Genomic DNA, 122,500 nt, shown 5'->3' on the forward strand with positions numbered 1-122,500 from the left:
TTCCCGAGAATGATTGTAACGAATATAATTTCGATCATGTAAACCTGTCATAACTATGACACGCGATTTCGTGTCACATTTTATGATAAGAAAAAATAATGTCAAAAATTTGCAAAAGTTATTAAAAGTATGTTTATTACTGGTAGACCTTCGCTTTCTCGTTTTCCTTTTTCTCCTTTTTTCCTTTTTTTTGTGTTCTCTCTTTTTTTTCTTCTTCTTTGTTCTTTCTTCCTTTCTTTATCTTTTTCGTTTTTTTTTTTTTTTTTTTAACAGCTTAACGAGGACACACCAGAAAATATTCCTCTGGAAAATAAATATTTTCGAAATTTTCAGTATTTCGGTATTTAAATAAAAAAGATTACACGTGTTCAGTTTTATTCACTAAAAATACTGATATGATATAGTATAGTAGTAAATGGTTAAGTACTGTCGCAAAAATTTACAATATTTTGTATCATAATAAATAATACTATATTTAATATCTTTTACTGAAAATTTTTATATGATATAGTACAGTGTTAAATTTGTTATTAAATAATATCGAAATTTTTTATATTTCATATCTTAGTAAAAAATTCTATATACCTATATAGATGTATATATATTTTTATTTTTCAGTATTTTCCACTGAAAATTTCATAGAAAATGTCGACAATATTTATTGGCCACGTTATTTCTCGATCGTAAAGCTGTTACATTTTTCTTTCCCAAGAACGTTCCTACAATTTTTTTCATCAACTTATATCTTCGAAAAAAGGAAGGCGAACTTAAAGAAAATTCGATTCAACTTTTCTGAGGATCTTCGGCCGCAAGACTATTACGTTGTACCGTTATACGATATTAATTTCGTTTATCTTCCTTCGCAGTTTAAATATCTTCCATTTTAGTACACTTGAATGGTATTCTATTTGGAAAAAATAGGTCACCTAGTCGAGTAAGTAGTAATTAGTTCAAACTCTATAGACGAGTTTTCAACGACATCAAACCTCGCGAGATCGTTCGAGCTAGCTTAATTAACTAATCCTGTTCACATTTGATTCACCCAATCAAACGAAGCAGATGGCCTTAACGAAAGCATCATTTCTTCGTTTTATCCGAGACAACTCGAGATTTCTATTCTCTTCCCAAATGGAATCTAATGCTTTTCCAATTCGATCGGTTCCAGTATATCAACATGTATATACGTAGGTATATACCAATAAGTATGTACCAACATACGTAGTTATACATGGATAAGCTTTACTCGTCTCGCTTTCGCGTTGGTTAAACGAATTATAGGGGTTAATGGATATCGATGTTTAAAACCCATCGTCTTCTTAGAAAGCGAACCAATTCAATAGTCTATTATCCTTAAAACGTGAATTATAATGCGATTTATGTATAGACGTTTGAAGAAAACGATCGATAAATAATCATTAAAAGACTCACCAATACATAGACGGCAAAGGGCATGACGAGAACCGCGACTAGAAGATCGGCTACCGCAAGGCTGACGATGAAATAATTGGTGACGGTCTGAAGTGCTTTCTCTCTTACAACCGCCAGGATAACGAGGACATTGCCGAATAGGGTTAGACACGGTACGATAACCAGTATCAGGGCCCACCAATTGCTAGGATTGGATTCTTCGTCCACCGCGGCGGTATCGCATTCTGTGTCATTGCCAGATACGATCGAGGAAGTGCAATTACCTGTGGCACTTAAATTCATACTACCACCACCGTCATAATAGGCCGTTAGATTCGCGAACGCGCTATAATTTAATCTATTAATGTAATCATTAAGATCGTCGAAGACGAATAGATCCGATATTAGGGTATAATTATCGACGAGGGTAGAACTCGAAGATGACGATGAAGCATTCGACGAGGAAGCAAAACTCGCTGTCGTCGTTGGCGTTTGGGTATCATCGAACCAACCGGTTGATTCAACGACAACCCCCGTTGCGGTTCCTCCACTTGCCGTAGCAGTTCCGCTTGCCGCCGTAGCTGCAGCGTCAGTTTCGTTTCTCGACATATCGAATGCACGTTCTAGGATCGTCTCGAACGCGATCTCGTATTCGTCGCTAGTGCTCGTTCTCGTCGTCGTTATCGTTGCCGTCGTAACCGTCGTGCCTGTCGTCGTGCCTGTCGTCGACGTATTCCTAGCCGGCACTACCACACCCCTTACACTATTACCGATCTTCGTGCTCGATGTATCCACCTCACCCTCTACCCCACTACTTATCACCGACTCCCTCGACGATAGCTTTCGAACGATCGACCGAAACAACGAACCGTCGTTGTCCCTTCCACCTTCCATTCTGCTACCCCCAAACAGATCACGAGATCTTTGATCTTCCCGCCATTCCTCACTCTCTGTCCTCGTTCTTCTTCTCTTCTTCCTCCTCCTCCTCGTCTTCTTCCACTTCTTTCTCCTCCTTCTCCTCTCCACACCTCTCACAAATCTTATCCTCGCTTCCACGATTTATTCTCAACGCTCGACGATCACCAACCACAATGAGCACCGAGACGACTATCCTTCCTATTTTCTTCTATTCGTGATTCCTGCAACAAGACAAGAAATATTATCTTCAATCGAGCATCCTATTCTCTATGAATAGGAAATAATTTCCTATTCTCTATTCATCTTTTCATTTCAATCTATTTCTCTCTCTCTCTCTCTCTTAATCTTTCTCTTTCTCTTTCTCTTTCTCTTTTACATAACTGCACTTGCACTTGTCCTTTGTCAAAGTTCTCTAAAATGTTCCCATCGATACAAACGACAGGATTTCCTCGAGAGAACAAATCCTCGATGTTATTCATACGCACTATTTCGACTATCTAACTAATATCAAAATATTCCGGCGTATATTTAAAATAGTTTCTATACAAATCAAAATGGATTTTCCAAATTTTTAGAATCTTTCACGTTATAATAATGAACAAACGATTATATGTAAGGAAATTTAATCAAATACGTTATCGTTGGTATTGATTAAAGAAAAATTATTGAATTTCGTTATAACCGAAACGATAAAGATAGGTTTTAATATCGTAACTTTATGTTCTATAAAGGTTTCGATTGAGAAATTAAATGAGTAACGACAGGACTACTTCTATTATTAAGAAAATTGAATTCACCCGCAAAATAGCACTTTTCTTTCGTGGTTAAAGGAATCGAAGACACAAGAATAGGGAAAGGGCGAATTGACGGGTGAATAGTCACCGTAACATTTCTTTCGTTCGAAAGGAGAGATCTTCTCGAAGAAATTTCTTCCAAGAAGGAAACAAAGAAAGAAAGTATATGTGTGTGTATGTGTGTGTGAGAGAGAGAGAGAGAGAAAGAAAGAGAGAGAAAGGAAGAGGTGATTCTTTTTGAATTCTCTTAACGATAAAAATCACCTTATAATACCTACATGTTCTTTCCATTTTTTTTAATCAATTTTATCTCTTTCAAACATATCTCTTCCGTATTCCTCATCCAATCTATCTTTTAACAAAAATACGAAAGTATTCTGATAATTGATCGTTCTCCCGTTTCGAGAAAAAAATGAGCGTACAAAAGTGTACGAGTATTTTTGAACGAGAAGTTTTTAAAATGTGATACATGACCGAAAAAAGAAGATCAAAAAAAAAAAAAAAAGAAAGGAAAAAGGAAAAGATAACAAAAAAAAAAAAAAAGAAAAAATGATACAGCAAGGAAGCAGGCTAAAACTCTTTTCTAACGTTTATCGACACGCCCCTTTCCCCTTCGACGCACATCATTTCGTCGTTCAGCATTTTCCTTAACTCAGGTACGTGTTGTAAACCTTTTCTCACCCCTTACTCCAGGTACCCCTTACGGAAAAGGAGAGATTGAATTTTATCGGGAGAAACGTTCACGCGATGCCAATGTCCCACAAGACTTCATACGTTCTCCCAAAAAAAGAAAAAAAAAAAAAAAGAAAAAAAAAGAAGAAAAGAAAAGAAAGAAAAAAGAAAAATGAAAAGAAAATTGCAATACCAATTCGATTTTCCATCTGACCATTTCACCTCCTAAATTCTTCAAGATATAAATTTCAATTGATTTCCCTTACGTCCATACGTTCATATCTCAGTATCATCAAGTCAAATAATTCATCGGATAGGATTGAAAATTAAAATATGACCAATTGAAATTCTTTGACTGGTGTTTTAAAATTTGGGAAAAAAAAAAAAGAAAAAGAAAAAGAAAAAGAAAAGAAAACTATATCGGAGACGAACTTAACGGGCGCACTTCCAAACTGCTCGTTAAATTTAATAAATTCCTCCTATTCAGCAGGCAGCCTGAGGTCTTTGAAAGTTTCTTGAATTAATAAGACGCGGACGCGCGTCCTCGCGTATTACGGTCTTGGAATATTATGAAAGTTAATGTATCTCACGCGTCCATCACTTATTAGCTTTAAGAAGATTATTATTATTCGACTGGAGTAATTCCAGTTATTCCATGAAGAAACGTTATAATTCAATATATAATTTCTATTATTATTCCTTTCTAAAATATATCTTTTATCATCTCCACGAATAGAAAATATAATAGTCAGATTCATATTGTCTAATAATTTTGATTTCTTTAAATTATATTTCGCTAGATACGTTCCCATCAATCGCGTTCACGTTCACTTCTCTTCTATCCGTCTTGAAGTAATTTATATCAATAAAAAAAAAAAAAAAAAAAAAAAAAAAAGAAGAAGAGACGAAAGACAAACCAAAAAAAAAACAAATAATAAAAGAAAGAAAAAATCGTTCATAATAATCGTCCAACTAAGCAAAAATCAATGTTGTTCTGTTTTTTTTTCTTTTCCTTTTTTTTTTTTTTCTTTTTTTTTTTTCTTAATCATACCTCTAATTTAATTCCTTTCAACAACGAAAAGAGAAGAAGGAAAGAAAAAGGACAAAAAAAAAAAAAAAAGAAAAAAAAAAAAGAAAGAATTTAATTGAAATACGATTAACTTAATGTACAATGAATTTATATGTACGTAATATCATTGAGGGTTGTCGTCCTTAATAATTCATCATCCGCTTTGCCTTTCTCTTAATTGACATTTGAATCATTCCAAAGGAAATGACCCAAGAAAGGATTTACCGATGGGAAAAGGTTTATGACGATCGACTAACTGACGTCATTTGTCCTTTGTAATTAAAAAACGATATACGATCGAATTTATTTTTCTATACACATCGATTCCTCCTCTCCTATACCGAAATGATACCTCTATTGGTCGTGCTATAAGTTACCAACTTTTACCAATATCGAACTAACCCCCATGCCGTTATAACTTCCATCTCTCTCTCTCTTTCTCTCTCTTTCTCTCTCTTTCTCTCTCTCTCTCTTACTGATTTGCCTCCCTATAAAAATTCCATCCGCGAACGATATTACTTTGCTCGATTAGAAATCTGCCAATGGTCAAACTATTTTTTTTTTTCTTTTTTTTTTCATAGACACACACGCGCCCGCGATTCGTTTTGTAATATAGTATCGAGTTAAAGAAATAAAATGTATTTTTAAGAAAATAAATCTTTCATAACTCTCGATTGAAGCTCTCAAAACTGTAGCTATAGTTAACAATAAGAGTTGATATTCCTTTGTCCTATTTTTTTTTCGCTCTCTTTATCTTTTTTCTTTCTCTCTCTCTCTCTCTCTCTCTCTCTCTCTCTCTCTTTTGTTTTCTATCTCTTTTCAAACATGCAATCGAAGCGCGTAAGATGGATTATCGTAGTTGCAGCTGCAACGGAGAAAAGTGGAAGACGATATATCTGTCATAAAGAAAAAAGATCTCGGGTTGTGCTAACGCAGAAAGAATGACTTTGATGAATTGTTAAAAATAATTTTGTTAGTTATTGATCCCACGACTCCTTGTTGTTTGAATATCGTATTTGAAAATGTCGTAAATTATTTATTACTTTTGTTTTTATTATTATATTGTATTTAATAATCGTTCGGGGAACATTAAAAAAAATGAAATAAAAGGAAAAAGGTGGGGGGGGGAGGGATAATTATTATCCAATTATTGTGTTTTAATTAGTAGAAAGAAAGGAGAAAAAGAGAAAAGAAAAAAACAAAATGAGAGAAGAAGAAAGAAAGATAGGACACCAACACATTGAATGTAATATGGCTTAAAGCGATTTTAACTTGTGTATCCTCTACATCTTTTTTGTCGAAATGCATTTTGTACTCGCGTTACGTGTGCAACAGGTACCTAATACATGCTTTATTAATAATCTTACATTCTAGTAATTCCGGATATATCAAACATGATATCATTTTAACAAGTTAGTGAATGCAAATGCTATATATACGTAAATATATACACACACACATATATATATATATATATATATATATATATATATCAAATAATTACGAAATGATTTACAGAGGGGAAAATGTAGAATTATAATATTTATTATTCATATATTATTAAGTTGAAATCTCTCCGTGTTTTCAGTTAGTTAATATATGTTAAAATAAGCACTTAGCAAAAGAAATGAAACTCAACATGAAAATAATGTAAACACTCAAACACGTAAAACATATCCCGTATATGTAAGTTATATTTAACTTAGAAACTATAATATTCGCATGTACGAACGAATATACGATTTATTTATTGGATCGATCTTATTGGTAAGATGAACATTCGAATGAGCATGATTGGAATGAAAGTGAGTTTATAAATATTGAAAAAATATATCTCGTAGAAATATTTTCGATTTTTAATTTTTTCCAAAAAAAAATTCTGATAATCGATCATTCGAATTAATGAAAATAATAAATAATCGTTATTGTTGTTGAACGATATTAAACGATAAAAAAAAAAAAAAAAACAAGAAAAAAAATTACCAAAAAAAAAGTTTTATCTATTCTGTATATATTTCTTCCACCAACTATAAATTTCTACTATATATATCTATATAGTAGATACATACATACATACATATATATATATATATATATATATATATATATCTATTCGTGCATCTTGTATAATATCTATTCCCTAAGCGTGCTTAACTCTAATATTAGCAAGAGCATGACTCGGACCAAATTCGTAAGGTCAAAACGTTAAGACGTTAAGAATGGCTTGTCGAGACGTAGCATGGAACACCATACAAATGGCCCTACATAAATATTCGAATCTTGCGAATGAGATAAAATAAAATTAAAAAAAAAAAAAAGAAGAAAAAGAAAAAGAAAAAAAAACAAAGATCCTTTCTGAAAGCCGCTAACATCGAAGATTAGTCTTCCATGTTTCTTAAAATCCAATTTCGAAGGAAATAAGATGAACCTTCCGAAGAGATGGGAACACTCGGAAGGAAAATTTACAGGACACTTTCTTTCTTCTATCTCGCAATTCAGTTTGCTAGGGTATCTATTTTCCTTCATTTTTCTTTCCTTTGTTTCTTTTCTTTTTTGAGAAAGAAGAAGAAGAAGAAGAAGAAGAAGAAAAAGAAAATGTCTTATTGAGTAACAAAAATAACTTTAACATATTTTCTCGAATGAGCTATTGAAGATAGAACAAAAAAAAAAAAATATATATATATATATATATATATATATATAACGAAGGAGAGAGAAATGTAAATTCAAAATTCAAAAAAATCGAAATTCCGATACTCGATCACAAAAGGATCCATTCTTTTTCCTCTTACGAAGTTTATTCCTTTGCGCAGGCTTCGTCCTCCCCTCAATTCTCCTCTCCTATTTTCTAACACACACTCTCTCTCTCTCTCTCTCTCTCTTTAAACCCATTCCTCTCTCTTTCCCTCTCTCTCTCTCTCTCTCTCTCTCTCTCTCTCTCTTTAAACCTATTCCTCTCTCTTTTCCTCTCTTTCTCTTTCTTTTTTACGATCTTTATAGTGATTAATGTACACGCAATGAACGAATAAATCTTGGACGACCTTTTCGTAAGGATCATGCTTTAATTATTATCGACGTTCGAGGTCAAACTCTTTCTCTCTCTCTCTCTCTCTCTCTCTCTCTCTCTCTCTCTCTCTCTCTCTCTCTCTCTATCTCTCTCCTTAGCAATTCAAATCGCACGTGGTACAATTTTACGCGATTTTACCTTAGCCTCGAAAAGGTAGCTCAAGGAAAAGGAAGTACTTACCATCGATCATCATCGAAGCGCGTATTCCCTAAACGCAAGTCCTCTTCAAGACGAAACTTTCCCTGTCGCTGTTTAGAGTCGTTCCTTGACCTTCGTACGTAGACAACAGCATTCTCACGAGAAAGCACGTACGAAAAAAAAAAAAAAAAAAAAAAGAAAAACGAAAGAAAAAAAAAAAAGAGAAAAAAAAAGAGAAGAAAAAAAAGAAGAAAAAGAAGGAGAAAAGGAGAGGAGAGAAAGGGGGAGAAAAAAGAAATAATAGAAAAAACAAAAAGCAAGAAGTCGTCAAACGATAAACTTCGATCGCACTTAATACGTTCCAATCGAATACGATAGTCGATAAGAATAATTTTTCTCCCCTTTTCGATGCAATTTCAAAGCCATTCGGGTCTTTCGAAAATCGATGCAACGTCGGACGTCCATACTGTGGAAGATTTTTTCCCTATGCTTCCTTTCCTTTCCTTTCCTTTTTCTTTTTTCTTCTTTCTTGTTTTTTCTTTTTTTCTTTTTCTTTTTTTTTTTTTCTATTTTTCTCCTTTTTTCCCTTTTATTGTTTTAATTTGCCCTCTCCCTAACGTACAATCATAAACGATCATTGATTTTCTTTTTTAAAGGAAAAAATAAGAATAAAATGATAAGAATGATAAGGTACACTCGTAGGAAACCTTGGATTCACCGTAAGAGCACCGTTCAACGTCACGATAAAAGAAGAAAATCGTCCCTAAGCTCTGCCATTCATCCCTCTGAATACTCTCTCTCTCTCTCTCTCTCTCTCTCTCTCTCTCTTTCTCTTTTTCACACTATATATATATATATATATGTATGTGTGTGTGTGCTATAAATCGATTCAATATTTTCTTATTCTTCGATCGAATACGTGAAATGTTTTAAACCACGTTTAGTCAATTTCACATGAAAACTTTTAAACAGAAGGAAGGCACAATTTTCTTCCTCTTTTCTTTCTTCTTTCATTCATATTTTTTCTCTCTCTCTTTCTTTCCCTCTGTCTTTCTCTCTTCTTTTTCTTCATTCAATGAGATCCTCGAATGTAAACTCGATCGAATGATCCAACTATTACCGGTTAGATAAACATCGCCGAACGAACGCCATTAATTCGATCCTTCCTCGTTTCTCAATTCGATCCTTGAAATTGAAACGATTTCAGATTTCCTCTGAGAAAATTTTACCATCACTGATTTTACGAGAGAAACTTCGCGAGCTTTACTACGAAGCGACGGCATGACGGAGTAAGTCCTATACACCAAAACGTCGACGAGTACGTTCGGCATTTTGTAACGATGAGTTGTTCTCTAATTCGAAATCCCATTCTCGCTTTACTGTTCTAATTTCCTTTATCTTCGTTCACAAACATTATCCTCCCTATCGTCGAACGAATTCCTTTTCAAATAGTTTAACAACAAAACTCGATTAAAGAAAGAAGAAAAAAAAATAAATAAATAAAGAAAGAAAAAAAAAAAAAAAAACAAAAGAAAGGAAAAATAAACGGAACAGAAACAAAGAGAAGTAAAAAAAAAAAAAAAAAAAGAAAAGAGAAAGAGTTCACCACGATCGAGACTAATACACTAATAAAATGCAATAATTATTTTTCCAAAATAAAAAGAATATGTCCATATATATATATATATATATATGTGTGTGTGTGTGTATATATATATATATATATGCGTATATTCGATAGATTAGACAATAAAGGAAAAACTTTTTGGAAGTAATCCAACAAGGTAGTTTCTACACTTGAAGTACCTGTGGATTCCACCTTACGTAGTGATAATCGTGAGATCAGACTTTCACGATATGTATATAATATATAAATATATATACATAATATATATATATATATACATAGATATACATATACATAAACATATATATATATATATATATATATGTATATATATAAACCTAAAGATAACTGATAAAATTTTATCTATTATATATTACAATATATAAGAATTTCTCTCGTAACGAAGATCACGAATTGTCTCTCGTTGTTTTATCGTCCTTATATGTCCAATTTTACTCGCTTATCTCGAACCGGAGAAGCGGTAGTTTCGGGCCACGTCGGTGAACGAACGGCGAGCGACTGGCTGTCTGCTCGAGTTTCCACACCAGCTCGAATCCCGAAGACTCGCCGCGCGCTCGAGAGGGGTTGTAAGTGCGGAAAGGAGGGAGCTTTCCTCCCTACATCTATTCTCTCTCCCTCACTCTCTCTCTCTCCCTCTCTCTCTCTCTCTATCTCTCTCTCTGTTCTCCTCAACCCTCTCGCGCACCCACCGCGCACGCTGCCTCCGACCAACCCCTAATTCTCGACCGTACCACCACACCATTTCCCCTCTCCTCTCTCTCTTTCTCTTTCTCACCCTCTCTGTTTCTATCTCTCTCTCTCTCTCTCACCCTCTCTATTTCTATCTTTCTCTCTCTCTCTCTCTCTCTCTCTCTCTCTTCGTTTTACTCTTCCTCTTCCTCCTCCTCTTCCTCCTCCTTTTCCTCCTTCTCCCAACCAGCCGCTCCACGATCCTTTCCTTTTCCGCTCGCTATACCAAAGCCTTGAGAACATGCTGACGCCAACTAGTCCGATGCAACGAGACCCTTAATTATCAATTACTATGTCTACCATCCCAGCTGTCTAGCCTTATCATTGTTTCGACACGATTCTTTTTTCCTATTCCTATTTACGATATCAAATCATTTGATGAATTCGTGAATTATCCCCTTTGATATTTCTATGGTCCCTGTTATACTTACGTTTTATTAATGCTATTTTAATTTCGTTTAACTTCGTTATCAATTGTTAATATTAAAATTTTGTTATCGTCGTTTTATCGATACTCCGAATTTATTGTTATTTTTTTTTTCTTTTTTTTCTTTTTTCTTTTTTTTTCTTCTTCTTCTTTTTGTCGTTACTGTTGTTGTAGTCGTTTTCAAATATTCATTTTATAATTAGTATAATATAATTATACTTCTCATATTGCATGCGTAATTTGGTATTATGCGGGACGACAAATTGGGTCAACTCATCACGAGAATTTAACTTTACCCGTGATAAAAGAATAATAAATAAATCATTTATGTCGGCGTATAATCAAAATAACATTACGCTTCTCTAAATTATATCCATTACGTTTTATTATGTTTATCTAAAATTTTCCCATTATCATTTTCTATATCATAATAACTATTTAACTTTTTAATTGAAATAAATATTATATATTCGAATAAGTAAATCATCATAACTAGTTATGATATTATCACCACCGTGGCTTTTCTGTTTGACAAAATTATAAATTATTCTATGAGCTAATGTTAAGAAACTTGTAGGAATTTTGATAAACGCCTCTTGATACTCTGTTTACAAAGTATCGGACGAAAGCGAGAGCTGTTTGTTGTCTTGGAAGTGATCGAGTACTTTAACTTTGTCTTTAACTTTAACTTTAACATTGTCAACTGCTTTTCCATGCGTCGAGTCTACTGTCCTCCAGATAGAACGGTTAGTCGATCTAAACTCTGAACCTTCGTACAACTCAAAGTCACATCAGATAGCCAATGAGAAGAAGGGTCACGTTAAAGGGTTGTCTTCTAACACTGAGAAATAATTTACTCGAAGGAAAATATTTTTTTTTCCCTTACATGATATCAATTCTAAGAATTATATGAAAATAATTCATTCATTTAAACGACTTATTATAAATTACATAAAGACTCTTCTATTTTCTATCCTTAAACAAATATAAATGTATGCGTATATATGTATATGTATTTATGTACAATAAAAGATAATACAAAACGTGATTTGTTCGTAAAAAATTATTATACGAATTAAATGAAGATTATTCATTTATCCAAACGTTTTATTCGATTACGTAAAACGTAAATCATATTTTGAATTTATTTCTAACGAGATTAAAGCGAAAAATTATTTTGCTTCCGTTCAATTGATTTATCAAATTACGAGATACTTTTTTCTCTGTTTTCTGACAAAAGGAAAAAAAAAAAAAAAAAAAAGAAAAAAGAAAAAAGAAAAAAAAAAAGAAAAAAGAAAAAAAGATAAAATACCAACGTTACAAAATGTAATTAAATTTTCTACGATCGAGGAATTATTTTTCAATACGAAAATTATATGAAAACATATTATTATATTAGTCACTTATTTAATTGTCTTATCACATTACGAGAAGAGATCCTTCTGTCTTCTCTTTCTAGACAAGAACAGTAGATGCCCCAAGGATGTCTCGTGGGACACCCTAAGGATGTAGGGAATGATAAGCGGTTTCGCGACAATAGCTTCGTGAATACCAAAGGCGTGTGCACAGAAGGTATCTCGGGATACTGAAACGTGTGTAATGCGTTATAGAGATGTCTCTGTTACTCATGAACACGTCCTAAATCTTATTCCATCAAAATAATGATTATCCAAAGAAATTTTTATCGTTTAATCGATTAAATTTATCTTTTAATTGGATTCGATCTTAATATTTTTTCAATTTTTTTTTCTTTTTTTTTTTTTCTTTCTTTTTTTTTTTCTTTCTTCTACAATACAACTCGAGAATGATCGGATGTATCCAATTGGAATGGATTCAATTGATGCAAATTTATTTATTTCTTTGATTTTTCTTTAAATCTACTTGAAATATCTGATATTTATATTCGTAAAACAAACGGGCCATGGTGTATCACGATATTTTTATTCCCACGAACGATCAAGACGATACTTGTCCATTAGACTTTACCATTCAATTTCACGCTAGTTTCACACTTTTACATAGTAAGATAGTTTATTCACCTATTTTGTCCGATCCTTCCTTAAGTGATAGCTCGGTTAGATGGATAGAAGACGATACGTACAGCTTAGATGAAGAATTCTTTTCTTTACCGAGAAACAGGAATGAGAAATAGGAGAATAGTGAAAGATATAGAGAAAAGAGAAAGAGAGAGAGAGAGATAGAGAGAGAGAAAGAGAGAGAAAGAGAGAGAGAGTTGAATTCGATACTGGGAAAGAATTTCATTTTGGAACAGATCGGAAACTGTACCACTTTCGGATATATATATATATATATATATATATATATATATATATATATATATGTCTTTCTTTCTGTCTCTCTCTTTTATCTATTCTGCGTCTTGGACCAAATCGAACCAAAGAGAATAGGCTTCCATGGCTTACCTATATCTATTCCAGTCTCAGAAATAAAATTAAATCAAAATTAGAATGAAAATTCTACAACACATATAAAATATATTAATCGAAAAAATTAATATTATTTAAAAATATAGAAATACATTTTGTTCGTTAAATATGAAATGATAAAGGAAAAATAAAATTTACGATAAAATAATATTTATATTCAAAAATATAATGTCCAATCAAATTCGAAATAGTATCTATTAATACAAATAGCTAATTGGATTTACCAAATGTCTGAATCAGCGTTTCCTGTTTACTGTCTAATTCACTCTCGTCTCGAATTACCTTCGTGATACGAATGTAGGTTAAGGTCTCTGTTCTCTCACGAACTTGGACGTGGAGACATTTGATATGAAACATGGAATTGGAATAACGCACTATCTATTATCTATTGTTTCGAATATATACTATCTTCGTTTAATATAACGTAGTAATATATTAGATATAAAACTATATATATATATATATATCTTTACATCTAACGAATATATAAATTTCATAATAATAAAATTCGTAATATCTAACTTTCTCATTAATCTTCCAACAATAAATATTATTAAAAGTTAATGTCTTCGAAAGCGTTGAAGTTTAATCACTTCATAAATATTACAAAGTTTTCTTTTTTTTTTTTTTTTTCTTATAATTGATTAACTTTGAAAATAAATAAAATGTATTATTATATTAACGATAAGAAATATGAAAATTAAAGGAACAAACAATTAAATGATAAATTATGAAATAATAAATAAATTCTTGTCAAATAATTATGTATCATTATTTTTTTTTTTTTTTTTTTTTTTTTATAACATTTAATAATGTCTTAAGATGCATCTGTTCGTTTGATTAATAGATACGTACGTTAGATATTCATCGAGTATTTGTCGCTAGTTATTCGAAGGAATAAATATCATAGAATAAAAATAAAAAAATGAAAGAGAAAAAGAGATAGAGATAGAGATAGATCGAGAGATAGATCGAGAGAGAGAGAGAGAGAGAGAGAGAGAGAGAAAGAGAGAAAATTAACCGCGAGAGGAAATAAAATGACGAATATAAAACGTGTCAATATAGAGTACGACGTTCTTTAAGATCTTGAAATTGATCGAGGCTCTATGAATTTCGATGGCTTTCATATCTTACCTATCATAGAAGTATCTATACACATACTTACATATATATATATATATATATATATATATATATATGTTTATTTATGTATATATATATATATCAGTTAAGATCTCCGTCATTCAGAAAATTCATCTATCAATATCAAAAAAAGAAGATATGATATTTCATAGGTACGAAAAAATCAGCAGAAAATTTCTATCGAATATTCTTCGTGACTGGTAGTCGGTTCGCATGAACGAGTGCCTAAACGATCACAAAAGAATGCATTGCGAATAAGAAGAAGAAGAAGAAGAAGAAGAAGGTCTTTTTTCTTTCGTAAAAAAAGAAAAAATAAGAAAAGAAAAGTAAGAAGAAAGAAAAAGAAGAAAAGAAAAGAAAAGAAAAGAGAGAATTTATGGATAAAAAGGATCGATAGATCTATTCTATTCTAAGCTTATAGAGAAAATTAATCATCCCTTGGAACGTCGCAATATTGATTCGTTTGTGTATGTGCGTGTGCACATCATCCTATATATATATATATATATATATATATATATATATATATATATATATATGTATATATCTTTATATATATATATATAGGATAATTGTAAACTACCTTAGCACCAAACACATCGATCGCTCGAATAATATCCCACAATTGGGATTTCGATTTGCCATTTCACCGAGAAATTCATTAGCCTAGGAATGGATCAATCGTTGGTGTGCGTATCTCTCTTTCTCTCTCTCTCTCTCTCTGTGTATGTGTGTGTGTGTGTGTGTGTGTGTGCGTGTGTGTACCAGTTCCAATACTCTCACGCTACAGAGAATGATCTTAGATCGTTTGCTTTGCCTTAGGCTAATCTTAACTTCAATGAGGCGTCCTTGACTCTAAGCTCCTTCCAAGGAAAAACTTCATCGATAACATTTAATGTACCGACACTTTTCGATTACGAATGAAAACGAAAACGTAAACGTGTTCTTTTATCTTATCGTTAGAAAAACTTTCTAATCAAAATTATTTCTATCGTAATAAAAAATTTTTCAAATGACCCAAACTCGAACGAATAATCATTAATACGCTTAATTAATTAACGATATGTATCTAAGCGTTTATTTTTTTAATTTTATATAATAAGTTTATATATATATATATATGTGTGTGTAAGAAAATATATTGGCTTCATTACTTTTATAATTAACTTTGACGGAATATATTAAACGTAAGTTATCTACGGAACGTCTTACTACGTCGATGGCTTTTATTAGACTGACTAAGAACTTTCTTGCATGATTAACGTGTACGTTACGTTTCGTTTTTTCTCCTTTCCCCCCCTCCCCACCCTCCTTCCCCTTCTTCTTTTCTCTTTGATAGCAACGAAGTCTAATAGAAATCGAACGACGTGTCTTATCTCGTTATCAAAACAAAACAAACGTAATAACCTTGACGACAATAATATTATCGTAATATTCCACATTTAACAGTATTTGCATACGTATCTGTATTACTCAACAGAATACTGTTTATTATATACAATATAATATTAATAATGAATTAATCATAACAAGCATTGTCAACGTTATCTATTCGTTTCTCTTTAATATTACGACGAATAATAATTTTTTGAAATAATAAATAGATCGTCGTGAGAAATCTGAGAATTTGAAAATGGAATGAAGGAGAAAAAGAAAAAAAAATAAAGGAAAGAGAAGTTTTAATTACAAATTGAAATTAATTTCAATTTTTACGATAACCCTTTAAAAGATATTTCTTACATAGAAGAAAGTCTCTGAAGAATTCTTAAAGAAACTTTGAATATCTAAAGGTAAAGATCCAAAGATTTGCCTCTATGTAGATATAATCCTTATCCCTTTTTAGCATACTCCTTTCACCGTATCCTTTCCTCACTTTACTCCGTTTATATCCCTAACTTGTTGTCCCAACTAACATTCTCTAACTACCACGTCATCTTTTTACAACTAACGAGATACTTCTTTTCTCAAATTTTAATCTTCCAACTTTAATCTCTTATACCTTTAGCTATATAATCCTTAAGAGTAATCATATAAAACCTTTAAATCTTGCAGTTCCGTTCCTTGCTCTTCACCTCCCTCAGCATCCATCATCATTTCCCTATTCCCATTTTATATAAACTCTCTGGCTTGTAGGCATTAAATACGATTTGACGATTTGCACGAAAATATCTTTTCCTCGTCGTATCGGGAACAAAATTAAATGGAAGAAAAAGAATTTTAAAGGTAGAAAAAAATTACGCAATCATCAGGTAGAAAGTAATCAGAGCTTTTTAATAAACATCCCACTCTTGTCGTAGATCAGAAAATTTCTTCACAAACGTTATTATGACATAGAATTAGCAATAGCACAACGATAGATATAAGTTTACAAGCTCTCGGCCACATCGTTGCTCTAATTTGTTTTTCACTTTTCTTTCTTTTTTTCTTTTTTTTTTTTTTTTTTTTTTCGTTTGCTCATCCTTTTTCTCCTATTTTTTTTATTCCTTTTTTAGTTTTTTATTTTTTCGCTGTCACACTTTCTCTCTCTCTCTCTCTCTCTCTCTCTCTCTCTCTCTCTATCTTCATCGAATGCGAATAACGACGAACTCTGTAAAATCAACATTGCTCGTGTTCGCAAAACCATTTTGCTTGTAAACCTTTGAAGAATTTTAAACGAATTTTCCTCTAACGAACTACATTCTTCAACCACGTCTCTTCCTATTTTGTAATACTGAAAATATGTGTGTATATACATATATATATATATATATATATATACATATAAATATGGCATGTACTACAAAATGAATATAAGAATTTTTATTAATATACGTCAACATCAAGACTTCCAATATATGTTTATATATGAGTCCTATGGCTTGTAATAAATTCGATAAATTTTAGAAAAAATTTCATCCGTATATCTAAATCTAAAAATTTCTAAATACTTAAAATAATGAGAGATAAATCTCTCCGTGTAAATTCGTTTCTTGGAATAATCATTTCTTTCAAATCGATAGAAAAGAATAGAAGATAAATGTTCGAACGTTAATGAACAATCGATTAGAAATAATTGAAAAGTATCATATTTATCTGTTTTTTTTGCGGGTGGGGGGGGGGTGGGGGGAGGGCATGTAAAAAAGGAAGGTTGATAAAACAAAATACGAATAAAATGAAATAAAATGAAATAAAATAAAATAAAATAAGAAAAAAAAAAAAAGAAAAAAAAAAGAGAAAAAAGAGAAAAGAAAAAAAGGACGAGAAGAAGGAGAGATGTAAGGTCCTTGATCATACGATGATCCTCGTAAAACTAATGGATATTCGCATTAGTAAAGCCGTATCAATCTCACGAGCTATCGATCCTCGTCACGTCCTGCACTTAATGTCCGCCAATAAGTAGTAATGGTCCCACAGATGGTCGGAGAGGGAAGGAGAGAGAGAGAGAGAGACAGGGAAAGAGAGAAAGAGAGAGAGAGACAGAAACAGACAGACAGACAGATAGAGTGAGAGAGAGAGAGAAAGAGAGAGAGAGAGAGTATGGAATGCATTAGAGGACATGGAGTAAGAGCCATTTCATGGATTAAACACAGGTAACGGTGCTTTAAATGTAATTCGAGCAAAAGGGATTTAGAGTACCGATAGTCAACAACTCTCGAACGAAGTCGAAAGCTGTTGGTTTGAAATGTAATCAAATTATTTACGAGACTTAAACGTTAATAAGTTTTATTGCAAGAAACGAATGCTTACTAAGAGACACTCAAAATTGATTCTTATTTAAATTCATTTCAATTTTGTTAACTGTTGTGTATTTAATTGGTCAAAATAAGGAAAAAAAAAAAAAAAAAAAAAAAAGAAAAAAAGAAAAAAAGAAGGAAAGAAAAATGTAAAATGAAAATAAAAATGTAAGGAAATAAGGAAAAAAAAACAAAAAAATGCGATATTGTTAATAAAGATGATGATAAAAAGAAAAAGAAAAGAAAAGAAAAGAAAAGAAAAAAAGGAAATAATAAATACGATCAGATAACGAGCCTAGAAAAGCATCTTCGAAGCACAGAATTTACTGATATTCTTCTCTCTCTCTCTTTCTCTCTCTCTCTCTCTCTTTCTCTCTCTCTTTCTCTCTTTCTCTCTCTCTTTCTTTCTTTTACTTATTAAACATAGAAACGTGAGCTTGAATATCTAATCATAAAATTAAAATGGTCGCCTCGTCAATATTAGCCTCTCTGTTTCTTTATCCTAACGTAATATTAATATAATGAAATAATTTGTTCAAACGTAGAATGAAATTAATAAATCAACCATAGATAAATTTCGTCATTCGCACGATTATATCCGAAAGATTAGAATAATATTTTCTGTTGTTTTTTTTTTTTTTTTTTTTTTTTTTTTTTTTTTTTTTTTTTTTTTTATTTCTTTCTTAAAATACAACTTAATTTAAGCCACATATATGTTAATTACATTAAAGAAAAATTCGCATTTTCCTCGTTAATCTAAATCGATCAATGAAAAATAATTTTTATCGGACAACAACGAAATTCGATAAAAACAATTTGACGTCGTCAAAATTCATATTGTCTATCTCGCACTCGGTATTCCCCGATATCGATGAGCGCAACGTTTATACGTTCAAAATTGATCGGCCGATAAAAAGTTCATAGAAAAAAAATAGCCGGACATGACGCACGTAGGCGAATAATTTAAACAGAAAAAAAAAAAAAAACGATATTTTACTTTTGCACAGGCCTTTTACAAAAGAAATGGTTTTATATTAATAATGCGACATATTTTAATACTCGTGTGCTTATGTTTTAGTACGGATGTACAGAGTAGAACAAAAGTTTCTAATTAATTTTTGCAAATCAATTAATTCTTTTCATTTTTTCTTTTTTCTTTCTTTTTTTTTTTTTTTTTTTTTTTTTTTTTTTTTTAGAGACTTTTTAGGATAATATTTTTTTTATTTTATTTCATATTAAAAAAAAAAAAAAAAAGAACTATAAGCCCCAGGAACTTAGATATAACAAATTCGAAACTTTTAGTCATACTCCGTGTAAAATAAATAATTCCAATTTCTTTCTCTTCTTCTTCTTCTTCTTCTTTTTTTTAATCATTAATTCCAAAGCATTTGACCTATTTTTCCCCGAGGTAAAATATTTCGATATTAAGACGAAAACGTAATTCACAGGATTGACACATTTCTCTCTCTCTCTCTCTCTCTCTCTCCCTCTCTCTCTCTCTCGGTATAATATGGCATTTACTTTGTTTCGTTTTCACGAAAGAGAGAAGTTAGTCTTTTGGATTTATTCCAGCAGTCAAGTCATTGAAAGTTGAAAGAATATCGTATATTCGTGATGTAAAAATTGCTTTTTCCATTGCAGCTCGTTTCTCAATCTTTTCTATTCTTTTCTTCTCTCTCCCTCTCTCTCTCTCTCTCTCTCTCTCTCTCTCTCTATCTATCTATCTATCTCTCTTTCTCAGGCTTTCTCTAGAAAATAATTTACACAGTGACATCTCGACGCTAGATATCAACGAGATATGTAAATGTAATCATTCTGAATCTTTTCGTCTCTCTAACGTTGAATACCGTGCCTCCAGTATGGCTTCATTAATCTCAAATTAGATCGGCAAAGGTGCCCCGAAGGATGAACGGATACAGGAAGGAGGAGCGAATGAAGAAGAGCCTGAATGCCGTTCGTACGAATGGATATACACGATCCTAGAGAGATGAAAAAAGGAAAAAAGAAAAGAAGAAAGAAAAAAAAAATGAAAGAAAAAGAAAAAAGAAAAAGAAAAAGAAGGGCCAAGAAAAGGAGAAAAAAAAAACCTATGACGTACGTATCTTTCTATCCTTTCAAGAACTTTCGTGTCAGGAAGAAAGCGAAAGATTGCGGAAGAAGCCGGATTAAGGATTGCAGTCTTCTCTTTCTCATGTGAATTCATCGGACTTTGCGTTGCTATGGGGAAAAAAAGAAAAAAAAAAAAGAAAAGAAAAAAGAAAAAAGGAAAGAGAGAAAGAAAGAAAACGAGAGGAGAAACGGGACGAAGGAAAGAAAAAGAAGAAAAAAAAAAAGAAAGAAAGAAAGAAGGAAGAAGAACACGGAAAAGAGAAGTGGCAAAAGTCAAGGAGCATCGGAACGTTCTTCTAGCAGACTTTAATGAAATCGGTGGATCAGGTATTTATGGAGGGGCTTCTCGAGATTCACAAGTATCGAACATCCTTCTCTATGTCCTCTCTCTCTCTCTCTCGCTCTCGCTCTCTCTCTCTCTCTCTCTCTCTTTCTCTCACTTTCTCACCTACACATAAACATAGATATAGATAGAAAGATATTATACATACACGTGGGTGTACATTTTGCCTTCATTTTACTTTGAAATATTTTGTTGTCCGGCAAAGACCAAGTCAACGTTCAACTTGTTCATGAATATGCTGATTATCACGCGTTTCTGATATGCTAATCATCGAGAATCACCTTCTCCTTAGAGAATTTACTCTAAAATACAAAATTTCCTTATTTGTATATATATATATATATATATATATATATATATGTATATATATAATGGATATATCGAAGAGTTCGTTCATTTTCATTTTCTCGCTTTAATTTTTACAAAGGTTTAATAAGTGCCATGTTGAAATATCAAATATTAAACTAATGTTACCATAAAATGATATTTTAATGAATGAAATTTAATTGGACATTTCGAGAAAATATATTTTCAATTTAAAGGAAAGGAAAAAAGAAAAATTAAACCCAATGACTTATCTTAGGAGCGTTTACATTTAACTCACTTGATAATAATATAATATATCTTAAAACAGTTGAATTATTTAACCAACAAACGTTATGATAGAAAAAGAAAGTGATAATGGTAGATAATTATTTAGAAATATATGATAAGAAATTATAAAACAGTTTTCTACGTTCTCTGTCATCGATAATTCAATCGATAAACATTTATTTCGATGTAATTCAATGAAATTATAAAAAAAAAAACTTAAATACTCAAGAAATTAGAATGACGATATATAAATTACATTTACAATATTACAAAATTATTTTATAATGAAAATTATTATCGATTTTCTTAATATTATCGTCCGTTGACTATTAGATGTAGAAATTGAGAATTTGACGAAATTACAGGGATCTGAATTTTTTATTGTTGGTAATATACCAAAACAGTATTCTCTTCTTTATCGAGATAACAAAAAGATGATTTGTATCCAACTATCGATCAATGAAACCATCCTTGATATCTTACCGACCCTGATGATAGCTTTTTGGATAACATAGAAAACTTCAATGAAACAAAAAAATTTTCTTTTTTCCCAGCTGATTCATGATAAAAATTTTCTATCGTATGAAAGTTGAATGGAACTCGGGTTTAAATAAATAAAAAAAAAAAAAAAAAAGAAAAAAAAAAGAAAAAAGAACACACAAAAAAAGAAAAGAAAAAAAAAAGACAACAACAAAAGAATAGAAAAGGAAAAAAACTTCAATCTCTTTTCGGAAAAGAAACCAAACAACGTTTTCAAAGTTTCGTCGTAAGTTACAAATAAGATACAAATAGGTGGCACGCACTCGTATTATAAAAATGCAATTATTGCTATTAATTGAGAGTACAGTGGCTATTAATTTTCAAGAGGGTCTGCATTTCAAAGATAAAACTTCGAGTTGGCACTTTAAAACTGCCATTCACAAAACTTGAGATCCCAACAAACGAGTAGGGCAACGAAATGAACCTTCCTGATGTTACAACCGTGCGTACGAAGTACTAAAAGATTAAAGTGTCCGCAAGCTTTCTCCAAAAGCATTAATGTACCGAGAGCGTTCCTATTTAACCATTCAGAAAGCCGACTGCAATAACGTAGAACACCAGGCATCCTCGTCTAGCAACCCCCACCCCCTCCCGCTCAACCGTTTCGAGAAAATCAAGGATTTCCAAGAGTAGTGGAAGTTATATATGCCGGTCGCGTAGTTTCAAAGTTAGTTATGTCTTGCTTCTACCAGAGAATCTCTCTCAGTCTCTCTCTCTCTTTCTCTCTCTCTCTCTCTCTCTCTCTCTCTCTCTCTCTCTCTCTCTCTCTCTCTCTCTCTCTTTGTACGTTGGTACGTACATACGTACGTACGTTTCAACCACGGCTTCGTTTCAAACGTTTTCCCTCTGTTCAACTCATCATCTTCCATACCAAATCTAAAATCTACTACTGAATGCATTACGAAAAGAACAATAGAAATTTAAACGTCATAATGTAATAAAACAACTTTTATCAGGAGCTAAGTTTTGCCAGAATTTCGATTTTGATTATATACATTGAATAACTTACATATTCTATCTATCTACATATGTATATCTAGATATATATATATATATATTTTTTTTAAATTAAACGATCAACTTATCGGATAGATAGATAAATAGATAGATAGATAGATAGATAGATAGATAAACGTAGAAACGCATAGGCATGCACCCATACCCATGCATACATACAAGAGAAATGAGACTTCTATCATAGCTACCTTGCTTCTCACTTATTTATGCTATTTGCATGCGAACGAGACTCCCCGCAGTCGTGTTCACAAACAACTAATTATTTACATCTACAATGATTCATTCCGTTCACAAATAAAGCAACCGTATATTCAAGAGTAACTATTTTAATACTTTACTATATAAACATATATATATATATATATATATATATATATATATATATATATATATATATATATATATATATATATATATATATATATATATATATATATATATATATATATATATATATATATATATATATATATACTTTATTTAAATTACAATATAATTAATTACATCAGTACAACGATACAATTTCATATTTAATTAATACAATGGTTTCGTCTCGAATTTTACGTGTAATATTTTAATATAATTACCGTAATTCTAGCCAATAATTTGCTTTTTTTTTTCACTTTTTTGTTTTTCTTTTCTCTCTCTCTCTCTCTCTCTCTCTCTCTCTCTCTCTCTCTACGCTCTTATACCTCCGAAGAAATGCTTGATTCTTTTCAAAAAATTTTATTAGTGGTTAAACCATTGCACTTTCGGGTCACTACTCTTCCATAGATCGTATTACACGTTGATCTATATAAAAGGAGATTAGAGTGACGATGACAAAAAGAAAAGAGAGAAAGAAAGAAGTGAGAGTGGGAACGAAACGGGGATTAGAAGGGAAGGAGGGATGGGGCGAGGAAAGGCGGAAGGTGTAAGGATGATCTTCTCTTCAATCTTTCTTATGAAATTATAGGAACGGCGAAGTACTAGAAGGATTCACTTCTCTCTACAAGATCCGCCAGATCTGACCGCAGTCGACCCATATGACTTGTTTTTTTTTATTTTTTTTTTTTTTTTATTTCTTCCTTTTTTTTCTTCTTCTTTTTCATCTTCTTCTTCTTTCTCTCAGATTCCGATCAGAACGAAATTTTCCTCGGTTCCCTTTAGCTTCTATCTCTTTCTCTTTTTTCTGTCTTTTTTTTTATTTTTTACTAGAGAGCAAATGAATCCAACGAGATATCTCTCTCTCTCTCTCTCTCTCTCGAACTATGTATCTCTCTCTCAAATATTCTCCCATGATCCGACCCTTTCGTATCTCATTTTCGAAACACCTCGCGTTCGAATTTAATTTAGTTCTAGTTATCCGCTGAACGGCTAACAATATTCCACAAAACGAATCAACGTCACGTCTGGACCAGGCTCATCGGAAAAGCCAATAGCCAATCGGGGAACGATCGCTTTGAAAAGAGTGCAACATAGCGTTAAAGGATCATTGTCCGATCACTATAGTCATTGATCGACCAACTACTACGTATAAGAGGGAAGTGGGGGAGAAAAAAAAGGGGAAGTTGTAGAAAGTGGAAAAGTGTTCTCTTTTTTTTTTCTTCTTCTTCTTCTTTTCTTCTCTAGGGACGAAGAATCATTAGTAAACTATTATGCCGTGAGAAATGATTACCTTACGTAGTATGCGTATATATATGGTGATACGCACATGGTGTGTTAGACCATGCCGGAAGGGTAGCGTTGCAGGAACGTAATTTGGGGATTATGCTCGCTCGTATATTACCGTAGGAACAATGGCAAAATGACGTCACTGTCGTACAATCACGTACGTAATCCGCAAGGATCTTCTGGAATCCTCGTTCTATCCCTCATCCTTTGGTTTCAACCTTCTCTCTCTCTCTCTTTCTCTCTCTCTCTCTCTCTCTCTCTCTCTCTCTCTCTATATATATATATATATATATATATATATATATATATCTTTTTTTAGTCCACACAGTTCACCCGCATACAACATATTTCTCTGTTTACCTTTAATATTCAACCCTTTTCTCGCTGCCATCAACAAACGCGTGTACTCATAATCTAGGAAAGAAAGAAGGTAACTGTTGGTTAATTCTTCAAAAGAAATTTCATTTAGATAACCGTTTACACGTAAAAAAAAAGAAAACGAAACAAAAAGAATACATGAAATTATATTCTCATTTAAACAAAATAATGTACATAATTTTGTTAATTGATCTCCATTTAATTACACGCTTCTAAGTTTTTACGAAATGAATTTCGCAATTCATTTAAAAAAAAAAAGTAAATATATATATATATATATATACATGTAGAGAGGTTTTTTAAAAAATGTTCGGAAATGAAAGATCAAAGTACTTAATGCTTTTTCCCTTTCCCTTTTCCCACCTTCTCTCGCCAACAAACCTTTAATCTTTCAACCCTCACCCCCTCAACCTCATTCCTGTCGTCGTTCTTACGTTCCTTCCATCTTTAGGGTTATTTTTTTTTTCTTCTTTGCTACAAACGAACAGGAGTCAATTACCGACTCCTTCACTTCCTATCCGTTGAATGACAAACTCGAGCCGGTGGCTTGGGCAACATTACGTCTTCCGCGAAAATGACTTTTCTTTTGCGCTAGTTGTCTGGCTTTCTAATTAAATAAAAGGACGCCAAAGAAAAAACATCCTTTCCAAGCTTACTCGGCTCATCACGAGTCATCCCATTCCCAGGCTAACCAAGCTCTCAGCTACCATCTCCTGAATGCTCGCCAACGACCGACCTTCCAACTGACTTAGCAGACTTTGCTTTTTTCCTCATTTTCCTACTCTCTCTTTTTTCTTCTCCTTTATTCTTCCTTCCTTTTTTCCTCTTCATTTATCTCCTACAAGTCCGATCCGCGATCATGATCCATTTGAAATTTCACAAAGTTATTCAATTTGCAAAATTATTATCCGTAGAAAATAGAAAGAGAGATATAAAGAGAAATAAAGAAAGAAAGATATATATATATATATATTATTGATAATTATTATCTCGTTATAGATATTATTATTACGAAGAAAATATTCGATACTTTTTGTTTTTTCTTTTTTTTTTTCTTTTTTCTTTTTCTCCCTTTCTTATTTTTTTTTTCTTTCTTTTGTTTTTTTCTTTTTTTTTTTTCTTTCTCTATCCGCACCAGCAGCATGTTATGTTTTTTACAAGTCCATTCGAGTCATCTTACTGAAACTCAGACTATTTGTCAAAGTGTACTACTCGACGTATGACGTCGCACAAATAGGTATACGTACGTAACTATGTATAGATGTGCATGTACGTAGATGTTATCTACACGTATACATATACATACATATATATATATATATATATATATATATATATATATATATATATATATATATATATAGACTGACGGAGAAGTTTGGCCGCGGGCGATTTCACGGGAGTAACTCACTTCTGACTAAAGTCCAAATGGAAGCTTTGACGAAAGCGGAACGATGCTTTCCGAGTGTACAATAAAGATAGAGAGAAAAAGAAAAAGAGAAAGAAAGGAAGAGAGAGAAAGAGAAAAATAGAGAGAGAGAGAGAGAGAGAGAGAGAGAGAATACGAAGGATGAGAGAAGGAAAAGGAGTAAAAGGAAGTGAGAAAATGTGAAACAAAGTATTCCAGAGGAAGCTTTTAGAAAAAGTCTTTCAGAGAGAAAAAAAGAAAGAAAGAGAGCGAGAGAAAGAGAGAGAGAGAGAGAGAGAGAGAACCAGAGTGAGAAAAAGAGGAAAAATTTAACTCTCATCCGATACAAATATAGTCTTTCCTAGTGACATTTCCTCCTACATCTATTTATTCCTCCTCCTATTTTCCTATTTTCTTTTCATCTATAATCGTATCGTGTACGAATCGAAAACTCGTAACGATCATGTCAAATTGATTCGAATAGCACGTTAGAAGGATAGCTATTCTTTTTGAAAAGTATTGCTCGTTAAATAAATGCTTTCTCTATCTTTATTATCATTATTCTAGGAGAGTCAGTGATAAAGTAGAGAAAGATGGAAAGGAACGAGCCATTTCTTCCGATGTCTAACCATGGAAAAGAAGGAAAAAAAGAAAGAAAAAAAGAAAGAAAGAAAGAGAAAGAAAGAGAGAGATAGAGAAAAAGAGAGAGAGAGAGAGAGAGAGAGAGAGAGAGAGAGAGAGATGATGATGAACATCGAGTCGACGCACGTCCGATCAGGTGAACACGTATATACGTACGTACACATATATATATATATACATGTATATATGTATATATATATATATATATATACATGCATGTGACATACGAATGTATCACACGAACACTCGTACTCTCGGTTTCCGAGGACAGATTGAGCGGACAGTAACGATTCTCTGCTGAATTGAAACGAAAACTACTTCTCTCGCCGATAGCTTATCCCCATACATCCATTTATTTCTGTCAGTGGCACTGATTGTGACCAGGTTTATACCGAAGGCATACGCGATTCACGATGAAAATTGCTTCCCAGAGTCTCTATAAAAAGCTTCCGATATCGGCGATCACCGACGAGCAAAATCGTTGAGCCTTGCTATTAGTTTATATATACATATTACTGACTCTTCGATCATGTTTTAAAGATATATTTCAAAGAATAATAATATTTTTAACGAAATAATAGATTTCTTATTGCGACAATTTTACAACGATCTCATCGTAATAAAATCCAAATTTTATTAGACGTAATTCAAGGTGTTCGATGTTCTATCCAAAAAAAAAAAAAAAAATACTATATTCACTTTTATGGATACATAAGTAGTTGACTATATTAAAGAAGATTAATAAACGTTCAGACTAGAGACGCAAAAAAAAATCGACATCATTGAGAATGTAAAAATCAATTTAAATATACTAATCTCTGATGTAATTAAAACGTACTAATGAATTGTGAGATATATCGTGAAATTAAAAATATCTCGAGCTGTACAATCGTCATACAGACGATATTATTTTAAATCACTTTCGAGAGATATGATTTTAATAATTTATTTCAAATAAAACAATAAAAAAAAGTTTATCGAAATTTAAGAAGATTTAAACGAGAGAATGAACATCTCGAAGATCCTTAAATCCGTGCAAAATCGGATAATCAAAATTGAATTTGATTTTTCTCAATTGAAAAAAGAAACTTATGAATAATAATTTTTATATATTTATTCATTTCAATTCTCGATGAAACGTCAATTTTCTTTTACCTCTTAATTTTAATTCATAATTAATATTGATTTAATTCGTAAGTTACCATAATATTAAAACAAAACCGTATTTATCGAAATCCTTTAAAAATTAATTTCGTGATTAATTTCTTTTGTATTACGTTATAAAATCAGGAGTAATCAAGAGAATTAATTTGAATCGTATTTACCTTTACAATCAATGATCTTAACTAACGACGAAACCTCGCGTGTCTTCCTTGTTAATCTGACCTTAAAGCAAGTTGACAGTTGCGGTAATACGAGGCATCCTTCACCATAAAGTGCCGGCACATGCGTCGCGTGCCGTTCTTACGAGACAAATATGTCCTTTGATTCGGGCCAAGTTCCAATTCCAAAGGAAGATTCGCTATTTATGCTGTCGTGTTTACCATCGTTCCGCTTATTTATATCAACTATGATGCTCACAACACCGTACATGGAACATTAGATCTTATGTTGAAACGATATTTGCATACCTCGTAACAAAGCTCATTTATGTCAGCCGAATTTCTACATTAATTTCTTACAATAATCTCCTAAATGTTATTCAAGCATTATACATATTTCTTACAATACTGTCCTAAATGTTATTCGAACATTCTACAACGACACTCTATCTGATATAAAAATATTACATTATTTCTAAAGACATTAATACTAGTGAAATTTTCAATGAATTACATCAATTTTAACAATTTTAATATCTTTTCTTTTTTTAATTTTGATCAAATATACAAATTGCGAGCATCTGATTGTTGCAATAATCTCAATGATTAATCGACAAAATGCGATGAAATTAATTCGTGAGAATTTGTTTATAATAAATTGTTTATAAAAAATTGTTAATTAATTATTAACAATAAGTCGAAATAATAAAGCAAATTTTGCCTTTTAAAATGGCGTTTCATTCAAATCTGTAGGACATTTAGTTTCGAAGATATTCCCATTTAAAGGAAGGACATGACTATTAATAATAAATAAACAAAAAATTTATTTGTTTACTAATTATTTATTAATTTATGTAATTTTATAAATTTTTGTTAATCTAAATCATTTCTTGGTAAAATATGATGAATTTAGTTCTTGAGAATTTGTTTATAAAAATTTATTTATAACAAATTGTTTATAACAAATTGTTAATTAATTATTAACAATAAGTCGAAAAAAGAAAGAAAATTTTGCCCTTTAAAATGGCGTTTGATTCAATTCTATAGGACTTTTTATTCCGGAGATAATCTCATTTAAATGAACACATATAGAATAAATCACTGAAGTATATAATTTCATTCAATATCGTATTGACACACTGACCTACATAAATTCCAAGAATTTACGCATTCTTACTACTACTATTACTATTACTACGAACAGCTGTACTACTCGTATTTTTGAATGGAAATCTTTCGAAGGCGATATCTTCGAAATGAAAAGTCGTACAGACTTGAAACAAATACCATTTTCAAGCGTCTTTCATTCTCTATTTATTTAAACATTTTGGAAAAATTTCCATTTAAGTAAAATACGTGATTATTAATAATAATGAAAAAAAAATAATAATTTGTTTATTAATTATTTATTAATTTATGTAATTTTATAAATTTCTGTCAATCTGGATCATTTCTCGGTAAAATATAATGAACTTAATTCTTGAAAATTTGTTTATAACAAATTGTTTATAACAAATTGTTAATTAATTATTAAAAGTCGACAAAATAAAGAAAATTTTTGTCAATCTAAATCATTTCTCGATAAAATATGATAAACTTAGTTCTTGAGAATTTGTTTATAACAAATTGTTTATAACAAATTGTTAATTAATTATTAAAAGTCGACAAAATAAAAAAAATTTTTGTCAATCTAAATCATTTCTCGATAAAATATGATAAACTTAGTTCTTGAGAATTTGTTTATAACAAATTGTTTATAACAAATTGTTAATTAATTATTAAAAGTCGACAAAATAAAAAAAATTTTTGTCAATCTAAATCATTTCTCGATAAAATATGATAAACTTAGTTCTTGAGAATTTGTTTATAACAAATTGTTTATAACAAATTGTTAATTAATTATTAACAATAAGTCGAGAAAAGAAAGAAAATGTTATCTTTTAAAATGGCATTTAATTAAAATCTCTACGTCCTCTGATTCCGAAGAAATTTCCATTTAAATAAAAGACATGATTATTAATAATAAAAAAACAAAATAATAATTTGTTTATTAATTATTCATTAATTTATGCAATTTTATAAATTTCTGTCAATCTGAATCATTTCTCGATAAAATACGATGAACTTAATTCTTGAAAATTTGTTTATAACAAATTGTTAATTAATTATTAACAATAAGTCGAAAAAATGAAGAAAATTTTGCACTTTAAAATGGCGTTTGATTCAATTCTATAGAACTTTTTATTCCGGAGATATTTCCATTTAAATGAAACACGTTTAGAATAGATCACTGACCTATATAATTTCATTCAATATCGTATTGTCACACTGACCTACATAAATTCCAAGAATTTACGCATTCTTACTACTACTATTACTATTACTACGAACAGCTGTACTACAGATATTTTTGAATGGAAATCTTTCAAAGCCAATATCTTCGGAACGAGAAGTCGTACAGACTTGAAACAAATATCATTTTCAAGGGTATTGTATTCTCTATTTATTTAAATATTGCAATAATATCGTTATAATAAAATCGATTTTGTTAATAATTTTTCAAAATGAATATTTCCATTTCTTTCGTAATAATAACATAACTATAATTTCATTATTTGTATTTTTATTATAATTCTTTTAATTAATTATAGAATATATTAAAATTCAATATTTATATTAATTTTATTTTGTTTATTTAAAAAAAAAAAAAAAACCTATTAATAGTCGTTAATGTACGAAAGTGAAAAACTAGAAACTCGATAATATTAAAGATCTTCGTTATTGCCTCATCCTGTATACATACATGCATACATATACACATATATACATACATGCATACATACATATATATATGTATATATATATACATCTTCTGAATATTGGATAGAAATAGAGACAAGAGGCAGAAGCGATTTGACAAGAGATGACGAATCACGAGGATCGAAAATTTAATTGGATCGCAGGTAATCACGGAGGATTCGATCGACCGTTAACTTCCTATCGGCCTTTCACCTCTCCTTCCTCCGAATTTTCGAATTTGCTTGATAATTAACTCCATTGGAGAATTTCTAATTATGTTTGCTACGCAGGGAACTTGTAATCGTTGCCGATAAAAATATAGCTTCGATGTTCGATCATTTCTATATATATATATTTTTCTCTCATTCTGTCTCTTTCTCTTTTATATACACAAATACATAAGCACGCACGCACGCACGCACATACGCACACAGATATCCTTTCTGTAAAACCTGAGCTTGTTAACGAACTTTCAGTATACTTCGAGTTAATTAAGCTTTCATCGGCCTTCTATTTTTCTTCTCTTAAAACTAAAACGAATAGAATTTCAACAATTCCGAAGGATAGTATTCTAAACTCCTCGAGAACGAATGGAATGTATGTATATGTATGTGTCTAGGAAGTATTCGAGTTATCTGATACGTCTAAGGTGTATATTTTACTTCGAATGTACGAACTTATCAAAACGTCGGTTTATCAAACGTACGTTCCGCAATGTTAGGGGAGAATGATAAAAACGAAGGAACACGTTTATTGCCAAAGTTTCATGAAAACTTTTGATACGATTTGCCAAACTTCCTGGGAGGTACACCGAACCCGCTTTCGAACACGAAAACGTGAAAATTCTTATCGTTAATAGTACTAACCTTACCTTCTATATTCCCTTTTTCTTTTTTCCGTTTTTTTTTTTTTTTGTATTTAAAGTTGATACAATCTATCGATCAGCTTCCATTTTTATGGATTTTGTATATTCTTTCATTGGAAACATCGAAACTTAAGAACGAACATAATGAATAATTAATATTGGTATATTATTTTTATAATAGTTTAATATCACGTTCTAAAAATATTCTTCATAGAAAAAAAGTCGATCGATAATCGATATATATATATATATATATATACGAGAAAGAGAGAGAGAGAGAGAGAGAGACAGAGAGAGAGAGAGAAAGAGAAAGCTTTTGTATTTAGGTCATAATCGTTTTTCATAATGAACGAATGAACTTACTGAAATTCTTCTGAATTTTTTTCTAGCATAAAAGATTCAACAACTTTGTACTACAATTAGTTATAGTGCATTTTACAGAAGTACCTACCTATTCGAGAGAACAAGGATAAAAAGGAAGTGGTGAGAAATTGAATGAAGCCGAGTTAAAATAAGTCAGCAGGTGTCTTTTTCCTTCTGTTGTTATTGTCCAAGAGAGAGTGTCCTGTTAATTGTAAAAACGATAAAATAAATTGATAACGATAAGAACGAGGATAAACTTGGATAATTAATCGAATACAATATTGTTACAATTTAAAATTTATTTATCTCTTTATACATATGTTTCTCTTTATAATTTTTTTTTTTTAAATTGAAATTTTCTTTCCCATCGTATATCTATCTAAAATTTTACGAACTGAAGAAGTTAATAAGGAAATATATTGAATCTACTTTACGACGTATTTTGGTGGATTAACGTTGTCGGTGACAATAAAGTTAGACGAGAGGGCCAAGGACTTCTTACGTCGTGTCGCATCTCCTTTTCTTTGCTTCTCGTACGTAGTCTCAATTTTGTGAAGCTCCAACCAGGATTTATGTATAGCGATAAGAAGCTTACCTCTTATGCACGCTAATGTAACTCTCCGCATGGATCAAGAATTTCGAACTCCACTTGTCGTGTGCAACATAATAGACCCGATACGTTTAGAATGAGCTCTCCTGTCTTTTCAATAGTTTATTTACTAAGTTTCAAATCGTAAATAAGATCTCTCATTAAAGTTACTAGATAGTACATGCATATACATATATATATATATATATATTTTTTTTTTTTTTTTTTTAATGAACAGGAAAATTATTACAAGTCAGAGTTATTATTATAATAAAAATAAAAAAAAAAACATAACTTATACCTATTATTTCTCTCCCGTCATTATATTATATTTTTCACGTGTATTATTAAAATTTTCGTTAAAACAGAAGGGTGGGGGTGGGGCGGAGGGAGGGGGGAGGGCAGCAAATGTGAAATTAATTTGTAATATTAAAACAATGAACAAACGAGCAACGATATAAAATATGTTCGGCTATTTATTTTATATTTCGATCAAAAATTTAACTTATGCAGCACTCATTCTGTCCTATCATCACAGATTATATATGATAATGTAAGTTAAAAATAAAATGAGAGCAACAATTTTATCATTGTTAGAATGAATTAAAGTGTTCGATAAATGACGTTGTAGAATGCATGTGAAATACGCTTCGGTAGACTGTCAATCACCAATATCGACATTTCTTTCCATTCCTCGTTACTCTTCGATGCATGTTCATTACGTTTATCCATCGAAGCTTTTTCTCTCGCAAAACGTGACAGCGGTTAAATGACTTCACGGCACAATGAAATAGTCCCTTACTCTCATTCTTTCTCTCTCTCCCTCTCCTTCTCTCTCTTTCTCTCTCTCTCTCTCTCTCTCTCTCTCTCTCTCTTTCTGCGTGTGTATGCATGATGTTGAAAATGACGCAAATAGAAATAAAACTATGATAGACGTTTCCGATCGATTATTATCGTTACTACATCTATTAAGAGAGAATATGAGAGAGAGGGGAATAGAAGATGGAAGAGGAGAGAGAGAGAGAGAGAGAGAATAGTATATATTTGGAGTGAAATAATGGGTTTAAAGCCTCTTAAAAGCTATACGATAAATACGATACTGAAGAAGAGACGAAGAGACAAAATATATATATATATATATATATATATATATATATATATATATATATATATGTATATATGTATATAGAGCAAGTGTGAGCGTATAACACCTTATCGAAAATCTAAATGTGAAGAACGGGAAGAGAGCACACGCCACCAAAGCGAACCCATTTCATTTCAACGGTGTTTCAATTTAGTCAACGCGTCGAAAGACTTTCCGGACGAGACTTTTATCGCGAAAAACTTTCCGTGCGGCCGGTTACCGGGGGATAATGAAACGACTAGTTGAAGAAAGTCGAGACTCACTGTCTCTTTGCGTTTCCTTGAAAAAAGGAAAGAAAGGAAAACAGAGAAAAAGAGAAAGGGAAGGAAAAAAGTAAAGGGGGAAAAAAAAAACAAAGAAATAAGAAAGAAAGAAAGAAAAGTAGAAAGAGAAAAGAAAAGTAGAAGTTAGGTACGTCAATGTGAAAGAAAGAAAGAAAGAAAGAAAAAAAAGAGAGAGAGAGAGAGAGAAAGAGAAACGGAAAAATATATCTACTACTCTACGAAACCGCCCTTTCTTGATTAGCACTGTCCGTTTAAATCGACTAATCGACTTTTTATTATACTAATTGCTTACTCCCACTACCAACTTTTATATATATATATATATATATATATCTTTTTCTTTTTATCTCGCTCGACCCGCTTCTTTTGTCAACGTTTTCATAAATCGACGAACAAACAACCACCAAGCAAGCCCTCCGGGAATTCTCGTAATTTTTACGCCGATCGATCTGCTTTCTATCTAACCATTACGATCTAATTGAATTTTTATTACATTAATTGCTCAAGGGAACTCACTCCCTTAGTTTATTTCTTTATTTCTGTTTATACTTTACTTTACCCTTCTTCTTTGAATATAACCTTTCGTATTTTTCAAAGAACTCCGACGTTTCTGTTTATATTCCTTGATTGAAGAAGCATCCTTCACGCCCACTTTTCTATCACAAAGAGAATAAACAATTATTTTTTACTTACCGATTTCTTTCATTCATCTTCATATAATATATTCAGGATTTCTCTCTCTCTCTCTCTCTCTCGCGCGCGCTCGCTCACACTCTGTAAAAAATATTTCTTTGTAGAAAGAATATATAAGGTAATAAAAAGATAGAACGATTAACGAAACGATCGATTCACGATTAATATTTTATTTAGTATCTTGGATAAATTATTTCGGCTTGGTATGTAATATTTACATTAATTTTCACATATTAAGATAAATATCGTCGGCGTGACGCACGATTGTCGTTACGGCGTAACGAGAGATCTCTCTCTCTCTCTCTCTCTCTCTCTCTCTCTCTCTGTCTCTTTCCCTCTCTTTCTCTCTCTCTCTCTCTCTTTCACACACACATACGCATTCTTTTTCTCTGTATAATATTTTTTCTTTATGTAAAAGAACGAATGTACTCAAATGATTTCATATCTTTCACATGTAAATTAATGTATCATCGAACGTATGATGTAAAAAAGAGAAAGAGAGAAAAAGAGAGAAAAAGAAAGAGAGAGAGAGAGAGAGAGAGAGAGAGAGAGAAATAAAGAGAAAGAGACAATAAGAGAGAATGTGCGTTTAATTCGTGCGTCTCGCGAGTTCACGTGCACATTATTAAATTATCTCGGCGTCGAAAGGGACGATCATGGATTGAACGATCGTTACTATTATAGAAGTAAAGTGAAGGAAGAACAACGACGACGACGGCAACGGCGACGATGATGATGACGACGACGAAGACGACGACGACGATGACAAAGACGAAAATGACGAAAACGACGACGACGACGACGAGATAATCAAAGTTTATTTTCACTGCACGTAAAATTACGGCGCTCGTTCAGTTCGCGTCCACATTTGTAACGTACATAGTATATGTATATTTCTGAACATATGAGACGAACGTTTGTGTTTATGTTTATGTATTTTTTTTTTTTCTATTTTTTTTTTTTTTTTACGTACGCAATGTACGCAAATGAATGTGTGTAATACATTTATGTATTTTTCTACGTACGCGATGTACGTAAATGGATATATATATATATATATATATATATATATATATATATATATATATATACATGTGTGTATGTGTGTGTGTACATGTAATGAATGAAGATACGATGTATGTACTTGTGTGTATTGTTTATGTCCGTTCAAATAACGAATACTTACATACATAACTATAGAATGTACGTACGAAGAAAACGATTGGCCGATCACGCACAACGAAAGATACTAACGAACTGCGCGAGCGTCTGTTCTAAAACGAGCGTCTATATGTTTAGAGCTCATTTCGAACTAGAAGCAACGTCTTCCATCTTTTCTCTATTTCGTCCTTTATACACAACATTTTTCATCTTCTTCCTCTTCTTCTACCTTGTCTTCTATCCTTTTCTTCTTCTACCACTTCTTTTTCTTCTTCAATTTCTCGTAAAAGAGAAAAGACTGTCGTTCCGCCCGCACGATCCGTTCTGTACATTGTTTTGTAGTAGTAGTAGTAGTAGTAGTAGTAGTAGTAGTAGCAGTAGTAATAGTAGTAGTAATAGTAGTAGTAATAGTAATAGTAGTGGTGGTAGTAGTAGTAATAATAGTAGTAGTAGTAGTAGTAGTAGTAGTAATAGTAGTAGTAGCAGTAGTAATAGTAGTAGTGACGTACTCCGTGTGCGGAAAACGTACCTTCCACTCTTAATATCCTCTTCCTTTTCTCGTATTAGAAGTTTAAGAGTAAAACGTATCCTACTGTACCGATCCTAAGTCAATTCCAAAAAAACGAAGGATGATAGTTCGTCCGACTGCGAGAGCGCGTACGCGAACCGAATATCTTTTCGAGGGGAAACGATTGAAAAGAATCGAGAGAAAGGAAATTCTTAAGAGATAGAGAATTTTCTCTATCGAAAAAAAAGGAGGGAGACAGATAACAAAGGGATCGAGAGAGTGTGAGAGAGAGAGAGAGAGAGAGAGAGAAAGAAAGAGAGAGAGAGAGAGAGAGAAAGAGATGTAGTCTCGTAGAGAGACAAAAATATACTACGAATAAAATCAGAAATTTTTAAATCGATTCGATCGAATAAGTAAAAAGAACTTATCGAGAAATCAAAATAAAAGTCATCTTAAAATTCTCCTTCACAATGAATAAGGAGAACAATGTTTACATTGTTCTTCTCTCTTTCTCTCTCTCTCTCTCTCTCTTTCTGTTTCTCTTTCTTTCTCTCTATGCTCTTCTCTCTTTCTCTCTCTTTCTCTCTCTCTCTCTCTCTCTCTCTCTCTGTCTCTTTCTCTTTCTATGTCTCTATCTCTTTCTCCCTTTTTCTTTATCTCGTTCGTTCATATCTTTCGTTCGAAGGAAAGTCAATTGGCTTTATTTATGTTTTCCGTTGAATGACGATTAAATGACACGAATAAGTCTGACAGATAAAGGAGTCTGGAATCGTAACGACGGAACGCGCTCGAAAGTCCAAAGAGGATTGACGCTTATCGTCGGATTTTATAACGGGAGATCGTGCGGATCGGTCGACGAGTATGGCCATCACCGCGAAACGAGTTGGTGCCGGTGTTCCAACCGGCAAAACTTCCAAGTCGATGATTCACGTCGGGTAGAGGCTCGTGAAACTCGGTATCCTCCAGCTGACGGCCGCAAGTAGGGAAACCAGAAAGTTGCTCGCCAAAATTGCTGGACTGAGGTTCCTCCTGTCGCCACCGTGCATGGCTGCTGGCTTCTCCTCTTCTATAAAATGAGATTAGAAAGTTATCGGTTAGATTTTCAGAATCTATCCTTCCCTACTTTTCCGTCCATGTATATACGTATGTATATATATATATATATATATATATATATATATATATATATATATATATATATGTTCTGTATTATTCGGATCGAAGGTTTTAGATCAGTGTTTCTCAATCTTAACTTTTTGTTATCGAATATCATCTCAATGATTATAATAATTTTGATGTTACGTATGTTACGTTTTTATGCTGATAACAATCATAATTATGTTTCGTGAAATTAATTGAAGATATCTTTGAAATGAGACTAATTTACATGATATATATAAAGAAAGAGAGAAAGAGAGAGAGAGAGAGAGAGATGAATTTTATTTATATATGTCAATAGTGATAATTTCATATTCATTAATGAGTGAGAACAACGAGAGAGTAGTGTAAGAGAACGAAAGGAGTAAAGTAACAAAAAACCTATGTATAAGCAAATATACAGTTTCAAAAGTCTCTTATAATTATACATAATGCAACGTAATATCCTCATGATGGTGATTATTTTGATATCGATAATGCAATATGATTTTCTAATTTTACCTTAAAATATTCAAATTAGCATTCCTCCCTGGATCATACCTTCCCACGTTGGGAAACACTGATATCTAGACTAACTTCTAGTAGACAAGGGATTCTCTAGTGAATTCCTTGATGGAAAATACGTTTTCAGATTGTTCATGTTCCTATCAAGTATTTCTCATTGGAAAATGATATCCAGGAATAATTCGACGATACCAGAATTAACGAAAATGTATAAAGGAATTAGACCTTAAGGAATTTCTTCCTTTTGACATAGAAAATACATTTTAAACGAATTTCAAGCGACACCGAAGTAGTAATTCTCTTTCAATGAGACCGGAATTGAAAAAATTGCTCGATAGTTTGCTCACGTAGGAGTCACTCACGTTTCCATTTTATTTTCTTTTCCCTTTTTCTTTACTCGATCTAGGATCTTCGTTATTCGAATAGAAAAACATCAACGCTAAAATGAATTGAAATTCATCGTAGAATGAATTTCTTCAAATTTAACATTTAATCGACCATAATCAAAAGTAATCTATTAAAACGGATCATTCATAAAACTCGAACTAAAAAAGAAATAAAAAAAAAAAAAAAAAAACTCTTTTAGACGACGGATATTAAAAATAATTATTAAAGTAATATTAATCGAAAATTATTTCTCTTCGTTTATTATTATAATATTAAATAACCTGTAATTAAATGTATCTATATGATAAAGACAGATCGAATATTAAAATGTATATATATATATATATATATATATATATATATATATATATATTCACGATTTACCTAAATTCAAGAAATGTGAAAAAATCTGAAAATATTTCTGACACATGAAAACTTTTAACGTGAATTAGTTGCATCGATGATTACATTTTATAAGGATAATTGAAATAAGAAAATATGAAAATGTATAATAACATTATCGATCTATCATTGTTACCTTCGATGACATGAACCATGACGTATGCCGGCTTTGCGTTGCTCGCCTTGCACGTGTAGTTACCTCCGTGCGTCGGCTTCGTTTTGTTTACCATCAAAATGGAGCCACTCTTCGTGAGCTCAACTTTAACACCGGGCTCGGCGTCGTAGTTTATCATGCGTCCTTGACGATACCAGAACACGTACTGGGGCAGCTCCGTAGCTGCCATAAGTTGGCACTCCAAGCGCAAACTGGAACCCTGCTTTACGTGTAAATCTGGCGCACCCGGTATTATCGAGTACGCCTCCGTGATTTTCAAGCGTGTGAAGCTCCGTTGTATGGGATGTGACGTCACCTGAAACGCCAACATAAAATTTCATTTTCATCGCTTCGAGCGTTTCCCCGATAATTTTCAACTTTTCACGTGATACACATACCAATCGCTACATACACGGAATATTTATATTTATATTTATATTTATATTTATATTCATATTTATATTATATACTATATGTATGTATATATATATATATATATTTCTTTTTGCTTTTCCTATCCTTTTATTTCTTTTTTTTTTTTTCCTTTTTTTTTCCTTCTTTCTTTTCTTTCTTCTTCATTCTTTGTTTTTAAACTGCCAAGAATAAATTTACTATAGAATTATTTTTATCAATAGAATTATTTTTACAATAATAAAAGAATAGAAATCGTTTCAAGCTAGTCTATTTTATGGCTGACCTTTTGGTCAACAAGGTGAAGCATAGGTTAATGTCCATTGTCTTCGAACGTCCATTGTTAAAGCTTCCCGAGCTAATTTGACATTTACCTGACATTATCGGCCAACATAATATAACGATGTTAAATCATATAATTTTCTACATTTATGAAAATTCAATTTTGATTTTATAGAAGTGCAAAAAAAAAAAAAAAGATTTACCAAGAATAGAAAATGTAAGATAGATTTTTAACATAAAATTATTTCAAAAGTAGAGTTATAAAAAGTTATAATATATGAAATGATAACTTTTCATGAGAGTACCTGACATTCGTAAATCCCTTCGTCTCCAAGAGTGACCATTTGTATTTGAAGTGCCCAATCTGTATTTGTATGGCGTACGGCAAAACGAGTATCGACCGAATGCCTGTTAGTACCTAGAGTCAATAATTGTCTGTCCTTGCGCCTTAACCATGTGATCTAAAACATAAACATGAGTATCATAACATTTTCAACAAACAACTTTTCTTTTCGTATAATATTTTCCATAGGATAGAACAAGCTATATATATATATATACATATATATATATGTGTGTGTGTGTGTGTGTGTGTGTGTGTGTGTTGTCGTAAGAGAATTGAGGGTTTACGAGCGGGCATAAAATATATTGGATCTTTCTATATTTTCCTATTCCACCATAGAACTCAATATGTTAACATTGATCTATTTCCTTTTTCTCTTTTTCTATATTGTCGTTACCAATCATTGATTTTATATATATATATATATATATATATATATATATATATATTGTTTACAATATTACAAATGTCAAGAATATCTAAATCTTCTTATATTCTTCATTTCTGAAAATTTAAAATTATTTAATTATTTCGTTGAACGAATGTAAAACAAAATATATAAAGATTCGAACAATTAAATCGTACATTTCATTAAATCCGTCTATCAAATGAAAAAGAAATGGTATATTTCGAAAAACGATTGAATAGAATCACACTACAATATTGAATCGTGAAAATGTAATGCTTAATCCAGGAGTATCTATGTATTCCCGTAAAAAGAGAGTTCGCAAAAAGTATTCGTCAAGCCGATTGAATTCATGGTAAATTCGAAAAAGAGACGAATCAACGACGGCTGTACTGCTTTTGAAAAAAAAAAAAAAAAAAAAAAAAAAGAAAAGAAAAAAACACGAAAAAGAAAAAACAAAACAAAAAAAAAAGATGAAAGAAGAAAAAAAGAAGAAATAGAGAAAAGATACGTGGATACGCCATTTTTCATGGTTGGACGTAAAAATTAATACACCTCGATGCAAAGAACCATCGGTACGTTGAAAAAGGGGGCACACGTTTTTTTTTTTTTTTTTTTTTTACCATTTCTCTTGACGATTAATCTCAAACAGCCGAGCTTGAACCGAACGTATTTTTCTTTGTATCCATTGAAATTATTTTTTTCGTTCTCTCTCTCTCTCTCTCTCTCTCTCTCTCTCTCTGTTTCTCTATTTCTTTCTCCTCCCCCATATCCCACCCCATTATTTTTCTACCAATGAACACATTGAAATGTATTCATTTGTTTTGATTTATAAAAGAAAACGAACGAATGAAAATTTTCGAATGAAATATTACGATAAGATTTTATAACAATCTCGTATAGTCTCCGTCAAATTAATACATTAATTAACTGATTTCAAGGTAGGTTACGTCAAAATTAGGACACGAGCTTTGGGCTTAACGCTTAAATAACTTCGGAGACATCTAACGAGCCGCTATACTATATTCTCGTTACAAATATCTCGTTATCGTATGGTATACAAAGTGATTCACTAACTACATTAGAAAATTGTAGGTAAAGATAGTGTCCGGACTATATCGAATTAGATGAAAGAGAGAGAGAGAGAGAGGGAAATAAGTAATGTGAATGTTAGATCTAATATTATAACTAATAACATTTAGCTAATAATGTTTCTTCTTTGACGAGGTATCGCGTGAAATTTAATAAGTCAACAATATATCTATATTATAACATTTATGATGTTATAACATTAACAATTCATTTATAACAATAACATAAGTTCGTAGAATTCAATGATTTAATAACTATTCTGATCGAGTGATCAGAATGTAATTAAAACGTTTCTAAGCAATAAATTTCCAGAGGCAAGCAATTCCCGAATGATATGACGTTTCATAGATAAAGAAAGAGAGAGATAGAGAGAGAGAGAGAGAGAGAGAGAAAGAGAGAGAGATGGAGGGAGAATATCAGCAATGCTATGTAATCCGGGGATGTTTCCTGTAATCCGAAATTCGGTAGCATCTCCGTTCCAAGGTAAAAGCACCTTATCCTACCTAAGGATTGTAGTAACGGTAAGTCCAATATGGCGGAAGCCTATGCGAGTATGACCTCGAACGTGTGTAGGTTTCAGTGTACGTCGCGTATTTGGCACGACAAGTTCTAGAACTGAGAGAAGTTATCAGGTACTCGAGTTTACCTCAATCAGCACAAAGTTACGTGAGCTTCTCTCTGTCTTTTAGAAGATGGCATAGTGAATATGAGGGATGTTGGAGAGAGAGAGAGAGAGAGAGAGAAAGAGAGAGAGAGAGAGAGAAAACCAAAGATACAATGAAGGAACACCAACGTCTGCCATTTGGTTTCACATAACTTCAACTAGAAATCGCATACAAATACGAAACAGTAGTTCGAAGAAGGTTTAGCTAGGATTATAGTATACCAATGAATAATCATAATAAACTATCAATGTCTAACTATCGAAAAGAAATTTTGAGTTCTACATTATTGGATACGCATTTATCACCGTTAAACCATAAGCCAATATGTTATCAGGAAGTTTTCGATCCAACGACAAAGTCGATGGTTTCTTCGAAAGCTCGTTAAATTGACATAGATGCTTACGATAAATCGCAAAGCTCAGCAAGAACATATACATACATACATGCATACATATATACACATACATATACATATACATATATATATATATATATACATATTCTTGGATAGGAAGAGTACCATGATTCATAGGTGAACGTTGATCACGTGGAAGTGTACAAGTACTTACGATACAGCTATATATACACCACCGACGAGCAGCTTAATTAAAGATCACCTAGCTATAGCTAACTACATCTTCCAACTACATCTCCTTGGATCTTTAGTCTCTCTCTCTCTCTCTCTCTCTCTCTCTCTCTCTCTCTCTCTCTCTCTCTCTCTCTCTCTTTCTGACAGAAATTACCACGAGACGAGGAACATCACCAAGAGCTTGGGCGTTTCAAATTTTCTACGTGTTTCGCATAATCGACGAGGTTAATGATCAAAGAAGTGTACGATACAGCTGTCTACAACCAAACAACAATCTTGGCAAGAACGCACGAGTCTTTTTTCATTTCTTTCTTTAAAAAAAAAAAAAAAAAGAAAAAAAAGAAAAAAGAGAGAAAATAAAAAGGGGAAAAAAAGTTTCTCTCCTTTTTACCCCCCGCCACCCCCACCCCCTCCTTTATCTATACGCAAACCTTAAATGTATCCGAAAACGATCTAGCCTTTATGCGCTGTCATGAAATGGTAAGATCTAAAGTATTAGAAAAGATTTATACCAAACGATCAACTCAACGATGCCATATAAATCTTACAAGCACCGCAACAACATCGTACGTTATGTCTCGGGTAACGAGTATCTCTAAGATCGTTGGCTCGATCATTCGAGGAAGAGGAAGACGGAAGTTCATTCGGTTATCAGAAATATGCACTTTCAAAAGTGTTCCCATATAACGAGGAAAGTTCTATTCAAAGAACTATCGGCGTTCCAACCAACCAACCAACCAACCAACCAGCCAACCAACGAACCAACCAACCAACCAACCAACCAACGAACCAACCAACCAACCAACGAACCAGCCAACTCACCTCCCCCATTTCAACAACCTCATCCCATCCACTTTTCGTTTATCGTCCTCTCAGTGAATCGCATGGAAGTTAAGCGACTGTCGTATAACCTTGCACATATCTACGCAAGATGCATTACAACGTCCGTTATAAGTTAGCCAACTGGAGAATGATTTTCGTCAAAGGATCGAACGAGAAAAAAGGATCGTAACGTTACGTTAATAGAAATCGTCTTTCAATATGATATCTAACTTATCTCTATTTATCTGACATAATGGAAGCTTCCTTATCGATAAAACGTGAATTATAATCAATCACCGTCCGAAGATACGTATAATTCTTTCGTGTAAGAGTTTAAAACGACGACAACGATGACGACGACGACGATTAAAAAAGACAAAAGAGAAATAAAAGGGAAAAAAGAAATTCAAAAGAAACACGAACAAATGTTTAAACGTAAATCCATAATTATTTTTTCATCTTCATCGATCCTTTGACTTCTTCCTATTGCTTTTTCATTTTTTTTTCTCTCTCTTTCACTTTATCTTCTTAATTGTAACGTCTGTCGATGATATCATCAAAAGTTTCGTTTCGTTATTCAAAGAACGGATGAACACCTATCGCTCGAATGAATTTTTATATTATATCGAGCATTGCAAGCTCGCGCGTTCGTTCGTCAGGGAAAAAAAAAAAACAAACGAACGAACGAGTGAAAAAAAAAAAAGAGACAAGGAAAAAAAGGAAAAAAAAAAAGTGAGTGAAAAGGACAGAAGGGAAAAAGGAGGCGGGGGGGATGGGACGGGGGAGGGGGGGAATACGAAAATAATATTGACGGGAGTCGTCGTATGAACGAGAAATCGTTAGAGATGCGTATCATAGAGGGATAAAATGCAAAATATTGCCGAGCCATTGATTTTTCAATGTAGCAAAGACCACGAAGATAGTCATGCTTTGATATATTGTCGAATATACATACAGATAAGCGAATATATTCGACCGAGAGAGAAAGAGAGAAAAAGAGAGAAAAAGAGAGAGAGAGAGAGAGAGAGAGAGAGAGGGTGAGTAGGAGTAAAAGAAAGAGGGAGAGAGAGAGAGAGAGAGAGAGAGAATAGAAAAGATGCTATAAAGAATAATAATATAGTAGCATGAGTGGGTGAAAGTAGAAAATCGAGAATGAGAAAGACGAAGACGAGGTGGGGTAGTAGAAAAAGGACGCTCGAGAATCGTAAAACGAATGGGATTGCTTTTTCCGTATTCTCAAATTGTAGTTTGTACGAGGGTAAAAAAAGGGGGGAAAAGAGAAAGCAAGGATCGCGCTTCGATACGCGCTTAAAATCAACCTCTTTGCATGAATATACTACACTCTGGATCTCGTCTACAAAGCTAAAGAAGAGAGAAATGTCTTCGATAAAGAGAGAGAGAGAGAGAGAGAGAGAGAGAAAAGAAAAAGTAACAGAAAAAAAAAAACAACGAAAAAAGTACAAGAAGAAAAGTTACGAGCATTCGAATGCTTCTTCTTTTTTCTTTTTCTTTTCTTTTCTTTTTTTTTTTTTTTTTTTTTTTTTTTTTTTTTTTTTTTATATATTCACGGGCTATGCGCAATCGACAAAACGATGAGATAAAAAATAGTTTCTCGTGACAAGAGTTTGAGGGGGGGGGAGGAGGAGGGGAAACGGGAAATGGGGAAAGTAAAAAAAAAAAAAGAAAAAAAAAAAAAAAGAAGAAGGAAGAAAGAAAAAGTACAGAGAAAGGAAAACAAAGAGAAAAAAATTGTCTACCCTCTTTCGAAATCGTCATATATAGGGTAACTTGTAGTAAACTAAAAGAGAAAAGGATACTCGAAAGGTCGTATATGGCATTTCCATAGGGAATTCGATTTCACCTTAGAAACGATTATGAGGGAATCTGAGGTAAGTACTTACTTGAGGTACGTTTCAAAATGAGTAGACGATCGTTTTGCTACGACGAAATAGAAAGAAAAGAAATTACATTTTCAAGAGAAAATAAACGGATATATACGTGTCGTTGTATGGGTATGGTATGTACTTGGACGAGGGGAAAGGAAGGAAAAGAAAAAAAGAAAATAAAAAGAAGAAGAAGAAGAAGAAGAAGAAGAAGAAGAAGAAAAAGAGAAGAGAAAAGAAAACGAGTAAAGTGTAATGGAATTACATTTTCAAAGCTCGATATATGGAATTGGTTAGACTTGAATTTTGATAAAAGTAGGTCAAACACATTCTCGGTTTACATAATATTACTTTTTGTACATTTTTTGGAGCATATTAACTGTTTGCAGAGCATTCAAGCTCTAGAGCTTTTTCACGAAGAGAGAGAGAGAGAAAGAGAGAGAAAGAGAGAGAGAGAGAGAGAGATAGAGTAATAGCATAGACAGCACAATCTAAAGAGTAAAATGGCTTCGTTGGAATCTTAAAGATGTCGTTGAAAGCTAAATCGATAATAGTGATTCTAAAGGAAGAACTTCGAATGTTTCCTTTCTGTAGGATTCGTTTGTGAATGAAAAGAAAAATTAAAGGTATAGAACACGTATAGAACAACTCCTTAAAATTTTTTTACAAAGTTATAACATACGGTATTAATTACGTACTATTTCTTACATTTTATCATTTTATCGTAATGATTTACAACAATCAAAAACTTGAAATAATATATATTTTAATGATCGTAAATCGTTAAACATTTGAAACGAGAATTATCTAGAATATTACTCGATATCGAACTCGATATCGTATAGCATAAAGTTAACGTACGTCAATGTTAAACTTTAAGACGGCCGTAACGAGCAACCAAGGTAGCAATCAGAATTGCTAGAGCTTCGAGGTCGAATAGTTAACTGAGAGACGACGACGTTTAGCCCTTCCGTCCCTTTGCTTTTGCCAATTCCGCGGGCAGATATATCGATTTGATGTTTTCCTTTTATGACTATCCCGAAATAGCTGTCATAAGCATGAAGGGAAATCGAATTTCGAAGGATATCTAAAGTAAATATATAAACTTTGATAAATCTACTCTCTAAGAAAATGATCAAACTCACGAAATTCTGTTATCATTTATCATGGAACGATGTATTTAAATAACATGTGCACGGTTATATAATACGATATATAATTGTATACAATTTTATAAAGTTATTTGAAAAGTTCGTGACAATTGATCGTTATCTTCAATAAGACGTTAAATTTAAAAATGAAAAAGAAAAAAAAAAAAAAAAAGAAACAAAATTGTCAAATGAGTTGTTTCGATATACATACATATCTATGTACAAAATTAAATGCTTTTAATATCGTCATATACATATATATATATATATATATATATATATATTCTTATCGATATGTTTCTTTTAAACATAAATATAAACGGAGAAGTGACACGAACTTAACTTAATATACAATACTCTTGTATTTTCTATGGCGTGACTAGCTAACGTTTTCTTTTCAACGAGATATCCTCTATTCCATATTTTTGTTTTGTTTTGTTTTTTTTTTTTTTTGTTTTTTCCTTTCTTTTTCTTTTCCCCCAAAATAAATGGTCGACTTTCCCAAGAACCACTCGAAAATTCGAGAAAGACTATCACTCGACGAGCGGTTCTTTCAAAGGACGACGATTAGTTACAGTAACTTTGTTATAAAACTGCTCGAGTGTCAAAAGTTTCTAGCAGACTTTCGTAAGTATCTAGCGTGAAATCGATGAAAATCGTCGAAGCTTTTCCAATAATCCTCGAAATTATTATATCCCGTTGAATGATCTCGATTATTCTCATAACTGGCTTAATTTGTTCTTCGACTTTCAATCTTCACTTGTCGTCACGGTCGATCGAACGAAATTATTCTTGAATTAAATCGAATCTTTACATTTCCTTTGAACGTTCTCGTAAATATTAAAAGAAATTAATACCTCATAAAAATTTTACAAGATTCGAATCTTGTTAAAAATATTATACGAAAAATTTATTTTTACAATAAATTTTTCCAATGTTTTATCTCTTTCTTATCTACTTCTTTAGATTTTGACTAAATCATTTCACAAAATAACGATACGATTTAAACCACATACATTTTATATATTCATTGAAACCTATAATATAAATCATTCAAAAATATTTAGAATTATAAATTTGCGTTTGTTTCTCTATATTTCATTTAATTCGAGAAATCAATCATGAATGAGTGAAATCAATTAAGATATGAATTAATACCACCGATCAAGCTACGAGATAAATTACTAACAAATATAAATAATATTTATAATCTCTATTATTTTAAATATGAAATTTGAAATTTCGAATTGACAGATAAATTAAAATGCATTTCCTTTTCTATCTTTTCTATCTTTCTTTTCTCTCTCTCTCTCTCTCTCTCTCTCTCTCTCTCTCTCTCTTTCTCTCTCTTATCTCCCTCAATTAAAAACTAATTTCACATTACGTATTATTATATCGATCTTGTCCAAGATAAGCCATTTAACGTTATTACTAATTTCTATATAGCCTCAGGTAATAAAAAAAAAGAAAGAAAAAAAAAAAAAATTTCAAAATGACTGAAATCTAAAAGTTCAATAAGTTCGATTAAGTGTTAAACTTATATATCGTTTTTATATCTTTCAGGATATTAAAATTCGATCGAATGGTGGCCGATGTTAGGTTGTTATATCTGCGGTGTTGCGAAAAGGGAAAAAGTTTGTTCGGACAAACGAGAGTTTCAAAAACGCAATAGGGTGAGAAAGAGAGAGAAAGAAAGATGGAGGTGATGGGTGGCGGAGGTGGTGGTGGTGATGGGAGAGGGGGGGGGTGAGTAGAGGGCTGGTAATGCGACTTGAAAGAGTTTCGACATTGTAGTCGCGTTGGCGAGTTGAGAACATTGACCGGAATCTCTTTCCTCTTCGTTCGATTTTTCTCTCATTCTTTTCCTCTATGTTGGTACGTGAAGAGAGAGAGAGAGAGAGAGAAAGAGAATGGAAACGCCCCTCGCAGCTTTTCGTCTTTGGTTAGTCGCGCGAACGGCCGAGAGAGGAGACACGGACGAATTCATCTTTTATTCATGTCCTCGAACTGTGTGTGCGCTTTTTGATGCGAGACGAAATCGGTTTCGCGTGAGTTTAGAACGACGGAACGTACACAGCCACGTAATATTTCGAAAGAGGTGACGGAGAAAAAAGAAAGGAAAGAAAAGGAAAGAAAAGAAAAGAAAAGAAAAGAAAAAAGAAAGAAAGACAGAAAGGTAGGAAGGAGGTGGAAGGAAGAAAAAAAAAAAAGAAATTCTTAAAAGGAGAGTACGTGATCAATTCTTTCGTTTAATGGATTACGATGTTTTGAGCCGCGAGAACGACGAAGAAAAAAAAAGGAAATAATAATAATAATAATAATAATAATAATAATAATAATAATAATGATAAAAATGAAAAGAAAAAAAAAAAAAAAGAAAACAGAACGAAGCTCGATATATTTTAAAGAGCTTTGAACTTTCGATGTTTGTAAGTATCACTCGATACACAAATGCAATTGCAAGTGTATTTTCGTAAGTTTACAATAGTGTACGAATGAGATATACCTTTTACAAATAACATGGTGAAATATCGTACTATCGTTTCTCCGATTGCGATTTCACTCAACCTCCTGATTCTTATAGCCATATATATATATATATATATATACACACACGACACACATACACAATATTTTCTACTTTTACGTATATGAATCTTTGAGAGAATACAGTAGAGTGAACATTTTGAAAGTTCCATCTGAAGAGATTTCTTTTGGAAAGAGAGAGAGAGAGAGAGATAAGAGAAAAAAAGTAAAAAGAGACGAAAAGAAAAAAGAAAAAGAAAAAGAAAAATAATAAAAGGATATCGAATTACAGTCATCTGAAAATAACAATTGTCTATTAGCTTGATTCAGATTTTGACGAAGTTTTATTAATAAATCAATGAATAAAATTTGGAATTCGTTAAAATTATGTACAGAAGCGAAAGGTTACTACTTGTCTCGATGCGAGTTGAAAAGATAGAGAGAGAAAGAAAAAGAAAAAGATAAAGAGAAAAAGAAAGAAAGAAAGAAAGAGTGACAAAGAGTGAGAAAGAAAGAGAGAGAAAAAGAGAGAAGAGAATATGTATGTACGTAACCTAGATTTTCATCTCCTTTCGTCTTTTTTCTCGGGAAAAAGAAACGAGTCACGGTATATATAAAGAGAGAGAGAAAAAGAGAGGGAGAGTAGTAGGGAGAGAGAAAGAGAGAGAGAAAGAGGCACATACTCACACAGAGTATCGGTTTAACACCTCGGCTTGGAAAAATATTCCGAACTTTCCCGTGGTTTAAATTTGAGGTGCCAAATCCAAGAACGATATCGAAAGATAGACTAAAAATTACGAAGGAATGTTCTTATTTTTTTGAAAGATATCGATTTTAATTTGAAAATTTTATTTTCGTCGATAAATTTATTCTTTATTACTCCGATATAAATATAGAACGTGTAAAATATTATTAGTTATGTCAATTATAGTCAGTGAAAAAAATTTGAAGAACTCGATACACAAGCGATATTCCCTTGAAAGAAAAAACGTCCACGAAAGAGAGACATAGAGAGAGAAAGAGAGAGAGAGAGAGAGAGAGAGAGAGAGAGAGAGGGTGAAAGAGAAAAGAATTACAACGTTCGACTGTAATTCGTCGATGTGAAATATCTCGACAGTCACGCCTTTAACAAAATGAGATAAAAAGGAAGAAAAGAACGAAGAGGAAAAGTAGGAAAGAGAAAAAGTAGGAGAAAGGATGGAGAAAAAGAAAGGGAAGAAAAGGAAGTAGGTAGTAAGAGTGGTGGCGAGCAATTTATCTGAAAGTTAAAGGGGGGGCGGGAGTGGGTGGAGGGGAAGGGGTTGTAGAATACGAGGGGGAATGAAGAAAATTAGCGGAAGCCACTCGCGAGAGAGCCATTCGTTATCGAGGCGGCAATAACGCTGTTCGCTTTTTCGCACTGCGTTACCGCGATAAATCCAACAAACGTTAATGTTGCTAGAATCTAAAGTCAAGTGTGTTACCGGGGGTTTGAGAAAAGGAATGGAAGAGGAGGGGAGGCGGGGGAGAGCTTGTGAATCCAATTAAAGATTCAAGAAGTCGTAATGCATTACGTAGATAATCAATCGTAAAGAGCTCTATTCTTAACAAAGAAGTACAAATGAGAATGTGTAGAGAATACGTATAGAGAAATTAACGATTTCATCGTGAGATTAACACGTGGACGTTCGTAATAGTACAAAGAAAAGAATGGAAGGAATAAAAAAAGAAAAAAAAAAAAAAATAGAACAAATTATCTTATCAAGAGATATAAAGAGATAGATATGTATGTTCGTGAAATTGTAGGACGATAGGCATCCATGTGTTAGGACTAAACTATTAGGACAATTTTATTTCGACCTAGCAAATATCTAACGGGGAATTAGTAAACGACACGAGAGAGAGAGAAAGAGAGAGAGAGAGAGAGAGAAAGAGAGAGAGAGAGAGATAGGGAGAAATAGTTAGGAAGCAAACACACAATGCACAATTAGACAATAGAAGAACATACATGTATACAGGTATATCTAGTTATTGTGTATATATATATATATGTGTGTGTGTGTGTGTGTGTGTGTGTGTGTATAGTTTCGGTCGTCTGCTATAACATCGTGCTTTTTGTTTCGAAACATTAGGAAAAACCTTCGATATATTGTACACCAACGAGCAACGAACGCATTGCAATTTACTCTCGTTACTATGGAGAAAAAGCGTTCATTTTTATTTTTTTCCTTTCTTTCTTTCTTTCCTTTTTTTTTCTTCTCTCTCTCTTTTTTTTTTTTTTTTTTTTTTTTTTTTTTTTTTTTTTTTTTTTTAATTTCTTCTTTCTTTTTTGCTCCGACAAGGCTCAACGAACGAAATAGAAGTAGGTGTATATATATATATATATATATATATATATATATATATGGTATGTACTGGAGTGGTTGATAAAAATTTAGAAACTTTGCCGTACGGCTTAACGAGGGAACTCACTCGACATTTTTGTCGCTCTAACAAAGGATTTACTTTAAAATTTATTGAAAGCGGATGTTTCGTATAATTTTTTTTAGAAGAAAGAACGAAAAATTCACATTCTCGTAAAATTTGACGAATGTACCTCCTCTCTTTTCCTTTTCTCTTCGTCGTACACACACGCACACGCACACGCACTTATCATATATATATATATATATATATATATATATATATATATGTATGTATACATATATATATATACATGTACGTCTCATACAATTTCGTCGATTTTCATCGCGTCCCAACGATCACGGCTGCATGGAAACGGATATTAAGTGAAAATCGTTGGAATAGCTGGAGTCGAGAGAAATGAAAATTGGAAATACCATTGGAAGAGTGACGAGAGATAGCTGCAGTATCGAAAGTTTTTTCGCCGACCTAGAAAACCTTAATTTGAACGAAGTTTCACGAAAATATGTATGTAGAGAGAGAGAGAGAGAAGGAGAGAGAGAGAGAGAGAGAGAGAGAGAGAGAGAGAAAGAGAGAGAGAGAGAGAGAGAGAGAAAAAAACGAAGTAGGAAAAAAAAAGAAAGAAAGAAAGAAAGAAAAAGAAAGAAGGAGTAACGATGGAGGAATAACAAGTCCCTTACCGTTCCAGCTCCAGGATCGGTGATTTTGCAAGGTAAGACGGCCTTGCCTCCGCTTTGAGCAACGACCTCGCTGATTGGTCCTTCGAGGACGTCATCTCCTTTACCTTCGAGACCATTTAACGGCTCGACTATATTTTTAGAACTCGACTCTTGTTGATGCTTCGCATGACTCTCTGAAATAATCAAACGAATTTGTCTCTCTTACATTGCAAGTAACACTCTTAACATTCTATTTCTCTGTCGTCAAAGGAAAAAAAAAAAAAAAAGATAAATAAAAATAAATAAAAAACATTCATATAATAACATTTTTTTACTCGTTATTCGATAATGTATATAATACAATTGTATGAAATAATACGAGGAATATCTTTTGTAAATGTTCTTAACAACGTTTTTGAAATATTTTTTATCTTTTAAATTCACGAAATAAAATCTTCGTAATAATATTGAAACGATCTGAATCGAATGCTTTTCGATTGGCTGATAAGAATATCTAATTATAATGAAACATAATATATATATAGTCTGTAACAAAAGAGGATATACATGCATACATATATAAGTACATATGTACATATGTACACATGTACGTATTCACACATCCGTATTATTAACATCTTAATTTTCACGGTAGGACCACACTAATATTATGGGGGCAAAAGAGAAAGAGTAATCTAACGATGCGATACGATGCAATGCGATGAAAGCGAGAGCGACCGTCTCACTTTGAGATTAATGCCGGTACCATCGCGACGATAACGCATAACCGGGCTATGGTCTAAGTGGCTTAAGTGAATAACTTAGTCACAGCAATTACGAGGGTCTGCCCGCTACGTTTGCCAGGGTACCAAGTACTCCCGAAGCTGAATTTCCGTGGAGATTCAACTAGAAACTCTTCTCTTTTCCCCTCGGCCCTGCATCCTCTGTTTCACTTCTGTCTCTCTCTCTCTCTCTCTCTCTCTCTCTCTCTCTCTCTCTCTCTTTCTCTCTCTATGTCTTTTCTCGGAACAAAATTCGACCTTCGAGCGACCCTTCCCTCATTCCCTCGTTCACACAAAATAGTAGTAGAGCTAAAGCCTAATACAGAAAACTGAATTAATTCGAACCCTCTTTATAAAAATAAACTATCTTCTCTTCTCATTTGTCCTGCTTCGTTTATTTTTAATCATCAACATATACTGAAATCTGCCAATTAGAAAGTAATAAGTTTTTTACATTTCTAAATATTTCATGTATGATGATCGAATTATATATTTTGCCGCTTGAGAAACAGAGACGGAGAAGGAGTGAGAACAAAAAAGAGAGAGAGAGAGAGAGTGAGAGAAATAGACAGGGACAGGGAGGGAGGTAAAGGCGAGATGTTTGCAAAAACTTCAACTTTCCTAATTAACCCGACATTTTCATTAACTATTAATGCTACGTTAAATCTCGCTTTGATACGAATGAAGTATTTATATATACATCATTTAAATAAAAATTTTACCTACATATTTTTTTGATATATATATATATATATATATATATATAAAAAAAATATCATTGTTATCGCCTTTAATCTCAAAAAGAATGAGCCGTATTTCGCAGCATCGTTGAAAAAATTCGACAAAGAAAATAGAAATAAATCTGCTTGAAATAAATCGATTAATTAAATGAACCGGATTACATTAATCCGATTTGTTTCTGTCATTAGATTATTATCTGTTTAAAAACGAAAAGAAAGAAGATAACGATGGAACGAACGAACATATAAATAATCGGAAATTCCTGTTTCTCGGAAAGAAAAAAAAATTAGAGAGAGAGAGAGAGAGAAGAGAAAACAAAAAAAAAAAGAAAAAATAGCCAATGAATTCGGACGGGGATACGCCTTTAGTCGGATTCTCAAAATTGGAACCTCCGGTCGATTAGCGTTCGAACCGAATGCAAGATTAATCTCGAGTAACTTCGAAAAGTTCGTTCGATTCGTGAACCGTAAAACGGTAGCGTAAAATACCGACCGGCATTCGTTTAATTAAATTTTTAATTAGATCGAAGGCTAGCTGACGACGACGACGACGACGACGACGACGACGACGACGACGACGACGATGGTCGGACACTGCGTTGACCTAAATTTGAAGAATTTTAAGGATTTTATTTCTAACAAAAAAAAAAAAAAAAAAAAAAGAAAAAAGAAAAAGTAAAGAGAAGGAAAACGAGAAAAAAGAATTAAAAAAGAAAATAGATATATATATATATATATATATATATATATATATATTATAAATAAAAAATAAAAAATATATTATAGAAAAATAAACGAGGAGAGAAAAAAGAAAAGAAAAGAAGCGTGGGAAGAGAGTAGAGAAAAATGAAAAGTGGATACTACGTTTTGATTTTGAACTACGTTATCATCGTAAGTAGTAACATTTTCGAACAAAGAAAACTTGTAAAGCGTGAAGATACTCGTAAAAAAAAAAAAAGAAGAGAAAAAGGAAAAGAAAAAATGAAGGAACGAGAAAAATATCGGGAAGAAATCTAATCCGATCTAATCTACTCATGTCCACGTACGCGCTAGAAAAGAGAGAGAGAGAGAGAGAGAAAGAGAGGCTTTATGTGCCCTCTACGAATTTCCATCTCGCTAACGAGGTAAAAGTTCTCGTGGTTCTCGGCAACATGATAACCGGAAATTACTTGTCAGCCATCTCTATAGTATTAAAGCAGAGAATTAAGAAAGTGTATTGGCGTGCATGTGTGCATATCAAATTAGCAATTTATACAAATAAGGAAGATCAATTTTCATTATCGATACGTATTGATTGATTTTTCATTTAAATAATATAACGTCAATTATATAATAACAATTGAATTTTTCAATCATTTCTTACTTTTTTTTTTTCCTCTTTTATTATTTTATTATCATTTCTGACGGCTTAACATTAATTATGTATATATATATATATGTGTGTGTGTGTGTGTGTGTGATAGAGAACGAGAGATAATAAACAATTTACAGTAATTATTATCGAATGTTTCGCGTTTTAATTAAAATTGAATCATATATATATATATATATATATATATATATATATATATATATATATATATATACATATCTAAGGGGGAGGAGAAAAAAGTAAAAGGGGAGAGAAAAAAATGGGCCGCAAGAAATGATAATATAATATTATTTATATAATAGTATCTTTTTTTTTTTTTTTTTTTTTATATGTGTGTCTTTTACATACCTGTAAAATAAAGATGTATTTCGAGTAGGAGACCAACCAGGATCAATAAAGTTTTCATGATGATCTTCTCCAATTTGATATCGTACGTTTAATATCAGCCGCCGACTGTAATGAAAATAAAAGGGTGAGATTAAAATTGTCTCGATAAAGTTCATGAGATAAACAAATAAAATCAAAGAGAGATTTTGTAATAATAAACATTATGTTCTTGTAGAATTGAAGAGAGCAACAGGAATGTATTAATAGCTTTTACAGAGGGTAGACCATCGACTCGAAACACTCGATATAAACTACGAGTTATTTGAAACTTTAGAAAGGGAGAGATACAGGGAGAAAACGAGAGAGAGAGAGAGAGAGAGAGAGAGAGAGAGAGAGAGAGAGAGAGAGTAGAGCCGATAAACTTTCGAATTCGCAGAGACCTGTCTGTATGGGTTTATATCTCTTTGCTTATATGTATATCGTGAATTAACTGCAATAGTGACGGTGTCTATATTCCATCTAAATTTTCCAACGTTATATACGAACAGAGAGAACTCGATGAACACGACATGAATTCAAAAGCGAATTAGTAGTACGAACTCTCTAAATGTAATGGATCTCTTAATCCTTTCTCATTTTTCTTCTTACTTCCACCCCTCGCCATTCCTTCCCACCCACCCACCCTCTCTCCCTCCCTCCCTCCCTGCCAATCCCCTTATCGGCGTGTATAACTTGATTCACTTTGTTGCTCCTTTTATGATTACTATTTATCGAATAGATAAATGAAAAAAATACTAAAATGAATAAAAATAAAATTAGAAATTAGGAATAAAGTGGGGGAAAAAGAAAAAAAAAAACGTTTGTATAAAAACGTTTGATGATCGATAATCGTTCAATTTGATTTCCGAATCTTGTTGAAATTTTTAACATGGTACTTTACGTCGAACGAAAAAGGCTCGAAAACTCTAAACAGGGTTTGAAAGAGAAAGAATGGAGTAGTCAAAGGGAGAAGAATAGCCAAGGGAAATGAGTAGAAGGGGTGGGTGACGGGGGAAGAGCGAGGGTCAAACAAAGGGATTCTCTGTAAATCACACGCGAGGCGTTTCTAACGTGACATTAGCTGGTCTCTCCGACAGAAAGAGAGAGAGAGAGAGAGAGAGAGAGAAAGAGAGAGAGAGAGAGAGAGAGAGAGAGAGAACTAACCGTACACTGCACCCTTTCCATAGTCAGACCTTTTTTGTCGTGAACGCTTTCAAACTAAAGCACCAAAGCTCTCTAGACGATCGATATGGCCTGAGTACTATGGTCCTTCCACTCTCTTCGTTCGGATAACGTGTAAAGAAGATAAAGAAGGATAAACGAGCCGACTAATCAACAACATACCGGAAATTCCAACGACAATGTTTAGCTTTTAAATATACATATTATCATTTGTCATTTAATGTACTCTCTTTCTCTCCCTCTCTCTCTCTCTCTCTCTCTTTCGTTCCCTTTACATATAATAAATGATTAAAAAAAAGAACGATATTGTTTAATAACAGATTTCTTCTTCTTCTTCTTCTTCTTCTTCTTCTGCGTCGTGACCTTTATGTACTATTTATATACGTTTGGAAATTCTAAATTGTCCTTGAGAAATTAAAGATAAACAGACGTGCGGTATCAGTTTGTTCCGTGAGTATACATACACATCGATCTCTCTTATTTCGTTTTGTTTTCTATTTCTATTTTTGTCTTTCATTCGACGATCCTAGTATACTCTTGTTGCCTTACGTTTCTTCGTAGTAAATTTTTAAACGATTTAATCGATAATTGAAAATAGAGAGAGAGAGAGAGAGAGAAAGAGAGAAGTACGAACGATTTTCTTTCGAAATCCTCTTTATTTGCTATTCGACAAGTAGAAATAATTCGATCATCGTTGAGTGATCTTCTTACGCTACGTTTTATCTTTAATGAAAGAAGAACAACTGTCAGCGTACAGAGAAACGAGAATATCAAGATAGATATATCGTATATTTCTAAGTTTTGAGAAATGTATTATTCTAATCGAACATTTTGATTTATCAGATATCTTTTAAAAATCACGTGATCAAGAATATCATTGAAGATTCCCTTTTCTAAATTTTTTTTTTTTTTTTTTTATTTTTTTTTTTTATTTTTTTATTTTTTTAGAAGAGACCCATACTTTTCTATCGTTTACTTCGATTCTTTTAATTGGAAATCTCTCGTCGTGATCAATACGAGACACGAGATATCTTAAAATAATTATAATTCGACAAAATATATTTATAAAATTTAAGATATATTAATCTGTAGGACGTATGAATAGCTTTAATTATTAAGATCAATTAATAAGAACATCTCTAAGGGGATCAATTGTGGAAATAACAAATTTTTACAGTTGTCGTACGATTATCTTACGATTAAATCGTAAAAAAAAAAAAAAAAGAAAAAAAATAGAAAAGAAAAGAAACAAGAACAAACAAACGAACAAAACTTGCCAATAAGTCACTCCAATTAAGGATTAATAGTTAAGGCTAAAATAATCGTATGAGATTGAAATTAGATTAAAAGCTCGTATCTATTTTTTTTTTCTTTTTTTCTTTTTCTCTTTTTTCTTCCTTTTTTTTTTTCTTTTTTTTCTCTTTTCTTTTTTTTTCCTGTAGATTCAGGAAAGGCACGCGCGTTACATTGAGCACGAGTCTGCGGTTAGCTGGACCAAACCGTTCGTAAACCCGACACGAGAACCATTCGTTTCGAACGAATACATACGTGAGAGTTTTCAAAGTAAACATAGTGCCCCAGACCAACGGCGGTTTTCAATTCCGCTCTGAGACCTCGAGCGGTATTTTCAAAACCTTCAACGAGAAAGAGAAGAAAGATGACCTTGCTCGTTAAACGGCAATGCGGTTAGCGTCTTTGAAAGCTTCTCTCGTATATGATGAGATAAGATAGATCAAAATCTGCTTTCATGTTTCACTTTGCCCATTAAAGAACTATCACAATTGTTCTTAATACTTGATTTACAATTATCAAATATATATGTATGTGTGTGTGTGTGCCTATATAAATAAACATATAAATAAATAAATGTATATATATATATATACGTATATATTTATTTATTTTTCATTAACTCGTCATCCTGAAATCAATAATAAATTTGAGGGAAATAAATTGAAATGTATATTTCTATGATCAGTTATCAATCAAAGCCAATGTAAATAGTTAATATAAGAAGAAAAAAAAAAATAAATAAATAAATAATATATTAAAATTACGAAATTTCTCGTAAAAACGACGGATGGATTTTTTTTTTCTGTATTACAATATTAGCAAAAAGAAATCGATTGATATATCAATATTCGTATAATTACAAACGTCAATTGTCAATTACAATTTGTTGATATTGACAAAAAAAAAAAAAAAAAAAACAGTAGAAGAAGATAAAGAAAAAGATAGAGGATGACGAAAAAGGTATCGAGAGAGAATAGAATCAAATTGATCTTATATGATTTAGAAAATGAAACTATTATTTCGAGTATGAAATTAGTAATCAATTTATGATGTTATAGGAGTATGCTTTGGTCAATTGTAAAATGGTCACGCGAATTAAAGAAATGTATTATTTTATAAATTTTATCAGAACAATGGCAACGATTCCGGTGGTATAAGCGATTCGTTTCCGGTCAGGAATCCTTTTAAATATTTAACAGGACGTCCGAAAGCAATCGCGTGTTCCGTCGAACGGCGTACCTCGTCGTCGTGGCCACTCTCGAAAGCATGCGAGATTACACAAATTTTCTGATGGAATTTATATGTAACGATTTATCCTATCTCTCTCTCTCTCTCTCTCTCACACTCTTTCTCTTTCTCTTCCTCTTTTTGTCTAAAAAAAAAAAAAAAAAAAAAGAAAAAATAAAACATATATATTTTTTTTTCATTAAGAGTTATTAACAAAAATTTCGATATATTTTCACGAAATATTTCATTTTGACTATAATCGTATAACAAACGAGACGATATACATACATACATGCGGGCATCGTTTTATCAAACACGTCATTTCCATTGGCTAATGATTTTTTTATTGGATTACAATTTCACGAGAGAAAGAGAGAGAGAGAGAAAGAGAGAAAATCTCATGATCGTTATATTCGATACGATTATAACAATAAATACGATCAACGTACGATAATATTCATGTCATACATATGACGAGTGACATTATACGATTATTTATGAAACAAGTGGCATTTCTAATGCATCGTATTCCCGAAATATCATATACCCCTTTGTCCATACATTAACGTGTTTATGGAATGATCCCAGCTGACTTTAACGTAACTGACAGATGATATTGTATAATACATATATAGTCAAGAATAAAATTAATAATTATAATGTTAATAAATGTAATAATATAATGAATGGCTTCGTGTTTTAACTTGTCGACGATTGATGTCACGTTCGAGAAAACTTAACGATATATTTCACGTACATTTCGATGCTTCTCTCTGTTCGTTTCGTATGACAGAACAAAAAAAGAAAAAAAAAAAAAAAAAAAAAAAAAAATAAGAGAAATCTAGAAAAAAAAAAGAAAAAAAAAAGAAAGGAAAATAATAATAATAATAATAACTCGAGTGGTATATCTTATCGATCGACAATTATTCTGTTCCCGTTAAAAGCGAGAAAAAGAATGGTGAATAGTCTCGTATAGTTAATTGTTTAATCGTTATATATACACCTTGCGTTCCAATTTCTTTCTTCCTTCCGCGATAACACCGTAATTCGTGGAAAATTCGCGCAAAACAATTTCGCGGTCTACGAGTACGCGTGAAATACCGTCAGATACGTGGCTTTTATTATTTTTATTTTAGCGTGACACGCGGCAGGAAGCGTGACACGCAGGACGAATCTTTTCGGCGAATTCTCATCACTCTTTTCATCCCTCTTTTTCCACGTTATTCGACCGAGCGCGAAATTAAGAAATATTTCCCAATTTCTTTTCTTTTTTCTTTTTCTTTTTTCTCTTCGTTTTTTTTTTTTCACCTGTCCACTTTCTGATGCTTATCTCTCACTTTGCCTTTTTTCATTTTTTGACTTCCTCCTCCTCCTCCTCCTCCTCCACTTCCTCCTCCGTTTCCTTCCCATTCCCTTCCACTCCATAACTCGGACGTTTAATTCTGATAGATTTTTGTCAAATCGTTTTTTATCTTTCCTTTTGTCCTCTTTCTTTTTTTTTTTTCTTTGTTTCTTTTTTTCTTTTTCGAAAAAAAGATAACTCGGAGAACACCGACGTAATTCATAAACCTCGAAAGATCATATCAAGTGACAAAAATAATTCGGGAATTCGGTGCAGATCAATAAATCATATTTCGATCTTTATTGGTTGATTAGATCTGATAATTCAAATTCTATTTAAACGATGAAACTAAAATAACTCGAGAAATTTCTGATGGAATTTGTGAACTTGAAAAATTTCCAAAATTATTCCGACATGAAAGCTATTGTAATAGACGATATCCGGCAAACGATATTTCAAATAGTTATGATGCCTTTTCTCCCTCGATTAAATTGAATATTTTTCCATTGAATTCAAGATGAATGAAAAATAACTCGAAGTCCGAATTCTGAAGCGCGAAAAATTCTTAAACTTTGGACATTTTATATAATATCGAGATATAGAAGAGGGTTAATAAAATTAACAGACGATACTTGAGATAGTTCCCGATCCTTTTCGTTTCATATATATCAAAATGAAAATTTCCAATGGTAAGTTTAATTCACGATGAAAAGTAAGATAATTTTGATTTTAATTTTGGATATTGTAAAAAATTTGCAAACGAATATCCGGCAAATGTTATTTCGTTATAATATTATCTCGATTACTATTCCCGATTAGAATTGAAACGTCTCGCAAGTCTCTCAGTGGTGTTAAAAAAAAAAAAAAAAAAAAAAAAAAAAAAAAAAAAAAAGAGAAAAAAAAAAAAGAGAAAAGAGGAAGATGCGAGCTCGTTTGCTACCCAACCTTTATTCGAGCGCTTTACTGTTACTCCGTAGAATCTGATATTTCCCTGGTGTAAAATTTTTGCTATTTATGAGACGCCGAGGTTCACAAGCGCCGTCCCGCGAGAGTCGCCCCAAAATTACGATGAATGTGACATCTTCCGTTTCCGCAGTAGTCTGCACCCCTCCCCACTCCCACCCTCACCCTTCCTCCACTCCTAACCACATGCACTCATCCTCCTCATCCTCCTCATCCTCCTCCATTCCATCCTCCTCCTCTTGCACGTTCGTTCATTTTGTTGTACGAAGAGCCCTTTCGCTGTTCGTTCGTCCAAAACGAATTCTGACGGAATTATTAAACGATAGAATTAGCAAATATACATTTTTTTTGTCTATATATTCTCTAAGATATTCATACATACAACATACATTCATTCATATTTTTATTCCTTCGTTTCCCCCCCCCTCCTTTTCCCCCTGCCCCTCTCTTTCTCTGTTTGTTTCTTTTTTTCTCTTCTTTCAACCAATGGTCTTGCAGTAATTTAAATTCATATCGGTAGGTCCGATCGTATAAAGTCCAAATTACACTCGTTTTTTGTACCATATATAGATACCAATATACGGATACATAGAGGACATGGCGTGTTATCCAGAATTTAATTTCCCTCTTACCTCTCTCTTTCTCTCTCTCTCTCTCTCTCTCTCTCTCACCCTCCCATCCTCTATTCCCATCCCCCCTTTCGTCCTGCTAACGAGTCATTTTCCTGAGACGCAATACGCTTATGTATAATTTGTTCGATCGAAATCAAAACACGAGTGCCGTATTATTCACTGAACCAATTTTCAATCTCCTCCTCTATCGAATTAGTCGCCAAGTTGAATGTTCGATCGATGAAATTTCACTCTTGGTTCGAATAAAATCAAATGACACGAAGATCGAATCGGTACTAAGCGCAAAAAGATTTCGTGTGTGATTTGAGAAGAGAGAGAGAGGGAGAGAGAGAGAGAGAGAGAGAGGGAGGGAGGGGAGGGAGGGAAGAAAGAAAACAAAAAAAAAAATAAAAAAGCTGAAAGGAAAGAAAAACGATCCTCTCGATCCTCTAGCTTTTAATAGTCATACGATTTACATACTGATATGAAATACATCGCGTTACGAGTTAGTATAATCAGTTTTCTAGCGAAATGTAGCTTTGGGAGAAATGAATTCTCAGTGGAGTATTACGAGGAAGTGTTTCAAACATATGTATATATGTATGTATCCTATCTATCTATTTACGTATGTATGTATGTATATATGTATGTATATATGTATGAGAAAATATAGAAAGCAACTCTGTTGCTTACTTTTCGTATTACTGTAAAACCTGATTTTATTCTAATGAATTAAAATTGGTCATAAGCAGGAAAAAAACCTTTATAATTATATCAACAAAATTATTGCCGATTTAATAATAAACAAATTTAAAGATGTTATATATATATATATATATTATAAGTATATATTACAAAACGATTATACCAATGATAATAATTTCTCTTCTCGCAATTATGGCCTGCGAAAGAATTCAAAGGTAAGATCGACTTACGATTAATCTGTTGAAACCTTTGGAACGAGAGTCATTGATTACCTTAGGATTACCTTAATCTCTTGACCGAGCTCGTTCTGCGGAGGATAGACAATGTTTTTCTGTGGTTTCCGCTCGACTAACATCCTGTTCGCGCCATAACCATAGAACTCGTTTCTTATCAGTAGATATGCGCATTACCGAATATTCTTTATTGGATTTATTAGACTTATCTTACATTTTTTCTTTTTTTTTTTTTCTTTTCGTCGTTTAAAAAGCATACGATAATTCATTGAAATCGATGGAAAATAACGAAAGGAAAATTATGGATAGGAAATAAAAATATTTGAAAGAAATTCAATTCTTTCTCTTTTTTCTTTCTTCTTTTCCTTTTTCATTTTTTCTCCTTTTTTCTTTTTTTTTTTTTTGTTTTTCCTTTTTTTGCTTTTCTTTTCTTTTTTTTTTTAGAACGAACGAAAAAATGAATGACGTTATTTATATATTCGTCGTTGTTTCCCGTGATAATGTTACACCAGGAGGAAATATAGTACTGACTAAGTACGCGTTTTCGTAGCTCGCACCTCGGCCTTTGTGATTAAAAATAACCTGCACACCTATATGACTAAATAATCGTTACGGTCCATTTAGCTTGGTGCATGCGCACGACGAGACAGTAACCCGTAGAAGCAATTTGTCTTGGTGTCCATCTAACGCGTTTATCACCGAGTCAATTTGAATTCTTATCTGTATAAGTTATCGTCGTTAAAGTCAAATTTTACTTAAAACAATGTCGTTTCTTAATTAAAATTGAACGAGATACTCCTATTAAAAATGGATCTAAAGAAAGATGTATAGTTGTTCTTACAATAAGAAATCATTAATATCGTTGAGAGCTATGAGAAAATCTTTCGATGTAAGAAATAACAGTGAGAAAAGTACATATATATATATATATATAAATATATATAGGATATATACATAGAGCACTGAAAAGTCGGCCAAGAGAATACATGGATCAAAGAGAAAATAGAGATATCGTTTCACTTGCATAATCCATACATTTCTTTGCATTTCTTTCAAATAGAAAGAAATTCTCAAGCAATTCGAACAAGATATACGAGAGAAACAACGATATACAAGACGTGTTTTGCGAATCTTTTGAATCATATTTTAAGTTTTCTAATTTAAATCGATTAAAAATCATAATACGAATAAATCATCACGTTAAAATGATATCTACGTAATATCAAACTTTATATCTAAGGGGGAATTAATTACGTTAAAAATATATCATTCATTTGAAAATTTTAATTCTCGAAGAGATTTCTGTCTTTTTTTTCTTCGATTTCTTTCTTCTTTTTTTTTTTTTTTTTTTTCTTTCTTTCTCATAATCATGATATTCGAGAAGAATTTTCAATAATTAAGATATTTTTAATAATTAAGAATTTTCATTAATGAATTACTATTCAAACAAATTATATAAAACACAATCGTGTAACGCTGCCTGATCTTCCTTCTTTCAATACTTAATTAAAAGAAAAATATGTACAAGTACATATTATAAATATAAATGAGATCGATATAAATATAATTCATAATATTCGTGGGATATTACTTTATCATAATTTTCTTATTACATGATTATTACTTCCGCTTAATTCTGGTTACATCCGGTTATTATATTTATATCGTAAGAATAATTTGTTCTCAGATTTTATCTTTTGAAAAATCATTGTGTTGAATGAAATTTAAAGAGTTATTTAATTCATTGATTTTCATCTTCTCGTATTTATAATGTTTTTTCTTTTTCTTTTTTTTTTTTTTTTTTTTGTATATATAAATAATAAATCGAGAAAAATGATTATATATGAACTCTATCAAGTAGATAAGAAATTTTAATAATTCTCTTATTTATAGATAATTCGTATAATTTTTCAAACTAACATTTTCTAACTTTTAATATATCAATCGATTATCAATATCGTAATTTTCACGTTCGAATATTCGCGAGTTAAAAGTATATCGCATTTAAAAGATATTCTTAATTAAAAATAGTAGACACTACGAATGTGTCTAGTTCGTCGTGTACTTACATTTTTCTGTTTGATTCAAGATTTTCATTTTTATTCATAGATTACACGGTACATTTATTTTCATCGTTTCGATTAAAAAAAGAAAAAAAAAAAAAAAAAAAAGAAAAAAAAGCTACCACATTTCGATACATTTGACGCATCTACATAATACTTCGACATTTTTCAATAATAAATTGAAAAATTACGATCGGCTAGTAAAAAAAAAATTGATGTTATGCGTATAATCATTGGATTAACATTTCGTCAGTTTTATTATTGACTTTTGTAAATGTCTTCATCAATTCGTCGTACTACGTTGACGTATCATTTCTCTGACGTAAAATTTTATTTCTTATCAAAAAATTTTCTTAAAATTTATAAGTTATAAGCAATAGTTATAATATTTTCAACGTATAAATTACATATATACGGATGTAAACAAATTGACAAAGGTCAATATAGATAGTACAGTATTATTTATTTACTGTTCTTCGTAAGTAAAATGTATTAAAGAATATTTATATATTTTGAATGAAAAGATTGGAGTATGTTCCGATAGAAAAAGTATATTGCTTTCGAACGAACTTTCCATTGTGTTATTTTACCTCGTATGTTCCAGGAAATTCGCTTTCACGAAGAGAGAACGTAAACGAAGCTATTCGTCCTTTGTTGTTGTCAGATAGCGTGTGATATTTTCAATGTATGTTATACGAGATCTCTCAGTCCATTGAAAGACTTGTTCCGTAGCAGAACTCGTCTTCGTTTCTGCGGCTTATGTAAGTAATATTATTTTCATATTATAATCATGAAATTAATTATCAATTAATTGATTTTATTCCATTATAATTTATTTATATGTATATATAAATAAATTGTCATTAATATATTATAATTATTAATTGCAAAATATATGTATAATATGTTTACAATAATGAACTTTAAACATTATTAATTTATTATATATATATATATATATATATATATATATATATATGGATAGATGAATAGATAAAAATAAACTGTAATATAGTTAAATTATAATAATAAATAATTCATCAATATTATAATATATTACATTATATTTAAATTATATATAAGAATAATATAAATTTAATTAAAATATTTTACTTATATTATAAAAATATATAATAAACTTAAACTTTTCATTATAATTGATATTATTTTATTCTTATAAATATTAAGAATAATATTGATGTTATTTATATTAATAAATTTATACATTAATATTATATTATAATATTATTTTATCGTTATCTTTAAAATTAAAAGTTAAAATCGGATTTAATTAAGCTAAAATTAATTAATGAATATTATTGTAATTAATTGAACAATATATAATATTTCAATATGAAATGAAAAATTATAACAATAAGAATAGTTTTTAGATAACAATCGATGCTGTTTATTTGTCCTTCCTATGTAGTTATTATTTTGTTTATTTTGTTTATGATTATTTACTTTTTATTATGAATTAAATCTTTATCTATAATAATTCTCTACGTGATAAAACCCGAGTGATCTGTTTTTTTTTTCTTTCTTTCTTTCTTTTTTCTAGCATAATTAGCTACATATTTCGACGAATTTCAAAAATAATTAACATTTTGTAGCTTCTATATAATTTAATTAATTGATTCATAAATTTTTCGATATTTGACTCTCTTCAGATAAAAATGATTTATAAAAATTAAATTTATTGTTTGTTTAACATCTAATATTTTTTTTTGTTTTTTTTACAGATACATATTTCATTTATAAAAGTATAATTTCTTATTACTGCGTGCAATCGCGCGATATTAGAGTCAGTATTAGCTCGTAATGTATTTATACATTTTTGTGCGGTTAAATAAGCTGATTAAAATAAATTAGTTAACAAAATACGTGAAATAAGATAATGTTCGTATTAATACAAGATTCATCATGATCTTGATGCAGGATGCTTATCGTGCAAGAATCAACAAGAACTTTATTATGTAAATTTTCTAATTTTTTTTCTAATCTTCAATAATGTTATAATAGTTTTTTTTTCTTCTTTTTTCTTTTCTTTTTAATGTACAACATATTGATACCAATAATCTTATTCTTTTCTTTCTTTTTTCTATTTTCAGCTGATCAGAAATAATCTGCGAGAGAACGATAGTATCGTTAAAAAAAAAAAAAAAAAAAAAAAAAAAAAACGAGTAAGTCGAGTCAGTGTTCGTCCATTAATAAAAATTTCGATTAGTGATTTAAAGTAACTATTCTTTTTTTCTTTTTTTTTTTTTTTTTGTAACGTACATATGTACGTGTAAATATATAATACCTGAAATCGATCGCGTATAAATCAGTTAACAATAGAGTTAGTATTTATATTTTATTTCGTACTAAGTTTCCATTCGTTTTACACATTCATATATACGTATTTAAGCGTATTAAATTCTGTGCCGTTTCGTTATTAATAAATAATTGTTCCTCTTATTAGAGTCAGTGCATCATAAAAGATGCACGTTAAACCTAATACACTTTCTTTCTATTAGAGAAAATTATTAAGTTAACGTTCATACATTTTATATTAATTAATATAATTTTACAATCTTATTTTAATTGAAATAAATTCAAGAAAAATTGTTTACTTATAATTCTCTTTTAGATAATCATCATATGAATCTACTTTATTGTTTATTTTATTGTTTACTTTATTGTATCTACATTATTGTCAACTCAATTTTAATCTGCTGGAGGATCAATTTCCTTCAATTTTGATCTACGACGAGGACGACGAGTATTTTGGAGTCATCTCAGAGAATTTCTTTTTAAGAAGGGAAAAATTTAAAGATCAATTTCTTTAAACATGTTAATCGTTTAATAGTTTGAATTTTTTTTTTTTTTTTTTTTTTTTTTTTTTTTTTTAATAAATTATTAACGAAATATATTGGATCTAGAAAGATTTGGATCCCGAGCGATATATATTTTTCTACATATATATATATATATATGCCTTTACATTGTTTATATATGTCGATCATTAATTTGCATGCTTATTTTTATTAAACCCGTGCTAGGATCTTCTTGTTTCATCAATTATTTAATCAATAATGCAATTAATTAATAGTTCTTTCGTTCGCATTTGCTCGAAATATTAGTATCGAACTCGGTCATCCATTTATTCGATTTCACTAAAAATATAAATGATTTACTTTGTATCCTTTGGTTCATACTCATTCTATTTAATCGTGATCTAATTCGATATATCGATACATCGATATATCGATCTCTATAAAAAAAAAAGGAAGAAAAAGAAAATAAGAAAGAAGATAAATGCGACTTCAGATTCTGAAATATAAATGAGCATTACGATCAGCATCATGATCATGTGTTTTCTTTTTTTCTTTTTTTTTTTTTTTTTTTTAATTAGAATACCTAATTGTTGAAAAGACGTTCGAGATTTTGTTTGATTATTGTTGCATAAAAAATTAATGAAATATATTCAATCAATTTTTTGTAGATAAATAAAATACAATCTTAACAAGTCGAGTCGAAAACTCCAACGAAAAGTGAATATTTTTCTACTGTCCCGTATTTAAATGCAAATTTAATAGTATCTTCCATAAGGTTGTTTCCATAAGTTGAGATTAAATGACAACGAAGAAAATCCATTAAATATTATTTTAATCCTTTGCACTTTGTGGCCGTGTAACGTGAACATTTCATTTAATTAAGAAAACAGGACTTATTCGTAAAACAAAAAATTTCTTTAAAAAGTATATGTGTATTTGTGTAATATATATATATATATATATATATATATATATATATATATATATGCGAGACATTAATAATGGAAATAAATTGGATCAAAGTTGGTTAAAAACAAATGAGAAAAATAAATTATATTACGAAAAAGTGAAGTGTTTTATAAAAAATATAAATGTACAGAATATGTTATAAATATATTCCCAGATAATTTTTGAAATTGTATAATTGAATATTTGTGCATACGTATAAATAAATAAATAGATACATACATATATATATATATATATATATATATATATATATATATATGAGATATAAAAAATGGAATAAATCGGATCAGAGTTGGTTGAAAAAAAAAACCAAAAGAAAAAAAAGAAAAAAAATTAATAAAAATTAATTAATTAATCAATTTTAATTATTTTCTGTTTTTTTTTTTTCAGCCAAACTCTAATTACATAGTGCAAGGATTTATAATATTAGCCGATACGATAAAAAGTATAATAATAAAATCAGAATAATAGTTTGGTAGGAGTAAAGGAGATTAAAAAAGTACCCGAAGGGAGATTTATCGGTAGAACGAATCGAGTGTAGGGCAATCGATTCGTGTTCGGCCTAAAAAGCATCGAGCTCGATCGTAAAAGAAGAAACTATATATACCTATATATATATATATACACGTACACATACATACAGACATATATATATATACGCGAGTCCTTTTACGCGCGATGGAGAGAAAGAGAAAGAAAGAAACAGAAAGAAAGAGAGAGAAAGAGAGAGAGTTAAAGAGAGAGAGAGAGAGAGAGAGAGAGAGAGAGAGGAACGTTCCAAAAGAATTTGTCTCGGCTTTCGTCTCTAGAAGTGATCGATCGTCGTCCTTGTAAGATCCTCGAGAAAACGAGCGTCTTACTGCTACCGGAAACGTCTCTCCGTAGCTCTCGGCTATCGTAAAAAGAACCGCAAAGTGGAAACGTCCGAGGTAAAGAAAATCGCGTTGCGGCGGACGGAATAGGTTGGCGGACAAAAATGTTTCTCTTTTCTCTCTTACTCATTCACTCTCTCTCTCTCTCTCTCTCTCTCTCTCTCTTTCTTTTTTCTTTTTCATTCATTTCTTTCATTCATTTTTTTCTTCTCTTTCTTTTCCCTCTTACTTTCTTACTTACCTTCTTTCTTTCTTTCTTTCTTTCTTTCTTTCTCTTTTTTTTTCATGAACGAACCGAATCGAGTTGTGCAAGACTTTCCCTATGATTTATGGATTATCAAGGACTCTTTAACCGACCTACATTCTCAATCTCGTTCATTCGCTAAGAAAGAAATTCGTTAAAACGTTGAGAATTGTTATTAGATCTCAATTAAATGGCTCGATCATAAAGATTTTTTCGAGATCCGTTCGAACGATCAAAATGAATGAATAATTTTTAATTCGTCATTCGGAGGATTCTTTCTCTTTTTTTATTTTTTTTTTTTTTTTATTTTCTCTTTCTTTTATTTTCAGAAAAACGGAGACGCGATGAAAAGAGAAGGGAGAGAGGGGAAAAAAAAAAAAAAATAAAAAAGAAAAAAAAAGAAAAGAGAAAAAAAAACAGAAAGAAAGAGAGGAAAAGGAAAAAGGTATTTGAATTCGAAAGCGAAGAAATATCAATCGCTTCAATGAGTCCTTCGATTTCCGTTGGTCGTCAAATTTATTGATCCTTTCAACGAATTCGTGATGCTCACTTTGAAATTGGACGATCGTGAAAAGTGCAACTTTTCGTCAGGGAAAACGATCGAACGATCCTAAAACTTGGATGATTTTTTTCTTCCTTTCTTTTCTTTTCTCTCTTTCTCTCTCTCTCTCTCTCTCTCTCTCTCTCTCTCTCTCTCTCTCTCTCTCCCTCTCATCGTCCCACCCTCACCCTTCCGGCCCGATTCTTTTCGCGATTTACGCGAGTTTACTATACATCGTTGATCAGGTTTCTCGGTGACGCTGCATACAAATTCGTTTTATCTCGCTTACGAAACGAAACGAGACTCGAAACGAGAATCGGATCGAATCGTATCAAATCGAATTGAATCGAATCGAATCGAATCGAATCGAATCGAATCGAATAGCATCTTTTGAAGAAAACCAAACGCTTTTAAAACTCGTAACGAGACACACGTTTAACTTGGGCGATCGATCAAACACCGCTAATTGCGGAACTTCAGGAGTGTTACTTTTCTGTAACGTACGAACGAACGAACGAACGAACGAACGAACGGGAAATCTTTTTGAAACAGCATTGATACCACGATGGACAAATAAATTTTTGTTGGAAGTTAAAGGAAACAAACAAACGAGTAAATAAACGAACGAATGAAAAAAGTAAGCAAACAAATAAGTTGAAAGAAAAATACAAAGAAATAGTAAAACGTTTAACTCGATCATGAGAATAAGAGAGAAAAAGAGAGAGAGAGAGAGAGGGAGAGAGAGAGAAAGTAGATGTCGAATGCTTGTATCCGAATATATTCGTGTTACGATTGCTAGTTTGTCTTTCTAGTTTTACTGCTGCTTACTCTTCGAGGAGTAACGAACTAGATGAAAAAGGGACAGAAAGAGAAAGAGGGAAAGGGAATGCAAGAGAGAGAGAGAGAGAGAGAGAGAGAGAGAGAGAGAGAGAGAGAGAGAGTGAGAAGAAAAAAGGAAACAGAGTGTGCGTCATTAGCACCATTACGTCGCTCTGTTTTCCATCCTTTCGATCGCAAAACTATTTCTCTCCCTCTCTCTCTCTCTCTCTCACACACACACGTACGAACTCACCCTACCTCTCTCTTTTACTAGTATTCTCTGGCTACGTCTATGAAACCAACGCCGATTGCCATACCGCAAACGATCTCGTCTCGTGTTCTTGATTGATGAGCCCTCGAATGGATTCGTCGTTGGTTACGAAACGGTGGCACGTCGTTATCCTTGGCGTGCGATTCGCGTGTCAAGCAGGTTGCGAATAGCGCGCGAGCCGTTCTTCAAACGGCACATTATCGACCGCGACGCGCTTTTGGGATAATTGCGCGTTGCTCGTGCGCCCCAATGCATCCCACTACCTCATCTACTATACACCATACTTGTAAAGTATAGTAGTATTACAGAGTTACTACCTATTCTCTCTAACTAACATTCTTACCTATGTCCATGTAATATTCAACTTACTATTCGTGGATTGTTACGTGACACTTGATAGATATTGTTTCGAACGTTGAAGGATAAAGAGCAATTTATATTAAACTTTCTACCTGGGTGTAATTGGAAAATTAAAAAGAAACATTGATCGATCTGATGCACGGTTAAATCGTTACTCTTAAAAGATTTTATTAACGCGTTATGCGTTAAACTGATGTCTTTTTTTCTTTTCTTTTTTTCTTTTTCGTTTTTTTTTTTTTCTTTCTTTCTTTCTTTCTATTGCTCTTCGTAATATCCTTTTCGCATGCATATAATGTACGTATAATTTTATATGTATTATTTATATGTATTATTTTATATTATAGATTTTTATTTTTCATCATTCGTATTAGACATTATTTTTATTAGGGAGTATGCTTTTTCTTGTTTCTTATTTTTTTTTCCCCTTCTCTTCTCTTCTCTTTTCTTTTCTTTTCCTTTCTTTTCTTTTCTTAGTTCTTTAATTCTCTCCAATTTATTTTTCTTTTTTAAGTATATATATATATATAAATTATATGTACTTGGTTATAATGTAAAAGTTACAGTATTACTTTTATACTACTATTATATTATATTAAAGACATTAAAAAAGTTTTAATATGAAGTATCAATTAATTTTCTCTTTCTTCGACTATAAAATGAAATAAAGGTTTAAAAAAAAAAAAAAAAAAAAAAAAAAAAAAAGAAAAAAAGAATACTTTTATTCAAATATATAATAACATTTTTAAGTTATATGAGGTTATGAAGGAATTTAAATGTAAAAGAATTTATGATAGGTGAAATTTTTCAATGTAAATCGATTAGATCGCTCGATACTTAGGGTTACTATATGTTATCGAAATTTGTCGAATATTTTTCAATATTTCCTCGTAATACAGATAAATAATAATATGATAATATTTCATTAGGGATCATTCTTTTTCTTTATCTTTTTATTTTCTTTTTTTTTTTTTTTATTTCTCTCTTGTTTGTTCACATTCGTTATCCCGTATAACAACGGAGGAGATTTAGAAATATACGAAGAGAAAAAGAAAACGTCGATATTGTCGGACGGTACGTCCGATTCTTCTTTCTTCTTGGCACATCAAAAACTCCACATTACGAGTTGGTCTTTTAATAAAATACACCAGGTGAACCTACTGCATGCAGCCGCGCGTGAACCATATAACCTCGTGAAACTCGTCTTTGGTGGGGAAGCTCGACGTTTTACGAGCTCGTAAAATAGTTACTGCTCTATCACCTTCGAAGTTACACACTGTCGTTCGACAAAATTTCCACTTCAAACGATTCTCCGTATCACTATCATACGATTAAAGGGGCCCTGTTCGATCGGTGTCCACCAAATTGTTCGAACGTGTCGTGTAAATTAAAGTTACTTTTACATTTTCCAATTTAAATTATACAACCTGTTTTATTTTAGTTACTAAAACCTTTTTCGATCGTTAAAATCAAACAGAACAAAGCACAAGAGATTAATTAGCCTTTAAAGGGTTGAAAAATCGATCCAAACGAATTCTCTCTTTTATCATTATTATTATTATTATTATTATTATTATTATTATTATTATTATTAGATATTAAAAAAAAAAAAAATTCAATTACCGATAATACGAATTTTTTTTCAGACTATGAAATAATAATCCAATTAGTTCTTTCATTTTCTTTCTAATTTCGTTATAAACGTAACAGATTTTAATAGATATTTATATATGATCAATCTCAAGGGTTAATAATTAACAAAGATATAAACATTCACTTTGAGGGTGGTTAAGCGCAAGCGCGTATTTGTATATTTGTGTTGTAGTAGTGTGGAAGAGAGAAAGAGAGGAGTAGACAATGTTGGAAGCCAGGTTAATGTGCAGCTTCGTACTTCACCCTATAGCAATACATCTCTCAAGCGATTATTACACGATACGACATCCTGTAATAGCCATTTCGTACCACTTGTTCCCTAAACGACAACGTTTCACTCTAGACAAAATCTGTCGTAAAATCTAAACCAATATAGTAGATAATTCATAGTAACTAAACGTAAAAAGAAGGAGAAAAAGAAAAAAGAAAATAAAAAAAAAAAAAAAAAGGAAAAAAAAATTGCATCAACTATTACATTTTCAATGAATCTGTAAAATGTATTGGGAAAAAACAAAGAGATATATTTTCGAAACGATTTTTAAATTGTATCTCACGAAATTATATATATATATATATATATATATATACAAATTGTTAAATTTAAAAGTGAACTTTGTTAAAAAATGTGACGAAACAAAAGAGAAGAAGAAAAAAAAGAAAAGAGGTAAATAAAATATATTTATTTCTCGAGAATATAATTGAAAGATTTTTATTTTATATAATATAAAAAATAAAATTATATGTTATATTTCGTATACGTAAATAAGGGATATTTTTTGAAATTAAGATCGATGCCGTTTAAGAAACTAGGTCGTACGCTGATCGTTTCCAAATGCAATCGGTATCTACAAAGGTAATGTGTAACTTCGTGACGCGGATACAATCGCATGGATAGCAAGACGCATTGCCAGAACTTTACTCCGCGTGAGATCGCGTGAGTTTTGCAATGGAGATCTAAGCGATTGCGGAAACGCACTTAAGGATCTTACGATTTGTATCAAGTCGATGGATTCTTTTGAGAAAAAAAGAAAAAGAGAGAGAGAGAGAGAGAGGAGAGAGAGAGAGAGAGAAATAAGAAAGTAGTAAAAGAATGAAAGAAAAGGGAAAGAAAAGAAAGAAACAGAAAAAGAAAAGGGGAAAAAAGAAGAAGGTAAAAGAAAAACTTAAGTCTTTCGGTTTCTTTACGATTGTATGAAATTAAAAAGCGCAGCTGATGGCTGACAACGAGTAGAAAATTATCGTCGATTAACCTACTTCCAGTTCCTCGACAAAAGGGAATAAACGACGAAACAGTGTTACAAGTATACTCGTATATATATATATATATATATATATATATATATATATATATATATATATAAATATATATGAATATACATATACTAATATATGCTATATATACATATGTATATAGTAATATATAACGGCGTATGCATTTAGAGAAGAAAATCGTCGACGATTTTGTGAATCGTCTGGGATTTATTTGAAGCTCATGTTACTCTAGGTATTTTAACGACACGGCGTAAACCCTCCCCGCTCCCCCTCCCTCACCCCAACGAATTACTTTCTCCCATGTATAAATACGCAAAACGGTCGTATGTCGTTTACGTTGACAGTGTTAAATCATGAAAGGATAATAGTGACAAACGTATAACTCTTGGTTTTAAAAAGAGAAAAAAGAAAAAAAAAAAAAAAATAAATAAAAATGTAAATCCAATTCAGTTTTAATAAAAAAAAAAAAAAAAGAGAAAAAAAAAAAAAGAAACAATTACATTTAATATTTTTATTACTATTAATATTTTCTCTTTTTTTTTTTTTTTTTTTTTTTTTTTTTTTTTTTTTTTTTTTTTTTAAATAAATCTTAATTCTTCGAAAAAAAAGATTTCTATGCAATCAATCAACGAACTTGTAATTTCTATTGTATACTAACTTGTATATGTTATACATATTTTGTATTTATTTACTTAGTGAGCTATGTTATTCAGCAATGCTGAATCGAGAACGAGAGAATGCAAACAACCAGTCGCGGTAGTTGCGACGATTTCGCAATCCCTCGAGACATTCGTCGCTTTACTTTAAATGCAACGAGCGAACAGTGCAACGCATTTATACCAAATACACGTACGCCGACCGTTCAACTGCTTGTTATTACTAGGCAACCGTGACTTTAGCAGATGCTGTAACAACGCTACGAGTTTCGCCTGTCAATATATACGATCATCCTAAATCTAGCTTATCCGCTTGACATATAAAAATGTTTTCTTTCTTTCCTTCTGTTTTCTGAGGAGAGGGGGTTTTCTTTTTGCTTCTTTTTTCTTCTTTCCTTCGAGTCAATTCATAGAAATATGTTCTGTTACAAGTAGAATTTTATATTTCTAATATCATGAATACAAAAAATACATTACTCGATATATTAATACTATTGTATATATGTATATATATATATATATTATTAATAATAATTAATATTACATATAATATTAATACTATAATACGACGATATAATTAATGAATGAAGCAAAAAAAAAAGATCTTTAACTTTGACTTTATTTAAAAGGAATATATTATAAAATGTAACAATAATTTATATAATATTTCATACGTTTAATTATTTTATGAAATATTCTATGAATGATTTTGTATGATTCTATATGATGAATTAAACTCAGAGCTTGTTTGCATGAATAAACACCTGAGTAAATTATTAGGAAGGGTATTGAGTTTATCAAGCCGAGAATCACAGGTTCGAACGATCATGGGACCAAGGGAATCGGTGGTTTGCACTGGAACGCGTTGAGACGCATCTCGGGACAACAGGGCGGGACGAGTCGAGCGTGCGAGAGAACCGAGGGATCGTATTTTATTGCTTCTCTGATAGGCGAAAATGGGAGCCTCCTGATGCCAACGATCGCAAGGCCACACAATAGGAACCATCGTCCTGGTTATTAATCATCGTATTTCCCTTCTCTACATTCACTTACATCCTGAACGTATACCTACATAGTACATCAAAACGGATGCTTTACGAATACAGAGATATGAAATTGACGACATTTTGACGTTCATTGTGCAGAAGAAGAGATCGTTATCGTTATCGAGTATCATCTTATTCATTCTTTTTTTCCCCCTCTTACATTCCCCCTCTACCTCCTCCCCCATCCATCTCTTCATATCTTCGATTTTGATTAAACGAGAATTTTCATTTGCATTCGCATTCCCATTCCTATTCTAGTCAATTACATACGTACATAGTTATACATACATATATATATATATATATATATATATATATATATATATATTTCTGTACATATTTTATTTCTTTAATTATTTATTTATTTTCATATGTAGGTTAGTAGTATAATGCGATTCATGGGAATTCTAATGTAGATAATAGAATGTTATCAATGCTTATAGATCTATATAACCGTAAACAAAATGAAATATTATATATAATTGATAGAATTTGTTGTTAAGGAAACGATATTAATTCTCTATAATCATAGACGTGTAACTTTGAAGTTGTTTGGTGTTAATATATCATTTTAATAAATTTATTTCGTCTATATCGTTTAAATAATTATTGTCACTTTGTATCGGAGATTTTATTCGGACCTTTTTTTTTTTTTCCTTCGTTTTTTCTCTTTAAGTACGATTTATACGCTATAATTTCGACATTACACGTAATTTTCTTGTAGATACGACAAGAAAATTGGGTTACCTGAGTATCCAACTAACCTGGGATATAAAAACATTTTCCAAATCCTACGAAACGATGGTTGGGAAAGGATTTTCATCCTGCCGAGGATATATTTCCTAAGCTGATACAATATCTCGTCCTTTTTTTGTTCCTTCTTCCTTTTTTTTCTTTTTTTTTTTCTTTTTACCTTCCTCTCTCTTTCTTTTTCTTTTTGTTTCGGATTAATACATGTATTCGTTTCGCTTTCGATATATCCTTACAGATAGATCGATCTTCTTCCTTTTTTTTTCCTTTTCTTTTTTTTCTTTTCTTTTCTTTTCTTTTCTTTTCTTTATTTATTTTTTCCCCAAGTTTCTAGACATAGAAAATATAATTTTTTTTCTTTTTTTTTTTTTTTTTTCTTTTTCTTTTTTTTTCTGAGCGAGGCATGATTGAATGCGTACCTTTACCAAGTAAAATATATTTTCTTATCGTTTCGCTCACAGTAGAGAAGGATCGAATTATAGTCACGCAATCATTCTCTCTCTCTCTCTCTCTCTCTCTCTCTCTTTCTCTCTCTCTGTCTCTCTCTCTCTCATCATCTGGATCGAATCGCGTCTTCTTTTATTAGGATCTCAGAAGGCAAGCAGATTTTTTCGAAGTCTCTTGTATTTTTTTTCATACTCTTTCCCTCTCTATCTATCTATCTACCTATCTATCTATCTATCTCTTTCGTTCTTTCTTCCATTTCATCGCATTCTCCCGTATACCTAACAAGAAAACGAATCACCTGCCATAACGTTGCCATTTCTCAAACGAATCTATTTCCTTGGCCTGGATATTCATATTTCCTAACACACAATAATTCGAAATATCATAGTTACGTTATTATTATCGTCGGTAATATGATCAACGTAATTCATTTTATATTCTATCTCGCTGTCATTTAATGCAGTTCGTTTATTGCGGTCCGTATAAATTAATAATCGATTTTCTTTCTTTTTTCTTTTCTGTTTTGTCTTTTTCTTTTTCTTTTCTTTCTTTGTCGATGAAAAGAGAGGAAAATAAGGGAAATTAAAAAAAAGAAAAAAAAATGAACAGAAAGAGAAAAGATAATATCGGTAAAGAAAAAGAAGAAGAAGAAGAAGAAGAAGAAGAGGAAAAAAAAGAAGAAAAAGGGGAGGGGAGGGAAAAAGAAAATTGATAAGAAAACGTAGGAAGGAACCTTCGTTAAAAGCCACCAAGAGGAGATGATATATCAAAGAAATATGCGGTAAAAGTTCTCCCTTATTTTTTATTTCCTTTCCTTTCCTTTTCTTTTCTTTTCTTTTCTTTTCTCGTTTAAGAAAAAAAAAAAAAGAAAAAGACTTTTTCAACGTTGCGAAAAGCTTCAAAATTTATCCGATTTCTTTTTCATTCAAGATTGAAGTATTCGATAAGCATCATCGTTTTAAAAGAGAAGGTCTTTGTCAACCCTTAACATTTTTCACTTGGCACATAGCTCGATCGAAACAAAAACGATTGATATCGCATAGGCACGACGTTTAAACGACGTACGGTAATTAATGACGGTCCAGCATACATACAACCCATCGTTTACTGTATAAACGAGAGAAAGCCACCAATAGACAAATGAGATCAGCAGTCAAGTTTGGTCAAACGTTAAACAATTTGAACCATGTCACGATCTTTAACGATTCAATTTACTTTTAATTATTAACTAATATATATATATATATATACTACGTTCGTTATATTTATTAATATTATGGAATGAAATTATTCTTATTAAATATAATAGATTGGATAAATAAATGGGTAAAAACAGAGATAGAGAGATAAATAGAGAGAGAGAGAGAGAGAGAGAGAGAGAGAGAGTTGATTTATATAAAAATATTTTTTGAAGTTAGATCGAAAAAAAATAAAGTGACGTGATATCACACGACAGAAAAAACAAAAAAACGTGTTTAAAAAATAATCTAATTCTACTTCTTTGAGTAACAAGAATTGACCCTATAGATCAATAAATCAAACGAATTTTCACGAAAGTGAAATGAAAGGTACTCGTTAACGTTTTGCGATTTCCTCTATTCAAGTTTCTGTCTGTCTGTCTGTCTGTCTGTCTGTCTGTCTCTCTCTCTTTATTCCTATCTATCTATCTATCTATCTATATATCTCTTTCTCGGTCATTCTCTATAACTATCCACAACGAGTTAATTATTGATCATTTTATATCGCTTGATTAAGTCACGATAGTAATCACTGGTGACATTATCTTGTTCATCCTCTACAAATACTATCGTCACTTCCGTCTGTGTGGAATTTAACGATGTTATTTTAATTGAAGATAAAAAAAAAAAACGATTCTGAATGAACGAAAACTTAAGGAGATGTGCTTTCATATGTGACGTATGTTGGTATGTCTCTCGGTACAATCGATTTTTTGTTCTTTTTTAATTATTCCGTATTTTCTTTTTTCTTCTTTTTTGATTTTTCTTTTGTTTCTTCTTTTTTTTCGTTTACACTTTTAAACGTTTTTTCATTTTCCTTTTTTTTTTTTTTTTTTTTTTTTACTTTTTTTTCCTTTTTCCTGTTTCTTTTTTTTTTTTCCCCCTCGATAATACTCAAATCGTGACGATATTTCAAATATTAAAAGTTAAATGTTATATATTGAAATTGGTCGCGATTTCATTCATTTCACAGTCGATCTATTTGTACGTCGAAGTAGATAGCGGATATTACAACCTTTTGAACGCCAAATATGTCCAAAATACAGCTTTTAATGATTTTGACATTACGTTATCCAGCACGTCTGTTTGCACGTGGATGAAAAAGAAAAAAAAAGAAAAAAGGGGAAAAAAGGAAAAAAAAAAGAAAAAAAAAAAAACGTAAAAACCCATTCCTCGTTGACGACCTTTCCTCGACATTATGAATATTCACGGATCGTATCGGTTCGCGTTTTACTTTCCGCACGAAATGCATCGAGAAACGTAATGATAATATCGCTCGATGATAATAGTAATATTCCTTGTAAACGTATTCACGATTATGAACAAACTAGGCACGCAGGTTTTTCCCATTTGACGAATAATTTACGTTTTACGTAAAAAAAAAAAAAAAAAAAAAAAAAAAAAACCATACGAAAAAAATATAGGAGTTGAAATTCTTTTTCTTTTTTTTCCACATTTCCTTATCTTTTAATTCTCGTTTGTTGTAAATGAGAAAAGGAAAAAACGTGAAAAAAAAAAAGAAAAAGAAAAAGAAAAAGAAATAAATTTACATTAATCAAGTTGGTTTATTAATTTTATCTAAATTCTCTACTTAATCATCGTCAGAATAGCGTGCGCTTATTAACAAAAGCTAAATTACATATCTCTGGAAGTGAAAGGATTATTTGAAGCTTAGAGGCAAGGCAGTGTTGCGCAGGCATTTTAGTCGCTAGGGAACCGGAAGTGGCGAAACAGTGTGTCGCATCGACGATATTTCAAGCGAGCACCAGTCCCTGTAGTTGGTTACTTCCCTCTTGGATCAAGACTGCAGAGACGTAGAAATTTCACTCTTGGGAATGAACGAAGGATCCAACCGAATTACCCTCGTAAACATTGAACGCGTAACATTAACGAAACTTACAACCCCTCGCCGCGCCCATCCCTCCGCCGGCCTTTTTCCACATAACACCAAATAGAAATTCATCGTTCGATATAATACGCATCTTACTGTCGATCGTTTTATTACTAAATTTCATAAACGTTTCATTCCACTTCTCGCAATAATAGCTTTTAATACGGGCGTTGAACGTATTAATTAAATAAAAAAAAAAAAAAAAAAAAAAAAAAAAAAAGAAAAAAAAAGAAGAAGAAAAAAGAAAGCAAAGAATGAAAATTCATTTATACGATTTGTCGTTATATTCTTCTTTTCTTTTGTTCTTCATTCTTCATTTCATTTTCATTTTTTTTTTTTTTTTATTTTATCTTTTCTCTTTTTTTTCTGTTTTTTTTTTTTTGTCTCTTTCGAAATTCCACATCCCGTATACGGATATATCAAATACACATGGAAACACAATAAAGTTACAAATGTGTGTACACACACACACACACACATATATATATATATATATATGTATATTATTCAAGTTCACACATAGATTCATGCGGGTTTGACTTTGTAATTACGAGTTAGGATGTATTATCTCCTTTTCTTGTTAGTCGGTCGAAAACTTGGGGGCATCAATTTTTTTTGTCCTTTCTCTTTAATCAAACGGATTTAAGAGGAAGAAGCAACGACGAAATCACGATCAGCTTTCCTATAAAAAGAGCTTTTAGAGTGATAAGGAATTCCTTCAGGAGGACGATGAGCAAGAGAGAAAGAGAGAAAGAGAGAAAGAGAGAGAGACACTGTCGAATTGAAAGCGATCGATCGTTCTCAAGATACGAATCCTTAGAGCTCTCCTTTCCGTTATCTTGGAAATTCGCCGTTTGTCAGAGCATAAGCCGCGGGATAGAGGATAGAGAATCCTAAGCGACGCGTTCAGTATCGCAGAATCTCGATCTGCCAGGTGAAACTCGGACCAATCTTGGATTATCCCATAACCCACCAAGCTGCTCTCTCTCTCTCTCTCTCTCTCTCTGTCTGTCTTCTTTTTCCTCTCTTTTTCTTTTCTTTTTCTCTGCCCATCGTCTCTTGCATTAAGACGACAAGAACGATATATATATATATATACAACTATAATGTATAAGTATACGTATATATTATATATACGTACACACACACACACACAAACATATATATATATATATATATATATATATATGTAATATATATAGACACGCCTATAAATCGAAATACACTACACCAGATACGATTTCAGGAACTATCCAATTAAGGACAGAGCTTATAGGTATACGTTCTCATGGAATGATCGGCGATTTTCTTCGTTCGAACAGACTGACATTTTATCCAATCGAATCTTACGTTCTCTCTTGGCTTCTCATTGGTAAGATATCTAAGTTGGTAAGAAACCAATTCGAATTTGATATAATCAAAATTCTCAATTATATTATATGATCTTATAAGTAGTATCCCTCTTAACTTGAATAAGAATGTTCTACTATTTTCTTTTATATATGTTATATTACACTTTTACTATAAACATTTTATACGTGTTATAATCAGCGTTTAATCCGAAGATTAAAGTCTTTAAGTGGAATCCAAGTGTAAATAGTTGCACGTATTTTCGTAGATTGAATATGTTTCGAAACAAGGGCAAAGGGGGAAAATTTATTTAGGTCAAAAGTCCGCGGTTGAACTTTTAACACTTTTGGATTAATTAAATTACATGAAAGATGAGAACGATATTAATTACTATTACGAATAATATTTTCTACGATGAAAATCGTCTTAGATGATATACAATAAAAAGTCATTTTATCTAACTTATGTAAAAAGAAAGAGAGAAAGAGAAAGAGAAAAAGAGTCCTCTCGTATGATCAAATGAGCGAAAAAGGTTATATTAAGACCAATTAACAAGGTACTCTTAATTTTATTTCTGTAACGTTGTCTCTCTATCTCTCTATCTATCTCTCTCTCTCTCTCTCTTTCTCTCTTTCCTTCGATACTCAGGTATCAACCCGTTTTCATTATCTTTTATTTAATTAAAGAGAACCAACCAAATAGTATCAGTAATTATTACTCTCCTCCTATCTTTCCCTCTTTCTTTCTCTTGATTTTCTCTCTCTCTCTCTCTCTCTTTTTTTTCGTTTCCTTCTTTTTTTTCTTTATTTTGTTCCTTTGATCAATATCCATGATATCAAAACAAAATGGATTTCAGACAAAATCGGAATGCTTTTGCTAGAAGAACTTTTTTTCGTACAATTTCTTTTCTAAATTCTTTTCTTTTTTTTTCTCTCTCTCTCTCTTTCTTTCTTTCTTTCTTTCTTTAGAGCAATATTCGTCATATAAAGAAAAAAGAGAGAGAGAGAGAGAGAGAGAGAGAGAAAAAAAGGAAGTAGAAATAAAATACTTTCGAAGACAGAATCGTTTCGAACAATTTTCGTTCTTTCTTTCGTTCATTTTTTTTCCACCCTCTTTTTTTTTTTGAAACACTTTTTCTCGAAATTTCGGATGGACCGCAAATTGCAAAAAAAGGTCGTCGTTACTTCGACGGAATTGAAGAACTAAACGAGGGTAATGGATACGTGCCTATGCCACAAAAAAAAAGAAAAAGAGAGAGAGAGAGAGAGAGAGAGAGGAAAAAAAAGAAAAAGTAACAGAAATAGAAAGAAAAATAAAGTCATGTAAAAAAAAAAAAAAAAAAAATAAAATAATAAAAAAGAAACACTTCCTTCGTATACTATGATTTTATACAAATACATACGTACATATATAATATAAATAATGAAAATGCATGGAGGCTTATAATATCTTCTTCATTTCTCTTTTTCCATGGAATGATAGCGCGCTGCTTTTTAAAGCAAATGAAAAGCGTAGCTAATATCGACTTCATGTATGAAATTAAATCGTGAAAAATATGTTCAATAGTTCTCTCTCGATAGTATTCAAGCGAAAACTCTTTTTCTCTCTCTCTCTCTCTCTCTTTCTCTTTCTCTCTCACTCTTTGTCTCTTTTTCTCTCTCTCTCTCTCTCTGTCTCTCTTTCTCTCCCTTTTTTCTCACCGGCTTATTCGCTTGTTCGTCTGATCCAAATAAATTACCATTCATAATAATCGCTGGATTTCGACTTATATATCGCTAATGGAAATACAGTTAGAGACACGAACAACCGTGATATCGCACGAGTGCCTGACTCTACATTGACTCTTCTGTCTTGAATTTCGAACACGAACCACTCCAATTAGAGTTGTAACTCGATGACTATTCTCGATAGGTAGTACCTACTTCTCTCGTTCGTTGCAACGAATCATTATTTATCGATTCACGTCAATTCTGTCATGACGAACATTCAATCCTTTTAAAACTGGATAATGTAGATCCGTACATAGAACCGATATCAATTTATCAACGATGCTTATCTTTACGATTAACGAGCAAAGTGAAGATCTCATATTAACGAAAGAATATCGTTATAATGAATAATAATATCTAATGCGTTAAATATTGCAGACACTTTGTCTTTTTTCTTTTTTTTTTTTTTTCTTTTTTTTCTTTTCTTTTTTCAAATCATCCTCTCTAAGATATCGTTTGTTATTGTATTATATAGAAAGAGAAAAGAAGAGAGAGAGAGAGAGAGAGAGAGAGAGAAAAAAGAAAAGAATAATGAAACGAAACAAAAGAAAAGATTAAAACTGTGAATGATATAAGTGATAAGAGAAAAGCGTGTCTTTCTCGTTTGGAAAAAAAAAAAGGAAAAAAGGGAAAAAAAAAAAATATGTTATTAAACATGTATTAGATTTTATTTCGTGTTAAATGAATAATTTCTTTCTCTTTTTCTTTTTTCTTTTTTTTTTTTTGTCTCGATGCCATCACAATTATTTTCTCACTTTATCATTTGACAGCGTGTCTTTTTTATCATCCTACCTTCCTCCCACCCTCCATTCCCCCCCCCCCCCCCCGACCCCGCCCCCTATCCGAGCAATCCCCACAAAGCTCATCGTCTATTGATAAAGAACAACGAAGCCTTTTAAATGCCTTTGGGAATTTGATATCGCCGTGCAGAAGCACTTCTCATTCTTCCGTTTAATTGCGTTTGTCTTTAAAAAGAAGAATTACGTTGCAATGAAAATCGTAAATTATACTCATCGATAAGTATTCGTTTGTATATGTGTTTGCACATAGATATAATACATACATACCATGTAGATAGATATATACCTACGTACCAACGAATCAACCAACCAACGAACCAACCAACCAACGAACCAACCTACCAACCTACCTACCTACCTACCTACCTACCTACCTAGCTACCTACCTAGCTACCTACCTACCTATCTATCTACCTACCCACCGGTAGAGTCCATTATCGTGAACGTTCGATCGTCGACTCACGCTGGACGCTCGAGGTAATGACGTCCATGAATATTTATCGCGTCATCGTTTGAATTCGCCGCATTTCTCTCGCTTCCTACATCGTTTCCTCTCTCTCTCTCTCTCTCTCTCTCTCTCTCTCTCTCTCTCTCTCTCTCTCTCTCTCTCTTGCTCTCTCTCTTTCTCTCTCTCTCTCTCTTCCTCTTCCCGTGCAATGTAATCGTTCGCTCTCGGGAGAGAACCGATGCGATTGAAATCTTTCCCCGTGTTTCCGGAAATTCTCAATGTCATTAACTGTGATAAACGTTATGTAATGGACGCCAGTCAACGTGAATACTAATTTTAGAGATTTTCAATTAGAGAAGGAGCGAAGAAAGAAAAAAAAAAAAGTGAGAGAAAAAAAATGGAGAAAAAGAAAAAGAGAAGAAAAAAAAAAAATAATAATAATAATAATAATAATAATAATAATTTTCTTTCTCGGGAGATACTTCCTTTTTTGATTATTCGATTATATAGAAAATTCGCGTTACGTCGAAAATCAAAATTTAATTAATATCCCGATAGAAAACCAATCGGAAGTTAAGTGGCCGTACGATTCGTCATTGCTTTCGCCATCTCGCAGTTAATACCAATTAGTCCTTTCTCCAACATTTCTCTCTCTCTCTCTCTCTCTCTCTCTCTCTCTTTTTCTCTCTTTGTATATTTTTTTTCTTTTTTTTTTTTTTTTTTTTTTTTTTTTTTTTTTTTTTTTTTTCTTATCGATCTCTAATATGCGAGCTAATCCATGAACGGGAACGATTCCACGAGGAGATTCGAATGCAGTGATAGCGTGCTTCTATCGGTAAATCAAACGAATCGATACACTTAATCTGGCATCTCTAGGCAATACGACGTTGGCCCATCCCGACTAGTGAATTTATGACTCGCCGGACGATCGAACGATAACATCGATAAATTGCAGTTAGTCGTGATCATCGTGAAACTCTGGACTATCTTCTTTCCATCGTTCTATCCTTCTTCACTTTCTCTTTCTCTCTCTCTCTCTCTCTATATATATATATATGTGTGTTTCTCTTTCTCTCGGTTTCTATCTCTTATCTATCTGTCTATCCAAAGAAAAGAGACAAGCTAAATCGTTTATTCAATCTTTTGTTTTACGGATATCGAACTATACGTATGCACATTGAAATTATGATATCGCGAAAGAATCTTTTAGTACTTCTCTGAAAGTCAATTAATTTCATTTATATATTTAATGATAAATAATTATTCTTTCTATGCATTTTAATAATAATAAAAGAAAAAAAAAAAGAAATAATTTATTAAATTATCGAAATTATTTATTAAAAAGATAACACTTTTAAGAGATCTCACATAGAGAAGGAATATTTGATAATATTCTATAGTCATATGTGTCTATATATATATATATATTCGTATTGGCGTGGTGTCGATAGGGTGAAAAGTATACTTTTTTGAAATACCACGATGGGGGATAGACGAGTAAAAAAATGAGTCTAAAAACATTTGAAAAGAAACACTCGACCGTACTCATGTATTTGTCTATTTTCTTCGTCGATCGAAAAACATTGGGGGAATAGCTTGGAATGGGCCTGGCTAAATCTCGAAAGAAAAACAAGTATGGCACACACCTTCGTGTCACTGTCGTAGGAAAACAAAATTCCCTCCTTTCTAGCAAGCCACGTTCGGCAAATAATTCTCTCACAAACTCCTCCTCCGTTTCTACTTTTTCTTTCTTCTTTTATCTTTCTCTCTCTCTCTCTCTCTCTCTCTCTCTCTCTCTCTCTCTCTCTCTCTCTCTCTCCCTTTTTCTCTTTTTACACTCGCATTCTTCCCCTTTCTTTTTCCTTTTCGCGTGACGCATTTGGTACACGAATGAGAATGCATCTCGTCGAGATTTTCTCGTAAAAACTCGTTACATTCTTATCGTATCTCTCTCTCTCTCTCTCTCTCTCTCCCGATTACACGGTTTACATGTACGAAAAGAAGAATAGTTGAAATAGTGTGACATAAAACTACTTGCAACCTTGTTTATTTTTTTTAACGAAATAAAAATGGAGAGAGAGAACAAAAAAAAAGAGAGAGAAAAAATGTTAGTAACTACCTAACTACTGTTGATTTTTATCTACCCCGTTTCACACATTTTTAAGTGATAAAAAAATGTTAAAGAAAATAAAAAGGAAAGAGAGAGAGAGAAAATTATCCTATATGTATATATATATATATATATATATATATGTATATATATATATATATATATATATATATATATATATATATATACACATATATGATTAAATGATAAACTTGACATTTCTCCCTTTCTCTCTCCCTCTCCATCTCTCTCTCTCTCTCTCTCTCTCTCTCTCTCACTGTAATCTATCTATCTAACTATCTATCTATCTCTATCTCGGCCTCAGTATCTCTCTCTCTCTTTCTCTCTTTCTCTTGAATCATTCATTCAAGTACGCATGCTTCTTTGATCTCAGTTTCACATAGTGACCGAAAGCGCCGACGTTTAGTCAGCTTTGATAGACGTAAAATTTATTTATTCACTCACGTGCAACCTGCCTGTTTCAACGTGCAAATATCGTTTGGGGTGAGGCGGGGAAAAGCAAATAGCTCGTATACTTGTTGACTTTTCTAAAAATTGACTACTCAATTTGTTTCGTATTTCTTTATTATAGCACCATTTTTTCCCCTCTCTCTCTCTCTCTCTCTCTCTCTTTTTCTCTTTTGCTAAATGAACAAATAAAAAAAGAAAATACATTTCCAAGCGACAAATTGTTCGAATTTGTCAATCTCCAATAATAACTTACGATCAATCCGATCAAAAAAAAATTAAAAGTATAAAAGAATAAAATTCGGATCGTTCGTACCGATGAAATCGTAGAACGAACAAGCTGTTTCTAATGAATTATGCAATAAGAAATCACGAAAGATTTCGTGGCGTGCTTTACAGGATGGAATTCGTTTTATTTCTTGCGTTATACGGAACGTAGTAAATAGGATAAAAAAAGAACGAGATAGTATAGACCATCGACGAGAGAGACGAAAGTTGAGGGATGAGAGACCACACACTTGTACTAACTCGAATAATCTCCAGGACACGGTCCTAATAATACCCTACGGTGTTCACCCTTGTCACTGAAGGACTCAAGGGATGATTCGGAAAATACGTTTGACACTACTACCACCAACACACCATTACTACTACCAAAACTACCCTCCTTTAGGAATTCGTCGTGGTTCGTTGATATTGCCCATTAAACGCATACTACCCTACTGCTGCTGCTGCTGCTGCTGCTGCTGCTGTTGCTGCTAGCTGATACATGTGATTCATAAGAAGAATGGAACGTAAAAAGAAGTTATGTAGCTTTTCGATAGGAGGATAGAGGGGAGTGGTTAAAGAGGTAGAGAAGTGGGGATAAGGATGAGGTTACGGTTAGGGTTGTGTCTCTGGATTTACGGAGAAGGGGAAAGAGAAAATATAAGAAATTAGTCAAACAGCACATCTGTCGTCTCTTCAATATAACATGAAAAAGTCGCCAGATAGCGTATCGGTCGATCGGTGCCCATAATCCCTTTAGCTTTTGCCCAGTCGATGCGCAGAAATAACCGCGGCTCGATACAAGCGAACTCTCCTCGCGCTAATGCCTCTTGGGGGATGTACGCGAGGGTGTAGAGGGTAGACAGAAGGGGAGAAGAAAGTCTCTCTGGCAAGGAATACTTTATGAGGATGACAGATGCGTCCTCGGATTATCCTTTAAACACACACGATTCCTTTTCCCTCTCTCTCTCTCTCTCTATATATATATATATCTTTTTCTCTCTTTTTCTATCTTTTTCTTTCTTTTTTTTTTTTCTTTTAGACCTTTCATCCGTTTTCAGGGCAAAAAAATAGTCAAACGTTCTTATGAAAATACAACAAATGGAAGTTCGTATAAAATGGATTCGCACAGCGATAGTATTTCTATGACAGTTTAAGATTAAACTAGTATACTTTAATGCTTTTGCGGAATGTCCTTTTTTCTTTCTTTCTTTCTTTCTTTCTTTCTTTCCTTCTTTCTTTCTTCCTTGGTATTATTGTTGTATATCATTTTATTTTTTTATTATTATTTCGAATTGAAATTTGATAACAAAGAGACAGAGAAAAAGAGAGAGAGAGAGAGAGAGAGAGAGAATAGAATTTGTTTTATTTACTTTATATTACGAATTCCTTATCTATTAGTTCATATTAAATTTTGGTATTGTTAAAAATAATATCATTACTTTATCTGATAATATAATAAACTCGAAAAAAAAAGAAATGAATGATGAATCGCTTCCAGTATAACGAAATAATAGAAATGTTCCCATTAATTTCACCATTCGAAATATCTTCATTATTATTTTTGGATAATGCGCAAATAAAAGGATCTAAAGTTGCATCTTTCGAAACAATTAAAAATAGAATTATATTTGATATTTGCGTACAATTGATGTTACAAAGATTCGTATATAAATTATCTACTATATTCGTGTTCTATATGAGCTATCATCAAGAATTCTATTTGATCATAGAAATACGCATATATATATATATATATATATATATATATATATACATAGATATGTATATACTTTAACCATATTGTATCTTTCTATTTCGTTGCCTAATGTAGACAAAAGGATTGAATTTGTCCATCGGCCAGTAACAAACCGAAATCCCGTTTGCTATACGGCGAGCTCGAATTTTCGGTACTTTCACATAGAACAAGCCGTTCGAAGCAAATTTCCATTAATCATCCCCTCCGCCGCCGCCGCCGCCGCCCCCTCCCCCTCGCCCACCCAACCATCCACCCTACGCATTGCGTTCGAAAGGTAGAGGTGTACGGTGCTAGCATGGCCAACTATTTTCCCTGTCGTCGCTCGGCAGCTCGTAACGCGAGGAAATTAGCGCTTTATAACGCTCGGCCTCCGATAATCGTATCGGCCGCTCATGCTCGTTATACTGCCGATTTGCCTGGGGAACCTGTCTCTATGCCGTATCTCTTTTCACGTGCTCGCTCGTGAAGCACCACATCACTTCACACTTTTTCCTTTTTTAATCTCTCCCTTTTTTTTTCTCTCTCTCTTTCTCTTTCTATCTTTCTCTCTCTCTCTCTCTCTCTCTCTCTCTTTCTCGTTTCGTTTCGTTTGTTTTATTTCCTTTTTTTTTTTTCATTGTTTATTTTCTCTCTTTTTTATCTCTTTTTTTTTTTCTTTTTTTTTTTTTAAGACATTCCACACTCACTAAGCCAAGCTTTGTTCATGACATAGGATAGTATCGTTTGATTCTTGTCACGTTATCAAAGAAAAAAAAAAAAAGAAAAAAGAGCAAAAGAGAGCCATTTCGTCAAAGTTATTACCGTCATAATAGTGGACTGTTAAGATACAAACTGGTATTATCGAGTTCGAGAAGTTTTTCGTGTCACGCAACAAAACCCTTTTTTGAAAGAGATCAAAAGTTAGTTCCGTCGAGCGAATATATAAAATGAATTTTATTGTTCGTTATAGAGCTACGATACAAGCCGCGATAGTTATTAATGTATTAAAAGAGAGAGAGAGAGAGAGAGAGAGAAAAAAGAAAAAAGAAAGAAAGAAAGAAAGAAAGAAAGAAGGAAGAAACAAAAAATGATAGAAAGGAAGGAAGAAGTATGAGTATAAAAAAAAAAAAAAAAAATAAAAAGAAAAAAAAAACAATAAAAAGAAAAAATACATTCGTTTGCCAGAGGCATTCCACTTTTCGTTTCGTCGGCAAATCCGCGAGAAAAATTGGCCGCGAGCGGTCAAGCGTGGATGCTGAAAACCATTACTCCTCTCGACTACAAATTTCTCCTGTGAAAGCTTGGAAAGGAACGTGCCATGAGAGTTAAAATGGCGGTCTCTATGTAACCAACTGACGCTATCCCGCCAACGGCTTCTCCTCGTTGGTTGCCGTACAATGACACCGTGACGTGGAACGAAATATTCTTACGAGCTTGACTTTTCTATCGATCTCTCTCTCTTTCTCTCTCTTTCTCTCTCTCTCTCTCTCTTTCTCTCTCTCCCGTTCTCTTTTTTGACGTCGCTTAGTGTGTACTCGGCGTTACATAAATCGACGCCTCTACGTTCTTCGAACACGCGACGTTGATCTCGTTCAAGAGACAAGTCCTTTCAAATGTCAAACGAAATATTGTAACCAAAGTTGTTATCATCGAAAAAATATAATGGAATTGAAAAAGTGCCAAATTTTTTTTTTTTTTTTTCAAATGACATACAGGAATAATACGATAATAATTAACAATTGATAGATCGATTAAAGAAGAAATGATTGTCCAATTGACAATGGATGACGATCAATTTCTCTTTACTTACATATTTTATTTCAAACAATTTTATAATATCCTTCGTTACATTTGGAAGATTGCAATTTTCTAAGTGTACGTGATAATTGTTAAAGAGATATGAATTTTATTACAAAAAAAAAAAAAAAAATAAAAGAAACAAAAAAAGATCAATTTTATAATTTTATAATTTTCTATGTAACAACGAAAACATTAAGAGATTAAAAATTATCAAGGGTTTATCGATAAGAATAATGTATAACGTGAGAAGGTCAGGCTGTGATAAATTTTCCATTTCTTATCTTTTATCGAAGAAAATTAATATTGAAATATATTAGATGAATATTAGATTCGTAAATCGATTTATAGCAAAATCAATTTGCAATCTATATTCAATCCCCTTTTCGAGAAGATAAATAAGGAACGTCAATAAATAGGAAGATATATATATATATAAAAAATATATATATATATATACATATACATTTGAACGAACGTTATTAAATATATTTCTGTAATATAATTATAATCTATTATCAATGTGATAATTTGCGAATGAAACGTAAATGTTGTTCGATGAATGAAATGATTTTTAACGTAATAAAAATCGAATCGTTAGGTGAATATAAAATACTCTTTAGAGTTAGATTTACACAGCTGTGCATTTCGTTTCTATGGGATTTCTAGAAAGACCAACGTCATTGCGATTCCGTCTGATCTAACGTTAAGAGAAGATATAGGTAACTTAACGTCAGGAAAGATATATTTAACCGATAGGCTGGATTTCTTTTATCGTTCGATATAGAAACTAGCGATTCTCGAGGCACGAGGTGGCACGGAACCGGTGCTTTTCCACTGGGAAACGATACGTCTGACCGTTTGATTACCCACGTTATACCCTCGAGCTCTCGTAATTACCAGTCGAACGCGATATTCGTCACGCCATCTGGCATATCTCAGAGTCAGAGCGTGTGTAACGCCGTCGATCCTAGGACGTAAAGGGCTAAGAACGTTAAGCCAATCGAATATTCACAGCCCTTTCTTTCTTTCCTTCCTTCCTTTTTTTTTTCTTCTTTTTCTTTTTCTTTTTTTTTTTTTTTTTTTTTTTAGTAGCGAGAATAACTAACCCTCAGTGGTGTTTTATCTCCTCTTACCATTCCTCCTTCCTTTTTCTTCTTCCCCCCTTTTAGTTTTATTCGTCCCGTCATCTGTTTCTCTCTTTTTTTTTTTTTCTTTGCCTTTCCTTCTTTCTTTCTCTCTTTTGATTACTCTAATAGCACGCAACATATGTAAGTATATATCACAACGTTATTGTCATTTCTTTTTCTTTTTTTTTCTTTTTTTTTTTTCTTTTTCTTTTTTTTTTTTTTTACGATAAACGTACGAACTATCCTACGAGATCTTATTATTTTATATGAAGGGAATATATAGATTGAGGGATGAAACGAAGAGAACAATTTTATTTTTGCATTAGCCAAACAATATCTGTCACTAATAACACTCGTCTACCATTAGAACTTTTCTTCTATCGTATTTCCTTTTTGCAATGAGATATCATTGTAATGGTAAGGACAAGGGTGTAAAGGTGAAATCCACCGCAACACAATTGAGACATTAAAGTTCGAACAGGTATTCTCTCTCTATCTATCTCTCTCTCTCTCTCTCTCTCTCTCTCTCTCTCGACGTTTACGATAGATGTCATACATCTACATGCAAGTGAACAAAGGTCATCCAGGGCATTCGACTCGATCGACTCTATACATAGATATACCTACTATTATACGATAGGCTTTCGTTTATCTAACTCCGCGTTTTAACGTTTCGCTTAGTTCCAAGTAGTATTAAAATTTAATTGAAATCGTTAAGATGGTTTTATCGATGAACAAATTTCTTTCTTTCTTTCATTCTTTCTTTCTTTCTTTTATTCTCGTAACGGAAACACTTTTCATTGTAGACGTTTGATTAAGATCTAGACGAGGTGGGTTGGGGGGGGGGGGGAAGGGAGGGGGATGAAGGAGAGAAAACAAAAAAAAAAAAAAAAGGAAAAACAAAGAGAAGAAGAGAATGAAAAAAAAAAAGAGAGATTATAAGAGGACGACTCTTGTCTAATTTTTTTTCTTCTCTTTTTTTTTTACTTATTCTTTGATACATTGATAAATATACGAATAGAATGACCTATATAATTTGTTAGAAAAGGCATTGACGAATCGACCTAGTGGGGAAAAAAAAAAAGGTGTCGTGACGTTAAACCCTCCGTAAAGGTTGGTTGACCTACATAAATTTTTCGAATCCTCGTTGATTCGACGACTTGACCCGTTTTCACCCTTCACTATATGTGTTCACGCCTTTTGCTCACGGCATCGTTCACACGCAGAAACTCTTTATTCTCTCTCTTTCTCTCTTTCTCTCTCTCTCTCTCTCTCTCTCTTCCTCTTCTTTTTTTTTTTTTTTTTTTTTTGGTACATACGTATTCCAAAATTAATTTTACGTATAGTTATTCGTTCTTGACAGATATAGATATTCTTGAATTAGAGAAATGGGTCGGTTATTAATATTCCATAAGTAAATTTTTGCAATAAAGTTAATTAAGATGTTCGAATATCTTATTGATTTGAATATTTCATTGAGTATCGGGTTCTACTTTATTCTAAGATATTATTTAAGATGTACAAATGACATTATCGCGTTTTGATTTAATTTTAAATTACGTCGATGAAATTTATTGTCGTATCTTAAAAAAAGAAAAAAAAGAAAGGAAAAAAAAATAAAATGATGCATATATACCAAGTTATAAAAGTACAATAAGTTATAAATTTATAATGAGCAAAAAAAAAAGAAAGGAAGAAAGAAGCATTGAAAACATATTAGAAAATAATTAGTAATAAAAATTCAAAGATGAAAAGATGAATATAGAATCTTCGTAATCTCATTATTTTCAAAGTTCATGTCGTTTAATAATAATATTATTTTAAATTTTAATATTAACCCTTTGCACTCGTGGGCTCCGGAGCGGAGCCATTTAAAATTTGTCTTCGAACTCGAGGACTCCGCTACGGAGAGACAATGCAAATAATTTTCAGTTTACATAAGGACAAAAACAAATCGTAAAAACTATTTATAGGATATTTCGCTTTTGGTAACAAATGACTAAAATTGTTTCGAGTTGCTGATAATATGAATGTAAAAAAAACTTCGAGTGCAAAGGGTTAAAGAGACAACAATTATTTTATCTGGGTCATGACATAGTATCTCAATTATTTAATGAATAAACGTCATACTATGTAATGTCTTCTGTGTTAAAAAAAAGAATCAATTAGGATTCGATAAAATATTTTTTTGAAAAGAAGCAACGAACGATCAAAGATTTTTTTCTTTCCTTTTTTTCTTTCGTTCTAATAAGCCGTCACAATCTTCATCGAAATTGAAAATCTGAAGAGATAAAGAAGAGAGAAAAAGAGAAAAACAGACAGACAGACAGACAGACAGACAGACGGCGGACGGATAGAAAGAGAGAAAGAATATTTAGTTTTTTTCGTTTTTTATTAACCTAAACGTTAACAAAATTTCTTCCTCATCTTTTTATGCGAGTACAAGCTTCCATACTATTTTTTCTAATTAGCACGGAGGAGACTCGTTATCTCACGTAGGAAGGACGCGCGAGTTATTCCCGCATGAAAAAAGGTTATAATACTCTTGAGAATCGTCTTTGCTTGGAGAGTGATTATATCAGATTTTCCAGTAGCGCTTGGCCAGAATGACGCATAGTTCTTCTTCGATCCAACGTAATATTACAGGACGTTGGTGTTGTATATATTTAAGAGCCCCGAGGACTCGTAACGCGACGAGAATAAACGCATTCTTTTGTCAGAGAAGAAGAGAAGGAAAATGAAGAAGAGAAGGAGAAGGAAGAGGAGGTGAAGGAGGAGAAGAAAAAGAAAAGGATGCATATTTGCCATATGATATAAATATCATGAATTATCATTTAAAATAAAGTAAACGTATATAAGTATTACTTTTTACTTCTTCTTCTTCTTCTTCTTCTTCTTCTTCTTCTTTCTTTCTTTCTTTCTTTCTTCCTTTTATTTTTTTCCTCTTCTTTTATTTATTTTTTATTTTACTTTTTCCTTTTACCAAAGATATTTTATCATAAGAGGATATGCCAAGGGAAAATGCGATATATATATATATATATAACGAACGGAAGGAGGATCAAGGAAAAACGAAAATAGCGAGGAACAAGTGCAAGAAAGAAAGACAAAAAGAAAGAGAATGAAAAAGATAAAAAAGATAGAGAGAAAGAGAGAGAGAGAGAGAGAGAGAGAGAGAGAGAGAGACAGAGAAAGAGAGACAGATCTTCTCGAGTAGTAGTAGTAGTGTAGTAGTAGTAGTAGTAGTAGTAATAGTTGTAGTAGAACACCGCGAAACCGAGTCGAGGCGCAATTTTCAGACAATTTCGGGTAATAACTTTTGCATGTGAAATTGGTGTAATACGTTTTCCCAAGCGACCAACCGGTAGCTACATGCATAGCACTGTTGGTAGTGTGTGTTATGCAAAGGGCAACTCTCTCCCTTTTCTCTTCTACTTTTCCTCGTGTCCGTAACAATCAGCGTTTATTGCCAGGTCAGCCTTACTCGGATGTGTTATACATAAGTATCTTTGTATATACTATATGTGTACTCACACTCTCTCCCTTCTACCTTTTGTAAATATATATATATACATAATATCAAATATATATATATATATATGTGTGTGTGTGTGTGTGTGTGTGTGTATACTAGAGCTTCTTCTGACTTTTCTCAACATAACTTATTCACGTCTCCAAGCCAAACATCTCGTATCTTTTACTCTAAACTCGGTTCTCGTATTTTCGTCCCACGTAACCCACCTATATCTTCGTCGTTTCACATACTTTTCTCCGCTCGTTCACGCTTGGATCTATTTGTTAGTACGTTTTTCACACGCGATATAGTCCTATACTCTATCCCCTTTGTCCCTCATGATCTTTTTATTCTTCTCTTTATTTCTTTGCTTCTTTCTTTCTTTCTTTTCCTTTTTTTCCATCTCCTCATTTCTTTATTTCTCATTTCTCTGCTTCTTTTTTTTTCCTTTCTTTTTCTTTTTTTTTTTTTTTTTTTTTTTTTCTTTGTCTTTTTCGATAGAAGTAAATCAAGAGAAGCGCTATCAAGTATTCCGATATTCCCTCCTATGAACGAATATGGGAGGGTAAAAAAAGAAAGAAAATAAAGGAAAAAAAAAAAAAAAAAAAGAAAAAAGAAAAAAAAAAGAAAAAGAAAAAGAAAAAAGAAGAAAGGGAGAAATTCAAGTGAGACCTCAACCCATTTCTGTATTTTTCCAGTAGATCGTCAAATATTTTTCCAGAAATCGAGAGGCATCGCCAGAAATAGGATAAGAGGGATAAAAAGGAACGAACTGGCCGGAAGGGCTTTGCCAATGGATTTTTACCGTCAGAGTTGAACGTAAATGCGCTTTTCGAATTTGATAGCACATCGAAGCTCGGTCATCGCTGCGTCGAGATTTTAAAGGGCGTGCAACTACTACTGCTCTACCGCTGTTGCTGCCGCCACTGCAGCAGCAGCAGCAGCAGCCGCCATCGCCATCGCCACCGCCATCGCCACCGCCACCGCCGCCATCGCCACCACCACCACCACCGCTGCAGCTGCAGCTGCTACTGCTGCTGCTGCTGCTGCTGCTGCTGCTGTTGGTTGTGCTTTTCAAACGAAATGCATTTCGTACGAAATTGTCCGTCGTTGTTTGCACGACGAGAACGCGACAGCCGATGGAAAACATAAAAAAGAGCAAAAAGAAAAAAAAAAAAAAAAAAAAAAAAGAAAGGAAAACCAAAAAAGGAAGAAGAAAAAAAGCGGAAATAAATTTTTTATTACGGATTTATTTATCCGTCCTACCTTTCGATCTCGATCCCGTGAAATTTTTCAATTTTACGCGTTCGAAATTATTACAAAACGAATTTCTTTCTTTAAACTGAACACTGACGGCGAACAAAAAGAAATAAAAAAAGAGAGAGAGAGAGAGATAGAGAGAAACACAAAAAAGAACATAGAACGAGAATGAGAAAGAAAAAGCAAAACGACAAAAAAACAAAAAAAAAAGAAAAAAAGAAGAAGGACGAGAAAGGAAAATATTCCAATAGTAATATCGTATTCGAGTTTAGATTTTTACATTCTCGGAATTTATCAAATTGCATTCCATTTCAGTATGGCCATACACGCGAATAACGTCACTTCGAATCGAGAACTCGGACCAATGAAGGAATTAAACTTTGTCGAATCGACCGCGTAAAAGGGATCCCAGTTGAATCGATCCTTTATACACGTTCCTTTTTTTTTCATCATTTCGAAATTCTTTTTCTCTCGTAGCATCGCCATCATTGGAATTCCAAACGTACGAGTACCATGATATAATTGAAATATTGCTGCATTCTATAGAGTCCAAAGATGAATAGCCATCGAATAAGAGAAAGAAGAATAAACGTTCTTTATCTTTATAAAAAAAATGTATGGGATTTCGTGGAATTCGGGAAATTATCAAATGATAAATAAAAATGAAGGAAGAAAGGGAAAGAATGAATGAATGAATGAAAGAAAGGAAAAAATGATCGGGTACGACAATAGATATGTGAAAATTCACGATTATCTTTACGCGAAAGTCCGTGGAAAATTTGTGGAATTCGGGGAAAACGTATTAAAAAAAAAAAAAAAAAAAAAAAAAAAAGAAAGAAAAGAAAATAAAAAAAAAACGAAACAAATTATGGCTCATACGTGGTGGTCATTTGAAAAGTCACAAATTAACATTACCCGGTACACGACGATATTTTTTTTATCATTACAAAAAAAAAAAAAAAAAAAAAAAAAAATCCGGGCATTTGGGAAATACGGAAAACGATGGAAAAATAAAATAAACAAATCAACAAAACAAAAACAAGACACAAACATTATCGAACGCGATATTAGAATGATCACAATTGAACGTTACTAGTTACACGACGGCGTTCTTTATTCTCATAAAAAAAGATCGGGAATTTGAGGAATTTGTGGGAATCGTGAAAAAAAAAAAAAAAAAAAAAAAAAAAAAAAAAAAGAGAAAGAGGAAAAAAAAAAACAGAGAAAAAAATCAAAGGAAAAAAAGAAAAAAGAATTATCGACGCTCTCTCGGTACAACGGTATTTGAGTATTCACAATTGGACTCCAAAATTCGGTACGCGAAGCGCAAACATTATATTCTAACGTGATAAATTACCGTAGGAAAAGGCAAAAAAGGGATCTCCCCTCGCGCTCCTTTTTTTTTCTTGTTTTTTTTTTTTCTTTTTTTTTTTTTTTTTTTTTTCTTTTTTTACACTTTCACGAGTGTTACGTTACAATGACACAAGAATTTTTATGAATGGAAAAGAGCTTTGGTTTGAAATTCCTGTTTGCAAAATTTAAAAAATAAAAGAATATACAGATGTGAATCCGGCGATCTAACAGCGCCAAGCTAACTCTACTATCTCATTGTCTGTTCACACGGTGACCGAACGAGTTAACGCGCTTTATTTTCACCTACCTCACGAAGAAACCTCCTCTCCTCTCCTCTTTCCTATCCTATCCCTTCCCTTCCCTTCCCTTTTCCTTCCCTTCCCATCCCCGTCCATCTTTTCTTTTCTCTTTTCATCCCTTTCGTTCTATGCTTCTCGGATATCCGGGATAGTAATAAATTCTTTCTCCCTCTTCTTCATCATCCGGCATACCTTGACTTATACTTCATTCGGGTGTAAATTTGCACGCGTATAATGTCAGCCGTCTTTTCCATGCATACGAGATAACGAAAATGTAACTATAAAGATTTCTCTATGCAAAAAGAGAAATAATGGTGGAGGAGTAAGAGAAGGAGGAAGAGGATGAGATGGTAGAGGATGAGAGGAGGACGTGGACGAGGACGAGGACGAGGACGAGGACGAGGAGGAGGACAAGGAGGAGGAGGAGGAGGAGGAACAAGGGAGCTTGAAAGCAAAATAATATACGATGAATGTAAGGTTTTAAAGTAGCAACGACGAAGTATGAGCCGAGTATCATTAAACGAATACGCGATTTCTTATCCGACATCTTGTATTTTTCTTCTCTCTCTCTCTCTCTCTCTCTCTCTCTCTCTCTCTCTCTTTTCTTTCTCTTGTTTTTTTTTATTTCCCTTTTTTATTATTTCCTTTTTTACCGTCACATATTTCATCTTCTTATACGTGCTTTTATATATTTCACGAACGATATTTCACGTATAATTGAGTTGATCGTTGAACAAATTAAAATCTTTGCTTATCAATATATCCGAATTAATGTAATAAATAATGTGGCGTTAATTAATGTAAAATATAATAGATATTGTATGTAATAGAAAATTATTAACATGACTGCTAACGTAAATTTCAGAACATTAACATTGTCGTAACAGATATTATAAATTCACTGATATTATATAGAAATCTAAAGTGTATCACGAAGAGCAAAACGTTGTTACGATGAATAAAATAGATCGCTTATAATGAAATTGTCACTTAATCAAAGTACGATTAATTAAAATATTAAAACGTTTCTTTGGCTTTTCTTTTTGTCTTTTTTCTTTGTTTCTTTTTTTCTTTTTTTTTCTTTTTTTTTCTTTCGTCGAATCGCTGACGAAAAATTTGCTGGGAGTTAAAGTAGATTAAAAAAAGAAAAAAAGACGAAAAAAGGAGAGAGAGAGAGAGAGAGAGAGAAAGAAAGAGAGAGAAAGAGAGAGAGAAAAAAATAAATAAAATACTACCAATGATCGTAACGGACTTTATGATGTTGAAAATGATTTGACCAATAGGAATTTAAAACGTATCACGAAGAGCAAAACGTTGTTACGCTTGTAACGCGCGGTTTCGATCGAGGTAGGAAAAAGAGAAACGATATACCGATCGGTATCGTTAATTACAATGAATTACGAGAAACAGCTGCCTCGAAAATATCGCAAAGCGTGTGCCTTCGAACGTACACGCGCCATATGCGTTTCACTGGTTGCACGTTTACGCGAGAATCGCGGTAAAGGGGCTAAGGGGGGCGAGAGGGGGGAGAGGGGAGAGGGATGATTGTACGAGAGGTTTGAACGAGATAGATCGGGGCAATAAATTTTGTACAATTGAAAACCGCGCGACAATGAATTCTCAGGTGTAACTATAACGACAATACACAAGTACTAATAAGCGACATAATTGTATTTCCAATTTTAATATCACCCTTACGATTATTCCCTAATCGATCTCGTGATTTTGACAATTCTTTGAAAAAAAAAAAAAAAAAAAAAAAAAAAAAAAAAAAAAAACGGTACGAATATTAATCCCATGATAACGATCAAAATGATTTACGATTTAATCTTAATCTAATATACGAGATAATTAAAGTATATCATCAGTACAGTATACTCGTGTAATAAGATTTAGTATTGTATCGATTAGATCTTAATACGATTCGTGATCGAATGCGTGATGATCGATATCGCGTGATTTGGCAAAAAAAAAAGAAAAGAAAAAAGAAAGGAAGAAAAAAAAAAAAAGAAAAAAAAAAAATCAGAAAACATCGAAAACGAACGAATGAACGATAAATCGTATGATAGCGATCTAAACGAATTCGATTGAGTGTAAAGATAATACGGGATAATTAAACGATCAATAAGCGAGCATCGATGTACGAACGATACAACGGAAGTATTTGATACGATTCGACATCTCATTTTGAGGATATTCATTCCGTGATTTCAAACGTTATTCTATAATCAAAAGTGAAATAATAATGCAAATATTCTTTTTTATTTTCTTTTTTTTTTTTTTTCTTTTTTTTTTCAAATATAATCGATCGTAACGTGGCCCGAATATAGAAAGTTACATGTTATAGAGACAATTCAACGGGAATACTCAGGACAGAGTTCGTGTTAATGCGGAAAATCCTGACTAAAGCTCCCATTTAACAGGCAAGATTACGGGTAATACACCTGATAAGGATTATAGAGAGAGACAGAGACAGAGAGAGAGAGAGAGAGAGAGAGACCTCGTCTCCTTTCCCCACTTACACCCCTCGTTTCCTTCGCGGCAACCTCTCGTAAAATGAAATACCTGGGTCGAGACCGGAAGAGTGGGTCTTCGCATAACGGAATTGTCCTCGTCTTTGAATAATTAAGCTTCTTTGCCTCGCGGCCAAAGCTCCGAACCGGCGATCCCGCGCTTTGGAAGACCTTAGGGAATGAGAGAGAGAGAGAGAGAGGGAGAGAGAGAGAGAGAGAAAGAGGGGAGAGTTAGAGGGATGAAGAGAAGTGACTTTATCAAAGGTACATTACTAATTCTCGTCCCATCGAATTAAACGCTTGGGACGTGCAACTTTCGCAAGTCGGTCCTCTTCCTCTTTCCCTTTATCCTCCTCACCCTCCTTACGACCTTTCTTTATTTTATATCTTCTTCGTTTTAACAATTCCTCCTCCTCCTCCTACTCTTCTTTCTTCTCATTCTCCTTCTCCATCTCTCCTCCCCCATCCCTTTCGCTACTTCTATATCGTCTTCTCACGTAAAGGCTAAGAAATGCCCTCTTGCATCGTGAAAACGTAGGTACTTCGTTAGCCTGACGTAAACTTTCGCTTAATTATCAACGAGCAAACCAAGAAGAAACATTCTCGAAGGTTTCTCGGCTTCCGAAACTTTCAACTTCAACGACGTAATTATCGAACAACGGGCTAGATCTAGAACGAAATGCACATTTGCACCGTATAATCGTTTCCCTTACGTATATATACTATTTGCCGAAATTAGGGTTATAAGATATATTGACAAATTGTCGTTCATTAGCGTTATATCACGAGGAATCATCGATCGAATATTAATCTAATTGAATTATTTCAATCTTCTCAATTTTTTTCAATCTTTTCAATTTTCTCGATTTTGTTTCATTCATATTTGGAGCTCTGTTTTTTTTTCTTTTTTTTTTTTTTTCTTTTTTTTTGCAACTAAAGCAATTGAAATTATTAGAATCTCTTGATCTATCGCATTATTTACGATCTTAAATTATGTTGATTTATTTCTCTCTCTTTTTTTTTTTTCCTTCTTTTTTTCAATCACGCATCGATGCATTATCAAAAAATTATTAATGACAAAATGTAATATTATTGATAACGTAACGTCGAAATTGCGTGAAACAATTAGAAGGAATAAACGTTAGAACTATAGTATCCTAACCGCCACAGCTAATCTCAAAACGGATAAATAAGCAAACAATATTCAGGGAGTACATGGATAATGGAACTAACACGTTTCGACAGCAAGCGTTAGGTAGAGCAATAGGATGTCGATGAATCAGCGATAATATCCGAATCGAAATTGGATATTTGATAAGCAAACGCGATGCAGCTAATCTCTCGTGCGTACCTACCGATACGTTAGATATAAATCAATTGATACGTTTAGTAATAAAATTGAAATAAAGTGTTAACTCATTGTGCGCGCGCGCGCTTCTATATGTGTACGTGTATCCGGGTGTATGCGTGTGTGTGTGTGCATGTGTGTGTACATGTGCGTCCTGTATAAGTTTTAAATTAATAAAACGATCAATCTTAATTAGAGGAAATCAAAATATTTATCTCGATGTATTTTTATTTTCATTGATCTTTTTTAAAAGCTACGAATCGATATATATATATATATATAATATTCAAAACTACAATGGATTCTATGCGTCCATAATTGTTTTTCAACTGAAACGTTTGAAATTCTTTATTACTTTACTATACCCCTATTTGTATTATTACATAGATTCGATAAAAAAATATTTATTGGTTTTGACGTTGAAAATTTTCAAAAAGAATTACAACATATAATATACGTGCCCTCTCTCTCTCTCTCTCTCTCTCTCTCTCTCTCTCTCTCTCTCTCTCGTACAGCTTTATTTTAGTCATACGTCGACGAAGAAACTTTTCTTCTGAAAATTGCTTTTCACGTCACGATTCAAGCATCCAGTAATACAATGGTATCATTATTACAAAGAAGAAAAGTCGACGTTGTTAGAGAAAAAGAGAGAGAAAGAGAGAAAGAGAGAGAGAGAGAGAGAGAGAGAGAGAAAGAAATCCGTTGTGTATTCTTTCTCATAATATCACGCAGCATAAAATGAAATTTTTCGTTTCGAGTAAAATTCGTGAATCCTAGAGAATAACTATACGCGAGTTGACTTTGATATTTTAAAAGGAAAAAAAAAGAAAAAAAGAAAAAAAAAAGAGAGAACAAAAGAAACTAACATCGTAAGAGGATCATTCGTAATGCAGGAAGATGTAAATTTATAGTCGATTAATTGCATTTCGTTAATGGCCAAGTTTGACGTTAATATTAATGGACAGTTTCGCTTAACAGCAGATATTACCGGCTTTATTTCGTGACTTCGTTATATTTTACGTAACCAATGAAGAAAATGGTTGAGCAATTTTCTCGATCAAAGAAAGAAAAAAAAAAAAGAAAAAAGAAAAAAAAAGAAAAGAAGAAGAAAAAATCAGGAAATGAAAAAGAACAGAAAAAAAAAAACAAAAACTGTTAAAAATTTATTACATTTGAAGAAAATCGCGAGAAAAATACAAATTCGATAGGTGAAAAAAATAAACATTTTTACGAATAATTTATCTCACCTTTGTCAATAGAATAATCTTACCTAAATGCAATTAGGAAATATTCGAACTATTCTAATTATTCAATTCTTTTTATGAACGAATCTATATATCGATTGTACGATTTCTCTTCCATTTTATCTGTATATCGAAAAGTTAATTAGGCATGAGCCCATTGCGGTGAACCAATTGCGAATCGCATTCTCTCTCTCTCTCTCTTTTTCTTTTTTTAAGTGCTCGTAACTGTCTTTTAACATCGACGTCAAACATAAAAATACTCTAAATAAAGTTTTACCCATTCCTGCTATAATTCTATTTAACTACACCAATTAAAATATTTAGTTTTCCTGCCTTCATTCTTGTCTCATTCCAAACAATAAAAAAGAAAAAGAAAAAAGAAGAAAAAACCGACAGGAAATCACAAAAAAAAAAAAAAAGAAAAAAAGGGAAATGAAAACGAAGGGAAAACGAACGTATCTTAGAGAAGATTGACGAGGGTAGAGGTAGGGGGGGGGGAGGTAGAGGGAGGATGGGGAAAGGACATAACTAAATAAAAAAAAAAAAAAAAGTTTACGCGGGTATGTCTAACGCGTGTCTCTAACGATTAAATAAATAAATAAAAAAAAAAAAGAAAAAAAAAAAAAGAAGAAGAAGAAGAAAGAAAGAAAAAGAAATAAAAAAGAGACTTGAATGAGTAGATACGCGTAATAGAAAAGAAAAAGAAAAGGATAAGAACAAAAGGATCATACAAAAAAAAAAAAAAAAAACAAAAAGAAGAAAATAATAATTCCCCGATAAGATAAACACTAGACACGATAACATCCACGCGATATCCATCTCGATATATCTCGAAATCGTCTAAGTAATTCGTAGATGGATCGATGAAAGGGCAATTGACGAAATTATACGTCGAGGAATAGAATGAATGACCGACTACCGGTGGATGGTCCGTTCGGTAACATCCAACGACGTAGGCTATCCCTAAATTCTAATAACATGTCATGATTTTACCTAATAACAGTGATCCGATTTCGGCTCATTTAAATATTGTACTATGTTAGAATATAACGCCATAGGTCGTTTGCACGTAATTTAAACGTCTCGATGAAATATTCAATAGTCTTGTAAATTCTTTCTTTCTTTCTTTTTTTTTTTATTTATTTATTTTTTCTAATCGGAAAGCAAAAAAAAGAAGAAGAAAAAAAAAAAGAAGAATAACGAAACGTGGCCCATTAACGACATATTACATGTCTTCTTTGTAGCCACGAAAAGAGAGAAAAAAAGAAAGAAAAAAAAAAAAGAAAAAACAAATCAAAGAAATACCTCGAAGTATATATAATCGAATAAATGGCAAATCCTTTTTATCTCGCAATTATATCGATGGAGTTCACGAGTGAGAAACGATCAAAAACGGATTTAATATTTTAAACGTTAACGCGTAAGAGTTATTATACACTATACATCTATTACGTGACTGTACGTTCTAATATATATATATATATATATACATATATACATATATATGAACGTTGCATTCATATGTATTCACACATAGTAGTAGAACATAGATATCTGTATACATATCTCTATGTGACATAAATACATATATAGTTCGAAAATTCAACGATTCAATATCTCTATCTGTCTCGGTTATATACGGGCATATCTAGAGAAATTTTCACGATGGAACACAAATAGAAAGAGTATCGTTACCGTTAACGAACCATCGATTTCCATAAATTGAATTCTCACACGATCGTATAGTACCTACCAAAAAAAGAAGAGAGAAAAAATAAGCGGGAACGGCGGGTTGCTTCCTCTTGATCGTAGGCAATAGAATATGTATAATTCTATACAGTCACGAAAGATCCTCCGGAGAATTGAGTTTATTATTTTAATTGTTTTTTCCCCTCAATTTTTTTCTTTTCCTTTCTTTTTTGTTTTTGTTGTTTTTTTTATTTTATTTTTCTTTTTTTTTTTTAGTTCGTAAAACTCGTGGATGAGGATTAACACGGGCTTCTTTTTTTTTTTTTTTTTTTTTTTTTTTTTTTGAAGTAACGAAACTCGATCGAAGGAAGTTTATTCGCGCACTTTTTCGCGCCGTTCACCGCAATGACGATAACACAATGCGGCGCGGATATGAGATAAGTTCGGAATAATAATTGAAATTATTCAAGTCAGTTAAAAAAAAATGATTGGTATCATTGTGTAACGAAAAAGAGTCGAGAGAGTACACACGATCGAACGTATATTTCTTTTTTTCTTTTTTTTTATTTGGAAACAACACATTATTACTTGGTCCTTTTTTATTTTTTGATTTGTTTTGTTTTCTTTTATTTTCTTTCCTTTTTCTTCTTTCTTCTATCTTCTTTCTTCTTTCTTTTCTTCTTTAGTCCATCGAGATCATTCAATTAATTTTCTCTTTTTTTCCTCTTCTTTTTTTTCTCCTCTAAGCGAACGATCACTTTCACCAATAACACCATCGATCGTATAGATCTCGAATGTTCACCATAAGATCCATCGATGGAAAAAAGATAGAGAGGGAAAAAGAGAAGGAGAGGGAGAGAGAGAGAGAGAAAGAGGGGGATAGGGGGGAGAAATAGATAAAGAGATAAGAAAGGAAAAAAATAATTCAACGATCGAAAGAAACACTAGATCGATCGTCCATCTTCGTCCTTAATGATATCGCGCGAATCCTCATCCCGTTATTCCGGAGTAGAAATCACTCTTTCGTAGCTCACTGCTATCCGTCACACTCGCGAAAAGAGGTCAAAGGTAGTAGGACTATTTTCAGGATACTCGGCTCCTCCCATTGGAGTAAAGAAAGAAACTCTTCGCAGTTCAAGTATTTTTTCCTTTCTCACTGTCTCTCTCTCTCTCTCTCTCTCTTTCTCTCTTTCTATCTCTCTTTCGTTTCTTCGAGAGGAAATTAAAGAGGAAAAAAAAAAAAAAACAAAGAAAAGAAAAAAGAAAAAAGAAATAAAACGATAAAGCGAAAAGAAAAGAGATAAACAAGAGGGATGAAGGATTAAAAAAAAAAAAAAAAAAAAAAAAAAAGAAGAAAGAAAACTGCTCCGGTCTTCGATGGGAGTTTAAAGACGAACGACGAAGAAAGAAAAATCAAAATTGAAATCGACAGGAAGAAGGATGAAGAAGGAATGAAATCAGACAATACATACGTAAGGAGAAAAAGAAGAAAACAAAAAGGAAAAAAAATGAAAGAAGAAGAAGAGAGAGAGAGAAAAGGGAAAATGAAAGAGCCAAAAGAGAATGCAACGAAAAATGGGGCGAGGAGAAATCAAAAAAAAAAAAAGAAAGAAAAAAAAATGGGGGGGGGGGGGTAGAAAAAAAAGGAAAAAAAGGAAGAACGCGCGAACAGGTTTGCGACGTCACTCTTTAAACAAATTAGCTTCCTTTGAAAATTCTTTGTTTGCTGCCGCGAGGATGCGCGCGAACGAGCCGCCAAAGAACGCGCCTCGAAAAGGGGGATGGAAGGGGAGAGTATCTATGTATACGCGGATGTTAGCCGAGCGGGTAAAATGGTACGAACGAACGAACGAACGAACGAACGAACGTAGGAACGTAGGAACGTAGGAACGTAGGAACGTACAAGAGAGACAACGAGAGAACGAGGAAACGAGCGAGAGAGCAAGCAAGCGAGCGAGCGATGGTTATGCGCGAGCGACGCGTCGTGTTGTTGGAAACCGACTAAACCCCGAGAGCCGTCCTGCACCCCCGGATGCCGCGCATGCCCCTTCTTCGAACCCTACGGTAACTCTCTCTCTCTCTCTCTCTCTCTTTCTCCCTCTCTCTCTCTCTCTCTCTCTCTCCTGCTCCTCCTTCTCCACCACTTCCAACCTTCTCTCATCCACCTCTTCTCTTCTCTTTCTCCTCCACCTCTGCTTTCTCCTCTTTCTCCTCATCTTTCTTTTTTTCTTTCTCCTCCTCCTTCTCCTCCTCCTCTACAACCCAACACGTGCCGCCCCCAAAACCACGGTGACTTCATCTTTTTTTCTTCATATCGTATAAGTGCCCTTCTTCTCTCTCTTTCTCTTTCTCTCTCTCTCTCTCTCTCTGTCTATCTTTCTCTCTTTCTATCTTTCTCTCTCTCTCTCTCTCTCTCTCTCTCTCTCTCTCTCTTTTTTTTTCTATCCCGTCTATTTTATCCCTTTTTTCTTCATACCCTTTTATTCCTATTTTTCCATTATTATTCTTATTATTATATACCCTTATTTACAGAATTATTCGCATCTCGTTGTAATAAGAATTTTCTTCCTCTTAATTCAACCAAAACTACGAAACCCCAGATATATTTTAGCTATCGGCGATATAGATAACTGATAGGATCGTTAGATGAGTTTAATATATTCCTTTTTATTAAAAGAATATTTCTGAAAAGAAAAAAAAAAAAAGAAAAAGAAAATGAAAATAAACAAAAAATTAAGAAAAAAAATAAAGAAGAATAAAAGAAGGAAACGCTTTCTCTTTTTCCTTTTTTTTGTTTTTCTTCTTGCTTTTCTATATTTCTTCTTCCTTTTTCCTTTATCTATACGAGAAACAATTTCAGGGGTAGGTGGGGGGCGGGGGGGGGGGAGGGAACGGGGAGATATGTAATGATTAATCGCAACGCGATAACGAGAAGTTTCGAACGAGTTTATGAGTTTATTGTTAACGATAAACAAAAAAAAAAAAAAAACAAAAAATAGAAAAAAAAAAGGAAAACCTGCCGGTGGGTTCGAATTATGTTGACCGATACTAGTTTATAAACCTGTTATATATATACATATTTATATAAGTTCATACGTACACCTGGGTATGGAGAATGTTTTTCGATGGTAAAACGAGGAAAATGAAAATTTCACGAGGGTTGAAAGAGATAGGAATATCTTGTGAGAAAAGGTGAATTTGAATTTTCAACCTAAACCCCGAAGCAAACAGGCCAGAAATTGGAGCAACGTTGAAACATATGCGAGATCATCTCTCGTTCGTTTTAAATCATATAAACTTTGTGATAAATACGAAACTGTACATGGTACATGTATCCCTTGTGTATATATATATATATATATTTACACACATACACATATGTATAATGTATAAATATCCTTGTTTTCTTGCGAACGTATATAGAAGTGAAAGAGGAAAAGGAGATGGTGTAGAGAGGTGGAAGGTTAGGTGAAAGGGGTGTACGAGGGAGGAGGTAGATGGAGATTCGTAGGAAGCGCTAATGGAACGTGGTGAAGCTGTGGTTGATGCTGTGGCGTTGGCGCGATCCTCGAAACCATGTTGAGCTTGAGAATGCCCTGCTCGAAAGTATTCAACGTTGAGATTAAGAAGAGAGCGATAAGAAATAAAGAGAGAGAGAAAGAGAGAAAGAGAAAGAATAAAAGAATGATTAATTCGAAGACGCACTTCTCTACGTCCTCAACGAGGGAGCTTCGTTAAAATCGAGATTCATAGCACGAAAAGTGAGAATAAGCGATTGGACAATGAAGAGAGAAGGGTAAAAAAGGGTTTGCCAAGGGTTGCGATAGACACCCTCCTTCTTCTTCTTCTTCTTCTTGTACTTCTTCTTTTTTATTCTTTTTCTTTCTTTCCTTTTTTTTTCTCTCTCTATCTATCCCTTCCCTTTGCACTTGTTTTCGTTTTTTTTCTCTTCAATTTTTTTTTCTTGCCTATTCTTTCCTTTTCTTTTTTCTTCTCCTTTCTTTTTTTTTTTCTTTTTTCTTTCTAACCAGTCTTCCTCATCAAGAGGCTATTGATTTATTCTTTCTACAGGTGTGCCTCTCGCTTGTTTCTCCTCGCAAAGAACCGCGTGAACATTCGTCTTTTTTTCTTTCATTCTTCTACTTCTTCTTCTTCTCCTTCTTCTTCTTCTTCTTCTTTTTTTTCTCTCTTTTTCGCTATTTCTTTTCTTTTCTTTTTTTTTCTTTTACTTACCCGTATTTTTCTTTCCTCCAGAGTCGCAATCGCCTTGTCGTTGTTCGTTGGTTCACCAAGTAGTAGACACTTCAATTTTTTATCTCGAAATCACAACAATGCCGGCTCGTTAAATCCTCTCTGCCCCTTTTCTTTTTCTTTCTCTCTCTCTCTCTCTCTCTCTCTCTCTCTTTTCTCTTTTTTAGTGATTATTTTTATCTTTTTAATTTTTTCATATTATTTTCTTTTTCCTCCCTCTTTCTATTCTTCCTTTTTCTCCTATTTTTTATTTCTACGTAAAATCTTCCACTACACTTTTTCTCCTTCCCCTTTCGTCGTCGTTTTTCATCCCTTTTCTTTCTTTTCTTTTTATTTTTTTTCGGTCCCTTACCCCCTAGCAAAAGATTCAAAATCCTTCTGTCCAACACCATTGTATTCAATCTCTTTTCTTCTTTTTCTTCTTCTTCCTCTTTTTTTTCCTTCTTTCTTTTCTTTCTTTTAAAGAGGGAAAGGGAAGTGAAAGAAAGGAGAAAAGTAAGTAAAAGACAGACAGAGAGAGAGAGAGAGAGAGAGAGAGAGAGAGAGAGCGAGAGAGAAGGAGAGAGGGAGAGAGTTTTAATAACCACTTTGGATGAATCTTTGCCCCTCCGGAAGATCGACAGGGCTCGACGAGGAAGGATGACGTTATCACGATTATCAGTCAACCAGTTATCGTTGAGATGCTTTATCTTGAGATAAGAGATAAATAATTCTTTGGAATATAAATGTAAAAGGGGGAGAAATAAGTAAGTAATAAAAACGAAAAGAAAATTATAAAAGAAATAAAAATAGAACTAGAAAAGGAAAGAGAGAGAGAGAGAGAGAGAGAGAGAGAGAGAGTGAGAAAGTAAACATGAAAGAAAAAAATGAACTTAACTCAAGTTGCGAGTTACTCTATAATTGATCCGATTCACGTCGAAAAGTTTCGACGTAAGATTCAAAGGAGGATGGGTCGGTTTAGATGGTAGTGTTGGTGGTGATGTTGATGACGGTTGGGAGAGAAGAGGGGATGGGAGAAGGGAAGGGAAAAGGGGAAGGTGAAGGAAAATCAAGATGGAAAGGAGGCAAGACACTCGGCCGGAAGAACTTTTCAATTTCCTCTCCTTCGCCCTTTGCTAACGTAAGGAAGAAAACTCTTTATGGAGGTGAACGTTTCGCATTACCAAACGGCCCTTCTCAGTCGAGCATCCCTTCTTCTTCTTCTTCTTCTTCTTCTTCTTCTTCTTCTCTTTCTCTTTCTCTCTCTTTCTCTCTTCATCCCTCATCCCTTCTCTCTCTCTCCCCCTCCCCCCTTTAGCCGAGGCTTTTTCATTGATGTTTGAGATCGATATATAGTAGAACGAGATATAAAGAGAATCGATATTACCTACTTCTCATGTCAATCCTTAACGAGAGTAAACGCGCTCGTTTACCAAATCCTAAGGATCACGAGAAGAGGGTATCATTAGCAATCCTCAAAAGGGCTGCTTTGGTTTCTCTAGATCATTGGTAAACAAAAGTGCAAATACAGAGGGAAAACGAAAAAAAAAGAAAAAGAAAGAAAAAAAAAAGAAAAAAAAGTAAAAAAAGAAAAAACGTAAAAACGAAAGAAAAAGAGAAACACTGAGAAATTAATTTATATATTTAATTATATATATATATATATATATATAATTAAATCATATTAAATAATTCATTTGGAACACGTACGATAAATGTACGTTAAATTTTTACGAATACGAGAAAGGAAGAAAGTATTATTTATTAGTCAATAAAGATTCATCTAATTGCGCATGTGCAATTAAGTATAATTACTAATGCAATAGCTTATACAGACAATTAGGTTAATCTTATTGAATAATTAATTGCGTACTTATATAAAAATATATTCGTTTCTTTTTCTTTCTTTTTATATTTTTTTTTCTTTTATATATATATATATGTGTGTGTGTGTGTGTGTGTATATATATATATATATATTTCTTATCACCAATTTATTTGTCATTCTTCTTACATTTCCAATTTCTTTTTATTGTTAACTTCTTTTGCGTTGTATTGAAAAATTAATTATACAATTACAGATATATAATAGAGTTAATTAAAAGTAGAAGAGAAGGGGCAATAAAATAAATGTACAGTAGAGTCTTGATAATAAGAATTAGATGAAATAACTAATCGAATATTCTAAAGACGTAACGAGACGATTGTATTCGTCATGCATCTGATTTTCTTCTACAGTAACAAACTTGCGCATTTAACGTTAAGCAAACTAAATTGGCCATTAGTATAACTGACGAAACTCTGGCAATAGCGAATTTCCCATCCTTGTCTCTTCTTTCGAAATTTCTCTCTCTTTCCATCCTTCTCCTTCCCTCCTTCTCTTTCTCCTTCCTTCCCTCTTTCTCCTTTCTATTTCTCTTTCTATTTCAAGACCCTTAAACTCTCCCGTATAACCAACAGCACCATTTCCCTTCGATTTCGAAACGCGGCTCCCTTGAACTTTCCTATTAACTGGTTAATTTGAATCCGTCCCGTCTTGTGACACGTGACTAACGATCAAACGCCTTGCTTTTCTACTCACAACGCGAACTTTCCTTCCTACATTATAACATAGTACGACATAACTGGTGTCAGCGATTTTCTTCGGGATGTTCCTGTTGACTTTCGATCAAAAGAGCAACGCTATATATAACCTTTATATTATATATATATATATATATATATATATATATAAAATTTTTTATGTATTAAATGTATATATAGCATAAAATTTTTAAATGTATTAAATGTATATTTCGAGATCGAAGGAAAAAAAAAGCAGATCTCTATCGCGTATAGAAATGAAAGAACCTAAATATATGATATATATATATATATATATATATACATATATATATATATATTTATTTATATATATATGCATAAACTTTTTAAATATATTAAATGTATATTTCGAGATCGAAGGAAAAAAAAAGCAGATCTCTATCGCGTATAGAAATGAAAGAACCTAAATATATGATATATAATATATATATATATATATATATATATATATATATATATATATATATATATTTATATACATACATACAATACATAGCGAACTTAGTAATATACGAAATACACGAGTGTATTGTTGCCGTCCGAGCATTCATTAAAATTTATTTCATAGTTTTCATTTTGTTTTAGCTGTGACCTACCTACCCCATGTTATGTTATAGACAGCGAACCCTTTAGAAAATCATGGCCTTTAATATAATATAAATATTCTTTAACGATTAATAAAATTCACATAGCAGGTATTATCAAAAAGTAAATGCTTATTATATTGCTTGATTGAAGATTGAAGAAATGACGTTCCATTAGCTGACAGAATGGTCGAACGAAAAAAGAGAAGGAAAGAAAAAAAAAAGGACAAAGGAAAGAAAATATTTGTCCTTCTTTCTTTTTTCTCGTTTTTCCTTATTTTCTCTTCCCCCCTTTTTTTCTATTTTATTCCTATATATATATATATATATTTTTTTTTTCTTCCCTCCTTTTTGAAACTTTTCTACCGAAGCTCGAAACATTATTCGTGAAAATTTACTTAACGTTCGTTATTAATAAAGCTCCGTTCCACGAATCCGACGTTATACCGTAACGTTTTACTTGAACGTATAATAGAGCTTTAATAGTTACAACGTAATCACCTTACAACGACCACGAGGACGTTGAACGAAAGGAAACGCGAGACCTACTTTTCAAACCGGAGAGAAAACCGGTCATGCAACGATCCGTTGAACGGGCAGTCCCTGAAGATGGATCGCTTTGTGATATTGTAAAAGGGCAAACCCAAACGCAAAAGCGATTTTCTTTCTTTCTTTCTTTCTTTCTTTCTTTCATTCATTCATTCATTCATTCTTCCTTCCTTCGTTTCGTTTCGTTTCGTTTCGTTTCGTTTTCTTTCTTTCTCTTTTTATTTACGATTAGAAAATGTTCTTCGAAGTAAATATATATATATAAAAAGGAAGCAAAGGACAGCTCTTAAATTGAATTTAATTATGAAATCGTTTCGTTTAGGTGAACGTATGATTCTCATATAAACTTCTCTCTCTCTCTCTCTCTCTATCTCTATGTCTCTCTGTCTCTCTGTCTCTCTCTCTCTGTCTTCGATACAGCAATGCAACAAATCGAAAACTTCAAGAGAAACCCCCTCCGTCCCCTACCCTTCCCCCTCCTCTCCACCAATGTTTGAATGCGCTCTCACGCTAATTCGCTAAACCGAAAACTTTGCGTTATCCATGTAATATGCATCGCGTAGTTATGCAGCCGAAACGTACGAATTTCCGTACGGAACGTAGAATTATTACTCTTAGTATATACTACGATTACGTCATTTCTAGTCGGTCACGAGAGTTAACGGTTAAGCATTGAGCTTTCGGTCGAAAATACTTTGAGGATTACGTATGCCCCGAAGTATATGGGGTACGTCACAAACAAACATTACGATTATTCGTTCCGACATCTCGTTGAAATTTAAACGAAACGTAATGTTGCTCACCCACCTCCCGTCTTATTCCTTTAACCAAACTACCTCCCTCCCCCCGCCCCCACTCTCCAATCCCAGTCCAACCTATCTCATTCCACACATCTGTTCAAACGAATTTACGATCAAAAAGCACGGAGTTGATCGAACCGAGAATAATCTACTATCTACTAACCCACCCACCCACCCCCTACTTACATTTATCCATCCCTCTCTATCCTACAAACCTCTCCTCAATTACCTCTATTTCTATTCTATCTCTATCCCTTTTAAAAGGGTTTATTATTATTTCAAAGAGTGTTTTATTGCTTAAGAAACGAAGATGTGTATATGTGTTTTCGTGTAGGTATATATATGTACATATGTATATATAATGTTTACCATATTCTATGTAGAATCGTATTGTATGAAATTTTAACGAATACTTTCAACACAAAAGAGATATATACCACAAAGCAACCGTTGAGATAGAGAAAAGGCTAGAGAGACATTAACAAAGTGGCGTAGAGCGGTCAGCCCTATAAACTGTGGCCAAGTGAAATGTCGAGCGAGCTGCTGTTATTACGGGTCGATGCGTAACAGAGGGCTTTCACTGTTAACTCCAAACGGTTGGATATCTGGCATTTGGGAGCTTTACAGAGCAACTCGTAAAACGATTTTATCCGGAAAACTCTTATCGGTGATGATCAACGCGTTAACATTTAACTATTAAATATCTCTGAAATCGGTCCAATATATATGTATATATACATATATATCTATTCATAATAAATTGCTCTATAATTTATAAGAATTTCACCAGTTTTAATATACGAAAAAAAAAAAAAAAAAACAAAAAATTGCAACTGAGAAATGTGTCTCGGTATATAAATTATGATTCATGAATTAAGGATACGTGTAATATTTAATAACAATTAATTTATATTGTAATGTGTCGAATATTAATTAATTTATATCGAATATTAAATATTCTTTAAATCTGTTTATTGATTGATAATAAAATTTGCAAAATTTTAATAATGACATAAAATTCAGATCAGTATTATCGAAGAACGTAGAAAATTACATCCATGAGAAATGCATCTCAGCAAGAAACAGAATTGGCTCGAGGTACGTCTACTGTTGAATATAACAAGTATTTCATAAAATTTTATATATATATATATATATATGTGTGTGTGTGTATGTGTGTATCAAAGTATGATATAGATTGACAATAACTACTTGTTAAAAAATCGAAAGAATTCTGAATATTACTGTCGAAGAACGTAGAGAATTGAATCTGAGAAATGCATCTCAGCAGGAAACAGGACTGGCACGTTTAATTACATCCTACATCGCGTATATAACCAACATATACGTACATGCATATATATATATATATATATATACATATATGTATATAGATACCCTACGATTTAATCATCGAATTCAATGCATAGAAGGGATTATTCGTCACGATTATCGAACAGACGAGAGGATGAATGAGAGAGAGAGAGAGAGAGAGAGAGAAAGAGAGAAAGAGAGAGAGAGAAAGAGAAAGGGATAGACATCCTTGAGAATTTCTTACGATGAACGAAGAAAATAGAACTACGTTGATATGCGTCAAGAGTGTTCTGGCTAATCACAATTCGTTCTGTTGAAACAACGAAGAAATTCGTTCGTTAGAATAGTAGTACGCTAGAGGAATTTCGACGAATTCTAGGGAATTACGTTAACCGTTAGCATCTCCCGTTCGTATCATCTTGTCGACTTAATGCGAGACGTCTGCCATTGAAGAGGGACGGAGAGAAAGGAGGGATAAGAGAAGGAGTAGGTGGGCTGGCGGACTAGTGGATGAGGTGGGCCAGAGGATGAGGTGGGTTGGAGGAATGGGGAAGGTTACAAGCAACCCTCTTCGCGATCTTTCGTTGAAACTCGAAATTACAATTGCAGTAAGGAGACGACGATGATGACGACAACGACGACAACAACGACGACGACGACGACGACGACGACGACGACGACGACGAAGATGAGGACGATTGTTGCTCGATTAGTCCCCCGTATTACACAACCCTTAGGGAGAAGTGCTTTTGTGGAGGCCTACCTTCTCTTCTCTCATTTCCTCCTTCTACGCGTCTAAGTTTACCGCAAAAGGCCGCAGGCTGAACGACGTAAACACGTCTATCGTACGTTCGCGCTTACCCTCATCTTTGATCACTTTGAGGCCGTACTTCTAACTCCTCCACATCATCTCTCTCTCTCTCTCTCTCTCTCTCTCTCTCTCTTAGTCTTTCTCTTTCTAAGTTGCGAGTATGTAGAAATGTAAGAATTTAGATCAATGAAATTGGATTAAACATTACGTACGTATTTACGACATGTACGTACGTTTTTATTCGATAAACTTATGTTTATTGGCTCGGAAAAATAAATATCTCAGTGACAAAGTTATATTACGAAGTTGGACAGGTAAAAGTTATGTGCTGATATGGATACATTTATATATATATATATATATATATATATATATATATATATTTTTTTTTTTTTTTATTATACATTAAACTTTGAACTTTTTGATTCAATTATTTATCAGTCAACATTCAGGAAATATTATAGTATCGACACATACACACACACATATATATATATATATATATACATGTATATATAATCTGAAGTTAGATGGGACATGTATATATCGTGTCATAAGAATATAAATTACAATTTTATCGTCGAGTTACATGAACTCGCATTATACGAGGATATCCTGTATTAAATTAAAATTATGTAAATTAACTTTCACAATAATTAAAAGTAACAATGGACCGATTAGGAGAAATAAATTGATTAAACTTTGTCATATATATCGTTGATGATTATTCTTATATTTTTTATATACTTGAAATTTTGTCGTTATGATTATCCCATAAGGATTAAATCTTTCCCTCCTATCCTTCTCCTCCTCCCCTTCCCGTTCATATTCATTATATCTTTTAACCAGACATTTTCTTGATTATATAATTATATTCCATTTCGTGTTAAACCATAGTACTTTCGAAAAGCCAGCTCTCTCTCTCTCTCTCTCTCTCTCTCTCTCTCTCTCTCTATGTTATATACGTTCGTAGTGTCTTTTGTTTCCGAACATTAGTGCTCACCGTAGTAGTAGAGTTTAGAGAACGGCCATATTGCTTCCGTAGCATTAACCTTCCAGGGTCCGTGAGGTAAGTACACAGGCGTTAAATTTACTCGAGCACATCTTCTCTCTAACCTACCTTCCTTCCTTCTACGGACTTATCGTTAACAACAAGGGACTCGTTATGGCCGCGCAAGTCAAAGTTTTAAGAAAGAGAAGAGAAATGAAAGTTTAATTTTTCTTCTTTCCTTCTTATTATTTATTTCTTTATTTATATTTATTTACTTTTTTTTCCCCCTTTTTCTTTCTTATTTGGTCTCTTTCATTTTTGTTCCTTTTGTTTCTTTTTTTTTGTTTCTCGAGGTATAACTAAAAAAAAAAAAAAAAATAAAAGAAAAAAAAAAAGCCGACTCGGCGCAAATCCTCCACCACCAAAGAAACTCGATATTCAGGGCGAAAGAGGTACCTACTATGGCTGACAAATTTTGTCTCCTTAGTTTCGATCGATTTCCCAAGACGCGCCCAAGGGGTAGAACGGAAAGTCTCTCAGCATCGTATCGTGACTTCCAGTTGAAGTAGGTTGCGTCCTGTCCTTCGAGCGACTTCGCCCCCCCCCTTCCCCGTACGAAATCGTAAGAAAAGTTACGTTCTCGGATTTTCCTCGATTGCCTATTCATAGATTTTCTCTCTTTTCTTCTCTCTCTCTCTCTCTCTCTCTCTCTCTTTCTCTCTATCTATCTCTGTTTCTTTATCTATATGTGATTTAGTCTTTAAAAGAAGAAGGGAGAAGAAGATATTCGATTTTCGAATGTGTAAAAAAAAAAAGGAACAAAAAAGAAAAATAAAAAGGACAGAGAGAGAGAGAGAGAGAGAGAGAGAGAGAAGAGACATCCCTCAGATATATATCTTAACTTACCGTTGGTTAAACGTTTATATCAAAGAGGAAAGAAAAAGGAAGAAAGAAAGAAAGAAAGAAAGAAAGAAAGAAAACGAAAAGGTAAATAAATCCTAACGGAGAGAAAAAAGAGATACGTATTTTCTAATTTAAAGATGTGATTAGCTATAACCTACTTAATCCACGAATCCCAGGAGACGGTAATGGGTACGAAGGTGAAAGGGACGAAAAGGGATCCTGCCAAGGTTCCATACCCGATGACCTCGCACCCTTGTCTCCCCACTCGTTCAGCACCCATCCCCCTTCATCCCTTCTACTTCTCCTCCTCATCCTCCTCATCCTCCTCATTCACCTACTACACCCACTACTCAACCTTCGGGATATTTATGACGTTGGTAAAGGACGTCGAGGGGATGAGCGGGAAAAGAGGATATCGTCGGGAAGATTCACAGCGGCTTGGAAACAAAAATAATCGGGCCTCCTGACAAGCCAAATACCGTAAATACAAATTTATTAGCGGCACCATTCGAAAAGAAGAAGAAGAAGAAGAAGAAGAAGAAGAAGAAGGAAAAGAAAGAAAAAGAAAGAAAACCAAATTGTTCATCGAACCGTAGTAATTTTCGATTTTGTCAGATGGTTACCGAGGGTCGGATTTTATTTTTAAAAGGATTAAGCAAGAACGATAATTGACGTTGCAAAAATTGCTGGCGCTATTTTTTCTTTTCTTTTTTCTCCTTTTCTCTCTCTCTCTCTCTCTCTCTCTCTCTCTTTTCTTCTTCTTCTTTTTTTTTCATTCTTTTTTTGACCTTTTTTCTCTTCTTTTTTTATCCTGCTATTTTCGACCCAAATGGATTTTAATAATGCTTCCGAGAACGGCACTGTTGGGTACGGTGAAAAAAAAAAAAAGGAGAAAGAGAAAAAAAAAAAAAGGAAATTTGTTTCGAACGATCGTCGATTAGATTGAATTTCGTTGTTGATAAAGAAATCGAGATATATCGGTCACAATAATTTCGAGGCTATTTTAAAGTGTTTTTCATTTTGTTGTCGTTTTTTTATTTCTTTTTTTTTCTTTTCCTTTTTTTTCCTTTTTTTTTTTTTCTTTTTTTTTTTTTTTTTTTTTTAATGCGTTCGATTCAAATATATATTTTTTCTTTTTAATTTTTTTATCGATGTTTATCTCTCTCTCTCTCTCTCTCTCTCTCTCTCTCTCTCTCTCTATTTTGCGTTCTACTTTTTTATTTTTGAAGCTTCAATGAAAAATATAACAACGATCAAGCCAAAGAGAGAGAGAGAGAGAGAGAGAGAGAGAGAGAGAGAGAGAAAAAAGAAAATAGAAAATAAAAGAAAAGGAAAAGAAAATCCATTCTTATACAGGAAATAGATAAAGCGTATTAAGGTTGCTGCGCTTGCAAATGGGTCTCAAAATTGAACAAATTAAAAAATCATACTTAAGAGAGAGATATATAATATTTCAGTTTTGAGCTTTCGCTCGAAGCGCAAGCTTTAAATTTCGAAATGCTTATTCGAATTCATGTTTATATTCATATTTTTATTTTATTTTCTTTTTTTTTTTTCTTTTTTTCTTTTTTTGTTTTCATATATCATCCGTACGGTGAGGAGACGTGCGGTGAAAAAGAGGAGGGAGGGTAAACGAGACGTCACTTTGGATCTCGTAAATCGTTGAACCGGAAAAAAAAGATGGTTAACCTTTTTTTTTATTCTATAGGCAAATTACTTTTTCATTTTCAACGATAAAGAAAACATTCTAATCCGTTTGAGTACTTGGCAAATATCATGCATCTGTATCGTGTTCTCAAACTTTCGGTAAAAGGACAAACGAATATTTTTCGTAAAGGAGTGCCATGTCGATCGATCTTTTAACTAATACAGAAAGATAAACACAAACACGCACACACACACACACACACATCCACATATATATGTCAAACAATATCCACGGAGTATTTTCCGACTTGATACGTTTCGTCAAAGTTGAATGGCATTTGGTCTTTGAAAAAAATCTGATGCACCGAAAGAAAAGAAAGGAATGCCTATAAAGAAAAGAGACAATAGCAGCAACAGTAACAACAACAACAACAACAACAACAACAACAAGAATGGCAACAGCAACGACAAAAGAAGAATTCTGCTTTCTGTAATATTTGCCCTATAGAGTAAAAGGGCTAACTCTTTTCTCAAGGACTTCCACTGGATGATCCATAAGAAAAGCTACTTTCTCGACATATTGTAGGGGAGCCACTACCAAAGATATGGATTTCTTCTTCTTCTTCTTCTTCTTCTTCTTCTTCTTCATTCTTATCTTCTAAAAAGCTGATATATTTATAGCGAGTAGGGATAACGGGAGGGAGTTATTGAATAAACCAGACTGATTTTTGATCTTTGATAGATTTATATATCAATGGAATATAAAAATCTTCTCAGATCCGTCAATATTTCTTATTTTGATAATTTACTTTTTACAAGATCATTATTAAATATATATATATATATATATATAAAGAGAATTTTCTTTTATTAAAATTTCTAAGAAATCGATATATCTCTATCATATAATAATAACAACTATCTTTATTTTTGATTAAATAAATCGACTTTTCATTAAATAAATTTATTTTTACAACGATTACTACTCTTTAGGATCATTGTATTGAATATAATCAAAAATAAATTATTAAATTTAAATTTAATTACTGATCTTCAATTATAATACGACGAATTGAAAATTGTACTTTATTATTATTATTATTATTGTTATTATTATTATCTCGTTTTTTTCTTTTCGTTCAACTAAATCAATACGCGTGCATATATATATATATATATATATATATATATATATATAAATATGTATAAAGATTTTTCGGATACATAAATCAAATAAATTTCTTTTCTATATGAATGATATAATGTTAGATAAGATGGTAAATCTTCTCTTTCACTGGCGTAAAATTGACTGGTACGCGAGCAAAATCTTAGGCAAAAGCTTGGCAAGGAATTTGCAAGGAATTCTCTTGGCCATACGTCGAGGGCACGTAAGTGAAGGGTGCAGGTTTGAGGGAAGTAGAGGAGAGGAAGGACGAGGCTAAGGGGTGAAAGAACGACTCGAATGGATTTACGAGTTCAGCGTTCGTGAAAATGGCTTTCACTAGGAGAGCTACGAGAGAAAGAGAGAGAGAGAGAGAGAGAGAGTGAGAGAGAGAGAGCCGTGACATACAAAGCTTTAGAAGCTGCGTCCTGAAAACTTGAAATCTAGAAGGAACGCGAGGAAAGGATGAGTTACTCCCAAGGAATCCTGTTTCGCGAGGAATTTGGCCGAAGGCCGATTAAACTTCGCGACCACCTGACGTCGTTCCCCTGCCATCCAAATTTTGTAGGTTAATATTAACTATAGTTTCATAAGATACCTTTAAATCCAAAAAAAAAAAAAAAACAGGTATTACATAAGTTAGGATATTGTTTTAATTTTGTT

At 32.5% G+C, this 122,500-nt stretch overlaps 2 protein-coding genes across 9 annotated transcripts in view; both read right to left on the bottom strand.

Moving 5' to 3' along the window:
- The window catches only part of LOC124956812 (dopamine D2-like receptor), a 137,912-nt gene extending 127,688 nt beyond the window's left edge, over positions 1–10,224 (bottom strand). For 2 of the 6 annotated variants that reach the window (XM_047513099.1, XM_047513094.1), the window contains exons 1-3: positions 10,070–10,224; positions 8,108–9,505; positions 1,429–2,546 (exon numbers count right to left, since the gene is read on the bottom strand). In XM_047513099.1, the coding sequence (XP_047369055.1) occupies positions 1,429–2,301 (873 nt within the window). In that variant the 5' untranslated portion in view covers positions 2,302–2,546; positions 8,108–9,505; positions 10,070–10,224. Of the gene's footprint in view, positions 1–1,428; positions 2,547–8,107; positions 9,691–10,069 lie in introns of all 6 variants that reach the window. The other 4 variants (XM_047513100.1, XM_047513098.1, XM_047513096.1 and 1 more) reach the window with 3 other exon arrangements.
- A 24,845-nt stretch (positions 10,225–35,069) lies between these two features.
- LOC124956670 (igLON family member 5-like) lies at positions 35,070–107,475 on the bottom strand. 3 transcript variants are annotated; one of them, XM_047512797.1, is made up of 6 exons: positions 106,307–107,475; positions 55,664–55,768; positions 52,443–52,615; positions 40,188–40,343; positions 39,172–39,505; positions 35,070–37,650 (listed from the first exon to the last, which is right to left on the bottom strand). In XM_047512797.1, the coding sequence occupies exons 2-6, from the start codon at positions 55,719–55,721 to the stop codon at positions 37,511–37,513; spliced, it is 861 nt and encodes a 286-aa protein (XP_047368753.1). In that variant the 5' UTR covers positions 55,722–55,768; positions 106,307–107,475; the 3' UTR covers positions 35,070–37,510. The 3 variants fall into 3 exon arrangements, with proteins under 3 accessions (XP_047368753.1, XP_047368755.1, XP_047368756.1); XM_047512799.1 differs by lacking the exon at positions 106,307–107,475 and adding an exon at positions 94,150–94,492; XM_047512800.1 differs by lacking the exon at positions 106,307–107,475 and adding an exon at positions 63,277–63,549.
- Between the last annotated feature and the right edge of the window lie 15,025 nt (positions 107,476–122,500).

Source organism: Vespa velutina, chromosome 23 (assembly GCF_912470025.1).
Source record: "Vespa velutina chromosome 23, iVesVel2.1, whole genome shotgun sequence".
Lineage (NCBI taxonomy): Eukaryota > Metazoa > Arthropoda > Insecta > Hymenoptera > Vespidae > Vespa > Vespa velutina.

Excerpts from the sequence above, each read along its gene's own strand:
- LOC124956670 (XM_047512797.1), bottom strand. The coding sequence starts at position 55,721 with ATGAAAACTTTATTGATCCTGGTTGGTCTCCTACTCGAAATACATCTT. Across the intron at positions 52,616-55,663 it reads AATACATCTTTATTTTACAG|AGAGTCATGCGAAGCATCAA; the intron begins GTATGTAAAAGA and ends TGATTATTTCAG. Across the intron at positions 37,651-39,171 it reads CATGGTTCATGTCATCGAAG|AAGAGGAGAAGCCAGCAGCC; the intron begins GTAACAATGATA and ends CTCATTTTATAG.